The following is a 144,179-nucleotide window of genomic DNA, read 5'->3' on the forward strand; positions in this document are numbered from 1 at the left end:
CTCCTCCGACTCCAGGTACAACTTCCCTCCACTATCCCTGATCGGCCCTATCCTCACTCTGGCCATCCTCTGGTTCCTCACATAAGTGTAGAACGCCTTGGGATTTTCCTTAATCCTACCCGCCAAGACTTTTTCATGTCCCCTTCTAGCTCTCCTAAGTTCATTTTTCAGTTCCTTCCTGGCTACCTTTGAACCCTCTAGAGCTCTGTCTGATCCTTGCTTCCTCAACCTTAAGTAAGCTTCCTTTTTTCTCTTGACTAGCTGTTCCACATCTCTTGTCATCCAAGGTTCCTTCACCCTACCATCCCTTCCTTGCCTCATCGGGACAAACCTAACCAGCGGTCGCAGCAAGTGCTCCCGAAACAACCTCCACATTTCTGTCGTGTATTTCCCGGAGAGCATCTGTTCCCAATTAATGCTCCCCAGTTCCTGCCTAATAGCATTGTAATTCCCCCTCCCCCAATTAAATATTTTCCCATCCCGTCTGTTCCTGTCCCTCTCCATGACGATCGTAAAGGTCAGGGAGTTGTGATCACTATCACCGAAATGCTCTCCCACCGAGAGATATGCCACCTGGCCTGGTTCGTTGCCAAGTACCAAGTCCAACATAGTCTCCCCTCTAGTCGGCCTATCTACATATTGAATCAGGAAACCTTCCTGGACACACCTGACAAAAACTGCTCCGTCCAAACTATTTGCACTAAGGAGGTTCCAATCAATATTAGGGAAGTTGAAGTCACCCATGACAACAACCCTGTTACTTCTGCACCTTTCCAAAATCTGCCTCCCAATCTGTTCCTCCATGTCTCTGTTGCTCTTGGGGGGTTTATGGAAAACTCCCAATAAAGTGATTGCTCCTTTCCTGTTTCTGACATCCACCCAGAATGACTGCGTAGACAAACCCTACTCGACGACCTCCCTTTCTGCAGCTGTGATACTGTCCCTGATTAGCAATGACACTTCCCACCTCTTTTACCTCCCTCCCTATTCCTTTTGAAACATCTAAACCCCGGAACATCCAACATCCATTACTGTCCCGTGATATCCAAGTCTCCGTAATGGCCACAACATCGTAGCTCCAAGTACTGATCTATGCTCGAAGTTCATGACCCTTATTCCTGACACTTCTTGCATTAAAATAGCTTTGACTCTGATGTAAATAATGTGGTGGATAAAACACAATCACTTCAATGTCAACGACATTTTCTGAGTAAGACCTCTCTCGGGAATATACCTGAAATCTGTACTCATACTGGACGGATGGCAATTATGAGAGGCTTCATTTACATTTTCCATATTATTGCATTGACCTTGTTCACTCCTGGCATTTCTATTGTAAATGTAACTGATCTGTCTGCAGTGGACACTGAATCCAGGGACAAACGCAATCCTGTTTCACTCTGTTCCTGCCTTTTCCCAGTTAAAATGTGAACTTTGAGTCTCTGATTCGGGACCATGTTCAGGGTTTCAGCCCAGAAACTAGTGTGAGTGATATTACAGGACAGACACTGTACGCATCCATTCGGGAGGCAGTTGGGTCGTGATAATATCACTGATCACGTAATCCAGAGGCCCAATCTGATGGCCTGGGGACAGGGGTTCAAATCCCACAACGGCAGCTTTATAAAACAGAGCGAGCTGCCTTTCTATGAAAAGGAAGAGGGAGATCCGCCTCTATGTATAAAGTGGAGAGAGCGCCCTCTCTATGTATAAAGTGGAGGGAGCTCCCTCTCTATTGATAATGTTGGGAGCGATGAAGGAAAGAGGAGAAGAGGGAAACGAAAACAAATGGGAAAATGGAGAGAGAGGGACAAAATGGAAGACAGTGAGAGACAGAAGAGATAGTGAAATGAGATATTGACGGAACCCCAGTAACAATCACCATTGTCTGCCCTGTCGGTATTTGCGGTTCAATGTGAGTGTTTTAGGGATGAGTGTTCGATGAGTGTTTGATATTTTCAAACTGCATTGACATTCCCAACAAAAGCAAGAGTTAAAGATTCAAAATTAATCAAACAAATGGCTCAAAGCATTGCTGTCCATGTACAGAGGGACGGAGAGATGGAAGGAGTGAGACACAGACGGAGAGAGACACAGACAGAGTGGGACAGAGACAGAGGGAGAGGGAGAGAGACAGAGGTAGAATGCTAGAGGAAAAAGGAGAAACAGAGACAGCGGGGAGAGACAGAAAGGGAGGCAGGCAAATGCAGAGTGAGACAGACAGAAAGGGAGGCAAGCAGATGCAGAGGGAGGGAGACAGATGCAGAGGGAGAGACAGACAGAGAGAGAGAGGGAGGGCGAGATTATCGGAAAAAGTTTACATCTAATAATGTTGACAAAAGATAGAATTAAAAAGTAAAACTGGCTGTGTGCAAGACCTAATTTTGAAAGGAAAGATCAGGGGTTCAGTGTGAGTGTTTTGGGAGTGAGTGTTGGATTAATGATTGATATTTTCAAACTGAAGTGACACTTAATATTATTTTTAAAAATATTATTAAACACTGACAAACTTTGGAAGCAGGGGAAATGGGATCCAGTGTGTGAGGGGACCTTGACAGAACCTCAGTGACAATCCCCATTATCTGCACAGTCCTGTATTGGGGGTTTAGTGTGAGAGTTTCGGGGGCGAGTGTTGATAAGTGTTTGATATTTTCAAACTGCAATGACATTCCCAGCAAGGGCAAGATTTACAGGTTCAAAATTAACCAAGAAATGGATAAAAACAATTCTGTCCAAGGAGAGAGAGATAGAGTTAGAGACAGAGACATGGAAAGAGGCAGAGAAAGAGGGAGAGGGTGAGGGAGAGAGAGAGAGAGAGAGAGAGAGAGAGAGAGAGAGAGAGAGAGAGAGAGAGAGAGAGAGAGAGAGAGACAGAGAGAGAGAGAGAGAGAGAGAGAGAGAGACAGAGAGAGAGAGAGAGAGAGAGAGAAAGATGGGAAGAAACAGACATGAGAGGGAGAGACAGAGAGAGGATGAGACAAGTTGTAACAATCATTAACAATCCTCATTATCTGCCCAGTTCTGTTTTTGGAGGTTTGTGTGAGTGTTTTAGGGGTGAATGTTGGATCAGTGTTTCATATTTTCAAACTGCAGTGACATTCCCAACAAGGCTGTTAAAGTATATAAGAGCAGGGAGGTTATGCTGGAAGTGTATAACTCATTGCTTAAGCACCATAATGAGACCTCCCAGGGCAGGTACAGTGTGAGTTTAGATACAGAGTAAAGCAGTGGATTTAGAGAAGGAGGGAGAGACGGGCAGAAAGAGTGAGGAGATACGGGGAAGCAGTCAGATTGGAGGAGAAACTTTGCATCTAACCACATGAAAAAAATAAACAAATAAAAATATAAATGGACTGCGCACTGAAAATACTGTCCGCACACAACAACTAAAGTCACACACCATCCTAACTTGAAACTATATCGCCATTCCTTCACTGTTACTGGGTCAAAATCCTGGAACTCCCTTCCTAACAGCACTGTGGGTACACCTACCCCACATGGACTGCAGCGGTTCAAGAAGGAGGCTCAACACCACCGTCTCAAGGGCCACTACGGATGGGCAATAAATGCTGGCCTGGCCAGTAACGCACACATCCAACAAATAAATAAGGCAAATAAAAAGTTGACACCGAGTCACTTAAGCAGATATTACACGAGACGAACAAAAACCTGGTCAAAGAGGTTGATTTGAGGAAGCATCTTCAAAGAGGAAAGAGAGTTAGTGAGACGGAGAGGTTTAGGAAAGGAATTCCAGAGTTAGGGCCTTGGCAGCTTGAAGGCACGGCCACCAATGTTGGAACAATTCAAATTGGGGATGGTCAAGAGGCCAGAATTAGAGGATCGCGGATATTGGTGGATTGTGGAGCTGGAGGAGATTGCAGAGATTGGGAGGGGTCATTTGTGGAAGACAGTTCCAAACTTCTACCACCCTTTGTATGTAGAAGTGTTTCAAAATTTCATCTTTGATAGGACTTTCGACTAATGTTTGATTTTTAGACAGTTCCCACCCTCCCCCCCCCCCCCGCCCCATTCCGAGCCTGGCCCCATCGAATACTCACAGGACAGGTACGCACGGGGTTAGATACAGAGTAAAGATCCATCTACCAATGCCAGACTCGCTGTTCCTCTGTCTCTTTCCCCTCATCTCTCACTGCCTGCAACACCCTTTCTCTGCCTCTCTTTCTCCCTCTTACCATTCTGAGAGCTGGAGCGAGAGATTGAGATAGTGTGCAGAGGGAGATAGAGATAGAGGGAGAAAAATAGAGAGATAGACTTGGAAAGTGAGTAACAACGAGAAGAAATAGGGTTTCAGAGAGTATAAGAGAGGGGAAGAGAGAGATAGAGATGGAGAGAGATTACCAGCAAGAGAGTTTACCAGAGATTACCTCTCTCTCAGTCCCTATCACTCCTTTCCAATTTGTTACCATCTCCAACTAGTTTTATCCTTCTAACCCGATGTTTCACGCTCCATGCCTCTCGCTCGTATGTCTGTGTATACTGCAGTGAAGGATGACATCAAATGTTTTACATTTGTCCTTTCAATCCAACTGAACAATCTCTCAGACTGTGAACTTGGAGTGAATGTCCACTGATTTCTGAAGGTAACAAGACAGGTGGATAAGGTGGTTAAGAAGGATTCCGGAATACTTCCCTTTATTGGCCGATGTAGAGAATATAAGAGCAGGGAGGTTATGCTCGAACTGTATAAAACACTAGTTAGACCACAGCTAGAGTACTGTGGACAGTTCTGGTGACCACATTACAGGAAGGATGTGATCACACCAGAGAGGGTACAGAGGAGATTTACAGAGGATGTTGTCAGGAATGGAGAATTTTAACGATGAGTACAGATTGCATCGGCTGGAATTGTTTTCTTTGGAACACAGAAGGTTGAAGGGAAGATTTAATTGAGGTGTATAAAATGATGATGGGCCGAGATAGAGTGGATAGAAAGGACCCATTTCCCTTAACAAATGGGGGCAATCACCAGGGGCAGAGATTTCCAGATTTCCACACCAATATCATGAGGGTTCCATCGTGGAATACCTTGCTGGATGTTTACAATGGAGCGTTTTCCTTCCTGATCATCAGAACTGGCTGCCTGGGCCCCAACTTCATCCACATTTCTCCCACTCGACCAATATTTCACTCTACATAACTATCTTTCTCTGTTTGCGTACACAGCAGTGAAAGATGACATCAAATGAATATATCTTCCATTCTCCCTGTCAATCCACCCCAGCAATCTCTCTGTCTCCGATCTTGTCCCTCTCCACAACACTCTTGCTGCCTGCATATCGAAGCCACTCTCCCTCCATCTCCCTCTTCGTGTCAAATATTGCAGGAGGCAGAGACAGAGCGAGGAAGACAGAGAGAGACTCAGAGAACAACCCCAGCTTCTCCAATCTATCCACGTAACTGAAGTCCCTCATCCCTGGAACAATTCTTGTGAATCATTTTTGCACCCTCTCTAATGCCCCCACATTCTTCCGAAAGTCCGGGGTCCAGAATTGGACAATGCTCCAGTTGAAGGCAAACCAGCGTTTTACAAAGGTCATAGTTTCCTTGCTTTTGTATTCAATGTCTCTATTTATAATCTCAGGACCGCTTATGCCGTTTAACCACTTTCTGAACCTGCCCTGCCACCTTCAGTGATTGGTGCACAAATAACCCCCAGATGTGTCTGTTCCTGCACATCCTTTAGAATTGTATCGTCTCTCCTACTTTTTCCTAACCGTGGAGGCGGAAGATGCGGGCAGGGTTCTTAATGAATACATACCGACTGTCTTCACAAAAGAGGCGATGACATAGACATTGTAGTCAATGAGGAGGGGTTTGAAATATTGAATGGGATAAACAGTGAGAGGAAATATTCAGGGGTTTAGCATCTTTGAAAGCTGATAATTCACCAGGCTCAGACTGTTTAGAGGTGCAAGGGAGGAAATAGGAGTGGCTCTGACCATCATTTTCCAATCCTCTCTGGTTACAGTCGTGCTGCCAGATCACTGGAGGACTGCACATGTAGTACTGTTGTTTAACAAGGGAGAAAGTAAAAGACTGAGTAATTCCAGGCCACCCAGCCGAATCACAGTGGAGAGCAAATAATTAGGCACAAGGGAATGATTAATTATTTTCCCGTACAGTGTGTCTCAGTGTCTCTATGTCTCTGTCTCTGTCACATTTGAAGCACGACCCATACATTGGTGAGGAGTCCGTCACTGGAATAAATGTCCCAGTGTTGTGGTAACATACAATGGCCACCGAGAACCAGCCTAAAATGGCTGACTAATGTTTGTGGATTTCCACAGATATTTGAGAAAGGAGAGAGAGAGACAGACAGACAGATAGAAAGAGAGACAAAGAGAGAGACACAGACCAAGACACAGAGAGTGATAGCAAGATATTTGTCATTGGACAGAGGAAGAGGAGGAGGACAGAGGAAGAGAACCTTGTAAGTTCCAGGGAAAGGACATGTTGGAGCAGGAGGGGAGACTGGAGCAGATGGTTTGGGAAAGTGGATAAACTGAAGCAATGGTTGAGCAGACTGAGGATTCAATACAGTGAGAGGAAAGGCTGAGATTCACAGGGAGAGACTGCAGCAGAGTGTTAGAGGAAATCTAATCTATAGATCCCAGTAATACAACTCAATTAATACATTCAAACAATAATCCGTGTGGTTATTGGTGTTGGAGAACAGTTCATTGTTTCTACAATATAGTCAATATATTTCGTTTGTACAGGCTATTAAATATAAATGTAAATATATTTCTGATATCAGCCTTGCTCTTTATTGAATTCAGCAGTCACAGAGATTTTAAAGTGCAGTATATAAATAATGAATTCCCATCAGTGATGAACTAATTTTATTCTGTTTATTCAGTCACTAAGTAAGGAATAGGAACTTTCCACAAAACAAAATGAGGACCTGACAGAAATCAACACAGAGGATCAAGTCCAACAGGAAAATGAACACAATCTGACAACAGACAGCTTCAACTCACAGTTTCTCTCACTAATTGTTCTGGACATTCCAGCACTTTATGATAGAGAATTATTTACACTGCTGCTTCTTTCTCTTTCTCTTTACATCTGCTTTTCTTTTCCCGTTGGTTTCCTTCTCCCTGCTCCTTTTCTCCTTCCCTATCTCTCCGGAGTACTCACACCCTGTAAATTGTTACTTATTGCTACTTTTCACATATGATTTATTGCTAATATTCTGCGTCTGTGTTCTGTTCACCTGCCCCAGGTTCAATGATTCTATTCTCAGAGTCAGTTTGTTCAATGGTGAAACCTCTGTGAATAATTTAATGTATCTACAGAACACTCAAGTCTCCACCTGTTCACCTACACTCTTCACTTCATCTACAATACATGGAATAAACAGGATCGAAAGCTACTTCCAGACAAACCTCACAATCATTGAAATTCCTTCTCCTGGAATTATGAAGTAATCTGTTAGAATGTGGGATTGTTTAATTAATAAAACACCAACATCAGCACTGCAGCTGATAATCTACAGATAAATGGAAAAAAAACTATTGATTCCAACTGATAGAGTGACAACCAGTAAAACATCACATGAATACTTTATATTTTGCAATGTAGTCCAGTGACAGTGAAGGTCCACAGTGAAGCAGAGAAGGAGATGTGAAAGTGTCAGCAGCAAACTCAGTTCAGTAGCCAGACCTCTGAAGCAGGGTCAGACACACACAGAATGAAATAAAATGTGATAACGGTGATAATCAATAAATACATTGAAATCCCAGTTCAACTGAGCCATGTTATTTGGGAATAATTGTGCTTTCCGCTTGTGACACTGAGACTGTCAGATGTCCCTTTATTGATCACCAAAATATAAAGATTCATATATATAATCCAGGACGGATTTGGTCCACATCATCAAACTGTGAAAAACTCCTGATTGTTTGATTTTTGATCTTAACTAAAACACCTCATTCAAAAGCATTCACTGCACAGAATAATCCAGTAAGAATGCAACGGCTACCGAAACCAATACCATTAAAGATATGATACAACACCTGCAAGAATGAAAGAGTAGATAATGAGGAGATTCCATCAGTAAATTGCTGGAAAAGAACAGGCGGTTGTGTAACGCACACAGTGAGAAACAGGACCCAGTACAGCAGCACAGTTAACATTGATTTACACCATTAACAGCTGAGATACTGGCTTACCAGGAACTCCAATTGCTGCAAGTACAGGGTAGTAAATGTCTTCTATCTGATACATTACTGGATATTCCATTTCTGTGAGAAGCAGAGTCTTCTGTTAGCCTGGAATCCACAGCTTCAGCAGGCACTCTGAGCTGATCCATTCCAATGGGTCCTGATTCTTCAGGGGATAAATCTCCACTGACACGGTTATACCCCTGATCATTGCTATTAGTTACACTCTCCTGAACAAACACATTACATCAGCAGCTTTGACTCTGATGTACATAATGTGGTGGATAAAACACAATAATTTCAATGTCAATGACATTTTCTGAGTAAGACCTCTCACGGAATAAACCTGAAATCTGTACTCATACTGGACGGATGGCAATTATGAGAGGCATCATTTACATTTTCCATATTATTGTATTGACCTTGTTCACTCCTGGCATTTCTATTGTCAATGTAACTGATCTATCCGCAGTTGACACTGAATCCAGGGACAAAATCAATCCCATTTCACTCTGTTCCTGCCTTTTCCCAGTTCAAATGTGAACTTTGAGGATCTGATTCGAGACCATTTCCAGGGCTACAGCCTAAAAGCTCCTGTGAGTGATATTACAGGACAAACACTGTAGATACTCATGAAGGGGGGAGCAGCAAAGTGATAATATCACTGGTCATGCAATCCAGAGGCCCAACCTAATGGTCTGAGGACAGTGGTTCAAATCCCACCATGGCAGCTGCATAAAATAGAGGGATCTCCCTCACTAGTTATAAAGTGGAGGGATCAGCTTCTATATATATATAAAGTGGAGGGAGTTCCCTTTCTACGTCTAAAATGGAGGGAGCTCCCTCTCCACGTATAAAGTGGAGGGAGCTCCCTCTCTAGTTATAAAGTGGAGGGATCAGCTTCTATATATATACATAAAGTGGAGGGAGTTCCCTCTCTACGTCTAAAATGGAGGGAGCTCCCTCTCCATGGAAAAAGTGGAAGGAACACCCACTCTAAGTATAAAGTGGAGGGAGCTCCCTCTCTATGTATAAAGTGGAGGGAGCTCCCTCTCTATGTATAAAGTGGAGGGAGCTTCCTCTCCACGTATAAAGTGGAGGGAGCTCCCTCTCTTTGTATAAAGTGGAGGGAGCGCCCTCTCTATGTATAAAGTGGAGTGAGCTCCCTCTCTATGTATAAAGCAGACGGAGCTCCCTCTCTCTGTATCAAGTGGAGGGAACACCCTCGCCACGTATAAAGTGGAGGGAGCTCCCTCTCTACGTATAAAGTGGAGGGAGCACCCTCTACGAATAAAGTGGAGGGAACTCCCTCTCTATGTGTAAAGTGGAGGGAGCTTCCCCTCTCCGTATAAAGTGGTGGGAGCTCCCTCTCTACGTATAAAGTGGAGGGAGCACCCTCTGCGAATAAAGTGGAGGGAACTCGCTCTCTATGTATAAAGTGGAGGGAGCTCCCTCTCTACGTATAAAGTGGAGGGAGCTTTCCCTCTGCGTATAAAGTGGAGGGAGCTCCCTCTCTATGTATAAAGTGGAGAGAGCTCCCTCTCTACGTATAAAGTGGAGGTTGCACCCTCTCTACGTATAAGGTGGAGGGAGCACCCTCTCCGAATAAAGTGGAGGGAACTCCCTCTCTATGTATAAAGTGGAGGGAGCTTCCCCTCTACGTATAAAGTGGAGGGAGCACCCTCTCTACGTATAAAGTGGAGGGAGCTCCCTCTCTATGTATAATGTGGAGGGAGCACCCTCTACGAATAAAGTGGAGGGAACTCCCTCTCTATGTATAAAGTGGAGGGAGCTTCCCCTCCACGTATAAAGTGGAGGGAGCTCCCTCTCTATGTATAAAGTGGAGAGAGCTCCCTCTCTACGTATAAGGTGGAGGGAGCACCCTCTCTATGTATAAAGTGGAGGTAACACCCTCTCTACGTATAAAGTGGAGGGAGCACCCTCTACGAATAAAGTGGAGGGAAGTCCCTCTCTACGTATAAAGTGGAGGGAGCTGCCTCTCTGCGTATAAAGTGGAGGGAGCTCCCTCTCTATGTATAAAGTGGAGAGAGCTCCCTCTCCACGTATAAAGTGGAGGGAGCTCCCTCTCTAGTTATAAAGTGGAGGGATCAGCTTCTATATATATATATAAAGTGGAGGGAGTTCCCTCTCTACGTCTAAAATGGAGGGAGCTCCCTCTCCATGGAAAAAGTGGAGGGAACACCCTCTCTAAGTATAAAGTGGAGGGAGCTCCCTCTCTATGTATAAAGTGGAGGGAGCTCCCTCTCTATGTAAAAAGTGGAGGGAGATTCCTCTCCACGTATAAAGTGGAGGGAGCTCCCTCTCTTTGTATAAAGTGGAGGGAGCGCCCTCTCTATGTATAAAGTGGAGGGAGCTCCCTCTCTATGTATAACGTAGACGGAGCTCCCTCTCTATGTATCAAGTGGAGGCAACACCCTCTCCACGTATAAAGTGGAGGGAGCTCCCTCTCTACGTATAAAGTGGAGGGAGCACCCTCTACGAATAAAGTGGAGGGAACTCCCTCTCTATGTGTAAAGTGGAGGGAGCTTCCCCTCTCCGTCTAAAGTGGTGGGAGCTCCCTCTCTACGGATAAAGTGGAGGGAGCTTCCCCTCTGCGTATAAAGTGGTGGGAGCTCCCTCTCTACGTATAAAGTGGAGGGAGCACCCTCTACGAATAAAGTGGAGGGAACTCCCTCTCTATGTGTAAAGTGGAGGGAGCTTCCCCTCTCCGTCTAAAGTGGTGGGAGCTCCCTCTCTACGGATAAAGTGGAGGGAGCTTCCCCTCTGCGTATAAAGTGGTGGGAGCTCCCTCTCTACGTATAAAGTGGAGGGAGCTTCCTCTCCACGTACAAAGTGGAGGGAGCTCCCTCTCTTTGTATAAAGTGGAGGGAGCGCCCTCTCTATGTATAAAGTGGAGGGAACTCCCTCTCTATGTATACAGTGGAGGGAGCTCCCTCTCTACATATAAAGTGGAGGGAGCTTCCCCTCTGCGTATAAAGTGGAGGGAGCTCCCTCTCTATGTATAACGTAGACGGAGCTCCCTCTCTATGTATCAAGTGGAGGGAACACCCTCTCCACGTATAAAGTGGAGGGAGCTCCCTCTCTACGTATAAAGTGGAGGGAGCACCCTCTACGAATAAAGTGGAGGGAACTCCCTCTCTATGTGTAAAGTGGAGGGAGCTTCCCCTCTCCGTCTAAAGTGGTGGGAGCTCCCTCTCTACGGATAAAGTGGAGGGAGCTTCCCCTCTGCGTATAAAGTGGTGGGAGCTCCCTCTCTACGTATAAAGTGGAGGGAGCTTCCTCTCCACGTACAAAGTGGAGGGAGCTCCCTCTCTTTGTATAAAGTGGAGGGAGCGCCCTCTCCATGTATAAAGTGGAGGGAACTCCCTCTCTATGTATACAGTGGAGGGAGCTCCCTCTCTACGTATAAAGTGGAGGGAGCTTCCCCTCTGCGTATAAAGTGGAGGGAGCTCCCTCTCTATGTATAAAGTGGAGAGAGCTCTCTCTCTCCGTATAAAGTGGAGGGAGCACCCTCTCTACGTATAAAGTGGAGGGAGCTCCCTCTCTATGTATAATGTGGAGGGAGCACCCTCTACGAATAAAGTGGAGGGAACTCCCTCTCTATGTATAAAGTGGAGGGAGCTTCCCCTCCACGTATAAAGTGGACGGAGCTCCCTCTCTATGTATAAAGTGGAGAAAGCTCCCTCTCTACGTATAAGGTGGAGGGAGCACCCTCTCTATGTATAAAGTGGAGGTAACACCCTCTCTACGTATAAAGTGGAGGGAGCACCCTCTCCGAATAAAGTGGAGGGAAGTCCCTCTCTACGTATAAAGTGGAGGGAGCTGCCTCTCTGCGTATAAAGTGGAGGGAGCTCCCTCTCTACGTATAAAGTGGAGGGAGCACCCTCTCTACTTATAAAGTGGAGGTTGCACCCTCTCTACGTATAAAGTGGAGGGACCACCCTCTACGAATAAAGTGGAGGGAACTCCCTCTCTATGTATAAAGTGGAGGGAGCTTCCCCTCTACGTATAAAGTGGAGGGAGCACCCTCTCTACGGATAAAGTGGAGGGAGCTTCCCCTCTCCGTATAAAGTGGAGGGAGCACCCTCTACGAATAAAGTGGAGGGAACTCCCTCTCTATGGATAAAGTGGAGGGAGCTTCCCCTCTACGTATAATGTGGAGGGAGCACCCTCTACGAATAAAGTGGAGGGAACTCCCTCTCTACTTATAAAGTGGAGAGAGCTCCCTCTCTACGGATAAAACTGCAGTGACGTACCCAGCAAGGGCAAGAATTGCAGGTTCAAAATTAACCAATAAATGGATTAAAACACTTCTGTCCAAGGAGAGTTAGAGGGAGAGATGGTTTGAGACGGGGACAGGCACAGTCATGGACTGAGGCAGAGAAAGAGGGAGAAGGAGATAGAGGGAGAGATAGAGGTGGAGAGACACAGACATGAGAGGGAGAGACCAATAGAAGATGAGACAAGATGTAACAGTCAGTAACAATCCTCATTATCTGCCCAATCCTGCATTGGGAGTTTAGTGTGAACGTTTTACGGGTGAGTGTTGGTTCAGTGTTTGATATTTTCAAACTGCAGTGACCTTCCCAACAAGGCAGGTATAAAATAGAAGAGCAGGGAGGTTATGCTGAAACTGTATAACACATTAGTTAGACCACAACTCGAGTACTGTGTGCAGTTCTGGTCATATAATTACAGAAAGGATGTAATTGCACTGGAGAGGGTACAGAGGTGATTTACGAGGATGTTGCCAGAACTGGAAAAATGCAGCTATGAGGAAAGATTGGATCGGCTGGGGTTGTTCTCCTTGGATCAGAAAAGGCTGAGGGGAGATCTGATTGAAATGTGAGGGGCTTGGATAGAGTGGAGGTGAAGGGTCTATTCACCTTAGCAGAGAGGTCAGTGATGAGGGGCATAGTCTTAAAGTGATTGGTAGAAAGATTAGAGGGGATATGAGGAAAATGTTTTTCACCCAGAGGGTGGTGAGGGTCTGGAACAACTGACCTGAAAGGGTAGTTGAGGAAGAAAACCTCAACTCATTCTAAAGGAGTCTGGATATGCACCTCAAGTGCCATAATATGCAGGGCTACGGACCAAATGGAGGCTGGTGGGATTAGAATAGGTGTATTGTTTTTCGGCCGGCACGGACACGATGGGCCAAGTGGCCTCTTTTTGTGCCTTAAATTTTCTGTGATGCTAAAGGAAAGAGTTGCTGGTTCAAAATTAACCAAGAAATGCCTGAAAGCGTTGCTGTCCTGGGACAGAGAGGAAGGGAGAGATGAGAAGAGAGATACAGAGAGAGAGAGAGGCAGAGAAAGAGGGAGAGACAGAGAGAGAGGGAGACACAGACAGATCGAGAGGGGTGGCAGAGAAAGAGGGAGAGGGAGAAACAGAGACAGAGAAGGAGGGAAAGACAGAAATAGGGGAGATAGAGACAGGGGAGACAGAGGGGAGGGAAATTCAGACAGAGAGAAGGTGGCAGAGAGACAGATAGAGGAAGTGGTAGAGGGAGAGATATGGAGGGACAGAGGGAGAGGGATAGACAGACATAGGGACAGATGGATATGGAGAAACAGAGAGAGAGAGAGAACAGTTGGGAGAGACAGAGATTGGGGGTGACAGGGGTAGAGGGAGAGACCGAGACAAAAAGAGAGAGGGGAGAGATAGGGATTGGCAGAGAGAGGGACAGCGAAAGAAGGAGAGACCAAGAGAGAGAGAGGCAGAGCGAGTGAGATAGAGGTTGGGAAAGAGGGAAGGACAGAGGGAGGGACAGAGAGAGACAGGGAGACCAAGAGAGAGAGACAGGGCAAAGAGAGAGAGAAAGAAAGTAAAGATAGAAACATAGAGAGAGACAGAGAGTGGGGAGACTGCAGCAGCAACTTTCGGTCAGTTATTTTAACTTTGGTGGTAGAAAACATTTAGAAAAAACAATTTAGATCAACATCAATAGTCACATGGACAAAAGCGAGATAATTAAGGAAAGGCAGCATGGATTTCTTAAGGGAAAATCATGTTTAACGAACTGGCTGGAGTTTTTTGAGGAGGTAACTGAAAGGGTTGATGAGGGCAATGTTGTTGATGTGGTGTACATGGAGTTTCAAAATGCGTTTGATACGGTGCCACACAACAGACGTGTGAGCAAACTTGTAGCTCGTAGAATAAGTACGACGGTCGCAACATGGATACGGAATTGGCTGGGTGACAGGAAACAAAGAGTAGTGATTAATGGATGTTTTTCAGGCTGGAGGAAGGTTTGTAGTGGAGTTCCCCAGGGGTCAGTGTTGGGACCCTTGAGCTTCTTGATATATATTAATGACCGAGACCTCGGTGGACAGGATACAATTTCAAAGTTTGCAGATGATACGAAACTTGGAAGCATTGTGATCTGTGATGACAATAGTGATGAACTTCAAAAGGACATAGACAAGTTGGTGGAATGGGCAGGCAGGTGGCAGATGAAGTTCAATGCAGAGAAATGTGAAGTGATTCATTTTGGTAGGAAGAACATGGAGTGACAATATAGAAAAAAGGAACAATTCCAAAGGGGGATTAGGAGCAGAGGGACCTGGGTGTATATGTGCAGAAGTCATTGAAAGTGGTAGGACAGGTTGCGAGATCGGTTAATTAAGCATACAGTATCCTGGGATTTATTAATAGGGGCATAGAGCACAAGAGCAAGGAGGTTATGTAGAATTTATATAAGATACTAGTTCATCCTCAGCACGAGTATTGCGTCCATTTTTGAGTGCCACACTTGAGTAAAGAAGTGAGGACATTGGAGAGAGTACAGAAGAGATTCACGAGAATGGTTCCAGGGATGAGGAATTTCAGTTATGAAGATAGATTGGAGAAGTTAGGACTGTTTTTCTTGGAGAAGAGAAGGCTGAGAGGGGAATTGATAGAGGTATTCAAAATCATGAGGGATCTGGACAGAGTAGATAGGGAGAAACTGTTCCCACTTGTGAAAGGATCGAGAACGAGATGACACAGACAGAAAATATTTGGTAAGAGAAGCAAAAGTGACATGGAGAAAAACTTATTCATGCAGTGAGTGTTTAATGTCTGGAATGCACTGCCTTAGAACGTGGTGGAGGCAAGTTTAATTGAAGCATTCAAAAGGGAATTAGACAGTGACATGAAAAGGAAGAATGTGCAGGGTTATGAAGAGAAGGCGGGGTAATAGAACTGAGAGAATTGCACTCTCGGAAAACCCGTGCAGACAAGATGGCCCGAATGGCCTCCTTAAGCACTGCAATGACTCTGAGACAGAGGCAGAGAAAGAGACAGGTGGAGAGATAGAGAGCGAGGCAGAGGGAGGGAGAGAATGTGAGAGAAACAGAGACAGAGAAGGTGAAACAGAGAGAGGAACAGGCAGCAGCAAAGTGAGAGAAGGAGAAGGAGAGAGAGAGACAGACAGGCAGACAGAGAGGGAGACCGAGAGGCAGAGACATAGAGAGAGAGAGGGAGACAGAGAGAGCGGAAGAGAGAGAAAGAGAGAGAGAGAGAGTGACAGATAGGGACGGAGAGAAGGAGACAGCGTGGGAGGGAGAGATGATCTGAGAGAAAAATAGAGTAAAGTATTCAGACAGAATAAGAGTGACAGAGAGAGGGAGAGACAGTGACAGAGAGAGTGTCAAAGAGAGACAGAGACAGTAAGAGAGAAGGAGAGGAAGAGAAAGGGAGAGGAAGAAAGAGAGAGAGAGAGCACATGGTGGAGTTGCACTAACAAGAGAACCACACAGAGACACTCCCTGCGGAGATACTGTAATAACAGACCCACTCGCTGACCCTCCCTGTGGAGATACTATAATAACAGACCCACTCGGTGACTCTCCCTGTGGAGATACTATAATTACAGTCCCATTCAGTTGACTCTCCCTGTGGAGATACTATAATAACAGACTCACACAGTGACTCTCCCTGTGGAGATACTGTAATAACAGACTCACTCAGTGACTCTCCCTGTGGAGATACTATAATAACAGACCCACTCAGTGACTCTCCGTGTGGAGATACTGTAATAACAGACTCACTCAGTGACTCTCCCTGTGGAGATACCATAATAACAGACCCACTCAGTGACTCTCCCTGTGGAGATACTATAATAACAGACCCACTCGGTGACTCTCCCTGTGGAGATACTATAATTACAGTCCCATTCAGTTGACTCTCCCTGTGGAGATACTATAATAACAGACCCACTCAGTGACTCTCCCTGTGGAGATACTATAATAACATACCCACTCAGTGACTCTCCGTGTGGAGATACTATAATAACAGACCCACTCAGTGACTCTCCCTGTGGAGATACTTTAATAACAGACCCACTCAGTGACTCTCCCTGTGGAGATACTATAATAACAGACCCACTCGGTGACTCTCCCTGTGGAGATACTATAATTACAGTCCCATTCAGTTGACTCTCCCTGTGGAGATACTATAATAACAGACTCACACAGTGACTCTCCCTGTGGAGATACTATAATAACAGACCCACTCAGTGACTCTCCCTGTGGAGATACTATAATAACAGACTCACACAGTGACTCTCCCTGTGGAGATACTGTAATAACAGAACCACTCAGTGACTCTCCCTGTGGAGATACTAAAATAAGAGATCCACTCAGTCACCCTCTCTGTGGTGATACTATAATAACAGACCCACTCAGTGACTCTCTCTGTGGAGATACTATAATAACAGACCCACTCAGTGACTCTCCCTGTGGAGATACTATAATAACAGACCCACTCAGTGACTCTCCCTGTGGATATACTATAATAACAGAACTACTCAGTGACTCTCCCTGTGGAGATACTATAATAACAGACTCAATCAGTGACTCTCCCTGTGGAGATACTATAATAACAGACCCACTCAGTGACTCTCCCTGTGGAGATACTATAATAACAGACCCACTCAGTGACTCTCCCTGTGGAGATACTATAATAACAGACCCAAACAGTGACTCTCCCTGTGGAGATACTATAATAACAGACCCACTCAGTGACTCTCCCTGTGGCGATCCGACAATAACAGACCCACTCAGTGACTCTCCCTGTGGAGATACTATAATAACAGACCCACTCAGTGACTCTCCCTGTGGAGATACTATAATAACAGACCCACTCAGTCACTCTCCCTGTGGAGATACTATAATAACAGACCCACTCAGTGACTCTCCCTGTGGAGATACTATAATAACAGACCCACTCAGTGACTCTCCCTGTGGAGATACTATAATAACAGACCCACTCAGTGACTCTCCCTGTGGAGATACTGTAATAACAGAACCACTCAATGACTCTCCCTGTGGAGATACTAAAATAAGAGATCCACTCAGTCACCCTCTCTGTGGTGATACTATAATAACAGACCCACTCAGTGACTCTCTCTGTGGAGATACTATAATAACAGACCCACTCAGTGACTCTCCCTGTGGAGATACTATAATAACAGACCTACTCAGTGACTCTCCCTGTGGAGATACTATAATAACAGACCCAATCAGTGACTCTCCCTGTGGAGATACTATAATAACAGACCCACTCAGTGACTCTCCCTGTGGATATACTATAATAACAGACCTACTCAGTGACTCTCCCTGTGGAGATACTATAATAACAGACCCAATCAGTGACTCTCCCTGTGGAGATACTATAATAACAGACCCACTCAGTGACTCTCCCTGTGGAGATACTATAATAACAGAACCACTCAGTGACTCTCCCTGTGGAGATACTATAATAACAGACCCACTCAGTGACTCTCCCTGTGGATATACTATAATAACAGACCTACTCAGTGACTCTCCCTGTGGAGATACGATAATAACAGACCCAATCAGTGACTCTCCCTGTGGACATACTATAATAACAGACCCACTCAGTGACTCTCCCTGTGGAGATACTATAATAACAGACCCACTCAGTGACTCTCCCTGTGGATATACTATAATAACAGACCTACTCAGTGACTCTCCCTGTGGAGATACTATAATAACAGACCCAATCAGTGACTCTCCCTGTGCAGATACTATAATAACAGACCCACTCAGTGACTCTCCCTGTGGAGAGACTATAATAACAGAACCACTCAGTGACTCTCCCTGTGGAGATACTATAATAACAGACCCACTCCTTGACTCTCCCTGTGGAGATACTGTAATAACAGAACCACTCAGTGACTTTCCCTGTGGAGATACTAAAATAAGAGATCCACTCAGTCACCCTCTCTGTGGTGATACTATAATAACAGACCCACTCAGTGACTCTCTCTGTGGAGATACTATAATAACAGACCCACTCAGTGACTCTCCCTGTGGAGATACTATAATAACAGACCAACTCAGTGACTCTCCCTGTGGATATACTATAATAACAGACCCACTCAGTGACTCTCCCTGTGGAGATACTATAATAACAGACCCAATCAGTGACTCTCCCTGTGGAGATACTATAATAACAGACCCACTCAGTGACTCTCCCTGTGGAGATACTATAATAACAGACCTGCTCAGTGACTCTCCCTGTGGAGATACTATAATAACAGACCCACTCAGTGACTCTCCCTGTGGAGATACTATAATAACAGACCCACTCAGTGACTCTCCCTGTGGAGATACTATAATAACAGACCCACTCAGTGACTCTCCCTGTGGAGATACTATAATAACAGACCCACTCAGTGACTCTCCCTGTGGAGATACTATAATAACAGACCCACTCAGTGACTCTCCCTGTGGAGATACTATAATAACAGAACCACTCAGTGATTCTCCCTGAGGAGATACTATAATAACAGACCCACTCAGTGTCTCTCTCTGTGGAGACACTATAATAACAGAACCACTCAGTGATTCTCCCTGTGGAGATACTATAATAACAGAACCACTCAGTGACTCTCCCTGTGCAGATACTAAAACAAGAGATCCACTCAGTCACCCTCTCTGTGGTGATACTATAATAACAGAACGACTCAGTGACTCTCCCTGTGGAGATACTATAATAACAGACCCACTCAGGGACTCTCCCTGTGGAGATACTATAATAACAGACCCACTCAGTGACTCTCCCTGTGGAGATACTATAATAACAGACCCACTCAGTGACTCTCCCTGTGGAGATACTATAATAACAGACCCACTCAGTGATTCTCCCTGTGGAGATACTATAATAACAGAACAACTCAGTGATTCTCCCTGAGGAGAGATTATAATAACAGACCCACTCAGTGACTCTCCCTGTGGAGATACTATAATAAAAGACTCACTCAGTGACTCTCCCTGTGGAGATACTATAATAACAGACCCACTCAGTGACTCTCCCTGTGGAGATACCAGAATAGCAGACCCACTCAGTGACTCTCCCTGTGGAGATACTATAATAACAGACCCACTCAGTGATTCTCCCTGTGGAGATACTATAATAACAGTACCACTCAGTGATTCTCCCTGAGGAGATACAATAATAACAGACCCACTCAGTGACACTCCCTGTGGAGATACTATAATAACAGACCCACTCAGTGACTCTCCCTGTGGAGATACTATAATAACAGACCCACCCAGTGACTCTCCCTGTGGAGATACCAAATAACAGACCCACTCAGTGACTCTCCCTGTGGAGATACTATAATAACAGACCCACTCAGTGACTCTCCCTGTGGAGATACTATAATAACAGACCCACTCAGTGACTCTCCCTGTGGAGATACTATAATAACAGACCCACTCAGTGACTCTCCCTGTTGAGATACTATAATAACAGACCCACTCAGTGACTCTCCCTGTGGAGATACTATAATAACAGACCCACTCAGGGACTCTCCCTGTGGAGATACTATAATAACAGACCCACTCAGTGACGCTCCCTGTGGAGATACTATAATAACAGACCCACTCAGTGACTCTCCCTGTGGAGATACTATAATAACACACCCACTCAGTGACTCTCCCTGTGGAGATAATATAATAACAGACCCACACAGTGACTCTCCCTGTGGAGATACTATAATAACAGACAAACTCAGTGACTCTCCCTGTGGAGATACTATAATAACAGACCCACTCAGTGACTCTCCCTGTGGAGATACTATAATAACAGAGCCACTCAGTGATTCTCCCTGTGGAGATACTATAATAACAGACCCACTCAGTGACTCTCCCTGTGGAGAAACTATAATAACAGAACCACTCAGTGATTCTCCCTGAGGAGATACTATAATAACAGACCCACTCAGTGACTCTCCCTGTGGAGATACTATAATAACAGACCCACTCAGTGACTCTCCCTGTGGAGATACTATAATAACAGACCCACTCAGTGACTCACCCTGTGGACATACTATAATAATAGACCCACTCAGTGACTCACCCTGTGGAGATACTATAATAACAGACCCACTCAGTGACTCTCCCTGTGGAGATACTATAATAACAGACCCACTCAGTGACTCTCCAGTGGAGATACTATAATAACAGAACCACTCAGTGACTCTCCCTGTGGAGATACTAAAATAAGAGATCCACTCAGTCACCCTCTCTGTGGTGATACTATAATAACAGACCCACTCAGTGACTCTCCCTGTGGAGATACTATAATAACAGACCCACTCAGTGACTCTCCCTGTGGAGATACTATAATAACAGACCCACTCGGTGACTCTCCCTGTGGAGATACTATAATAGCAGACCCACTCAGTGACTCTCCCTGTGGAGATACTATAATAACAGACCCACTCAGTGACACTCCCTGTGGAGATACTATAATAACAGACCCACTCAGTGACTCTCCCTGTGGAGATACTATAATAACAGACCCACTCAGGGACTCTCCCTGTGGAGATACTATAATACCAGACCCACTCAGTGACTCTCCCTGTGGAGATACCATAATAACAGACCCACACAGTGACTCTCCCTGTGGAGATACGATAATAACAGACTCACTCAGTGACTCTCCCTGTGGAGATACTATAATAACAGACCCACTCAGTGACTCTCCCTGTGGAGATACAAGAATAGCAGACCCACTCAGTGACTCTCCCTGTGGAGATACTATAATAACAGACCCACTCAGTGACTCTCCCTGTGGAGATACTATAATAACAGACCCACTCAGTGACTCTCCCTGTGGAGATACTATAATAACAGACCCACTCAGGGACTCTCCCTGTGGAGATACTATAATAACAGACCCACTCAGTGATTCTCCCTGTGGAGATACTATAATAACAGAACCACTCAGTGATTCTCCCTGAGGAGAGATTATAATAACAGACCCACTCAGTGACTCTCCCTGTGGAGATACAAGAATAGCAGACCCACTCAGTGACTCTCCCTGTGGAGATACCATAATAACAGACCCACACAGTGACTCTCCCTGTGGAGATACTATAATAACAGACCCACTCAGTGACTCTCCCTGTGGAGATACAATAATAACAGACCCACTCAGTGACTCTCCCTGTGGAGATACTATAATAACAGACCCACTCAGTGATTCTCCCTGTGGAGATACTATAATAACAGAACCACTCAGTGATTCTCCCAGAGGAGAGATTATAATAACAGACCCACTCAGTGACTCTCCCTGTGGAGATACTATAATAACAGACTCACTCAGTGACTCTCCCTGTGGAGATACTATAATAACAGACCCACTCAGTGACTCTCCCTGTGGAGATACAAGAATAGCAGACCCACTCAGTGACTCTCCCTGTGGAGATACTATAATAACAGACCCACTCAGTGATTCTCCCTGTGGAGATACTATAATAACATAACCACTCAGTGATTCTCCCTGAGGAGATACAATAATAACAGACCCACTCAGTGACTCTCCCTGTGGAGATACTATAATAACAGAACCACTCAGTGATTCTCCCTGAGGAGAGATTATAATAACAGACCCACTCAGTGACTCTCCCTGTGGAGATACTATAATAACAGACTCACTCAGTGACTCTCCCTGTGGAGATACTATAATAACAGACCCACTCAGTGACTCTCCCTGTGGAGATACAAGAATAGCAGACCCACTCAGTGACTCTCCCTGTGGAGATACTATAATAACAGACCCACTCAGTGATTCTCCCTGTGGAGATACTATAATAACAGACCCACTCAGTGATTCTCCCTGTGGAGATACTATAATAACAGTACCACTCAGTGATTCTCCCTGAGGAGATACAATAATAACAGACCCACTCAGTGACTCTCCCTGTGGAGATACTATAATAACAGACCCACTCAGTGACTCTCCCTGTGGAGATAGTATAATAACAGACCCACTCAGTGACTCTCCCTGTGGAGATACTATAATAACAGACAAACTCAGTGACTCTCCCTGTGGAGATACTATAATAACAGACCCACTCAGTGACTCTCCCTGTGGAGATACTATAATAACAGAGCCACTCAGTGATTCTCCCTGTGGAGATACTATAATAACAGACCCACTCAGTGACTCTCCCTGTGGAGAAACTATAATAACAGAACCACTCAGTGATTCTCCCTGAGGAGATACTATAATAACAGACCCACTCAGTGACTCTCCCTGTGGAGATACTAAAATAACAGACCCACTCAGTGACTCTCCCTGTGGAGATACTATAATAACAGACCCACTCAGTGACTCTCCCTGTGGAGATACTATAATAACAGACCCACTCAGTGACTCACCCTGTGGACATACTATAATAATAGACCCACTCAGTGACTCACCCTGTGGAGATACTATAATAACAGACCCACTCAGTGACTCTCCCTGTGGAGATACTATAATAACAGACCCACTCAGTGACTCTCCCTGTGGAGATACTATAATAACAGAACCACTCAGTGACTCTCCCTGTGGAGATACTAAAATAAGAGATCCACTCAGTCACCCTCTCTGTGGTGATACTATAATAACAGACCCACTCAGTGACTCTCCCTGTGGAGATACTATAATAACAGACCCACTCAGTGACTCTCCCTGTGGAGATACTATAATAACAGACCCACTCGGTGACTCTCCCTGTGGAGATACTATAATAGCAGACCCACTCAGTGACTCTCCCTGTGGAGATACTATAATAACAGACCCACTCAGTGACTCTCCCTGTGGAGATACTATAATAACAGACCCACTCAGTGACTCTCCCTGTGGAGATACTATAATAACAGACCCACTCAGGGACTCTCCCTGTGGAGATACTATAATACCAGACCCACTCAGTGACTCTCCCTGTGGAGATACCATAATAACAGACCCACACAGTGACTCTCCCTGTGGAGATACGATAATAACAGACTCACTCAGTGACTCTCCCTGTGGAGATACTATAATAACAGACCCACTCAGTGACTCTCCCTGTGGAGATACAAGAATAGCAGACCCACTCAGTGACTCTCCCTGTGGAGATACTATAATAACAGACCCACTCAGTGACTCTCCCTGTGGAGATACTATAATAACAGACCCACTCAGTGACTCTCCCTGTGGAGATACTATAATAACAGACCCACTCAGGGACTCTCCCTGTGGAGATACTATAATAACAGACCCACTCAGTGATTCTCCCTGTGGAGATACTATAATAACAGAACCACTCAGTGATTCTCCCTGAGGAGAGATTATAATAACAGACCCACTCAGTGACTCTCCCTGTGGAGATACAAGAATAGCAGACCCACTCAGTGACTCTCCCTGTGGAGATACCATAATAACAGACCCACACAGTGACTCTCCCTGTGGTGATACTATAATAACAGACCCACTCAGTGACTCTCCCTGTGGAGATACTATAATAACAGACCCACTCAGTGACTCTCCCTGTGGAGATACTATAATAACAGACCCACTCAGTGATTCTCCCTGTGGAGATACTATAATAACAGAACCACTCAGTGATTCTCCCTGAGGAGAGATTATAATAACAGACCCACTCAGTGACTCTCCCTGTGGAGATACTATAATAACAGACTCACTCAGTGACTCTCCCTGTGGAGATACTATAATAACAGACCCACTCAGTGACTCTCCCTGTGGAGATACAAGAATAGCAGACCCACTCAGTGACTCTCCCTGTGGAGATACTATAATAACAGACCCACTCAGTGATTCTCCCTGTGGAGATACTATAATAACATAACCACTCAGTGATTCTCCCTGAGGAGATACAATAATAACAGACCCACTCAGTGACTCTCCCTGTGGAGATACTATAATAACAGAACCACTCAGTGATTCTCCCTGAGGAGAGATTATAATAACAGACCCACTCAGTGACTCTCCCTGTGGAGATACTATAATAACAGACTCACTCAGTGACTCTCCCAGTGGAGATACTATAATAACAGACCCATTCAGTGACTCTCCCTGTGGAGATACAAGAATAGCAGACCCACTCAGTGACTCTCCCTGTGGAGATACTATAATAACAGACCCACTCAGTGATTCACCCTGTGGAGATACTATAATAACATAACCACTCAGTGATTCTCCCTGTGGAGATACTATAATAACAGACCCACTCAGTGACTCTCCCTGTGGAGATACTATAATAACAGACCCACTCAGTGACTCTCCCTGTGGAGATACTATAATAACAGACCCACTCAGTGACACTCCCTGTGGAGATACTATAATAACAGACCCACTCAGTGACTCTCCCTGTGGAGATACAAGAATAGCAGACCCACTCAGTGACTCTCCCTGTGGAGATACTATAATAACAGACCCACTCAGTGATTCTCCCTGTGGAGATACTATAATAACAGTACCACTCAGTGATTCTCACTGAGGAGATACAATAATAACAGACCCACTCAGTGGCTCTCCCTGTGGAGATACTATAATAACAGACCCACTCAGTGACTCTCCCTGTGGAGATAGTATAATAACAGACCCACTCAGTGACTCTCCCTGTGGAGATACTATAATAACAGACCCACTCAGGGACTCTCCCTGTGGAGATACTATAATAACAGACCCACTCAGGGACTCTCCCTGTGGAGATACTATAATAACACACCCACTCAGTGACTCTCCCTGTGGAGATAATATAATAACAGACCCACACAGTGACTCTCCCTGTGGAGATACTATAATAACAGACCCACTCAGTGACTCTCCCTGTGGAGATACTATAATAACAGACCCACTCAGGGACTCTCCCTGTGGAGATACTATAATAACACACCCACTCAGTGACTCTCCCTGTGGAGATAATATAATAACAGACCCACACAGTGACTCTCCCTGTGGAGATACTATAATAACAGACAAACTCAGTGACTCTCCCTGTGGAGATACTATAATAACAGACCCACTCAGTGACTCTCCCTGTGGAGATACTATAATAACAGAACCACTCAGTGATTCTCCCTGTGGAGATACTATAATAACAGACCCACTCAGTGACTCTCCCTGTGGAGAAACTATAATAACAGAACCACTCAGTGATTCTACCTGAGGAGATACTATAATAACAGACCCACTCAGTGACTCTCCCTGTGGAGATACTAAAATAACAGACCCACTCAGTGACTCTCCCTGTGGAGATACTATAATAACAGACCCACTCAGTGACTCTCCCTGTGGAGATACTATAATAACAGACCCACTCAGTGACTCACCCTGTGGACATCCTATAATAATAGACCCACTCAGTGACTCACCCTGTGGAGATACTATAATAACAGACCCACTCAGTGACTCTCCCTGTGGAGATACTATAATAACAGACCCACTCAGTGACTCTCCCTGTGGAGATACTATAATAACAGACCCACTCAGTGACTCTCACTGTGGAGATACTATAATAACAGAACCACTCAGTGACTCTCCCTGTGGAGATACTAAAATAAGAGATCCACTCAGTCACCCTCTCTGTGGTGATACTATAATAACAGACCCACTCAGTGACTCTCCCTGTGGAGATACTATAATAACAGACCTACTCAGTGACTCTCCCTGTGGAGATACTATAATAACAGCCCCACTCGGTGACTCTCCCTGTGGAGATACTATAATAGCAGACCCACTCAGTGACTCTCCCTGTGGAGATACTATAATAACAGACCCACTCAGTGACTCTCCCTGTGGAGATACTATAATAACAGACCCACTCAGTGACTCTCCCTGTGGAGATACTATAATAACAGACCCACTCAGTGACTCTCCCTGTGGAGATACTATAATAACAGACCCACTCAGTGACTCTCCCTGTGGAGATACTATAATAACAGACCCACTCAGGGACACTCCCTGTGGAGATACTATAATAACAGAACCACTCAGTGATTCTCCCTGTGGAGATACTATAATAACAGACCCACTCAGTGACTCTCCCTGTGGAGATACCATAATAACAGACCCACTCAGGGACACTCCCTGTGGAGATACCATAATAACAGAACCACTCAGTGATTCTCACTGTGGAGATACTATAATAACAGACCCACTCAGTGACTCTCCCTGTGGAGAAACTATAATAACAGAACCACTCAGTGATTCTCCCTGAGGAGATACTATAATAACAGACCCACTCAGTGACTCTCCCTGTGGAGATACTAAAATAACAGACCCACTCAGTGACTCTCCCTGTGGAGATACTATAATAACAGACCCACTCAGTGACTCTCCCTGTGGAGATACTATAATAACAGACCCACTCAGTGACTCACCCTCTGGAGATACTATAATAATAGACCCACTCAGTGACTCACCCTGTGGAGATACTTTAATAACAGACCCACTCAGTGACTCTCCCTGTGGAGATACTAAAATAAGAGATCCACTCAGTCTCCCTCTCTGTGGTGATACTATAATAACAGACCCACTCAGTGACTCTCTCTGTGGAGATACTATAATAACAGACACACTCAGTGACTCTCCCGGTGGAGATACTATAATAACAGACCCACTCAGTGACTCTCCCTGTGGAGATACTATAATAACAGACCCACTCAGTGACTCCCTGTGGAGATACTATAATAACAGACCCACGCAGTGACTCTCCCTGTGGAGATACCATAATAACAGACCCACTCAGTGACTCTCCCTGTGGAGATACTATAATAACAGACCCACTCAGTGACTCTCCCTGTGGTGATACTATAATAACAGACCGACTCAGTGACTCTCCCTGTGGAGATACTATAATAACAGACCCACTCAGTGACTCTCCCTGTGGAGATACTATAATAACGGACCCACTCAGTGATTCTCCCTGTGGAGATACGATAATAACAGAACCACTCAGTGATTCTCCCTGAGGAGATTCTTTAATAACAGACCCGCTCAGTGACTCTCCCTGTGGAGATACTATAGTAACAGACCCACTCAGTGACACTCCCTGTGGAGATACTATAATAACAGACCCACTCAGTGACTCTCCCTGTGGAGATACTATAATAACAGACCCACTCAGTGATTCTCCCTGAGGAGATACAATAATAACAGACCCACTCAGTGACTCTCCCTGTGGAGATACTATAGTAACAGACTCACTCAGTCACTCTCCCTGTGGAGATACTATAATAACAGACCCACTCAGTGACTCTCCCCATGGAGATACTATAATAACAGACCCACTCAGTGACTCTCCCTGTGGAGATACTATAATAACAGACCCACTCCGGGACTCTCCCTCTGGAGATACTATAATAACAGACCCACACAGTGACTCTCCCTGTGGAGATACTATAATAACAGACCCACTCAGTGACTCTCCCTGTGGAGATACTATAATAACAGAGCCACTCAGGGACTCTCCCTGTGGAGATACTATAATAACAGACCCACTCAGTGACTCTCCCTGTGGAGATACTATAATAACAGACCCACTCAGTCTCTCTCCCTGTGGAGAAACTATAATAACAGAACCACTCAGTGATTCTCCCTGAGGAGATACTATAATAACAGACCCACTCAGTGACTCTCCCTGTGGAGATACTAAAATAACAGACCCACTCAGTGACTCTCCCTGTGGAGATACTATAATAACAGAACCACTCAGTGATTCTCCCTGTGGAGATACTATAATAACAGACCCACTCAGTCACTCTCCCTGTGGAGAAACTATAATAACAGAACCACTCAGTGATTCTCCCTGAGGAGATACTATAATAACAGACCCATTCAGTGACTCTCCCTGTGGAGATACTATAATAACAGACCCACTCAGTGACACTCCCTGTGGAGATACTATAGTAACAGACTCACTCAGTCACTCTCCCCGTGGAGATACTATAATAACAGACCCACTCAGTGACTCTCCCTGTGGAGATACTATAATAACAGACCCACTCAGTGACTCCGCCTGTGGAGATACTATAATAACTGACCCACTCAGTGACTCTCCCTGTGGAGATACTATAGTAACAGACTCACTCAGTCACTCTCCCTGTGGAGATACTATAATAACAGACCCACTCAGTGACTCTCCCCATGGAGATACTATAATAACAGACCCACTCAGTGACTCTCCCTGTGGAGATACTATAATAACAGACCCACTCCGGGACTCTCCCTCTGGAGATACTATAATAACAGACCCACACAGTGACTCTCCCTGTGGAGATACTATAGTAACAGACTCACTCAGTCACTCTCCCTGTGGAGATACTATAATAACAGACCCACTCAGTGACTCTCCCCATGGAGATACTATAATAACAGACCCACTCAGTGACTCTCCCTGTGGAGATACTATAATAACAGACCCACTCCGGGACTCTCCCTCTGGAGATACTATAATAACAGACCCACACAGTGACTCTCCCTGTGGAGATACTATAATAACAGACCCACTCAGTGACTCTCCCTGTGGAGATACTATAATAACAGAGCCACTCAGGGACTCTCCCTGTGGAGATACTATAATAACAGACCCACTCAGTGACTCTCCCTGTGGAGATACTATAATAACAGAACCACTCAGTCACTCTCCCTGTGGAGAAACTATAATAACAGAACCACTCAGTGATTCTCCCTGAGGAGATACTATAATAACAGACCCACTCAGTGACTCTCCCTGTGGAGATACTAAAATAACAGACCCACTCAGTGACTCTCCCTGTGGAGATACTATAATAACAGAACCACTCAGTGATTCTCCCTGTGGAGATACTATAATAACAGACCCACTCAGTCACTCTCCCTGTGGAGAAACTATAATAACAGAACCACTCAGTGATTCTCCCTGAGGAGATACTATAATAACAGACCCATTCAGTGACTCTCCCTGTGGAGATACTATAATAACAGACCCACTCAGTGACACTCCCTGTGGAGATACTATAGTAACAGACTCACTCAGTCACTCTCCCTGTGGAGATACTATAATAACAGACCCACTCAGTGACTCTCCCTGTGGAGATACTATAATAACAGACCCACTCAGTGACTCCGCCTGTGGAGATACTATAATAACTGACCCACTCAGTGACTCTCCCTGTGGAGATACTATAGTAACAGACTCACTCAGTCACTCTCCCTGTGGAGATACTATAATAACAGACCCACTCAGTGACTCTCCCCATGGAGATACTATAATAACAGACCCACTCAGTGACTCTCCCTGTGGAGATACTATAATAACAGACCCACTCCGGGACTCTCCCTCTGGAGATACTATAATATCAGACCCACACAGTGACTCTCCCTGTGGAGATACTATAATAACAGACCCACTCAGTGACTCTCCCTGTGGAGAAACTATAATAACAGAACCACTCAGTCACTCTCCCTGTGGAGATACTATAATAACAGAACCACTCAGTGATTCTCCCTGTGGAGATACTATAATAACAGACCCACTCAGTGACTCTCCCTGTGGAGATACTATAATAACAGACCCACTCAGTCACTCTCCCTGTGGAGATACTATAATAACAGAACCACTCAGTGATTCTCCCTGTGGAGATACTATAATAACAGACCCACTCAGTCACTCTCCCTGTGGAGAAACTATAATAACAGAACCACTCAGTGATTCTCCCTGAGGAGATACTATAATAACAGACCCACTCAGTGACTCTCCCTGTGGAGATATTAAAATAACAGACCCACTCAGTGACTCTCCCTGTGGAGATACTATAATACCAGACCCACTCAGTGACTCTCCCTGTGGAGATACTATAACAACAGACCCACTCAGTGACTCACCCTGTGGAGATACTATAATAACAGACCCACTCAGTGACTCTCGCTGTGGAGATACTATAATAACAGACCCACTCAGTGACTCTCCCTGTGGAGATACCATTACAACAGACCCACACAGTGACTCTCCCTGTGGTGATACTATAATAACAGACCCACTCAGTGACTCTCCCTGTGGAGATACTATAATAACAGACCCACTCAGTGACTCTCCCTGTGGAGATACTATAATAACAGACCCACTCATTGATTCTCCCTGTGGAGATACTATAATAACAGAACCACTCAGTGATTCTCCCTGAGGAGATACTATAATAACAGACCCACTCAGTGACTCTCCCTGTGGAGATACTTTAATAACAGACCCACTCAGTGACTCTCCCTGTGGAGATACTATAATAACAGACCCACTCAGTGACACTCCCTGTGGAGATACTATAATAACAGACCCACTCAGTGACTCTCCCTGTGGAGATACTATAATAACAGACCCACTCAGTGATTCTCCCTGTGGAGATACTATAATAACAGAACCACTCAGTGATTCTCCCTGAGGAGATACAATAATAACAGACCCATTCAGTGACTCTCCCTGTGGAGATACTATAATAACAGACCCACTCAGTGACTCTCCCTGTGGAGATACTATAATAACAGACCCACTCAGTGATTCTCCCTGTGGAGATACTATAATAACAGAACCACTCAGTGATTCTCCCTGAGGAGATACAATAATAACAGACCCATTCAGTGACTCTCCCTGTGGAGATACTATAATAACAGACCCACTCAGTGACTCTCCCTGTGGAGATACTATAATAACAGACCCACACAGTGACTCTTCCTGTGGAGATACTATAATAACAGACCCACTCAGCGACTCTCCCTGTGGAGATACTATAATAACAGACCCACTCAGGGACTCTCCCTGTGGAGATACTATAATAGCAGACCCACACAGTGACTCTCCCTGTGGAGATACTATAATAACAGACCCACTCAGTGACTCTCCCTGTGGAGATACTATAATAACAGACCCACTCAGGGACTCTCCCTGTGGAGATACTATAATAACAGAACCACTCAGTAATTCTCCCTGTCGAGATACTATAATAACAGACCCACTCTGTCACTCTGCCTGTGGAGAAACTATAATAACAGAACCACTCAGTGATTCTCCCTGAGGAGATACTATAATAACAGACCCACTCAGTGACTCTCCCTGTGGAGATACTAAAATAACAGACCCACGCAGTGACTCTCCCTGTGGAGATACTATAATAACAGAACCACTCAGTGATTCTCCCTGTGGAGATACTATCATAACAGACCCACTCAGTCACTCTCCCTGTGGAGAAACTATAATAACAGAACCACTCAGTGATTCTCCCTGAGGAGATACCATAATAACAGACCCACTCAGTGACTCTCCCTGTGGAGATACTAAAATAACAGACCCACTCAGTGACTCTCCCTGTGGAGATACTATAATAACAGACCCACTCATTGACTCTCCCTGTGGAGATACTTTAATAACAGACCCACTCAGTGACTCACCCTGTGGAGATACTATAATAACAGATGGACTCAGTGACTCTCCCTGTGGAGATACTAGAATAACAGACCCACTCATTGACTTACCCTGTGGATATACTATAATAACAGACCCACTCAGTGACTCTCCCTTTGGAGATACTATAATAACAGACCCACTCATTGACTCTCCCTGTGGAGATACTATAATAACAGACCCACTCAGTGACTCACCCTGTGGAGATACTATAATAACAGACCCACTCATTGACTCTCCCTGTGGAGATACTATAATAACAGACCCACTCATTGACTCTCCCTTTCGAGATACTATAATAACAGACCCACTCATTGACTCTCCCTGTGGAGATACTATAATAACAGAGCCACTCAGTGACTCTCCCTTTGGAGATACTATAATAACAGACCCACTCATTGACTCTCCCTTTGGAGATACTATAATAACAGACCCACTCATTGACTCTCCCTGTGGAGATACTATAATAACAGACCCACTCAGTGACTCTCCCTTTGGAGATACTATAATAACAGACCCACTCATTGACTCTCCCTGTGGCGATACTATAATAACAGACCCACTCAGTGACTCACCCTGTGGAGATACTATAATAACAGACCCACTCATTGACTCTCCCTGTGGAGATACTATAATAACAGACCCACTCAGTGACTCACCCTGTGGAGATACTACAATAACAGACCCACTCATTGACTCTCCCTGTGGAGATACTATAATAACAGACCCACTCAGTGACTCACCCTGTGGAGATACTATAATAACAGACCCACTCAGTGACTCTCCCTGTGGAGATACTAGAATAACAGACCCACTCAGTGACTCACCCTCTGGAGATACTATAATAACAGACCCACTCAGTGACTCACCCTGTGGAGATACTATAATAACAGACCCACTCAGTGACTCTCCCTGTGGAGATACTAGAATAACAGACCCACTCAGTGACTCACCCTCTGGAGATACTATAATAAAAGACCCACTCAGTGACTCTCCCTGTGGCGATACTATAATAACAGACCCACTCGGTGACTCTCCCTGTGGAGATACTATAATAACAGACCCACTCAGTGACTCTCCCTGTGGAGATACTATAATAACAGACCCACTCAGTGTCTCTCCCTGTGGAGATACTATAATAACAGACACACTCAGTGACTCTCCCTGGCGAGATACTATAATAACAGAACCACTCAGTGACTCTCCCTGTGGAGATAGTATAATAACAGACCCACTCAGTGACTCTCCCTGTGGAGATACTATAATAACAGACCCACTCAGTCACTCTCCCTGTGGAGAAACTATAATAACAGACCCACTCAGTGACTCTCCCTGTGGAGATACTAAAATAACAGACCCACTCAGTGACTCTCCCTGTGGAGATACTATAATAACAGACCCACTCATTGACTCTCCCTGTGGAGATACTATAATAACAGACCCACTCAGTGACTCTCCCTGTGGAGATACTATAATAACAGACCCACTCATTGACTCTCCCTGTGGAGATACTATAATAACTGACCCACTCATTGACTCTCCCTGTGGAGATACTATAATAACAGACCCACTCTGTGACTCTCCCTGTGGAAATACTATAATAACAGACCCACTCAGTGACTCTCCCTGTGGAGATACAATAATAACAGAGCCACTCAATGACTCTCTCTGTGGAGATACTATAATAACAGACCCACTCACTGACTCTCCCTGTGGAGATACTATAATAACAGACCCACACAGTGACTCTCCCTGTGGAGATACTATAATAACAGACTCACTCAGTGACTCTCCCTGTGGAGATACTATAATAACAGACCCACTCAGAGACCCTCCCTGTGGAGATACGATAATAACAGACTCACTCAGTGACTCTCCCTGTGGAGATACTATAATAACAGACCCAGTCAGTGATTCTCCCTGTGGAGATACTATAGTAACAGACCCACTCAGTGACTCTCCCAATGGAGATACTATAATAACAGACCCACTCAGTGACTCTCTCTGTGGAGATACTATAATAACAGACCCACTCTCTGACTCTCCCTGTGGAAATACTATAATAACAGACCCAATCAGTGACTCTCCCTGTGGAGATACAATAATAACGGAGCCATTCAGTGACTCTCTCTGTGGAGATACTATAATAACAGACCCACTCAGTGACTCTCCCTGTGGAGATACCATAATAACAGACCCACTCAGTGACTCTCCCTGTGAAGATACTATAATAACAGACTCACTCAGTGACTCTCCCTGTGGAGATACGAGAATAACAGACCCACTCAGAGACTCTCCCTGTGGAGATACTATAATTACAGACACACTCAGTGACTCTCCCTGTGGAGATACCATAATAACAGACACACTCAGTGACTCTCCCTCTGGAGATACTATAATAACAGACCCACTCAGTGACTCTCTCTGTGGAGAATCTATAATAACAGACCTACTCAGTGACTCTCCCTGTGGAGATACTATAATAACAGATCCACTCAGTGACTCTCCTTGTGGAGAAACTATAATAACAGACCCACTCAGTGACTATCCCTGTGGAGATACTATAAAATGAGACCCACTCAGTGACTCTCCCTGTGGAGATACTATAATAACAGACCCACTCAGTGACTTTCCCTGTGGAGACACTATAATAACAGACCCACTCAGTGACTCTCCCAGTGGAGATACTATAATAACAGACCCACTCAGTGACTCTCCCTCTGGAGGCACTATAAGAACTGACCCACTCAGTGACTCTCAATGTGGAGATACTATAATAACAGACCCACTCAGTGACTCTCCCTGTGGAGATACTAAAATAACAGAAACACTCAGTGACTCTCCCTGTGGAGACACTATAATAACAGACCCACTCAGTAACTCTCCCTGTGGAGATACTAAAATACCAGACCCACTCAGTGACTCTCCCTGTGGAGATACTATAATAACAGACCCACTCAGTGATTCTCCCTGTGGAGATACTATAATAATAGAAACACTCAGTGACTCTCCCAATGGAGATACTATAATAACAGACTCACTCAGTGACTCTCCCTGTGGAGATACTATAATAACAGACCCACTCAGTGACTCTCCCTGTGGAGATACTATAATAACAGACCCACTCAGTGACTCTCCCTGTGGAGATACTATAATAACAGACCCACTCAGTGACTCTCCCTGTGGAGATATTATAATAACAGACCCACTCAGTGACTCTCCCTATGGAGATACTATAATAACAGACCCACTCAGTGACTCTCCCTGTGGAGATACTATAATAACAGACCCACTCAGTGACTCTCCCTGGCGAGATTCTATAATAACAGAACCACTCAGTGACTCTCCCTGTGGAGATACTATAATAACAGACCCACTCAGTGACTCTCCCTGTGGAGATACTATAATAACAGACCCACTCAGTGACTCACCCTGTGGAGATACTATAATAAAAGACACACTCAGTGACTCTACCTGTGGAGATACTATAGTAGCAGACCGACTCAGCGACACTCCTTGTGGAGATACTGTAATTTCAGATCCACTCACTGACTCTTCCTGTGGTGACAGTATAAGAACTGACCCATTCAATGATTGTCCCAGTGGAGAGACTATAATTACAGATCGACCCAGTGACTCTCCTCGTGGAGATGCAACAACAACAGAGCCACTCAGTGACTCTCTCTGAGGAAATACTATAATCACAGACCCACTCAGTGACTCTCCCTGTGGAGATACTATAATAACAGACCCACTCAGTGACACTCCCTGTGGAGAGACTATAATAACAGACCCACTCAGTGACTCTCCCTGTGGAGATACTATAATGACAGACCCACTCAGTGACTCTCTCTGTGGAGATACTATAATAACAGACCAAATCAGTGACTCTACCTGTGGAGATACTATAATAACAGACCCACTCAGTGACTCTCCCTGTGGAGATACTATAATAACAGACCCACTCAGTGACGCTCCCAGTGGAGATACTATAATAACAGACCCACTCAGTGACTCTCCCTGTGGAGATACTATAATAACAGACCCACTCAGTGACTCTCCCTGTGGAGATACTATAATAACAGACCCACTCAGTGACTCTCCCTGTGGAGATACTATAATAACAGACCCACTCAGTGACTCTCCCTGTGGAGATACTATAATAACAGACCCACTCAGTGACTCTCCCTGTGGAGATACTATAATAACAGACTCACTCAGTGTCTCTCCCTGTGGAGATACGATAATAACAGACCCACTCAGTGACGCTCCCTGTGGAGATACTATGATAACAGACCCACTCAGTGACACTCCCTGTGGAGATACCATAATAACAGACCCACTCAGTGACTCTCCCTGTGGAGATACTATAATAACAGACCCACTCAGTGACTCTCCCTGTGGAGATACTATAATAACAGAGCCACACAGTGACTCTCCCTGTTTAGATACTATAATAACAGACCCACTCAGTGACTCTCCCTGTGGAGATAAAATAATAACAGACCCACTCAGTGACTCTCCCTGTTTAGATACTATAATTACAGACCCACTCAATGACTCTCCCTGTGGAGATACTATAATAACAGACCCACTCAGTGACTCTCCCTGTGCAGATACTATAATAACAGACCCACTCAGTGTCTTTCCCTGTGGAGATACTATAATAACAGTCCCACACAGTGACTCTCCCTTTGGAGATACTATAATAACAGACCCACACAGTGACTCTCCCTTTGGAGATACTATAATAACAGACCCACTCAGTGACTCTCCCTGTGCAGATACTATAATAACAGACCCACTCAGTGACACTCCCTGTGGAGATTCTATAATAACAGACCCACTCAGTGACTCTCCCTGTTGAGATACTATAATAACAGACCCACGCAGTGACTCTCCCTGTGGAGATACTATAATAACAGACCCACTCAGTGACTCTCCCTGTGGAGATAATATAATAACATACCCACTCAGTGACTCTCTCTGTGGAGATACTATAATAACAGACCCACGCAGTGACTCTCCCTGTGGAGATACTATAATAACAGACCCACTCAGTGACTCTCCCTGTGGAGATACTATAATAACAGACCCACTCAGTGACTCTCTCTGTGGAGATACCATAATAACAGACCCACTCAGTGACTCTCCCTGTGGAGATACTATAATAACAGACCCACTCAGTGACTCTCCCTGTGGAGATACTATAATAACAGACTCACTCAGTGACTCTCCCTGTGGAGATACTATAATAACAGACCCACTCAGTAACTCTCCCTGTGGAGATACTATAATAACAGACCCACTCAGTGACTCTCTCTGTGGAGATACTATAATGAAAGAGCCACTCAGTGACTCTCCCTGTGGAGATACAATAATAACAGACCCACTCAGTGACTCTCCCTGTGGAGATACTATAATAACAGACCCACTCAGTGACTCTCTCTGTGGAGATACCATAGTAACAGACCCACTCAGTGACTCTCCCTGTGGAGATACTATAATAACAGACCCACTCAGTGACTCTCCCTGTGGAGATACTATAATAACAGACACACTCAGTGACTCTCTCTGTGGAGATACCATAATAACAGACCCACTCAGTGACTCTCCCTGTGGAGATACTATAATAACAGACCCACTCAGTGACTCTCCCTGTGGAGATACTATAATAACAGACCCACTCAGTGACTCTCTCTGTGGAGATACCATAATAACAGACCCACTCAGTGACTCTCCCTGTGGAGATACTATAATAACAGACCCACTCAGTGACTCTCCCTGTGGAGATACTATAATAACAGACCCACTCAGTGACTCTCCCTGTGGAGATACTATAATAACAGACCCACTCAGTGACTCTCTCTTTGGAGATACCATAATAACAGACCCACTCAGTGACTCTCCCTGTGGAGATACTATAATAACAGACCCACTCAGTAACTCTCCCTGTGGAGATACTATAATAACAGACCCACTCAGTGACTCTCTCTGTGGAGATACTAAAATAACAGACCCACTCAGTGACTCTCCCTGTGGAGATACTATAATAACAGACCCACTCAGTCACTCTCCCTGTGGAGATACTATAATAACAGACCCACTCAGTGACTCTCCCTGTGGAGATACTATAATAACAGACCCACTCAGTGACTCTCCCTGTGGAGATACTATAATAACAGACCCACTCAGTGACTCTCCCTGTGGAGATACTATAATAACAGACCCACTCAGTGACTCTCCCTGTGGAGATACTGTAATAACAGACCCACTCAGTGACTCTCCCTGTGGAGGTACAATAATAACAGACCCACTCAGTGACTCTCTCTGTGGAGATACTATAATAACAGACCCACTCAGTGACTCTCCCTGTGGAGATACTATAATAACAGACCCACTCAGTTACTCTCCCTGTGGAGATACTATAATAACAGACCCACTCAGTGACTCTCCCTGTGGAGATACCATAATAACTGACCCACTTATGGACTCTCCCTGTGGAGATACTATAATAACAGACCCACTCAGTGACTCACCCTGTGGATATACTATAATAACAGACCCACTCAGTGACTCTCCCTGTGGAGATACTATAATAACAGACCCACTCAGTGACTCTCCCTGTGGAGATACTATAATAACAGACCCACTCAGTGACTCTCCCTGTGGAGATACTATAATAACAGACACACTCAGTGACTCTCCCTGGCGAGATACTATAATAACAGAACCACTCAGTGACTCTCCCTGTGGAGATACTATAATAACAGACCCACTCAGTGACTCTCCCTGTGGAGATACTATAATAACAGACCCACTCAGTGACTCAACCTGTGGAGATACTATAATAAAAGACACACTCAGTGACTCTACCTGTGGAGATACTATAGTAGCAGACCGACTCAGCGACACTCCTTGTGGAGATACTGTAATTTCAGATCCACTCACTGACTCTTCCTGTGGTGACCGTATAAGAACTGACCCACTCAATGATTGTCCCAGTGGAGAGACTATAATTACAGATCGACCCAGTGACTCTCCTCGTGGAGATGCAACAACAACAGAGCCACTCAGTGACTCTCTCTGAGGAAATACTATAATCACAGACCCACTCAGTGACTCTCCCTGTGGAGATACTATAATAACAGACCAACTCAGTGACACTCCCTGTGGAGAGACTATAATAACAGGCCCACTCAATTACTCTCCCTGTGGAGATACTATAATGACAGACCCACTCAGTGACTCTCTCTGTGGAGATACTATAATAACAGACCCACTCAGTGACTCTCCCTGTTGAGATACTATAATAACAGACCCACTCAGTGACTCTCCCTGTGGAGATACTATAATAACAGACCCACTCAGTGTCTCTCCCTGTGGAGATACTATAATAACAGACCCACTCAGTGACGCTCCCTGTGGAGATACTATGATAACAGACCCACTCAGTGACACTCCCTGTGGAGATACCATAATAACAGACCCACTCAGTGACTCTCCCTGTGGAGATACTATAATAACAGACCCACTCAGTGACTCTCCCTGTCGAGATACTATAATAACAGAGCCACACAGTGACTCTCCCTGTGGAGATACTATAATAACAGACCCACTCAGTGACTCTCCCTGTGGAGATAAAATAATAACAGACCCACTCAGTGACTCTCCCTGTTTAGATACTATAATTACAGACCCACTCAGTGACTCTCCCTGTGGAGGTACAATAATAACAGACCCACTCAGTGACTCTCTCTGTGGAGATACTATAATAACAGACCCACTCAGTGACTCTCCCTGTGGAGATACTATAATAACAGACCCACTCAGTTACTCTCCCTGTGGAGATACTATAATAACAGACCCACTCAGTGACTCTCCCTGTGGAGATACCATAATAACTGACCCACTTATGGACTCTCCCTGTGGAGATACTATAATAACAGACCCACTCAGTGACTCACCCTGTGGATATACTATAATAACAGACCCACTCAGTGACTCTCCCTGTGGAGATACTATAATAACAGACCCACTCAGTGACTCTCCCTGTGGAGATACTATAATAACAGACCCACTCAGTGACTCTCCCTGTGGAGATACTATAATAACAGACACACTCAGTGACTCTCCCTGGCGAGATACTATAATAACAGAACCACTCAGTGACTCTCCCTGTGGAGATACTATAATAACAGACCCACTCAGTGACTCTCCCTGTGGAGATACTATAATAACAGACCCACTCAGTGACTCAACCTGTGGAGATACTATAATAAAAGACACACTCAGTGACTCTACCTGTGGAGATACTATAGTAGCAGACCGACTCAGCGACACTCCTTGTGGAGATACTGTAATTTCAGATCCACTCACTGACTCTTCCTGTGGTGACCGTATAAGAACTGACCCACTCAATGATTGTCCCAGTGGAGAGACTATAATTACAGATCGACCCAGTGACTCTCCTCGTGGAGATGCAACAACAACAGAGCCACTCAGTGACTCTCTCTGAGGAAATACTATAATCACAGACCCACTCAGTGACTCTCCCTGTGGAGATACTATAATAACAGACCAACTCAGTGACACTCCCTGTGGAGAGACTATAATAACAGACCCACTCAATTACTCTCCCTGTGGAGATACTATAATGACAGACCCACTCAGTGACTCTCTCTGTGGAGATACTATAATAACAGACCCACTCAGTGACTCTCCCTGTGGAGATACTATAATAACAGACCCACTCAGTGACTCTCCCTGTGGAGATACTATAATAACAGACCCACTCAGTGTCTCTCCCTGTGGAGATACTATAATAACAGACCCACTCAGTGACGCTCCCTGTGGAGATACTATGATAACAGACCCACTCAGTGACACTCCCTGTGGAGATACCATAATAACAGACCCACTCAGTGACTCTCCCTGTGGAGATACTATAATAACAGAACCACTCAGTGACTCTCCCTGTGGAGATACTATAATAACAGAGCCACACAGTGACTCTCCCTGTGGAGATACTATAATAACAGACCCACTCAGTGACTCTCCCTGTGGAGATAAAATAATAACAGACCCACTCAGTGACTCTCCCTGTTTAGATACTATAATTACAGACCCACTCAATGACTCTCCCTGTGGAGATACTATAATAACAGACCCACTCAGTGACTCTCCCTGTGGAGATACTATAATAACAGACCCACTCAGTGACTTTCCCTGTGGAGATACTATAATAACAGACCCACACAGTGACTCTCCCTTTGGAGATACTATAATAACAGACCCACACAGTGACTCTCCCTTTGGAGATACTATAATAACAGACCCACTCAGTGACTCTCCCTGTGGAGATTCTATAATAACAGACCCACTCAGTGACTCTCCCTGTGGAGATACTATAATAACAGACCCACGCAGTGACTCTCCCTGTGGAGATACTATAATAACAGACCCACTCAGTGACTCTCCCTGTGGAGATAATATAATAACATACCCACTCAGTGCCTCTCCCTGTGGAGATACTGTAATAACAGACTCACTCAGTGACTCTCCCTGTGGAGATACTATAATAACAGACCCACTCAGTGACTCTCCCTGTGGAGATACTATAATAACAGACCCACTCAGTGACTCTCTCTGTGGAGATACTATAATGACAGACCCACTCAGTGACTCTCCCTGTGGAGATACAATAATAACAGACCCACTCAGTGACTCTCCCTGTGCAGATACTATAATAACAGACCCACTCAGTGACTCTCTCTGTGGAGATACCATAGTAACAGACCCACTCAGTGACTCTCCCTGTGGAGATACTATAATAACAGACCCACTCAGTGACTCTCCCTGTGGAGATACTATAATAACAGACCCACTCAGTGACTCTCTCTGTGGAGATACTATAATGACAGTCCCACTCAGTGACTCTCCCTGTGGAGATACGATAATAACAGACACACTCAGTGACTCTCCCTGGCGAGATACTATAATAACAGACCCACTCAGTGACTCTCCCTGTGGAGATACTATAATAACAGACCCACTCAGTGACTCTCCCTGTGGACATACTATAATAACAGACCCACTCAGTGACTCACCCTGTGGAGATACTATAATAAAAGACACACTCAGTGACTCTACCTGTGGAGATACTATAGTAGCAGACCGACTCAGCGACACTCCTTGTGGAGATACTGTAATTTCAGATCCACTCACTGACTCTTCCTGTGGTGACAGTATAAGAACTGACCCACTCAATGATTGTCCCAGTGGAGAGACTATAATTACAGATCGACCCAGTGACTCTCCTCGTGGAGATGCAACAACAACAGAGCCACTCAGTGACTCTCTCTGAGGAAATACTATAATCACAGACCCACTCAGTGACTCTCCATGTGGAGATACTATAATAACAGACCCACTCAGTGACACTCCCTGTGGAGAGACTATAATAACAGACCCACTCAGTGACTCTCCCTGTGGAGATAATATAATGACAGACCCACTCAGTGACTCTCTCTGTGGAGATACTATAATAACAGACCAAATCAGTGACACTACCTGTGGAGATACTATAATAACAGACCCACTCAGTGACTCTCCCTGTGGAGATACTATAATAACAGACCCACTCAGTGACGCTCCCAGTGGAGATACTATAATAACAGACCCACTCAGTGACTCTCCCTGTGGAGATACTATAATAACAGACCCACTCAGTGACTCTCCCTGTGGAGATACTATAATAACAGACCCACTCAGTGACTCTCCCTGTGGAGATACTATAATAACAGACCCACTCAGTGACTCTCCCTGTGGAGATACTATAATAACAGACCCACTCAGTGACTCTCCCTGTGGAGATACTATAATAACAGACCCACTCAGTGTCTCTCCCTGTGGAGATACTATAATAACAGACCCACTCAGTGACGCTCCCTGTGGAGATACTATGATAACAGACCCACTCAGTGACACTCCCTGTGGAGATACCATAATAACAGACCCACTCAGTGACTCTCCCTGTTTAGATACTTTAATTACAGACCCACTCAATGACTCTCCCTGTGGAGATACTATAATAACAGACCCACACAGTGACTCTCCCTGTGGAGATACTATAATAACAGACCCACTCAGTGACTTTCCCTGTGGAGATACTATAATAACAGTCCCACACAGTGACTCTCCCTTTGGAGATACTATAATAACAGACCCACACAGTGACTCTCCCTTTGGAGATACTATAATAACAGACCCACTCAGTGACTCTCCCTGTGGAGATACTATAATAACAGACCCACTCAGTGACTCTCCCTGTGGAGATACTATAATAACAGACCCACTCAGTGACTCTCTCTGTGGAGATACTATAATGACAGACCCACTCAGTGACTCTCCCTGTGGAGATACAATAATAACAGACCCACTCAGTGACTCTCCCTGTGCAGATACTATAATAACAGACCCACTCAGTGACTCTCTCTGTGGAGATACCATAGTAACAGACCCACTCAGTGACTCTCCCTGTGGAGATACTATAATAACAGACCCACTCAGTGACTCTCCCTGTGGAGATACTATAATAACAGACCCACTCAGTGACTCTCTCTGTGGAGATACTATAATGACAGACCCACTCAGTGACTCTCCCTGTGGAGATACGATAATAACAGACACACTCAGTGACTCTCCCTGGCGAGATACTATAATAACAGACCCACTCAGTGACTCTCCCTGTGGAGATACTATAATAACAGACCCACTCAGTGACTCTCCCTGTGGAGATACTATAATAACAGACCCACTCAGTGACTCACCCTGTGGAGATACTATAATAAAAGACACACTCAGTGACTCTACCTGTGGAGATACTATAGTAGCAGACCGACTCAGCGACACTCCTTGTGGAGATACTGTAATTTCAGATCCACTCACTGACTCTTCCTGTGGTGACAGTATAAGAACTGACCCACTCAATGATTGTCCCAGTGGAGAGACTATAATTACAGATCGACCCAGTGACTCTCCTCGTGGAGATGCAACAACAACAGAGCCACTCAGTGACTCTCTCTGAGGAAATACTATAATCACAGACCCACTCAGTGACTCTCCCTGTGGAGATACTATAATAACAGACCCACTCAGTGACACTCCCTGTGGAGAGACTATAATAACAGACCCACTCAGTGACTCTCCCTGTGGAGATAATATAATGACAGACCCACTCAGTGACTCTCTCTGTGGAGATACTATAATAACAGACCAAATCAGTGACTCTACCTGTGGAGATACTATAATAACAGACCCACTCAGTGACTCTCCCTGTGGAGATACTATAATAACAGACCCACTCAGTGACGCTCCCAGTGGAGATACTATAATAACAGACCCACTCAGTGACTCTCCCTGTGGAGATACTATAATAACAGACCCACTCAGTGACTCTCCCTGTGGAGATACTATAATAACAGACCCACTCAGTGACTCTCCCTGTGGAGATACTATAATAACAGACCCACTCAGTGACTCTCCCTGTGGAGATACTATAATAACAGACCCACTCAGTGACTCTCCCTGTGGAGATACTATAATAACAGACCCACTCAGTGTCTCTCCCTGTGGAGATACTATAATAACAGACCCACTCAGTGACGCTCCCTGTGGAGATACTATGATAACAGACCCACTCAGTGACACTCCCTGTGGAGATACCATAATAACAGACCCACTCAGTGACTCTCCCTGTGGAGATACTATAATAACAGACCTACTCAGTGACTCTCCCTGTGGAGATACTATAATAACAGAGCCACACAGTGACTCTCCCTGTGGAGATACTATAATAACAGACCCACTCAGTGACTCTCCCTGTGGAGATAAAATAATAACAGACCCACTCAGTGACTCTCCCTGTTTAGATACTTTAATTACAGACCCACTCAATGACTCTCCCTGTGGAGATACTATAATAACAGACCCACACAGTGACTCTCCCTGTGGAGATACTATAATAACAGACCCACTCAGTGACTTTCCCATGGAGATACTATAATAACAGACCCACTCAGTGACTCTCCCTGTGGAGATACTATAATAACAGACCCACTCAGTGACTCTCCCTGTGGAGATACTATAATAACAGACCCACTCAGTGACTCTCCCTGTGGAGATACTATAATAACAGACCCACTCAGAGACTCTCTCTGTGGAGATACCATAATAACAGACCCACTCAGTGACTCTCCCTGTGGAGATACTATAAGAACAGACCCACTCAGTGACTCTCCCTGTGGAGATACTATAATAACAGACCCACTCAGTGACTCTCCCTGTGGAGATACTATAATAACAGACCCACTCAGTGACTCTCTCTTTGGAGATACCATAATAACAGACCCACTCAGTGACTCTCCCTGTGGAGATACTATAATAACAGACCCACTCAGTGACTCTCCCTGTGGAGATTCTATAATAACAGACCCACTCAGGGACTCTCCCTGTGGAGATACTATAATAACAGACCCACTCAGTGACTCTCTCTGTGGAGATACTATAATAACAGACCCACTCAGTGACTCTCCCTGTGGAGATACTATAATAACAGCCCCACTCAGTGACTCTCCCTGTGGAGATACTATAATAACAGACCCACTCAGTGACTCTCCCTGTGGAGATACTATAATAACAGCCCCAAGCAGTGACTCTCCCTGTGGAGATACTATAATAACAGACCCACTCAGTGACTCTCCCTGTGGAGATACTATAATAACAGACCCACTCAGTGACTCTCCCTGTGGAGATACTGTAATAACAGACCCACTCAGTGACTCTCCCTGTGGAGGTACTATAATAACAGACCCACTCAGTGACTCTCTCTGTGGAGATACTATAATAACAGACCCACTCAGTGACTCTCCCTGTGGAGATATAATAATAACAGACCCACTCAGTTACTCTCCCTGTGGAGATACTATAATAACAGACCCACTCAGTGACTCTCCCTGTGGAGATACCATAATAACAGACCCACTTATGGACTCTCCCTGTGGAGATACTATAATAACAGACCCACTCAGTGACTCACCCTGTGGATATACTATTATAACAGACCCACTCAGTGACTCTCCCTGTGGAGATACTATAATAACAGACCCACTCAGTGACTCTCCCTGTGGAGATACTATAATAACAGACCCACTCAGTGACTCTCCCTGTGGAGATACTATAATAACAGACCCACTCAGTGACTCTCCCTGGCGAGATACTATAATAACAGAACCACTCAGTGACTCTCCCTGTGGAGATACTATAATAACAGACCCACTCAGTGACTCTCCCTGTGGAGATACTATAATAACAGACCCACTCAGTGACTCACCCTGTGGAGATACTATAATAAAAGACACACTCAGTGACTCTACCTGTGGAGATACTATAATAACAGACCGACTCAGCGACACTCCTTGTGGAGATACTGTAATTTCAGATCCACTCACTGACTCTTCCTGTGGTGACAGTATAAGAACTGACCCACTCAATGATTGTCCCAGTGGAGAGACTATAATTACAGATCGACCCAGTGACTCTCCTCGTGGAGATGCAACAACAACAGAGCCACTCAGTGACTCTCTCTGAGGAAAAACTATAATCACAGACCCACTCAGTGACTCTCCCTGTGGAGATACTATAATAACAGACCCACTCAGTGACACTCCCTGTGGAGAGACTATAATAACAGACCCACTCAGTGACTCTCCCTGTGGAGATACTATAATGACAGACCCACTCAGTGACTCTCTCTGTGGAGATACTATAATAACAGACCAAATCAGTGACACTACCTGTGGAGATACTATAATAACAGACCCACTCAGTGACTCTCCCTGTGGAGATACTATAATAACAGACCCACTCAGTGACTCTCCCTGTGGAGATACTATAATAACAGACCCACTCAGTGACTCTCCCTGTGGAGATACTATAATAACAGACCCACTCAGTGTCTCTCCCTGTGGAGATACTATAATAACAGACCCACTCAGTGACTCTCCCTGTGGAGATACTATAATAACAGACCCACTCAGTGTCTCTCCCTGTGGAGATACTATAATAACAGACCCACTCAGTGACGCTCCCTGTGGAGATACTATGATAACAGACCCACTCAGTGACACTCCCTGTGGAGATACCATAATAACAGACCCACTCAGTGACTCTCCCTGTGGAGATACTATAATAACAGACCCACTCAGTGACTCTCCCTGTGGAGATACTATAATAACAGAGCCACACAGTGACTCTCCCTGTGGAGATACTATAATAACAGACCCACTCAGTGACTCTCCCTGTGGAGATAAAATAATAACAGACCCACTCAGTGACTCTCCCTGTTTAGATACTATAATTACAGACACACTCAATGACTCTCCCTGTGGAGATACTATAATAACAGACCCACTCAGTGACTCTCCCTGTGGAGATACTATAATAACAGACCCACTCAGTGTCTTTCCCTGTGGAGATACTATAATAACAGACCCACACAGTGACTCTCCCTTTGGTGATACTATAATAACAGACCCACACAGTGACTCTCCCTTTGGAGATACTATAATAACAGACCCACTCAGTGACTCTCCCTGTGGAGATTCTATAATAACAGACCCACTCAGTGACTCTCCCTGTGGAGATACTATAATAACAGACCCACGCAGTGACTCTCCCTGTGGAGATACTATAATAACAGACCCACTCAGTGACTCTCCCTGTGGAGATAATATAATAACATACCCACTCAGTGCCTCTCCCTGTGGAGATACTATAATAACAGACTCACTCAGTGACTCTCCCTGTGGAGATACTATAATAACAGACCCACTCAGTGACTCTCCCTGTGGAGATACTATAATAACAGACCCACTCAGTGACTCTCTCTGTGGAGATACTATAATGACAGACCCACTCAGTGACTCTCCCTGTGGAGATACAATAATAACAGACCCACTCAGTGACTCTCCCTGTGCAGATACTATAATAACAGACCCACTCAGTGACTCTCTCTGTGGAGATACCATAGTAACAGACCCACTCAGTGACTCTCCCTGTGGAGATACTATAATAACAGACCCACTCAGTGACTCTCCCTGTGGAGATACTATAATAACAGACCCACTCAGTGACTCTCCCTGTGGAGATACTATAATAACAGACCCACTCAGTGACTCTCTCTGTGGAGATACTATAATGACAGACCCACTCAGTGACTCTCCCTGTGGAGATACAAGAATAACAGACCCACTCAGTGACTCTCCCTGTGCAGATACTATAATAACAGACCCACTCAGTGACTCTCTCTGTGGAGATACCATAGTAACAGACCCACTCAGTGACTCTCCCTGTGGAGATACTATAATAACAGACCCACTCAGTGACTCTCTCTGTGGAGATACCATAATAACAGACCCACTCAGTGACTCTCCCTGTGGAGATACTATAATAACAGACCCACTCAGTGACTCTCTCTGTGGAGATACCATAATAACAGACCCACTCAGTGACTCTCCCTGTGGAGATACTATAATAACAGACCCACTCAGTGACTCTCCCTGTGGAGATACTATAATAACAGACCCACTCAGTGACTCTCCCTGTGGAGATACTATAATAACAGACCCACTCAGTGACTCTCTCTTTGGAGATACCATAATAACAGACCCACTCAGTGACTCTCCCTGTGGAGATACTATAAAAGCAGACCCACTCAGTGACTCTCCCTGTGGAGATTCTATAATAACAGACCCACTCAGGGACTCTCCCTGTGGAGATACTATAATAACAGACCCACTCAGTGACTCTCTCTGTGGAGATACTATAATAACAGACCCACTCAGTGACTCTCCCTGTGGAGATACTATAATAACAGACCCACTCAGTCACTCTCCCTGTGGAGATACTATAATAACAGACCCACTCAGTGACTCTCCCTGTGGATATACTATAATAACAGACCCACTCAGTGACTCTCCCTGTGGAGATACTATAATAACAGACCCACTCAGTGACTCTCCCTGTGGAGATACTATAATAACAGACCCACTCAGTGACTCTCCCTGTGGAGATACCATAATAACAGACCGACTCAGTGACTCTCCCTGTAGAGATACCCTAATAACTGACCCACTTATTGACTCTCCCTGTGGAGATACTATAATAACAGACCCACTCAGTGACTCTCCCTGTGGAGATACTAGAATAACAGACCCACTCAGTGACTCTCCCTGTGGAGATACTATAATAACAGACCCACTCAGTGACTCTCCCTGTGGAGATACTTTAATAACAGACCCACTCAGTGACTCTCCCTGGCGAGATACTATAATAACAGACCCACTCAGTGACTCTCCCTGTGGAGATACCATAATAACAGACCGACTCAGTGACACTCCTTGTGGAGATACCATAATAACAGACCCACTCAGTGACTCTCCCTGTGGAGATACTATAATAACAGACCCACTCAGTGCCTCTCCCTGTGGAGATACCATAATAACAGACCGACTCAGTGACACTCCTTGTGGAGATACGATAATAACAGACCCAGTCAGTGACTCTCCCTGTGGAGATAAAATAATAACAGACCCACTCAGTGACACTGAATCCAGGGACAAAAGCAATCCCGTTTCACTCTGTTCCTGCCTTTTCTCAGTTAAAATGTGAACTTTGAGTCTCTGATTCTGGACCATGTTCAGGGTTACATCCCAGAAACTACTGTGATTGATATTACAGGGCAGACAATGTACGCATCCATTTTGGAGGCAGTTGGGTGGTGATAATATCACTGGTCACGTAATCCAGAGGCCCAACCTGATGGCCTGGGGACAGGGGTTCAAATCACCCCTTAACCTTCTAACCTCCAGGGACACACAGTAAAGCTCCATCTACACAGTCCCATTAAACACTCCCAAGCCAAGCACAGTGTGGGGTTAGACACAGAGTAAATTTCCCTCTGCAGTGTCCCATCACACACGCCCAGGGTAGGGGCAGCATGGGGTGAGATACAGAGTAAACACAGGACCCATTGTATTATAGACAGAGAAATGGTCTTGTGCAGTACAAACTGAGAGCGGGTGAAACGCAGCAAAAGCAGAGACGACTCCCAGGGCAGGAACATCATGGGGTGGATGCAGACTGAATCTCGCTCTGCACTCTCCGAAACAGACAGAGAGAAAGATGGAAAGAGAAAAATAGAGACACACAGAAAGAGAGGGTGACTGAGAGTGAAAGAAGGATATTTAACATGGGACATCGGAAGAGGAGGAGGCAATTTAACCCCTCAACCCTGTTCCTGCATTCAGTTAGATCAGGGCTGATCTGTGATCTAACTAACACCACATATCCCACCTTTGCCCCTTATCTCTTAATACCTTTGGTTAAAAAGAATCTATCAATCCCAGATTTAAAAATTAACAATGAAGCCAATAGGAATCCCTATTTGCAGAAGAGAGTTCCAAAATTGCAAAGAAATCCAAAGGAATGACTGACAGGCTGGGGTTGTTTTCTTTGTAACAGAGGAGGCTGAGGGGAGATTGAGTTGAGGTGCGTAAAATTATGAGGGGCCTCGGTAGAGTGGATGGGAAGAACCGATTTCCCTTAACACAGAGGTCCATAAGCGGGGTCATAGATTTCAAAATGTCAACAACAAATATCACAATGGTGTAATAGCTTGATGGATGTTTAAAATGGAGGATATTTCCTCTGCATCTCTCCTGATGTTTCTCTCTCCGTACCTATCTCTGATATGGCTGTGCAAACAGCAGTGAAGAATTATGTCAAATTAATATATCTTACATTCTCCCTTTCAATCCATCCCATCAATCTCTCTCTCTCCAACCTTGTCCCTATCCACAGCACTCCCGATTTCTGCACATCTAACCCTCTCTCCCTCTGTCTCTCTCCTAGTGTAAGAGATAGCAGGAGGGAGAGACAGAGCGAGGAAGACAGAGAGAGAATGTTGAAGGAACTGTACTCTGTTCCTAAGCTGTGCTGAACCTGCTCTCAGAGTGTTTGATGGGCTACATTAATCGGCCGTGTACATTCCTGTATCAGGCTGTGAAGAAGCAGAGCATGTTCAGTACACAACGGGTCAAAGGGAATGATTCACTCCTGTCTGCTATTGGGAAGAGAGACGGACATTAAAATCAAGACTGCGTTTGACCGAATGTGACATCGAGGAGCCCGAGTAAAACTGAAGTCAGTGGGAATCCGCTGGTTGGAGTCATACCGAGCACAAAGGAAGATGGTTGTGGTTGTTGGAGGTCAGTCATCTCATTCCCAGGACATCGCTGCAGGAGCTCCTCAGGGTAGTGTCCGAGGCTCAACCATCTTCAGCTGCTCCCTCAATGAGCTGCCCTCCATCGTCAGGCCAGAAGTAGGGATGTTCACTGATGATTGCACAGTGTTCGGTTCCATTCGCACCTCCTCAGATCATGAAATCCCAGCAGGAAATGCTGGAAATACTGAGCAGGTCAGGCAGCATCTGTAGAGAGAGAAACAGAGTTTGCGATTCAGCTCGATGGTTTCAAGATTTCCAGCATCCACAGTATTTGCCTCAGATAATGAAGCAATCCATAGCCACATGCACCAAGACCCAGACAACATTCAGGTTTGGGCTGACCAGTGGGAAGTAACATTCATGTCACACAAGTGCCAGGCAATGACCATCTGCAACAAGAGAGAATCCAACCACCTCCCCTTGGCATTCAAAGCATTATCCCATCGCTGAATCCCCCAGCATCAACATCCTGGGGAAACATTGACATCAAACTGAACTGAACGAAACACATCAATAGTTGCTTCAGACAGTGGCTGGCGTGAGTCTGGAACTCACTGCCTGAAAGGATTAGTATAAAATATGTGGTTGATGGCTGGCACAGACTGGGTGGGCCGAAGGGCCTGTTTCAGTACTGTATCTCTCTGTGACTCTGTGACTCGAAAGGATGGTCGAGGCAGAAACCCTCATCACATTTAAAACAATCTCTTGGATATGTACTTGAAGGAATAACTTCTCCATATTTAACGTGGGTGAGGAATAACTCTCCTCGTCTGCACTGCCCCATCGAACAACTCAGAGAAGGTCCAGCACGGGTTAGATACAGAGTACAGCTCCGTTTAAACATTCCCTAGAGTGTCAGATTAACCCGGGTCAATCACAGTGCCTGGTTCAGCCTCAAGACTCACCTGCCTCAGTCACTGAGACGCTCCTGTATCACTTGCCTTAATGTAAGCGGATGCCGGGTTTGGGAGCAGGACAGGCACACGGGATTAGGACGACTGCTCATGTGGAGGATAAGCATTCGTAGTCCCTCAGAGAAGCAGAACAGACCAGCAAGACTCAGAAAAGGAAACTTGTGTTGAATTTGAGAGTCTTGCAATGTGGAATGTTTTAGTATTTGGTGAGAATGTTGAGCCAGTGAAATTTTGCCCCAGTGGGATGAATAGATACTATATGACTTTATTACAACAGTAAGGTACCGTATGTACTGTAAATATGGACTGAAATAACAATGTAACTGATCAATTTTCAGCTGTATTTTATGACGACAGTTATACCTCCTATCTTGTGAGAATGTACATAAGACACGATGGGATGAAGTCAAAGTGGACATTGTTGAATTTGCTAGCTTGATCTTTGTGGGAACACAAGGGTTAAGTAGGTTAAAAATATTAAATGGTCAATTCACTTGTTGAAGTAAACAAACAACAGAAATGGGTATGGAATGTCCTATGTGCTGCATTCCTACTCCGACATCTGTCCTGTCCGGACCCCTCATGATTTTGAACACCTCTATCAAATCTCATCTCAAGTTTCTCTTCTCTATGGAGAACAACACCAGCTTCTCCAATCTATCCACGTAACTGAAGTCTCTCAACCCTGGAACCTTGCTCGTGAATCGTTTCTGCACCCTCTCTAATGCCCCCACATCCTTCCTAAAGTACGGTGTCCAGAATTGGACACAATACTAGCTGAGGATAAAGCAGTGTTTCAGAAAGCTTCATCGTAACCTCCTTGCTTTTCAACTGTAAGCCTCGATTTACGACGCCAGGCATCTCATATGCCTTTTAACCACTTTCTCAACGAACCCTGCCACCTTCAATTTGTGCACAGATATCCCCACCTCTCTCTGTTCCTGCACCCACTTTCTTCTGTTCTTAGGTTCTCATGACAGAGAGGGGCAGGAGGACAGGTCGGTCTAGAAAGGAGGGGGAGAGAGAGCAAACAAACAGGAAGCATCTATGGGAACACCACCACCTGCAAGTTTCCCTTCAATTCGCACGCCATCCTGACTTGGAACTATATCGCCGTTCCTTCACTGTCACTGGGTCAAAATCCTGGAACTCCCTTCCTAACAGCACTGTGGGTGCATCCACCCCGCGTGGACTGCAGCGGTTCAAGGGCAAATAGGGATGGGCAATAAATGCTGGCCTGGCCAGTAACTCACACATCCAACAAATGAATAAAGAAAATAAAAATTTGACACCGAGTCACTTCAGGAGATATTGTACTAGACGACCAAAAACTTGGTCAGAGGTTGGCTTGAGGGAGCGTCTTCAAAGAGGAAAGAGATTTAGTTAGACGGAGAGGTTTAGGAAAGGAATTACAGAGTTAGGAACTTGGCATCTTGAAGGCACGGCCACCAATGCTGGAACAATTCAAATTGGGGATCCTCAAGAGGCCAGAATTAGAGGATTGCAGATACTGGTGGATTGTGGAGCTGGAGGAGATTGCAGAGATAGGGAGGGGTCATTTGTGGAAGACAGTTCCAAACTTCTACCACCCTTTGTGTGTAGATGTGTTAATAAATTTCACCGTTGAAAGGGTTTTGGACTAATTTTCAATTTTTCCACTGTCCCCTTCGTCCGAGACTCCTCCAACCAGTGAGAAGAGTTTCTCGCTATCTACCCCATCAGTTTCCAGTATTGTCCTGTAAACTTTGATCAAATCACCCCTCACCCTTCGAAATTCCAACGATACAGAGTAAAGCTCCGTCTGAACTGTCCCTTCAAATGCTGCCAAGCCAAGTACAACCTGGAGTTATCGACAATGCAAATCTCTGTCCTCTCTGTTCTATCAAACACCAGCAGGGCAGGTACAGTGTGGGGTTCGATACAGAATAAAGCTGCCTCTCTTTATGCCTCTCTTTCTCCTCCTACATCCAGATGGAGGGAGTAACAGTGAGAAAGACAGGGATAGATATAGAGAGGGAAGAACAGAGAGAGGGAAGGATAGCAATGGCGAGAGATAACCGGAGAGAAAGAGGAAGAGATTGGGATGGAGTTTGGTTAAGGAAAATCCCAAAGCCTTTTACTCATATATAAGGAGCAAGAGGGTAACTAGAGAAAGGATTGGCCCACTCAAGGACAAAGGAGGAAAGTTATGCGTGGAGTCAGAGAAAATGGGTGATATTCTAAACGAGTAGTTTGCATCGGTATTCACCGAGGAGAGGGACATGACGGATGTTGAGGTTAGGGACAGATGTTTGATTACTCTAGGTCAAGTCGGCATAAGGAGGGAGGAAGTGTTGGGTATTCTAAAAGGCATTAAGGTGGACAAGTCCCCAGGTCCGGATGGTATCTATCCCAGGTTACTGTGGGAAGCGAGAGAGGAAATAGTTGGGGCCTTAACAGATATCTTTGCAACTTCCTTAAACACGGGTGAGGTCCCGGAGGACTGGAGAATTGCTAATGTTGTCCCCTTGTTTAAGAAGGGTAGCGGGGATAATCCAGGTAATTATAGACCAGTGAGCCTGCCGTCAGTGGTAGGGAAATTTCTGGAGAAGATACTGAGGGATAAGATCTATTCCCATTTGGAAGAAAATGGGCTTATCAGTGATAGGCAACATGGTTTTGTGCAGGGAAGGTCATGTCTTACCAACTTAATAGAATTCTTTGAGGAAGTGACAAAGTTGGTTGATGAGGGAATGGCTGTAGATGTCGTATACATGGACTTCAGTAAGGCGTTTGATAAGGTTCCCCATGGTAGGCTGATGGAGAAAGTGAAGGCGCATGGGGTCCAAGGTGCACTAGCTAGATGGATAAAGAACTGGCTGGGCAACAGGAGACAGAGAGTAGCAGTGGAAAGGAGTTTATCAAAATGGAGACGTGTGACCAGTGGTGTTCCACAGGGATCCGTGCTGGGACCACTGTTGTTTGTGATATACATAAATGATTTGGAGGAAAGTATAGGTGGTCTGATTAGCAAGTTTGCAGACGACACTAAGGTTGGTGGAGCAGCAGATAGTGAAGGGAACTGTCAGAGAATACAGCAGAATATAGATAGACAGGAGAGTTGGGCAGAGAAATGGCAGATGGAGTTCAATCAGGGCAAATGCGAGGTGATGCATTTTGGAAGATCTAATTCAAGAGTGAACTATACAGTAAATGGAAAAGTCCTGGGGAAAATTGATGTCCAGAGAGATTTCGGTGTTCAGGTCCATTGTTCCCTGAAGGTGGCAACGCAGGTCAATAGAGTGGTCAAGAAGGCAGACGGCATGCTTTCCTTCATCGGACGGGGTATTGAGTACAAGAGTTGGCAGGTCGTGTTACAGTTGTATAGGACTTTGGTTCGGCCACATTTGGAATACTGCGTGCAGTTCTGTTCGTCACATTACCAAAAGGATGTGGATGCTTTGGAGAGGTTGCAGAGGAGGTTCACCAGGATGTTGCCTGGTCTGGAGGGCGCTAGCTATGAAGAGAGGTTGAGTAGATTAGGATTATTTTCATTAGAAAGACGAAGGTTGAGGGGGGACCTGATTGAGGTGTACAAAATCATGAGAGGTATAGACAGGGTGGATAGCAAGAAGCTTATTCCCAGAGTGGGGGATTCAATTACTAGGGGACACGAGTTCAAAGTGAAAGGGGAAAGGTTTAGGGGGGATATGCGTGGAAAGTTCTTTGCGCAGAGGGTGGTGGCTGCCTGGAACGCATTGCCAGCGGAGGTGGTAGACGCGGGCACGATGGAGTCTTTTAAGATGTATCCAGACAGATACATGAATGGGCAGGAAGTAAAGAGATACAGACCCTTAGAAAATAGGCGACAGGTTTAGATAGATGATTTGGATCGGCGTAGGCTTGGAGGGCCGAAGGGCCTGTTCCTGTGCTGTGATTTTATTTGTTCTTTGAGTGTGTCGGTCAGTGTTCCTGCAAAGCTGTGTGCAGCAGCCTGGAAGGTACCACGCAGGTCCTGTTCCGTGATAAATAACACACGTCTTCGAAGATTCATAAAAATTTAAAGGGACTGCACATGGGACAATAAAACTTGCCGTGCGCAACAACTACATTTTTATTGGGAACGTTGGAGCCAGATGTAGCTCAGTGGGTAATAATCCTGCCTCTGAGTTATACGTTTGTGGGTTCAGGTCTGAACATAAAATTGAGGCTGATGCCACCCAACAGAAAATCAGAACAAACCAGAGAGACTCAGAAAAGGCAACTTGTGTTGAATTTGTGAGCCTCGCTTTCTGGAATGTTTTCGTGTTTAGTCAGAATGTTGACCCAGTGAAATTTTGCCCCTGTGGGATGAGAGTTATCTGAATAGAGATTATAACATCTTATTACAACATGAAGGTACCGTGCGTACTGAGTATATCAGCATTTGCAGAGTCCATCATATAAAATACTTTACTGGGTGTGGGATCAGGGTTTGATATATCCAAAACACTGAGGTAAACTCGAACTTTTAATCAGCGCTGGGAGGAAAGTAAACCTGGAGACTTTCAAACAGTAATCAATGTCAGACTTGATCAATTATTAGGGATTAATCAATCACAGTATACAATGCAGACAGAATATGCTGTTAATTAGCGGGATATGGGTTTTTTTTCACCGGCCTGCATAAGGAATTGTACCCTCTGCAGTTGTGGTATCACCAAAAGCAGCCAAATTAAAATGACAGATTGATGTATGTGGTGTTTTACCGAGGTTCTGAGAAAGGAGAGAGAAACAGGCATAGACACAGACAGACACACACCCACAGAGAAAGACACGCACCAACACGCACACAATCAGACTGCCCCAGGGACAGAGAGTGACAGAGAATATTTCAATTTCATAAAGGCATTCGAGAAGGTCAATCTTAGATTTAAAAATGAACAATTGATTTTGCATTTATGGTCGTTTACAGAAGACAGTTCCAAACTAACACCACCTTTAGTCTGTCGAGGTGTTTCCTCACTTCACTCCTGAAAGGTCTGCCTCTAATTTTGAGACTATGCTCACCAGTCCCAGACTCCCCCAAATATAAAAACATAAAAACGGACAGTAAAACTTTCTATCGGGACATAAAAATTAATCTTTTGGCTGAGACAAATGTGGGTCCATTACAGGCAGAGTCAGGGGAATTTATAATGGGGAAGAGAGAAATGAGAGTGAAGCTAAATGATAACTTTGTGTCTGTCTTCACTGAGGAAGATACAAGAAATCTCCCAGAATTATAGATCCCAGGGATTGGGGGAATGAGGAATTGAAGGAAATTAGTATTAGTGAGAAGGTTGTATTGGAGAAATTAATGGGGCTGAAGGTTGATAAGTTCCCAGGACCTGAGATTCGACATCCCAGAGTGTTGAAAGAGGTAGCTATGGAGATAATGGATGCATTGGTGATCATCTTCCAAAATTCTATTCTTTCTGGAACGGGTCCTGCAGATTGGAAAGTAGCAAATGTCAGCCCTCTATTTAAGAAGGGAGGGAGAGAGAAAACAGGGAATTTCAGACCTGTTCGCCTTCCATCAGTGATTGGGAAAAGGATAGAATCTCTTCTAAAGGATGTGATAAATGGATACTTGGATAATAATGATCTGATTGGGCATCGTCAACATGGATTTAGGAATGGGAAATCATGTTTGACGAACCCGTTGGAGTTTTTTGAGGATGTTCCAGCAGAATTAATAAAGGTGGACGTTGTGTACTTGGATCTTCAGAAGGCTTTTGATAAAGTCTCCCACAGAAAACTGGTTAGCAAAATTAAAGCACATGGGACAGGAGGTAATATACTGGCATGGATGCAGGATTGGTTAACAGGCAGAAAACAGAGAGTAGGAATAAATGGGTCATTCTCCCATTGGCAGACTGTGACCGCAAGGATCAGTACTCGGGCCCCAGCTGTTCACAATATACTTCAATGATTTTGATGTGGGGACCAAATGTAATATTCCCAAGTGCTCAGATGACAAAAGTTGGGAATGTGTGTTGTGAAGAAGATGCAAAGCGGCTGCAAGGGGATTTGGTCAGACTTAGTGAGTGGGCAAGAACGTGGTGGATGGAATATAATGTGGAAAAATTAGAGGTTATCCATTTTGGAAGGAAAAATAGATGTGCAGAATATTTGTTAGATGGTAAGAGATTAGAAAGTGTAGATGTACAAAGTGACCTGGGTGTCCCCGTCAATAAGTCACTGAAAGCTAATATGCAGGTGCACAAAGCAATTAAGAAGACTAATGGTATGTTAGCCTTTATCACAAGAGGATTTGAGTACAGGAGTAGTGAAGTCTTACTTCAATCGTATAGAACCTTGGTTAGACCGCACCTGGAGTACTGTGTGCAGTTTTGGTCCCCTTACCTTAGGAAGGATATTATTGCCAGAGAGGGAGTGCAATGGAGGTTCACCAGACCTGTTCCCAGGATGATGGGACTGTCCTATGAAGAGAGATTGGGGAAACTAAGGCTGTATTCTCTAGAGTTTCAAAGAATGAGGGGTCATCTCATTGAAACCAACACATACTTAATGGGATAGACAGGGTAGATGTTTCTCCTGGTTGAGGAGTCTAGAATCAGGGGACACTATTTCAAAATAAGGGGCAAGCCAGTTAGGGCAGAGATGCGGAGAATTTTCTTTACTCAGAGGGTTGTGAATCTTTGGAATTCTCTACTCCAGAGGGCTGTGGAAGTTCAGTCATTGAGGATGTTTAAAGCAGAGATTGACAGATTTCGAAATACAAATGACATGAAGGAATGTGGGGATATTGTGGGAAAAAGACATTGAAGAGGATGATCAAAAATGATAGTATTGAATGGCATGCAGGCTCGATGGGCAGAATGGCCTACTCCTCTTCCTATGTTCCAAAGCAGCTGAAATAGTTTCTTCCAAGCTACCCCATCAGTTCCCCTTAATATCTCAACAACTTTGAGTAAATCACCTGGATCCTCCTAAATTCCAGGGAATAAATCCATAGTTGGTGTAATATCACCTCGTAATTTAACCCTTGGAGTCCAGTTATCATTCTGGTCAATCTGCACTGCACTCAGATGGACACAGACTACCCCCCCCCCACCCCGCCCAAGTCTCTTTAGACCTCCAGTATTTCTAACTTTTTACCATTTATAACGTACTCTGTTCCAGTATTTTTTTTACCGACATTGAAATCTCTCTTCCACAGTTTTGCCCATTTATTTAAGATATTAATATCTCTTTGTAATTTGATGCTTCCAGCTACACTGCTTACAATGCTGCCTATTTTTGTGTCATTGGTAAACTTGGGTATGTTGCATTCTACCACATCATCTTAAATCGTTAATAAATACAGCAAAACTGAGACACACACAGGCTTTGCACTCGTAGACAGGAGTGAATCATTCCATCCTGGAGGTTTTTGAATTCAAGATTTATGTTTATTTAAAGAAAAAACAGAATTCAAATTCACAACAGCCCTGTGTGAACTCCTGCTTTTTCAATCATCAGCACAGGCCTTCAAATTAAAACCCATAAAAAGAGATTCATTTTCCTACTGCTGTTGTCTGACTGTCTCAGGTTTTGTATATTGTTCCCTTCTCCTCTTCTTCCATGTGTCTGAGGTCTTTGAAGTTTGTCAGACATTGGTAAACTACTTCATGTGGTGTTCTGTCAATACCTTCAATTCTGAGCATCTGCAAAGGACACAATTCAAATTCTCACCTTATTGCATCAACCAAAACCTGCAGGTCCATTCAAACTCCACTATTTCCTGTCTCTGCAAAGATCGCTCACACTTCCACAATGCAGGAATGTCTGAATGGAAACAGCTTTTGACACATTTCTCAACACGTTTACTGACACTTTTCAGGATGAAGCTACATTCAACTGAATGCCAGGATCTGTTTCTCTGTCAAGTTTAAAGCACTAACCTTACATTAGTGAGGAGTCAGTCTCTGTAATAAATGTCCCAGTGTTGGTGTTGTATCATGAAATATCCACTGTAAACAAACCTAAAATAGCTGACTGATGTTCTGTGAGAGGAGGGAAAGAGGGAGACATCAGACCGAGAGGTTGTCTCAGACACAGAGAGTGATAGCAGGATATTTGACAGAGGACAGAGTACGAGGAGACCATTTAGCCCCTCAACTCTGTTCTGTCATTCAATGAGATCATGGCTGATCTGTGATCGAACTCCATGTACCCGTCTTTGCCCCATATCACTTAATACCTTTTGTTAGCAAAAATCTATCAAACTCAGATTTAAAAATTAACAAGTGTCTCAGCATCAATTGCTGTTTGTTGAAGAGAGTTCCAAACCGATACCATACCTTGTGTTTTGAAGAGTTTCTTTATTTCACTCCTGAAAGGTTTTTAGTCTCCGTTTAAATTTTTAGACTATGTCCCCAAGTTCTAGACTCCGCAGCCAGTGGGAATAGTTTCTCTCTGTCTACCCAATCAGTTTCCCTTAACATTCTGAAAACCTTCATCAAATCACCCCTTAGTCTTCGAAATTCCAGGGATACAGAGTAAAGCTCCATTTACACTGTCCCATTGGACACTCGCAAGCCAAGCACAGTGTGGGCTTGGACATAGAGTAATTTACCCTCTGCACTATCCCATCACACACTCCCAGGACAGGGGCAGCATGAGGTTAGATACAGAGTAAAGACAAGGCCTATTGTATTATAAACAGAGAAATGGTCTTGTGCAGCACAAACTGAGACCGGGTGAAATGCAGCAGAAGCAGAGACACACACAGATACAGGCACTGATACACACACAAACCGACACACAGAGACTGCACAATCTTCACATTAGTAAAAATCACCCAACAGAACCATCATAAAATATCCCCATGTTCTGTCCAAACCAGTGTTGGGCGTTTTGTGTTCTTGTGTGTTCCATTTCACCAGACTGCCTCTGTCCTGCTGAAGTCTGCTACTAGTCCCTTCCATGTTTATTACATTGCAGATGTCACAAACATTGGCAAATGTTGAAGTTATGCCCTGTAAACACAAGTCCAAGTCATTAGTATATATCAAAAAGAGCAGTGGTCCGAATATGATCCTCCACTGAATACCTCCTTCCAGTCTGAAACAACCATTGTCCACTCTCTCAGCAATGTTGTATCCACTCAGCCACTGCCCCTTTCATCCATGGAGCACCAATATTGCTAACTAGTCAATTAGGAGGCACCATTGAGTCCTTCCCAATGAGGACACTCGTCCCAGACCTCTCTGTTTCTACTCTCCCATCAACGTTTCCTGGACAGGTACAGCATGGATTAGATACAAAGTAATGCTCCTGTCCCATCCAACAGTCCCAAGGCAGGAACATCATGGGGTGGATGCAGAGTGAATTTCGCTCTGCAAAGTCCGTAACAGAGAGAGGCAGAAAGAGAGAAACAGAGAGACACAGACTGACAGGGTGACTGAGAGCGAAAGAAGGATATTTAACATCGGACATAGGAAGAGGAGCAGGCAATTTAACCCCTCAACAATCTTCCAGCATTTAATGAGATCAGGGCTGATCTCTGATCTAACTAACACCTTTGCCATTTATCTCTTAATACCTTTGGTTAACAAGAATCTATCAATACCATTCTTAAAAATTAACAATTAAGTCAGCATGAATTCCTGTTTGCAGAAGCGATTTCCAAAATTGCAAAGAAATCCAAAGGAATGATTGGAGTAGCTGGGGTTGATTTCTTTGGAACAGAGGAGGCTGAAGGGAGATTGAGTTGAGGTGTATAAAATTATGAGAGGCCTCGATCGAGTGGATAGGAAGGACCTATTTCCCTTAGCACAGAGGTCCATAAGCGGGGACATAGATTTCAAAATTTCCACAACCAAAAACATGATGGTTTGATGGCTCCCACAGTGGAATAGCTTTCTGTATGTTTAAAATGGAAGATATTCTCTCTGGATCTCTCCTGATGTTTCTCTCTCCATACCTGTCTGTTCGATGTTTGTACACAATGCAGTGAAGGATTACATCAAATTAATATATCTTACATTCTCCTTTTCGATCCATCCCAACAATCTGTCTCTCTACAACCTTGTCCCTCCCTCCAGCACTCTCTCTGTCTGTATATCTCACCCTCTCTCCCTCTGTCTCCGTCCCAGTGTCAGAGATAGCAGGAGGGAGAGACAGAGAGGAGGACAGAGAGAGACATAGAGAAAACCCCCAGATTCTCCAATCTATCCACGTAACTGAAGTCCCTCATCCATGGAACCTTGCTCGTGAACCTTTTCTGCACCCTCTCTAATGCCCCCACATCCTTCCGAAAGTGTGGTGTCCAGAATTGGACCATACTCCAGTTGAGGTGAAAGCAATGATTGACGAAGGTCCATCATATCTCTCTTGTTTTGTATTCTATGTCTCTATTTATAAATCCCAGGACTGACTCCTTATGCCTTCTAACCACTTTCACAACCTGCCCCGCCACCTTCAGTGATTGGTGCACAAATACCGCCCAGATCTGTCTGTTTCTGCACCCCCTGTTAGAATTGTATTATTTAGTTTAGATTGCCTCTCCTCCTTCTTCTTGCCTGTGGAGATGGAAGATGTTGGCCTGGTTCAGACTGAATACATTGTATCTATCTTCACAAAAGAGGGAACGACACAGACATTGTAGTCAAGGAGGAGGAGTTTGAAATATTGGCTGGGATCAACATATTGAGAGGTCACATTAAGGGGTTCAACATCTTTGAAAGCTGATAATTCACCAAGTTGTTAAGAGGTGTAAGGGAGGAAATAGAGGAGGCTCTGACCATCATTTTCCAATCCTCTCTGGTTACATTCCAAACTAGTGCCTTATACAAGTTCGAACATAACTTCCTTGCTCTTGTAATCTATGCCCTATTAATAAAGCCCAGGATACTGTACACTTTATCAACCACTCTCTCAACCTGTCCTGCCAGCTTCAATGACTTATGCACATATACACCCAGCTCCCTCTTCTCCTGCAACCCGTTCAGAATTGTAACCTCTATTCTATATTGCCTCTCCATGTTCTTCCTACCAAAATTAATCATTCACATTTCTCCACATGGAACCTCATGTGTCACTTGTCCGCCCATTCCACCAACTTGTCTATGTCCTTTTCAAGTTCTGCACTATCCTCCTCACAGTTCACAATGCTTCCAAGTTTCGTATCATCTTCCAACTTTGGAATTGCGCCCTGTACACAGAGGTCTAGGTCCTTAATATATATCAGGAAAAGCAAGGGTCCCAACACTGATCCCTGGGGAACTCCACTACAAACCATCTTCCAGCCCGAAAAACATCCATGTATAACTATTCCCTGTTTCCCGTCTCTCAGCCAGTTTTGTATGCATGTTGCTACCGTCCCATTTATTCACTGAGCTGTAATTTTGTGCGGCTCTGTATCAAATGCCCTCTGGTAAACCATGTACACCAAAGAGACAGAGGAAGATGAGGAGGCAATTTAACCCCTCGACCCTGTTACAGCATTCAGTGAAATCAGGGCTGATCTCTGATCTAACTAACACCATATATCCCAGCTTTGCCCCTGATCTCTTAATACCTTTGGTTAACAAGAATCTATCAATCTCAGATTTAAAAATGAACAAGTGTCTCAGCGTCAATTGCTGTTTGTGGAAGAGAGTTAGAATTAGAATTAGAACATTACAGCGCAGTACAGGCCCTTCGGCCCTCGATGTTGCGCCGACCTGTGAAACCATCTGACCTACACTATTCCATTTTCATCTATATGTCTATCCAATGACCACTTAAATGCCCTTAATGTTGGCGAATCTACTACTGCTGCAGGCAGGGCGTTCCACGCCCTTACTACTCTCTGAGTAAAGAAACTACCTCTCACATCTGTCCTATATCTATCACCCCTCAACTTGAAGCTATGTCCCCTCGTGTTTGCCATCACCATCCGAGGAAAAAGACGCTCACTATCCACCTTATCTAACCCTCTGATTATCTTATATGTCTCTATTAAGTCACCTCTCCTCCTCCTTCTCTCCAACGAAAACAACCTCAAGTCCCTTAGCCTTTCCTCGTAAGACCTTCCCTCCATACCAGGCAATATCCTAGTAAATCTCCTCTGCACCCTTTCCATAGCTTCCACATCCTTCCTATAATGCGGTGACCGGAACTGCACGCAATACTCCAGGTGCGGTCTCACCAGAGTTTTGTACAGCTGCAGCATGACCTCGTGGCTCCGAAACTCGATCCCCCTACAATTAAAAGCTAACACACCATATGCCTTCTTAACAGCCCTATTAACCTGGGTAGCACCCTTCAGGGATTTATGCACCTGGACACCAAGATCTCTCTGTTCATTTACACTACCAAGAATCTTCCTTTTAGCCCAGTACTCTGCATTCCTGTTCCTCCTTCCAAAGTGAATCACCTCACACTTTTCCGCATTAAACTCCATTTGCCATCTCTCAGCCCAGCTCTGCAGCCTATCTATGTCCCTCTGTACCCTACAACATCCTTCGGCACTATCCACAACTCCACCGACCTTAGTGTCATCTGCAAATTTACTAACCCACCCTTTTACACCCTCTTCCAGGTCATTTGTAAAAATGACAAACAGCAGTGGCCCCAAAACAGATCCTTGCGGTACACCACTAGTAACTAAACTCCAGGATGAACATTTGCCATCAACCACCACCCCCTGTCTTCTTTCAGCTAGCCAATTTCTGATCCAAAGCTCTAAATCACCTTCAACCCCATACTTCCGTATTTTCTGCAATAGCCTACCGTGGGGAACCTTATCAAACGCCTTACTGAAATCCATATACACCACATCCACTGCTTTACCCTCATCCACCTGTTTGGTCACCTTCTCGAAAAACTCAATAAGGTTTGTGAGGCACGACCTACCCGTCACAAAACCGTGCTGACTATCTCTAATGAACTTATTCTTTTCAAGATGATTATAAATCATGTCTCTTATAACCTTTTCCAACATTTTACCCACAGCCGAAGTAAGGCTCACAGGTCTATAATTACCAGGGCTGTCTCTACTCCCCTTCTTGAACAAGGGGACAACATTTGCTATCCTCCAGTCTTCCAGCACTATTCCTGTCGACAATGACGACATAAAGATCAAGGACAAAGGCTCTGCAATCTCCTCCCTGGCTTCCCAGAGTATCCTAGGATAAATCCCATCTGGCCCAGGGGACTTATCTATTTTCACACTTTCCAAAATTGATACCACCTCCTCCTTCTGAACGTCAATCCCATCTAGCCTAGTAGCCTGAATCACAGTATTCTCAACACCATTTTCTTTCTCTACTGTAAATACTGACGCAAAATACTCATTTAACACTTCCCCTATCTCCTCTGATTCCACACACAACTTCCCACTACTATCCTTGATTGGCCCTAATCTAACTCTAGTCATTCTTTTATTCCTGATATACCTAGAGAAAGCCTTAGGGTTTCCCTGATCCTATCCACCAATGACTTCTCGTGTCCTCTCCTTGCTCTTCTTAGCTCTCCCTTTCGATCCTTCCTGGCTAGCTTGTAGCTCTCAAGCGCCCTAACTGAGCCTTCACGTCTCATCCTAACATAAGCCTTCTTCTTCCTCTTGACAAGCGCGTCAACTTCTTTAGTAAACCACGGCTCCCTCTCTCGACAACTTCCTCCCTGCCTGACAGGTACATACTTATCAAGGACACACAGTAGCTGCTCCTTGAATAAGCTCCACATTTCGATTGTTCCCATCCCCTGCAGTTTCCTTCCCCATCCTATGCATCCTAAATCTTGCCTAATCGCATCATAATTTCCTTTCCCCCAGCTATAATTCTTGCCCTGCGGTATATACCTGCCCCTGCCCATCGCTAAGGTAAACCTAACCGAATTGTGATCACTATCACCAAAGTGCTCACCTACATCTAAATCTAACAGCTGGCCGGGTTCATTTCCCAGTACCAAATCCAATGTGGCATCGCCCCTGGTTGGCCTGTCTACATACTGTGTCAGAAAACCCTCCTGCACACACTGGACAAAAACTGACCCATCTAAAGTACTCGAACTATAGTATTTCCAGTCGATATTTGGAAAGTTAAAGTCCCCCATAACAACTACCCTGTTACTCTCGCCCCTGTCGAGAATCATCTTCGCTATCCTTTCCTCTCCATCTCTGGAACTATTCGGAGGTCTATAAAAGACTCCCAACAGGGTAACCTCACCTCTCCTGTTTCTAACCTCGGCCCATACTACCTCAGTAGACGAGTCCTCAAACGTCCTTTCTGTCGCTGTAATACTCTCCTTGATTAACAATGCCACACCACCCACCCCCGCCCCCCACCCCCCCCCCCCCCGCTTGCCTTTTACCATCTTCTCTGTTCTTACTGAAACATCTAAATCCCGGAATCTGCAACATCCATTCCTGCCCCTGCCCTACCCATGCCTCCGAAATGGCCACTACATCGAGATCCCAGGTACCAACCCATGCTGCAAGCTCACCCACCTTATTCCGGATGCTCCTGGCGTTGAAGTAGACACACTTTAAACCAGGTTCTTGCTTGCCAGTGCCCTCTTGCGTCCTTGTAACCATATCCCTGACCTCACTACTCTCATCATCCTGTGCACTGACACGACAATTATGTTCCCATTCCCCTGCTGAATTAGTTTAAACCCCCCCGAAGAGCACTAGCAAATCTCCGCCCCCCCCCCCCCCCCCAGGATATTGGTACCCCTCTGGTTCAGGTGAAGACCATCCTGTTTGTAGAGGTCCCACCTACCCCAGAAAGAGCCCCAATTATCCAGGAAAACAAAACCCTCCCTCCTGCACCATCCCTGCAGCCACGTGTTCAACTCCTCTCTCTCCCTATTCCTCGCTTCGCTATCACGTGGCACGGGCAACAACCCAGAGATAACAACTCTGTTTGTTCTCGCTCTCAGCTTCCACCCTCGCTCCCTGAATTTCTGTCTTTAATCCCCATCTCTCTTCCTACCTATGTCGTTGGTGCCTATGTGGACCACGACTTGGGGTTGCTCCCCCTCCCCCTTAAGGATCCCAAAAACACGATCCGAGACATCACGAACCCTGGCCCCTGGGAGGCAACATACCAACCGTGAGTCTCTCTCGTTCCCACAGAACCCACAGAGAGAGAAGCAGGAGAGTGAGGGAAACATAGAGAGAATCAGAGGGGGAGAGGATGGGTAGCTGGCTGTTATCAGAATGCTGTTTGTGGGATCTTGCTGTGCACCAATGGCCTGCAACTTTTCCAACATTGGAACAGTGACGACCACTTTAAAAATTAACTCATTGAGGGTCAAAAGCTTGGAATTAAGTCAGAAATTTGATAGTTTCTAAAGGCTTGTTATAATTCTAGAGTAATCCGTGTGCTTTGGGCAATGTTCGGAATCTTTACTGTTAAATAAGATGTAAGGAGTTATTTTCTTTAAAAATGCCTTTTAATCAATTTTCTCTCTTTCCCTTTTGCCTTCAGGAATTTTCATTCTGAAAACTGCATCGTGAAGATGAAAAGAAGGAAAGTTTGGACGAGGAATCCTTGGAGTGGAGCATCCTCACGAGGGGACGGACTGAGGCCTTGTCCACAGGCTGCACCCAAAGGGCCCACGTGAGTTATGTCTGTTTATTAGCCCGAGGTTTAATTTCCTCTCTGGGGCCCTGGGCTAACTAGTTCCTGTCGGATTGGGGCCCTGGAGTTTTAAACATGTTGAAGGCCTGGGGTTAAAGGAGCAGCCCCAGGAAGGAGTCCCATTTGCACTTTCTCCATCCAGTCCTGTCTGTGAGGTTTGCTGATGTTTTGGGCAATGCTTCGTGAACTTAGTGAAATAAGATGCACGGTGCCCATTTTAATTCATTTTACTGTAGTTATGAGGTTAGCTTTCCCTCTGTCTCCACATTCTTTCCCTGTGTCTCTATCTCCCCCCATGCTTTCTCTTCTCTGTCTCGGTTACACACTCTCCATCGCCACTTAAACCTTTAATAAATAAAAATAAACATACCACACACAGCAATGTGATTTGTCATTATTTGAAATGGTGAGACAGAATCTGCAGCTTGTTCCCAGTTTAAAGAGGGAGTTTCACCCTTTCTCGGGACTGAAATCTGGCTATTATCACATTGCTGCTTGTGGGATCTTGCTGTGCATCTAGTGGCCTGCAGCATTTCCTCCATGACAACAATGGGGACACTTCCCTCCCTGTCACACCATTTTAGAAGTGGATTCATTTTGTGTAAAGCTCCCCTGAAGGCCTGGAATTAAAGTCCTGAGCTTGGAGCCGGTATAATTCCAGAGTGATGCTGGTATTTAGGGCAGTGACGTGAATTTGAGGGTGAAATAAATTGTGGGATCTTGCTGTGCACATATGGCATGCAGTGTTTCCAACATTGCAATAGTGACGAGCACTTAAACAGTTCACTGAGTGTCAAATGTTCCCGATTCAAACAATTCAGTTTACTGAAGTTCTGAGTTTCGAATTCTCTCTGTCTTTCTCCAGAATTCTTTCCCTCTGTCTCTCTATTTAAACCTTTAATAGTTAAAGGTGAGACAGAAATATTTCATCGCTATTTTCAGTCAAGATTACATATGAGATAGAGGGACAAAAACAGATATGGATGGAGAGAGAGAGAGACAGGGGAGAGAAATACAGAGACAGGGGAGAGAAATACACAGACAGGGGAGAGAGATACAGAGACAGGGGAGAGAGAGACAGAGACAGAGGAGAGAGATACAGAGACAGGGAGAGAGATACAGAGACAGGGGAGAGAGGTACAGAGACAGGGAGAGAGATACAGAGACAGACACAGAGAGGTGGATGTTGCTGTCTGAACGCTTTTATCCTTTGGTTTATTAAATGTGATTTGTCTGTATTTGGATGTTGCTGAGAGAGTGTCTGTGTCACTGAGGGCAATTCCTGGGCTCTTGCTGTGCTATTTTGCTTAACAATGCCTTTTAATCAATTGTTGGATGCTGCTATGCATCCATTCCCTGCATCAATTCCGACATTACAACACTGAGGCAGAAACAGATGGAGAGAAAAAGAGGGAGTGTGAGAAACAGCTGGAGGTGGCAGGTTAAATGCAGAGAGAGAGAGAGACAGGTGAGTGAGGGAGGGAAGGCAGAGAAAGATGGACAGAGACAGAGAGAGAGGGAGAGAGAAATCTACACTCAAAACCCTGGTAAACTGAATATTGAAGTGTCACAATTGCTGGGATCTTGCTGTGCAGTAAAAGCAGATTATCTGCATATCAGATTTATGCCTGTGGGATCTTGCTGTGCACACACTGCCTGCAGGTTTCCTGCATTGCAACAGTGGACCACATTCAAAATTAATTCATTGAGTGTCAACTGCTCCTGAGGGCCAATAATTACAAGAGCTGAACGTGAAGCTGTATAAAGGTTGTTTTCAGTTTAAAGATGGAGTTTAGCATTTTCTGAGGACTGTGATGGGATATCTGGCTGTGATCACATTGTGGGATCCTGCTGTGCATACATTCCCTGCATCAATTTCTGCTTTACAGCGCTGAGGGAGAAACAGGTGGAGAGAAAAAGAGGGAGAGTGAGTAACTGCTGGAGGTGGCAGGTCAAACAGAGAGAGAGAGAGAGACAGGAGGAGTGTGGCTGAGGGAGGGAAGGCAGAGAAAGATGGAGAAAGACGGAGAGAGAGAGAAATCCACACTCAAACCTTGGTTGAAGTGTCACCATTGCTGGGATCTTGCTGTGCACAGCTTGCAGGCTGTTATCACACTGCTGCTTGTGGGATCTTGCTGTGCACCAATGACCTGCAGCATTTCCAACATTGCAACAGTGACGAGCACTTTGAAAATTAATTCATTGAGTGTCAAATACTTCTGTGAATCAGCAATGAAATGGGTGAAATGTGAAGGTTTGTAAAGGCCTGTCCTCATTCCCGAATAATGCTGGTGTTTTAGGCTGTGGGCTGAATTTGACAGTGAAATGAAACACCTGGGGACCATTTGAATTCAGTTTTTCAGGGACGGGAATGTGGATTTCTCTCTCTATCCTTCTACAGGAGAGGGGATGGGGGTCACCAGTGTTTGTGTGCTTTTACAATGAGGCAGAAACAGATGTCGAGACACACAGAGAAAAATAGAGAGAGAGAGGGAGAGAGAGAGCAGGAAATGACAGGGTAAACACATCCACACTTCCCAGTCTCTTGCTCTGTGTCAGGGGATGTGTTTGTAAGTCACTGAGAGATTGTTTTATGTCAGTGAGTTTGAGAGAGAGCCCTGGGCTCTTGCTGCGTTTTATTTCTGTTCAAAAATGCTTTGCTGAGTTTGAATCAATTTTATTTCTCTTATTCCCAAGGAGAATCTTTTCGGAAGCTGCAGCTGTGATGATGCAGAGGGAGAATCTTTTAGCCACGTGGAATTCACAAACAAGAGCTTTCACCGGAGAGGGAAAATAATAATAAATATATATTTGTCATTCTCAAATTCATTTCTAAATACAGAAAAGAAAACTGTTTGTGTTTTCGGGGCTGATAGAAGAACAAAGTGCTGGAAATGCTCAGTATTTCCAGAACAGTTTTTATTTCAGATTTCCAGCATCCTCAGTATTTTGATTTTGTGTTTTCGGGGGTCTATGGATTTTTTTTACCACAAGGGAGGGGGCTGGAGGGTGCTCCGAAGGGAATAGTTTGGGAATCGCTGCTCCAGAAGTCATTGCAATCCCACAGATATCCCTCTCTCCATCTCTTGCTGGTACTTGTTCCCTGCACCTTCCTCCTTGTTCCTAACTCTGTTTCTTCACATCTTTAAATCCCTATCTCTGTATCTCTCAACATCCTTTCCATCTCTGCCTCTCTCTAGAGTCTCACAGGTTTCCATTGTCATTCTCTTTCTGCGACTCTCTGCATCTTTATCTGTCTCTCTCTCACTCTATTTCTTCTCTCACTCACTTCCAAATCCCTGAATCTTTCCATCTCTGCTCATCCTTTCCTGCAAGATTATCTCTGCATTTCCCCCATCCCGCAGCATCCCTCTCTATTCTGTAAACGCATCTTACTTTGTATCTCTGCCCCTCCATATCTTTCTGTCTCTGCGTCTCTCTCTTGGTCTGGGATCTTTCTCAATATCTCCATTTCTCTTTCTCTCTCTGCCCTTCTCAGTATTTCCGACCCTCTGTTCTCAGTTTCTCTCACTGGTGTCGGACTCCCTGCATCTCATTCTCCATCTCCCTTTCCATTTATTTTTTTCTCTCTCTGTTCTGTCCTAATCCCGGGATCTGTTTTCTGTGTTTCTGTCCCTCTGTCAGGTGGTGGATTTGAACTCACAGCCTTGGTGTTGTACAGGGTGATTGTGAAGTGGGATCCTGCTTTCCATCTCTGCCCAGTTTTGCTCCCATTGAGGTAAAAACAGGGTAGAGATTCTGAACGGACAGCCGATACACAACCACCCTCCTCCCCTCCACTCTGGTTTGCACCATTGGCACCAAGTCCAAGTCCAGCCCAGTGTTTCTTTGACTCTCTGTGTATCTGCTCCCCGACTGTCTCTGCCTGTCTCCTTGTGGTTCAATGGGGGAAGGGACAAGTCAGCCATTATCTAACATGGGTGGGACAGGATCAAAGGGCTGAATGGCCTCTTCCCGTCCCTGTGCAGAATCAATGTGTGAGTGTTTGTGTGTGTCTCCCTCTGTTTGATTCCCTGAAGCCGATGGGGAGAGCAGGTGAAACACCTTTCTGCAGAGAGGGCTGTGTCCCTAGCGTTAAAGGCTCAGAATACCAGTTAGCCTCTGAAGGTCCTTGCTCGATGCCCGGCCCTGATTTTGGCCAGACAGGAGTTAAAGGTGCCGGGGATCTGGGAGCAAGTTGTTGGAATTCCAGTGCCTTATCCAGATCTGGAATTAAAATGAACGAAAGATTGTCGGGAGACGGAGCCAAACCCAGGAAAGTGATGGACGTGGGAATAACACGGCGGGGAGTGAGGGGGGTAGGGGGCTGTTCACGGGGGTGATGATACAGGGTGGGAATTAGTAGAGGGGGGCTTTTACAGGACAGGGAGGGTATTTAGAAACCGGGAGAGTTTACAGTGGAGAGCGGAGGGAGAATTAGATTGGGTTCAGTTAATGGGGGGGTATTTAGATGGGAGTCTGTTCACAGAACGGGGGGTATTTAGATGGGGTCTGTTGCGGGCGGGTATAGAGATGGGAGTCTGTTCCCGGGGGGTATTCAGAGGGGAGTTTGTTCCAGGAGGGTATTGAGATGGGAGTTTGTTAATGGGGGGTTATTCAGAGGGGAGTTTCTCCTGGGGGGGGGGGTATTTAGATGGTAGTCTGTTCATGGGGAGTTATTTAGATGGGAGTTTGTTCCTGGGGGTGCATTTAGATGGGAGTTTGTTCTGGCGATGTATTCAGTTGGGCGTTTGTTCCTGGGGGGGTTATTTAGATGGTAGTCTGTTCATGGAGAGGTATTTGGATGGGAGTTTGTTCCTGGGAGGGTATTTAGATGGGAGTTTGTTCCTGGGAGGGTATTTAGATGGGAGTTTGTTCTGGCGATGTATTCAGTTGGGCGTTTGTTCCTGGGGGGTATTTAGATGGTAGTCTGTTCATGGGGGGGGTATTTAGATGGGAGTTTGTTCCTGGGAGGGTATTTAGATGGGAGTTTGTTCTGGCGATGTATTCAGTTGGGCGTTTGTTCCTGGGGGGGTATGTAGATGGTAGTCTGTTCATGGGGGGGTATTTAGATGGGAGTTTATTCCTGGGAGGGTATTTCGATGGGAGTTTGTTCCTGGGGTGTAGTTTGATGGCAGTTTGTTCTGGGAGGTGTATTTAGATCGGAGTTTGTTCTGGCGATGTATTCAGTTGGGCGTTTGTTCCTGGGGGGTATTTAGATGGTAGTCTGTTCATGGGGGGGTATTTAGATGGGAGTTTGTTCCTGGGAGGGTATTTAGATGGGAGTTTGTTCTGGCGATGTATTCAGTTGGGCGTTTGTTCCTGGGGGGGGGGGGGGCGGTATTTAGATGGTAGTCTGTTCATGGGGGGGAATTTAGATGGGAGTTTATTCCTGGGAGGGTATTTAGATGGGAGTTTGTTCCTGGGGTGTAGTTTGATGGCAGTTTGTTCTGGGAGGTGTAGTTAGATGGCAGTTTGTTCTGGGGATGTATTCAGTTGGGCGTTTGTTCCTGGGGGGTATTTAGATGGTAATCTGTTCATGGGGGGGTATTTAGATGGCAGTTTGTTCCCGGGGGTGTATTTAGATGGGAGTTTGTTCCTGGGGGTGTATTTAGATGGAAGTTTGTTCTGGGGATGTATTCAGTTGGTCGTTTGTTCCCGAGGGGGTATTTAGATGGGAGTTTGTTCCCGGGGGGTATTTAGATGGGAGTTTGTTCCCGGGGGGCATTTAGATGGCAGTCTGTTCCTGGGGGGTGTTATTCAGATGGGAGTTTGTTCCCGGGGGTGAATTTAAATGGGTGTTTGTTCCCGAGGTCTATTTAGATGGGAATCTGTCCTGGGCGGGTGGTAGTTTGATGGGTTGTCTTGCAACAGAGGGAAGGGGATAATTAGATGGGGGTCTGTTGATAATGAGGGTATTAGATGGGGGTCATTCAACAGGGGATATCAGACAGTTGTCTGCAGATGAGGATTATTTAGATCGGGGGTGTCTGTACAGGGGGAATAATTTCTGGCGGGGGAAATTGCAGGAAAAAGATTTGCGTGGTGGATAAAAATTGCGGGCGGTGGATAAATTGAGGGCAGTGGATAAATTGAGGGCCGTGGATAGGGTCAGGAAAAGACAGAAAATTTTGGAAAGAGAGAGAGAGAAATGATAAAAAGAGAAATAGAGAAGACAGAAAGACACAAAGAAAGAGAGAGAAAAAGAGAAGGGAAAAAAGTGGAGGGAAATAACAGAGACACAAAGAAATTGAAGGCACCGAATTGACAGACAGAAAGCCAGTGAGAAAGACAAAGAGAATCACAGAGAGATTGAGAGAGAGGACAGAGGAACACAGAGAGATTGAGAGAGAGGACAGAGAATCACAGAGAGATTGAGAGAGAGGACAGAGAATCACAGAGAGATTGAGAGAGAGGACAGAGAAAGCCATTGAGACAGAAAGACGCACAATCACTCAGAGAAAGAGAGAAACACAAAGTGCGGGGGAGAGAGAGAGATGGAGGAACAGAGAGGTAGAGAGAAAAACAGAGACAGAAATACAAGGTGAGGGAGAGATTCAGAAATAGAGAGAGTGAGAGAGAGATTCAGTGCGAGAGAGAGATTCAGTGCGAGAGAGCTTGAGAGAGAGACAGAGAGATTCAGTGAGAGAGAGATTCAGTGAGAGAGATTGAATGGGAGAGAGATTGAGTGGGAGAGAGAATGAGTTGGAGAGAGATTGAGTGAGGAGAGATTGAGTGAGGAGAGATTGAGTGAGGAGAGATTGAGTGAGAGGGAGATTCAATGCGAGAGAGACTGTGAGAGAGAGATTGAGTGAGAGAGATTGAGTGAGAGTGAGATTGAGTGAGAGAGAGATTGAGTGCGAGAGAGATTGAGTGCGAGGGAGAGTCTGTGAGAGGGAGATTGAGTGAGAGGGAGATTGAGTGAGAGGGAGATTCAGTGTGAGAGAGACTGTGAGAGAGAGATTGAGTGCGAGAGAGATTGAGTGCGAGAGAGATTGAGTGTGAGAGAGATTCATTGCGAGAGAGATTGAGTGCGAGAGAGTTTCAGTGAGAGAGAGATTCAGTGAGAGAGAGATTCAGTGAGAGAGAGATTGAGTGAGAGAGAATTTCAGTGAGAGAGAGTTTCAGTGAGAGAGAGTTTCAGTGAGAAAGAGATTGAGTGAGAGAGAGATTGAGTGAGAGAGAGATTGAGTGAGAGAGATTGAGTGAGAGAGATTGAGTGAGAGAGAGATTGAGTGAGAGAGAGATTCAGTGGGAGAGAGATTCAGTGGGAGAGAGATTCAGTGGGAGAGAGATTCAGTGAGAGAGAGATTGAGTGAGAGAGAGAGTGATTCAGAGAGAGATTGAGTGCTGGAGAGATTGAGTGAGAGAGAGATTGAGTGAGAGAGAGATTGAGTGAGAGAGAGATTCAATGAGAGAGAGATTGAGTGAGAGAGAGATTCAGTGAGAGAGACTTAGTGAAAGAGACTGAATCAGAAGAAGGGAGAAAAGCAGAAACAGACAATAAAGATGTGATACTCACCATCCCACACCGTCTGATTTCCATCGTTGGACTCTTAACACCTTCCCGCCATCAGCTCATCCACGGGGAAGAGATCCTGGAGAGGGGCATTGTGGTGGGATTTGGAGAAAAACGTCAGGACTGGGACAGAGAGAGCGGGGGATTCAGACTGGACTCTCACACACACACACACACACACACACACACACACACACACACACACACACACACACACACACACACACACACACACACACACACACACACACACACACACACACTGTAATCAGTTCCAATTCACCTGGGCACAGAGATTGAGACACAGAAACTCACCTTCAGAAACCAGCTGCATGGAAGGAAAGAATGTGGTCTGATGTTGTCCTAATATATCCCAGAACCTGTCACTCAAAACAGACAGTCTACCCAAAATGCAGCTCAACCAACCAGCTCTCAGCTTCCTCCATCTGGACACTTCCTCCCAGGTATGGGACAGTCCAAGGTGAGTCTCTGTGTAAACAGCGAATGGGGGAGAGAGGGATATTCCAGACATATCCCAAATGGACCATTCCGGATAGAAACCTGTCTCTCTCTCTCTCACTCCCCCAAAAACCTCATTAACAAAACAGAAAAGCTGCTGTAATTTAAAACCTGGAGGGACCGGTTTGGATAATGGCCTTTTAACACTCATTGTCTGATATGTCTTTCACTATTCATCTCCAGTTAACAGAAAGTTCAGAAAATGACTCATTGCAATTACCTTGAAATTCTGACAAAGTGTTATTGCTGGAGCGGCCTGTTTGACTGCAGTATAAACATGCGGTTTTTATTCGGTTTTTCATTTCCACTGTGTGACAAACACTGAAACTAGAGCCAGGTTAATGAGGCAGCCAAGAGAACTTTTATAACCAGTGACATTCCACACAACAATTCTTACCCATATTTACAGTTGTATTCGTCAATGATTCTTTGCCCTGTATTTGATGCTGCTGTATTTATGTATTAGCTGTAATCAATCAATAAAACCTTCTTAACATTCACCAGTTTAATGTTACAAGGGTTTACAAAGCTGGGAAATGGCCATTTAACACAAATGGTATTAAAGATCTTCCACTTTTCACCTCCAGTTTATATAAAGTTCAGCAAAAAAGACCTCCACATTCTGACAAAGACTTTTTCCTGCTGTAATAAAGTGTCACTTGTTTCCATTTGCTTCCAGACTGTTTCTTTCCTCTGATCTCCTGGGGGAATCAGAAGGATTTTTGTTCATTGTTTGTCCACATTCAGGAGGTTCCAGATCCTCTGCAGCTGCTGTCCTGGAGAAATTAATTGCATTGCATTCAAAATATTTCCCTCATTTTGGAGATATGAGGAGAGACTGTTTGCACTAGTAGAGGGGTGAAACAATAGGCAGGGAGTTATTATGGTCTGGAATTCACTGTCTGGCAGGTTTCTGAAAGCAGATTCAATATTAAATTTCAAAGGTCAATTGGAGTAAAATTTCAACTACTCTTAGTTATAGTAGAGAAGAAACCAGCATAGAAAGAGAAGTGTGAGAGAGAGAGATGTCATAACGTAGGTGATCTAGAACTCAACACAACTTATATTGAGAGTTTTTATTTATAAATGACTGTTTGAGTTTTATTTGATCCTGTTGTTTTATTGATACATTACCTTTAATCATTCAATATAACTTTCCAAGCAGGAACGAGTTTCATGTTACAAGTGTTCACACAGTAGAAAAATAGCCATTTTACAAAAGTTGCATTGGAATTATTTTATTCAGCATCTCAAGTTTACAATAACGTAATTTCTTCAGACTTGTGGAAACTTTCAAACTCAGCAAGGGAATCTCCCATCAGTAATGGCTCAGCATCTCCATCTGCTGGTGTCCCTGCCTCACTGCAGTTAATGTTCCTCTCTCACCATCTCCATCTGCTGGTGTCCCTGTCTCTCTGCAGTTACTGCCCCCTCTCAGCATCTCCATCTGCTGGTATCCCTGTCTCACTGCAGTTACTGTCCCCCTCTCACCATATCCATCTGCTGGTGTCCCTGTCTCACTTCAGTTACTGTCCTTTCCTCACCATCTCCATCTCCTGGTGCCCCTGTCTCACTGCGGTTACTGCCCCCTCTCACCATCGCCATCTGCTGGTGTCCCTGTCTCACTGCAGTTAATGTCCCCCTCTCACCATCTCCATCTCCTGGTCCCCCTGCCTCACTGCGGTTAATGCCCCCTCTCACCATCGCCATCTGCTGGTATCCCTGTCTTACTGCAGCTACTGGCCCACTCACCATCTCCATCTGCTGGTGTCCCTCTCTCACTGCAGTTACTGCTCCCCTCTGTCCATCTCCATCTGCTGGTGTCCCTAACGCACTGCAGTTACTGTCCCACCTCACCATCTCCATCTGCTGGTGCCACTGCCTCACTGCAGTTACTGCTCCCCTCTGTCCATCTCCATCTGCTGGTGTCCCTGACACACTGCAGTTAATGCCCCTCTCACTATCTCCATCTGATGGTGTCCCTGACACACTGCAGTTACTGCCCTGCTCACGACCTCACATTCACTCCGATTTGCAGCTTTGTCCACTGGCTGCTGTTGTTGACAACAGCAACCACGAGGTGGCGCTGCACTGGTACATGCGCAAACGTATCCTATTCCCGTTAACCATCAGGGTCTGCACGTTCATTCGCTGCCAGGACTAAAGATGGCGCCGGTCAAATAATCACAGATGCGGGTGGAGGGTGGGAGGTGGAGCTGAGGGTCTGGGGGAGGAGGGGGAATGGGATTTATTTCCAGTGTTTGAAACCCTTCAGCTCTTTCTATGATTTCACTAATTTAACAATGAGATTGAGAGGGTATTTCACCCCCTTCTTCAGCTCCTGTCTGAATTTAGTCTGGGTCACAATGAAAATACATGTGTTGGTGCAGCAACTGAGAATCTGCAGCATCTTTGATGTTTGTTCTGTGACAAAGAGAGGGTGAGTGAAGGAGGAATAATAATAAATATCTGTAATTCTCCTATAAATGTTAAACACAACCAGGGTCACCCATAACAGGATAAAACTGCCGGATATACTGAAGAGTAAAATAATTGATTTCCTGCGATTCTCCATCTCTGGGTCCTTGTGATTCTTTGCATTGCTGTGGCGCCGGAATCCTCTGCGGACTTTACTGGAGAATAAAATCCGTCTGACAGTCAGAACATTGAGCAGCAAAATCAGAAAGACCGGGACACAAGGGGTTAAAATGAGGTCAAACAATTCAAATGCCCCCCATATGGGGGAAGTTAAGAAGCTCAGTTTATGAACACAACCCATGGGAACATTATCAATAATGTAATCTTGTTCCAGTGTAAAGTACCAGGGGAGAGACTCTAAACAACCCAGCACACTCACTGTTCCCACAACCACAGCCGCCCTTTTCTCGCTGCAATATTTTGTTTTCAGCTTCTCACAACAAATGGCCACAAATCGGTCAAAGGTGAAAGTGACTGTGAGCCAGACAGAAACAACTGTGGATGCAGAAAGCAGAACGATAATGAGAGAACACACAGGAGTAATTCTCAGGAATGAATATGGGAAATAAATTAAAACAATCCAGTTCAATATGGGATCAGTGATAACGACCAGGAGATCAGACACTGCCATTCCCACCAGGTAGACACTGATACATTTGGAGAGACCGCACTTTCCTCGGGACAGGATCACAATCGCCACCAAGTTAACTGGAAGAGAGAGAGAAAAGGAAGCAGAGAAATTACTACTCAGACCTGGAGACAAAGCAGCAGTTTGACAGGATTTGGGCTGAAATTTCCAGCTTTGTTGCTGCATCGAGCAGTGAAAACTGATTCATTGACCGGGGCAGTGCTTTGTCACAGTGAAATGCTTGAAAACACAATTATTAATAATGAATTGGGAAATTGATGCAGAAAGTGAATAAAGTCAGCACCGGATCTACTGGAAGTACAGAGTGAGGATGCAGTGTCAGTGGGGGAATGAGAAGCTGTTTTACAGAGATGGAATCCAATGTGTTAATTGGGAATGTGTCTCCAGACTGTTGGTTGGGAAGGTTTGGGGAGAGCGGCATGTGTAGCTGGTTTGTTGCTCTGCGTTTAGGGAACCGACAGAGACTGTTATCAAATGGGAATACTGCAGCGCTGTGTTAGAGTATCAGCAAAGATCTAGAATGGCAGAGCAGGCTCGAAGGGCTGAATGGCGTCCTCCTGCTCCCATGTTATTGTATTCCTATCAGGTTGGACGTGGCAGCTGGAGGTGAACACAGTGAGTGAGATTGGGAGGGAGAGAAGGAAAAGGACATGTTGGAGCAGGAGGGGAGAATGGAGCAGATGGTTTGGGAAAGTGGATCAAATGTAGCAATGGATGAGGAGACTGAGGATTCAAGACAGTGAGAGGAGAGGCTGAGATTCACAGGGAGAGACTGCTGCAGAGTGTTAGAGGAAATCTAATCTATAGATCCCAGTAATACAACTCAATTAATACATTCAAACAATAATCCCTGTGGTTATTGGTGTTGGAGAACAGTTCATTGTTTCTACAATATAGTCAATATATTTAGTTTGTACAGGCTATTAAATATAAATGTAAATATATTTCTGATATCAGCCTCGCTCTTTATTGAATTCAGCAGTCACAGAGATTTTAAAGTGCAGTATTGAAATAATGAATTACCATCAGTGATGAACTGATTCTATTCTGTTTATTCAGTCACTAAGTAATGAATAGGAACTTTCTACAAAACAAAATGGGGACCTGACAGAAATCAACACAGAGGATCAAGTCCAACAGGAAAATGAACACAATCTGACAACAGACAATTTCAACTCACAGTTTCTCTCACTGGACATTCCAGCACTTTATGAGAGTGAATTATTTACACTGCTACTTCTTTCTCTTTCTCTTTACTTCTGCTTATCTCTCTCCCTCTGTTTCGTTCTCCCTGCTCCTTTTCTCCTTCCCTATCTCTCCGGAGTACTCACACCCTGTAAACTGTTACTTAATGCTGCTTTTCACATATGATTTATTCCTAACATTCTGCGTCTGTGTTCTGTTCACCTGCCCCAGGTTCAATGATTCTATTCTCAGTCAGTTTGTTCAATGGTGAAACCTCTGTGAATTATTTAATGCATCGACAGAACACTCAAGTCTCCACCTGTTCACCTACACTCTTCACTTCATCTACAATGCATGGAATAAACAGGATCGAAAGCTACTTCCAGACAAACCTCACAATCATTGAAATTCCTTCTCCTGGAATTATAAAGTAATCTGTTAGAATGTGGGATTGTTTAATTAATAAAACACCAACATCAGCACTGCAGCTGATAATCTACAGATAAAGGGAAAGACTCTTGATTCCAACTGATAGAGTGAAAACCAGTAAAACATCACATCAATACTTTCTATTTTACAATGTAGTCCAGTGACAGTGAAGGTCCACAGTGAAGCAGAGAAGGAGAAGTGAAAGTGTCAGCAGCAAACTCAGTTCAGTAGCCAGATTTCTGAAGCAGTGTCAGACACACACAGAATGAAATAATATTTGATAACTGTGATAATCAATAAATACATTGAAATCCTAGTTAAACTGAGCCATGTTATTGGGGAGTGAGGACATTGTTCTGGCCCCTTGTGACACTGAGACTGTGAGATGTCCCATTATCAATCACCAAAATAAAAATATTTATATGAATATTCCAGGACGGATTTGGTCCACATCATGAAATTGTTAAAATACCCTGATGGTTCGATCTTTGATCGGAACTGAAACACATCATTCAAAAGCCTTCGCGACACAGAATAATCCAGTAAGAATGCTACGGCTACCGAAACCAATACCATTAAAGACATGATACAATGCCTGCAAGAATGAAACAGTCGACAATGAGGAGATTCCATCAATAAATTGCTGGAAAATAACAGGTGGCTGTGTAACACACACAGTGAGAAGTAATACTGAGTACAGCAGCACAGTTAACATCGATTTACACCATTAACAGCTGAGATACTGCTGACCAGCAACTCCAATTGCTGCAAGTACCTGATAGTAAATCCTTGCTATCTGATGCATTACTGAATATCCTATTTCTGTGAGAAGCAGAGACTTCTATTAGCCTGGAATCCACAGCTCCACCAGGCACTCTGAGCTGATCCATTCCAATGGGTCCTGATTTATACAGGGGATAAGTCTCCACTGACACGGTTATACCCCTGATCATTGCTATTAGTTACACTCACCTGAACAAACACATTACATCAGCAGCTTTGACTCTGATGGAAATAATGTGGTGGATAAAACACAATCATTTCAACGTCAATGACATTTTCTGAGTAAGACCTCTCTCGGAATAAACCTGAAATCTGTACTCATACTGGACGGATGCTACAATTATGCGAGGCGTCATTTATATTTTCCATATTATTGTATTGACCTTGTTCACTCCTGGCATTTCTATTGTAAATGTAACTGACCTGTCTGCAGTGGACACGGAATCCAGGGACAAAAGCAATCCTGTTTCACTCTGTTCCTGCCTTTTCCCAGTTAAAATGTGAACTTTGAGTCTCTGATTTGGGACCATGTTCAGGGTTACAGCCCAGAAACTACTGTGATTGATATTACGGGACAGACACTGTACGCATCCATTTGGGAGGCAGTCAGGTAGTGATAATATCAATGGTCACGTAATCCAGAGGCCCAACCTGATGGCCTGGGGACAGGGGTTCATATCCCACCACGGCAGCTATATAAAACAGAGGGAGCACCCTTTCTACGTATAAAGTGGAGGGAGCACTCTCTCTGTTATTAAGTTGGGGGCGATAAAGGAAAGAGGAGAAAGGGAAACTGAAACAAATGGGGAAATGAAGAGGGAGGGACAAATTGGAAGACAGTGAGAGACAGAAGAGATAGTGAAATGAGACCTTGACGGAACCCGAGTAACAATCCCCATTGTCTGCCCAGTCCGGTATTTGGGGTTTAATGTGAGAGTTTTGGGGCTGAGTGTCAGATGCGTGTTTGATATTTTCAAACTGCATTGACATTCCCAACAAAAGCAAGAGTTAAAGATTCAAAATTTACCAAATAAATGGCTCAAAGCATTGCTGTCCATGTACAGAGGGACGGAGAGATGGAGGGAGTGAGACACAGACGGAGAGAGACACAGACAAAGTGGGACAGAGACAGAGGAAGAGAGCGAGACAGAGCTGGAATGACAGAGAAAAAAGGAGAAACAGAGACAGAGGGGGACAGACAGAAAGGGAGGCAGGCAAATGCAGAGTGAGACAGACAGAAAGGGAGGCAGGCAGATGCAGAGGGAGAGAGACAGGGAGAAAGCGAGTGAGACAGATACAGAGGGAGAGAGACAGATGCAGAGAGAGAAAGGGAGAGAGAGACAGAGAGGGAGAGAGACAAACAGAGGGAGAAAAAGAGACAGAGGGAGAGGCAGACAGAGAGAGAGAGGGAGGGCGAGATTATAGGAAAAAAATTTCATCTAATAATGTTGAAAAAAGATAGAATTCAAAAGTAAAACTGGCCGTGTACAAGAACTAATTTTGAAAGGCCATATCAGGGGTTTATTGTGAGTGTTTTGGGGGCAAGTGTTGGATCAATGATTGATATTTTCAAACTGAAGTAGCATTTAATATTATTGAAAAAATATTATTAAACACTGACAAACTTTAGAAGCAGGGGAAATGGGATACAGTGTGTGAGGGGACCTTGACAGAATCTCAGTAACAATCCCCATTATCTGCACAGTCCTGTATTGGGGGTTTAGTGTGAGAGTTTAGGGGACGAGTGTTGAACAGCGTTGGATCTTTTCAAACTGCAGTGACGTTCCCAGCAAGGGCAAGATTGACAGATTCAAAATTAACCAAGGAATGGATAAAAACATTTCTGTCCAAGGAGAGAGAGAGATGGTGCTTGAGACCGAGTCATGGAAAGAGGCAGAGAAAGAGGGAGAGGGCGAGGGAGAGAGAGAGAGAGAGAGAGAGAGAGAGAGAGAGAAAGATGGGAAGAAACAAACATGAGTGGGAGAGACAGAGAGAGGATGAGACAAGTTGTAACAATCATTAACAATCCGCTTTATCTGCCCAGTCCTGTTTTTGGAGTTTAGTGTGAGTGTTTTAGGGGTGAATGTTGCATCCGTGTTTCATATTTTCAAACTGCAGTGCCATTCCCAACAAGGCTGTTAAAGTATATAAGAGCAGGGAGGTTATGCTGGAACTGTATATATTATTGCTGAAGCACCATAATGAGACCTCCCAGGGCAGGGACAGTGTGAGTATAGATACAGAGTAAAGCAGTGGATTTAGAGAAGGAGGGAGAGACGGGCAGAAAGAGTGAGGAGATACGGGGAGGTAGGCAGACTGTGGGAGAAACTTTACATCTAACCACGTGAAAAAAATAAATAATTAAAAATATAAATGGACTGCGCACTGAAACTACTGTCCGCACACAACAACTAAAGTGATGCACCATCCTAAATTGAAACTATATCGCCATTCCTTCACTGTTACTGGGTCAAAATCCTGGAACTCCCTTCCTAACAGCACTGTGGGTTTACCTACCCCACATGGACTGCAGCGGTTCAAGAAGGAGGCTCAACACCACCTTCTCAAGGGCAATTAGGAATGGCAATAAATGCTGGCCTGGCCAGTAACGCACACATCCAACAAATAAAGAAAGAAAATAAAAAGTTGACACCGAGTCACTTCAGGAGATATTAGATGAGACGGACAAAAACCTGGTCAAAGAGGTTGGTTTGAGGGAGCGTCTTCAAATAGGAAAGAGAATTAGTGAGACGGAGAGGTTTAGGAAAGGAATTCCAGAGTTAGGGCCTTGGCAGCTTGAGGGTACGGCCTCCAATGTTGGAACAATTCAAATTGAGGATGGTCAAGAGGCCAGAATTAGAGGATCACCGATATTGGCGGATTGCGGAGCTGGAGGAGATTGCAGAGATTGGGAGGGGTCATTTGTGGAAGACAGTTCCAAACTTCTACCACCCTTTGTATGTAGAAGTGTTTCTAAATTTCATCTTTGAAAGGGCTTTCAACTAATGTTTGATTTTCAGACTGTCCCCCCCGTCCGAGAAACTCCCTGTCGAATACTCACAGGGCAGGTTCGCACGGGGTCAGATACAGAGTAAAGATCTATCTACCAATGCCAGACTCACTGTTCCTCTGTCTCTTTCTCCTCATCTCTCACTGCCTGAGGCACCCTTTCTCTGCCTCTCTTTCTCCCTCTTCCCATCCTGAGAGCAAGAGGGAGAGATTGAGATAGTGTGCAGAGGGAGATAGAGAGCGAAAAGAGAGAGATGGATTTGGAAAGTGAGTAACAGAGAGAAGAAATAGGGTTTCAGAGTGTCGAAGAGAGGGGAAGCGAGAGATAGACATGGAGAGAGATTACCAGCAAGATAGTTTACCAGAGCTTACCTCTCTCTCTTTAGGGCTGATCAGTTTCGCAGTGGTTAGCACCACAGCCTGACAGCTCCAGCGACCTGGGTTCAATTCTGGGTACTGCCTGTGCGGAATTTGGAAGATCTCCCTGTGTCTGCGTGGGTTTTCTCCGGGTGCTCCTGTTTCCTCCCACAAGCGAAATGACTTGCAGGTTGGTCGGTAAATTGGCCATCATAAATTGCCAATGGTATAGGTAGGTGGTAGGGAAATATAGGGACAGGTGGGGATGTGGTAGGAATATGGGATTAGTGTTTGATCAGTATGAAATGGTTGGTTGATGATCGGCACAGACTCGGTGTGCTGAAGGGCCTGTTTCAGTGCTGTATCTCTAAAACTAAAACTAAAACTCTCTGTGCCTATCACTCCTTTCCAATTTGTTACCATCTCCATCTATTTTTTCCCTCGACCCCGATGTTTCACACTCCATGCCTCTCGCTCGTATGTCTGTGTATACTGCAGTGAAAGATTACATCAAATTATTATGTTTTACATTTGCTCTTTCAATCTAACTGAACAATCGCTCTGTCTGGGAACAGAGGGGCCTTGGAGTGACTGTCCACTGATTCCTGAGGGTAAAAGGACAGGTGGTTAAGAAGGCTTATGGAATACTTTAAAATAAAAGCAAGAAATGCTGGAACCACTCAGCAGGTCTGGCAGCATCTGCGAAAAGAGAAGCAGAGTTAACGTTTCGGGTCATTGACCCTTCTTCGGAACTCTTTCCTTTATTGGCCGATGTAGAGAATATAAGAGCAGGGAGGTTATGCCAGAACTGTATAAAACACTAGTTAGACCACAGCTAGAGTACTGTGTACAGTTCTGGTTAACACATTACAGGAAGGATGTGATGACACTGGAGAGGTGACAGAGGACATTAACAGAGGATTTTGTCAGGAATTGAGAAATTTAACTATGAGTAAAGATTGGATGGGCTGGAATTGTTTTCTTTGGAACAAAGAAGGTTGAAGGGAGGAGTTAATTGAGGTGCATAAAATAATGACGGGCCTAGATAGAGTGGATAGGAAGGGCCCATTTCCCAAAACAGAGGCGTCAATAACCATGGGCATAGATTACAAGATTTCCACACCAATATCATGTGGGTGTGATGGCTTCCATGGTGGAATAACTGGCTGGATGTTTAAATGGAGCGTTTTCCTTCCTGATCATCAAAACTGGCCGCCTGGGCCCCAACTTCATCCACATTTCTCCCACTCCACCAATATGTCACTCGACATACCTATCTTTCTCTGTTTGCTTGCACAACAGTAAAGGATTACATTAAATGAATATATCTTACATTCTGCCTTTCAATCCACCTCAACAATCTCTCTCTCTCCAAAATTGTCCCTCTCAACAGCACTCTCTCTATCTCCATATCTCAGCCTCTCTCCCTCTGTCTCCCTCTTAATGTCAGAGATAGCAGGAGCGAGAGACAGAGAGAGACACAGAGAACAACCCCAGCTTCTCCAATCTATCCACGTAACTGAAGTCCCTCATCCCTGGAACCATTCTTGTGAATCTTTTCTGCACCCTCTCTAATGCCCCTACATTCTTCCTGAAGTACGGTGTCGAGAATTGGACAATGCTCCAGTTGACGGCAAACCAGCGTTTTACAAAGGTCACATTTTCCATACTTTTGTATTCAATGTCTCTATTTATAATCTCAGGACCCCTTCTGCCGTTTAAACACTTTCTGAAACTTCCCTGCCACCTTCAGTGATTGGTGCACAAGTACCACCCAGATGTGTCTGTTCCTGCACCTCCTTTAGATTTCTATCCTTGACTTTATATCATCTCTCCTCCTTTTTCCAAACCGTGGAGGCGGATGATGCGGGAATGGTTCTTCATGAATATAGGGCAACTGTCTTCACAACAGAGGGGACGACACGGACATTGTAGTCAATGAGGAGGGGTTTGAAATATTGAATGGGATAAAAAGTGAGAGTGGAAATATTAACGGGTTTAGCATCTTTGAAAGCTGATAATTCACCAGGCTCAGACTGTTTACAGGTGCAAAGGAGGAAATAGCAGAGGCTCTGACCATCATTTTCCAATCCTTGCTGGTTATAGTCATGCTGCCAGAGGACTGGAGGACTGCGTATGTTGCACTGTTGATTAACAAGGGAGAAAGTAATAGACTGAGTAATTACAGGCCACCAAGCCTAATCACAGTGGAGTGCACTTTATTGGGCACAAGGGAATGATTAATTCTTTTCTAGTACTGTGTGTCTCAGTGTCTCCATGTGTGTGTCTCTGTCACAATTTGAGCACTATCCTTACATTGATGAGGAGTCGGTCTCTGGAATAAATGTCCCAGTGTTGTGGTAAGATAAAATGGCCTCCGAGAACCATCCGAAAATGGCTGACTAATGTTTGTGGATTTCCACAGATATTTGAGAAAGGAGAGAGAGAGAGAGACAGACAGACAGAAAGAGAGACAAAGAGAGAGACACAGACCAAGACACAGATAATGATAGCAAGATATTTGTCACTGGACAGAGGAAGAGGAGGAGGCCATTTGGCCCCTCAACCCTCTTCTGTCATTCAATGAGCTCATGGCTGATGTGTGATCTAACTCCATGTACCTATCTTTGCCCATTAATACCTTTGGTTGACCAAAATCTATTGAACTCAGATTTGAAAAACTAACAAGTGTCTCAGCATCAATTGCCGTTTGTGGGAGAGAGTTCCAAACTGATACCACACCTGGTGTGTTGAAGTGTTTCTTCATTTCACTCCTGAAAGGTTTTTAGACTAGGTTTAGATTTTTAGACTACGCCCCCAAGTTCCTGACTCCGCAGCCAGTGGGAATTGTTACTCTCTGTCCACCCTATCAGTTTCCCTTATTATCTTGAAAACATTCATCAAATCATCCCACAACCTTCCAAATTCCAGGGAAAGGACATGTTGGAGCAGAAGGGGAGACTGGAGCAGATGGTTTGGGAAAGTGGATAAACTGAAGCAATGGATGAGGAGACTGAGGATACAATGCAGTGAGAGGAGAGGCTGAGATTCACAGGGAGAGACTGCAGCAGAGTGTTAGAGGAAATCTAATCTGTAGATCCCAGTAATACAACTCAATTCATACATTCAAACAATAATCCCTGTGGTAATTGGTGTTGGAGAACAGTTCATTGTTTCTACAATATAGTCAATATATTTAGTTTGTACAGGCTATTAAATATAAATTTAAATATATTTCTGATATCAGCCTCACTCTTTATTGAATTCAGCAGTCACAGAGATTTTAAAGTGCATTATTTAAATAAAGAATTGCCATCAGTGATGAACTGATTCTATTCTGTTTATTCAGTCACTAAGTAAGGAATAGGAACTTTCAACAGAACAAAATGAGGACCTGACAGAAATCAACACAGAGGATCAAGTCCAACAGGAAAATGAACACAATCTGACAACAGACAATTTCAACTCACAGTTTCTCTCACTAATTGTTCTGGACATTCCAGCACTTTATGATAGTGAATTATTCACACTGCTGCTTCTTTCTCTTTCTCTTTACTTCTGCATTTCTTTTCCCATCGGTTTCGTTCTCCCTGCTCCTTTTCTCCTTCCCTCTCTCTCCGGAATACTCACACCCTGTAAAATCTTACTGAATGCTGCTTTTCACATATGATTTATTCCTACCATTATGTGCCTGTGTTCTGTTCACCGGCCCCAGGTTCAATGATTCTATTCTCAGAGTCAGTTTGTTCAATGGTGAAACCTCTGTGAATAATTTAATGTATCTACAGAACACTCAAGTCTCCACCTGTTCACCCACACTCTTCACTTCATCTGCAATACATGGAATAAACAGGATCGAAAGCTACTTCCACACAAACCTCACAATCATTGAATTTCCTTCTCCTGGAATTATAAAGTAATCTGTTAGAATGTGGGATTGTTTAATTAATAAAACACCAACATCAGCACTGCAGCTGATAATCTACAGATAAATGGAAAGACTCTTGATTCCAACTGATCGAGTGAAAACCAGTAAAACATCACATCGATACTTTCTATTTTACAATGTAGTCCAGTGACAGTGAAGTGTCCACAGTGAAGCAGAGAAGGAGAAGTAAAAGGGTCAGCAGCAAACTCAGTTCAGTAGCCAGACTTCTGAAGCAGCGTCAGACACACACAGAATGAAATAATATTTGATGACAGTGATAATCAATAAACACATTGAAATCCCAGTTAAACTGAGCCATGTTATTGGGGAGGGAGGACATTGTTCTCTCCCCTTGTAACACTGAGACCGTGAGATGTCTCATTATGAATAACCAAAATAAAGAAAATCATAAAAATATTCCAGGACCGGTGAGATCCACATCATCAAACTGTTAAAAGCTCCTGATGGTCTGATTATTGATCTCAACGGAGATACTTGATGTGAATGCAGTCAATAGACAGAATAATCCAGTAACAATGCCACGGTTACTGAAACCAATACAATAAAAGACATGACACAACTCCTGCAAAAATGAAAGAATAGACAACGAGGAGATTCCATCAGTAAATTGCTGGAAAAGAACAGGCGGCTGTGTAACACACACAGAGGAAAATAATACCGAGTACAGCAGCACAGTGAACACCGATTTACACCATTAACAGCTGAGATACTGGCTTACCAGGAAGTCCAATTGCTGCAAGTACAGAATAGTAAATGCCTTCTATCTGATGCATTACTGGATATCCTATTCCTGTGAGAAGCAGAGTCTTCTGTGAGCCTGGAATCCACAGCTCCAGCAGGCACTCTGAGCCGATCCATTCCAATGGGTCCTGATTTATACAGGGGATAAGTCTCCACTGACACGGTTATACCCCTGATCATTGCTATTAGTTTAGTTTAGTTTAGTTTAGTTTAGAGATACAGCACTGAAACAGGCCCTTCGGCCCACCGAGTCTGTGCCGACCATCAACCACCCAGTTATACTAATCCTACACTAATCCCATATTCCTACCACATCCCCACCTGTCCCTATATTCCCCTACCTATAAGAAATTTACAAATGGATATGGACAGGTTAAGTGAATGGGCCAAAATTTGGCAGATGGAGTTTAACGTGGATAAGTGTGAGGTTATCCATTTTGGTCGGAATAGAAAGGCAAATTATTATCGAAATGGAGAGAAAGTTCAGTGTACTTCAGTGCAGAGGGATCTGGGTGTCCTCGTGCATGACTCGCAGAAAACTAGTATGCAGGTACAGCAGGTAATAAGGAAGGCAAATGGAATTTTGGCATTTATTGCTAAAGGAATAGAGTATAAAATAGGGAAGCGTTGCTGCAACTGTACAAGGCATTAGTAAGACCGCACCTCGAGTATTTGGTCCCCTTGAGGAGGTGGGGGGGGGGGGGGATGTAGTTGCATTGGCGGCAGTTCAGAGGAGGTTCACTAGATTGAATCCAGAGATGAGGGGTTTCTCTTATGAAGAGAGATTGAGCAGTTTAGGCCTTTACTGAAGAATGAGAGGAGATCTAATTGAGGTATAAAAGATGATTAATGGGATTGACAAAGTAGATGTAGAGAGGATGTTACACTCACCTGAACAAACACATTACATCAGCAGCTTTGACTCTGATGGAAATAATGTGGTGGATAAAATCAATCATTTCAATGTCAATGACATTTTCTGAGTAAGACCTCCCTTGGAATAAACCTGAAAACTGTCCTCATACTGGACGGATGCTACAATTATGAGTGGCGTCATTTACATTTTCCATATTATTGTATTGACCTTGTTCACTCCTGGCATTTCTATTGTAAATGTAACTGATCTGTCTGCAGTGGACACTGAATCCAGGGACAAAAGCAATGCCGTTTTACTCTGTTCCTCTCTTTTTCCCAGTTAAAACGTGAACTTTGATGATCTGATTCAGGACCGTGTTCAGGGTTACAGCCCAGAAACTACTGTGAGTGATATTGAGGGACAGACTCTGTACACATCCATTAGGGAGGCAGTCGCATAGTGATAATATCACTGCATAAGTAATCCGGACGCCAAACCTTATGTGCTGGGGATAAGAGTTCAATACCCACCTTGGCAGCTGTCTAAAATAGAAGGTGCTCCCTCTCGATGCATAAAGTGGAGGGAGCTCCCTCTGTATGCACACAGTGGAAGAAGCTCCCTCTCTATGTATCAAGTGGAGGGAGTACCCTCTCTATGTATCAAGTGGAGGGAGCACCCTCTCTATGTACCAAGTGGAGGGAGCACCCTCTCTATGTATAAATTGGAGGGAACTCCCTCTCCATGTATCACGTGGAGGGAGCACCCTCTCCATGTATCATGTGGAGCGAGCTCCCACTCTATGCATAAAATAGTGGGAGCAACCCCTCTGCGCAGATAGTGGATGGAGCTCCCTCGCTCTGTATAAAGTGGAAGGAGCTACATCTCCATGAATAAAGTGGAGGGAGCTCCGTCATATACGTAAATTGGAGGAAGCACTCTCTATGTATAAAGTGGAGGGAGCTCCATCTCTATGTATAAAGTGGACGGAGCTCCCTCGCTATGCATAAAGTGGACGGAGCTCCATCCCTATGTATAAAGAGGAGGGAGCTTACTCTCAATGTAGAAAGTGGAGGGAGCTCCCTCTCTATGTATAAAGTGGAGGGAGCTCCCTCTCTATGTATAAAGTGGACGGAGCTCCCTCTCTATGAATAAGTGGAGGGAGCTCCATCTCTATGTATCCAGAGGAGGGAGCTCCCTCTCTATGTATCCAGAGGAGGGAGCTCCCTCTCTATGTATCAAGTGGAGGGAGCTCACGCTCTACGTATGCAGTGGAGTGAGTTCCCTCTCTATGTATAAAGTGGTCGGAGTTCCCTCACTATGGATAAAGTGGAGGGAGCTCCCTCTCTATGTATAAAGAGGAGGGAGCTCCCTCTCTATGTATAAAGTGGTGGGAGCTCCCTCTCTATGTATAAAGTGGACAGAGCTCCCTCTGTACGTATACAGTGGAGGGAGCTCCCTCTCTTTGTATAAAGTGGAGGGAGCTCCCTCTCTATGTATACAGTGTAGGGAGCTCCCTCTGTTCGTATAAAGTGGAGGGAGCACCCTCTCAAAGTATAAACTGGAGTGACCACCCTCTGTTGTTATACAGTTGAGCGAGCTCCCTCTCTGTGTATAAACTGGAGTGAGCACCCTCTGTCCGTTTCCAGTGGAGTCGGCTCCCTCTCTACGTATCAAGTGGAGGGAGCTCCCTCTCTATGTATCCAGAGGAGGGAGCTCCCTCTCCATGTATCGTGGAGGGAGCTCCCGCTCAACGAATACAGTGGAGTGAGTTCCCTCTCGATGTATCCAGTGGAGGGAGCTCCCTCTCTATGCATAAAGTGGAGGGAGCTCCCTCTCTATGTACACAGTGGAGGGAGCTCCCTCTATTCGTATAAAGTGGAGGGAGCTCCCTCTATTCGGATAAAGTGGACGGAGCTCCCTCTCTATGTGCAAAGTGGAGGGAGCTCCCTCTCGAAGTATAAAGTGGACGGAGTTCCCTCTCTCTATATAAAGTGGAGGGAGCTCCCTCTCTTTGTATAAAGTGGATGGAGCTCTCTCTCTTTGTATAAAGTGGAGGGAGCTCCTTCTCGAAGTATAAAGTGGACGGAGTTCACTCTCTATATATAAAGTGGAGGGAGCTCCCTCTCTATGTATAAAGTGGATGGAGCTCCCTCTCTCTGTATAAAGTGGAAAGAGCTCCCTCTCTATGTATAAAGTGGATGGAGCTCCATCTCTATCGATAAAGTGGAGGGAGCTCCCTCTCTATGTATATAGTGGACGGAGCAACCTCTCCATGTATAAAGTGGAGGGAGCTCCCTCTCCATGTATAAAGTGGAGGGAGCTCCCACTCTATGTATAAAGTGGAGGGAGCTCCCTCTCTATGTCTAAACTGGACGGAGCTCCCTCTCTAATTATAAAGTGGAGGGAGCTCCCTCTCCATGTATTAAGCGGACGGAGCTCCCTCTCTATGTATAAAGTGGAGGGAGCTCCCTTCCTATGTATAAAGTGGAGGGAGCTCCCTCACTATCTATAAAGAGGAGGGAGCGCCCTCTCTATGTATAAAGTGGCGGAGCTCCCTCCCTATGTATAAAGTGGAGGGATCTCCCTCTCTACGTATCCAGTGGAGGGAGCTCCCTCTGGACGTATAAAGTGGAGGGAGCTCCCTCTCCACGTATAAACTGGATTGAGCACCCTCTGTACGTTTCCAGTGGAGTCGGCTCCCTCTCTACGGATCAAGTGGAGGGAGCTCCCTCCCTATTTATCAAGTGGAGGGAGCTCCCGCTCTACGTATGCAGTGGAGTGAGTTCCCTCTCTATGGATAAAGTGGATGGAGCTCCCTCTCTATATATAAAGTGGAGGGAGCTCCCTCTCTACGTATAAAGTGGCCGGAGCTCCATCTCTATCGATAAAGTGGAGGGAGCTCCGTCTCTATGTATAAAGTGGACGGAGCTCCCTCTCGATGTATAAAGTGGAGGGAGCTCCCTCTCGATGTATAAAGTGGAGGGAGCTCCCTCTCGATGTATAAAGTGGAGGGAGCTCCCACTCTATGTATAAAGTGGAGGGAGCTCCCTCTCTATGTCTAAACTGGACGGAGCTCCCTCTCTATGTATGCAGTGGAGGGAGCTCCCTCTATTCGTATAAAGTGGAGGGAGCTCTCTCTCTCTGTATAAAGTGGACGGAGCTCCCTCTCTATGTGCAAAGTGGAGGGAGCTCCCTCTCGAAGTATAAAGTGGACGGAGTTCCCTCTCTATACATAAAGTGGAGGGAGCTCCCTCTCTATGGATAAAGTGGATGGAGCTCCCTCTCCATGGATAAAGTGGGTGGAGCTCCCTCTCTATGTATAAAGTGAATGGAGCTCCCTCTCTGTGTATAAAGTGGATGGAGCTCCCTCTCTCTGTATAAAGTGGAAGGAGCTCCCTCTCTAGGTATAAAGTGGATGGAGCTCCCTCTCTATATATAAAGTGGAGGGAGCTCCCTCTCTGTGTATAAAGTGGCCGGAGCTCCATCTCTATCGATAAAGTGGAGGGAGCTCCCTCTCTATGTATAAAGTGGACGGAGCTCCCTCTCGATGTATAAAGTGGAGGGAGCTCCCTCTCGATGTATAAAGTGGAGGGAGCTCCCTCTCGATGTATAAAGTGGAGGGAGCTCCCACTCTATGTATAAAGTGGAGCGAGCTCCTCTCTATGTCTAAACTGGACGGAGCTCCCTCTCCATGTATAAAGTGGAGGGAGCTCCCTCTCTCCATATAAAGTGGAGAGAGCTCCCTCTCTATGTATAAAGTGGAGGTAGCTCCCTCTCTCCATATAAAGTGGAGGGAGCTCCCTCTCTAATTATAAAGTGGAGGGAGCTCCCTCTCCATGTATTAGGCGGACGGAGCTCCCTCTCTATGTATAAAGAGGACGGAGCGCCCTCTCTATGTATAAAGTGGACGGAGCTCCCTCCCTATGTATAAAGTGGAGGGATCTCCCTCTCTACGTATCCAGTGGAGGGAGCTCCCTCTGGACGTATAAAGTGGAGGGAGCTCCCTCTCTACGTATAAACTGGATTGAGCACCCTCTGTACGTTTCCAGTGGAGTCGGCTCCCTCTCTACGTATCAAGTGGAGGGAGCTCCCTCTCTATGTATCCAGAGGAGGGAGCTCCCTCTCTATGTATCCAGAGGAGGGAACTCCCTCTCTATGTATCAAGTGGAGGGAGCTCCCGCTCTACGTGTGCAGTGGAGTGAGTTCCCCCTCTATGTATAAAATGGTCGGAGTTCCCTCTCTATGGATAAAGTGGAGTGAGCTCCTTCTCTATGTATAAAGCGGAAGGAGCTCCCTCTCTATGAATAAAGTGGACGGAGCTCCCTCTGTACGTATACAGTGGAGGGAGCTCCCTCTCTTTGTATAAACTGGAGGGAGCTCCCTCTCTTTGTATACAGTGTCGGGAGCTCTCTCTGTTCGTATAATGTGGAGGGAGCACCCTCTCAACGTCTAAACTGGAGTGACCACCCTCTGTTGTTATACAGTTGAGCGAGCTCCCTCTCTGTGTATAAACTGGAGTGAGCACCCTCTGAACGTTTCCAGTGGAGGGAGCTACCTCTCTATGTATAAAGTGGAGGGAGCTCCCTCTCTACGTATCAACTGGAGTGAGCACCCTCTGTCCGTTTCCAGTCGAGTCGGCTCCCTCTCTACGTATCACGTGGAGGGAGCTCCCTCTCTATGTATCCAGAGGAGGGAGCTCCCGCTCCATGTATCGTGGAGGGAGCTCCCGCTCAACGTATACAATGGAGTGAGTTCCCTCTCGATGTATCCAGTGGAGGGAGCTCCCTCTCTATGTATAAAGTGGAGGGGGCTCCCTCTCTATGTATACAGTGGAGGGAGCTCCCTCTATTCGTATAAAGTGGAGGGAGCTCCCTCTATTCGTATAAAGTGGACGGAGCTCCCTCTCGATGTGCAAAGTGGAGGGAGCTCCCTCTCGAAGTATAAAGTGGACGGAGTTCCCTCTCTATATATAAAGTGGAGGGAGCTCCCTCTCTATGTATAAAGTGGATGGAGCTCCCTCTCTATGTGTAAAGTGGAGGGAGCTCCCTCTCGAAGTATAAAGTGGACGGAGTTCCCTCTCTACATATAAAGTGGAGGGAGCTCCCTCTCTATATATAAAGTGGCCGGAGCTCCATCTCTATCGATAAAGTGGAGGGAGCTCCCTCTCCATGTGTAAAGTGGAGGGAGCTCCCTCTCGATGTATAAAGTGGAGGGAACTCCCTCTTGATGTATAAAGTGGAGGGAGCTCCCACTCTATGTATAAAGTGGAGGGAGCTCCCTCTCTATGTCTAAACTGGACGGAGCTCCCTCTCTATTTATGAAGTGGAGGGACCTCCCTCTCTCCATATAAAGTGGAGGGAGCTCCCTCTCTAATTAGAAAGTGGAGGGAGCTCCCTCTCTAATTATAAAGTGGAGGGAGCTCCCTCTCCATGTATTAAGCGGACGGAGCTCCCTCTCTATGTATAAAGTGGAGGGAGCTCCCTCCCTATGTATAAAGTGGAGGGAGCTCCCTCTCTATGTATAAAGAGGAGGGAGCGCCCTCTCTATGTATAAAGTACACGGAGCTCCCTCCCTATGTATAAAGTGGAGGGATCTCCCTCTCTACGTATCCAGTGGAGGGAGCTCCCTCTGGACGTATAAAGTGGAGGGAGCTCCCTCTCCACGTATAAACTGGATTGAGCACCCTCTGTATGTTTCCAGTGGAGTCGGCTCCCTCTCTACGTATCAAGTGGAGGGAGATCCCTCTCTATGTATCCAGAGGAGGGAGCTCCCTCTCTATGTATCCAGAGGAGGGAGCTCCCTCTCTATTTATCAAGTGGAGGGAGCTCCCGCTCTACGTATGCAGTGGAGTGAGTTCCCTCTCTCTGTATAAAGTGGTCGGAGTTCCCTCTCTATGGATAAAGTGGAGGGAGCTCCCTCTCTATGTATAAAGCGGAAGGAGCTCCCTCTCTATGTATAAAGCGGAAGGAGCTCCCTCTCTATGTATAAAGCGGAAGGAGCTCCCTCTCTGTGTATAAAGTGCAGGGAGCTCCCTCTCTATGTATAAAGTGGAAGGAGCTCCCTCTGTACGTATACAGTGGAGGGAGCTCCCTCTCTTTGTATAAAGTGGAGGGAGCTCCCTCTCTATGTATACAGTGTAGGGAGCTCCCTCTCTATGTATACAGTGGAGGGAGCACCCTCTCAACGTAGAAACTGGAGTGACCACCCTCTGTTGTTATACAGTTGAGCGAGCTCCCTCTCTATATATAAACGGAGTGAGCACCCTCTGAACGTTTCCAGTGGAGGGAGCTCCCTCTGTTCATATAAAGTGGAGGGAGCTCCATCTCTACGTATACAGTGGAGGGAGCTCCCTCTCTTTGTATAAAGTGGAGGGAGCTCCCTCTCTATGTATACAGTGTAGGGAGATCCCTCTCTATGTATACAGTGGAGGGAGCACCCTCTCAACGTAGAAACTGGAGTGACCACCCTCTGTTTTTATACAGTTGAGCGAGCTCCCTCTCTATATATAAACGGAGTGAGCACCCTCTGAACGTTTCCAGTGGAGGGAGCTCCCTCTGTTCATATAAAGTGGAGGGAGCTCCATCTCTACGTATAAAGTGGAGGGAGTACCCTCTGTACGTAGACAGTTGAGGGAGCTCCTTCTCTACATATGAAGTGAAGGGCGGTTAAGGACTAATTAGAGAGGGAAATGTAAACAAATGGAGAATTGGACAGAAGAACGAAGTGAAAGACTGAGGGACAGTAGAGTTAGTGAAATTAGACCTTGACAGAACCCCAGTAACAATATCCATTGTCTGACCCGTCTGGCATTGGGGATTTAGTGTGTGTTTTCGGGCTGAGTTTTTGCTCAAACTACAGTGACATTCCCAACAAATTCACGAGTTGCAGATGCAAAATTAACCACGGAATGGCTCGCAGCATTGCTGTCCATGGAGAGAGGGAGAGAGAGATGGTGGGAGAGAGACACAGACAGAATGGAACAGAGACAGAGGGAGAGAGAAAGAGAGCTAGACGGTGAAATACATAGAGGGAGACAGATCCAGAGGGAGAGAGACAGACAGAGAGAAGGAGGGAGAAAGACAGAGGGTGAAACAGAGACTGAGGGAGAGACAGACAGAGAGAGTGTGACAGGGTGGGATTAAATGAGAAACTTTAGATCTAATAATGTTTGAAAAAAGATAAAATGAAAAACTAAAACTGGCTGTGTGCAAAAACTAAATTTGAAAGGAAACATTTGGGGTTTAGTGTGAGTGTTTTGGAGGCAACTGTTGGATCAGTGTTTCATATTTTCAAACTGCAGGGACATTTATTGTTGTTGACGATATATTATCAAAAATTGACAAACTTTAGAAGTCGGGGAAAGGGGAGAGAGGGTGTGAGGGGACCTTTACAGAACCTCAGGAACAATCCCCATTATCTGCACAGTCCTGTATTGGGGGTTTAGTCTGAGAGTTTAGGGGGCGAGTGTTGATCAGTGTTTGATATTTTCAAACTGCAGTGACGTTCCCAGCAAGGGCAAGATTTCCACGTTCAAAGTTACTGCGTGAGGATGGAGTGCCAGTGGGGAAATGAGAAGGTGTTTTACAGAGATGGAATCCAATGGGTTAATTGGGAATTTGTCTCCAGACTGTTGTTTGGGAAGGTTCGTGGAGAGCGGGATGTTGCTCTGGGTTCAGAGGACCGACAGGGACTGTTCCCACATGGGAAAAGGCTGAAAACTGCAGCGCTGAGTTTGACTATCAGCCATGATCTACAATGGTGGAGCAGGCTCGAAGGGCTGAATGGCCTCGTCCTGCTTCCATATTCCAATATTCCTATCAGGTTGGGCAAGACAGCTGGAGGTGGAGCCAGTGAGTGAGATTGGGAGGGAGAGAAGGAAAAGGACAGGTTAGAGCTGGAGGGGAGACTGGAGCAGATAGTTTGGGAAAGTGGATAAACTGAAGCAATGGATGAGGAGACTGAGGATTCAATACAGTGAGAGGAGAGGCTGAGATTCACAGAGAGAGACTGCAGCAGAGTGTTAGAGGAAATCTAATCTATAGATCCCAGTAATACAACTCAATTCATACATTCAAACAATAATCCCTGTGGTTATTGGTGTTGGAGAACAGTTCATTGTTTCTACAATATAGTCAATATATTTAGTTTGTACAGGCTATTAAATATAAATGTAAATATATTTCTGATATCAGCCTCGCTCTTTATTGAATTCAGCAGTCATAGAGATTTTAAAGTGCAGTATTTAAATAATGAATTACCATCAGTGATGAACTGATTCTATTCTGTTTATTCAGTCACTAAGTCAGGAATAGGAACCTTCTACAAAACAAAATGAGGATCTGACAGAAATCAACACAGAGGATCAAGTCCAACAGGAAAATGAACACAATCTGACAACAGACAAATTCAACTCACAGTTTCTCTCACTAATTGTTCTGGACATTCCAGCACTTTCTGACAGTGAATTATTTACACTGCTGCTTCTTTCTCTTTAATTTTGCTTTTCTTTTCCAACCGGTTTCGTTCTCCCTGCTCCTTTTCTCCTTCCCTATCTCTCCGGAATACTCACACCCTGTAAACTGTTACTTAATGTGCTTTTCACATATGATTTATTCCTAACATTCTGCATCTGTGTTCTGTTCACCTGCCCCAGTTTCAGTGATTCTATTCTCAGAGTCAGATTGTTCAATGGTGAAACCTCTGTGAATAATTTCATGTATCTACAGAACACTCAAGTCTCCACCTATTCACCTACACTCTTCACTTCATCTACGATACATGGAATAAACAGGATCGAAAGCTACTTCCACACAAACCTCACAATCAGTGAAATTCCCTTTCCTGGAATTATAAAGTAATCTGTTCGAATGTGAGATTGTTTAATTAATAAAACACCAACATCAGCGCTGCAGCTGATAATCTACAGATAAATGGAAAGACTCTTGATTCCAACTTATCGAGTGAAAACCAGTAAAACATCACATCAATACTTTCAATTTTACAATGTATTCCAGTGACAGTGAAGGTCCACAGTGAAGCAGAGAAGGAGAAATGAAAGTGTCAGCAGCAAACTCAGTTCAGTAGCCAGACTTCTGAAGCAGCGTCAGACACACACAGAATTAAATAATATTTGATAACAGTGATAATCAATAAATACTTTGAAATCCAAGTTAAACTGAGCCATGTTACTGGGGAGGGAGGTTCTGTCCCCTTGTAACACTGAGACAGTGAGATGTCTCATTATGAATCACCGAAAAAAATCAAAAATATTCCAGGACCGGTTGGATCCACATCATGAAAATGTTAAAAACTCCTAATGGTCTGATTATTGATCCGAACTGAAACATCTCATTCCAATACATTCAATACACAGAATAATCCAGTAACAATGCCACAGTTCCTTAAAACAATACCATTAAACACATAATACAGTTCCTGCAAGAATGAAAGAGTAGACAAAGAGGAGATTCCATCAGTAAATTGCTGGAAAAGAACAGGCGGCTGTGTAACACACACAGAGGGAAATAATACCCAGTACAGCAGCACAGTTAATATCTATTTACACCATTAACTTCTGAGATACTACTTACCAGGAACTCCAATTGCTGCAAGTACAGGATAGTAAATGGATATGAACTGAAAGATAACTGGATATCCCATTTCTGTGAGAAGCAGGGAATTCTATTAGCCAGGAATCCACAGCTTCACCAGGCACTCTGAGCTGATCCATTCCAATGGGTCCTGATTTACACAGGGGATAAATCTCCACTGACACGGTTAGACCCCTGATCATTGCTATTAATTACACTCACCTGAACAAACACATTACATCAGCAGCTTTGACTCTGATGTAAATAATGTGGTGGATAAAACACAATCATTTCACTGTCAATGACATTTTCTTCGTAAGACCTCTCTCGGGAATAAACCTGAAATCTGTACTCATACTGGACGGATGCTTCAATTATGAGTGGCGTCATTTACATTTTCCATATTATTGCATTGACCTTGTTCACTCCTGGCTTTTCTATTGTAAATGCAACTGATCTGTCTGCAGTGGACACTGAATCCAGGGACAAAAGCAATCCCGTTTCACTTTGTTCCTGCCTTTTAACAGTTAAAATGTGAACTTTGAGGATCTGATTCAGGAACATGTTACGGCCCACAAAATACTGTGGGTGATATTGGGGGACAGACATTGCCTACATCCATTAGAGAGGCTGTCGCATAATAATAACATCACTGGTCAAGTAATCCAGAGGCCCGACCTAATGGGCTGGGGACAGGGGTTCAAAGCCCACCATGGCAACTGTATAAAATAGAGGGTGCTCCCTCTCTATGTATAAACTGAACGGAGCACCCTCTCTTGAATAAACTGGAGCAAGCTCCATCTCGGTGCATAAACTGGAGCGAGCTCCCTCTCCGCATATAAGCTGGAGCGAGCTCCCTCTCCATGAATAAGCTGGAGCGAGCTCCCTCTCTGCGCATAAGCTGGAGCGAGCTCCCTCTCCGCGCATAAGCTGGAGCGAGCTCCCTCTCCACGCATAAGCTGGAGAGAGCTCCCTCTCTCTTTATAAAGTGGATGGACCTCCCTCTCTACGTATGAAGTGGAGGGAGCTCCCCTTCTATAGAGAAAGTGAAGGGAGCTCCCCCTGTACGTGTAAAGTTGAGGGAGCTCCCTCTCTGCATGTAATGTGGAGGGCGATTAAGGACAAAGGGGAGATGGAAATGTAAACAAATGGAGAAATGGAGAGAGGGACGAGATGAAAGACAATGAGAGAGAGAAGAGATAGTTAAGTGAGAGCTTGACAGAACCCCAGAAACCATCCCATTGTCTGACCAGTCCGGTATTGGGGATTTAGTGCGAGTGTTTTAGGGCTGACTGCTGACTCAGTGTTTGATATTTTCAAATGTGACATTCCCAACATGCACAAGAGTTACTGTCTAGGGAGAGAGGGAGTGAGAGATGGAGGGAGACAGACACAGACAGAGTGGGACAAAGATAGAGGGAGAGAAAGAGAGAGTGAGAGGAAGAAAGACAAAGTGAGAGACAGAAACAGACAGAGATGAGGAGAGAGAAAGACAGAGGGTGAAACAGAGACTAAGGGAGAGACAGACAGAGAGAGTGTGTGGCAGGGCGAGATTATGGGAGAAACTTCAGATCTAATAATGGTTGAAAAAAGATAAAATTAAAAACTGAAATTGGCTGTGTGCAAGAACTAAATTTGAAAGGAAACATTTGGGGTTTAGTGGGAGTACTTTGGAGGCAGCTGTTGGATCAGTGTTTCATATTTTCAAACTGCAGGGACATTTATTGTTGTTGAAAATATATTATCAAAAATGTACAAACTTTAGAAGTAGGGGAAAGGGGAGAGAGGGTGTGAGGGGACCTTGACAGAACCTCAGTAACAATCTCTATTATCTGCACAGTCCTGTATTGGGGATCTAGTCTGAGAGTTTAGGGGGCGAGTGTTGGATCAGTGTTTGCTATTTTCAAACTGCAGTGACGTTCCAAGCAAGGGCAAGAATTGAAGGTTCAAAATTAACCAAGAAATGGATAAAAACATTTCTGTCCAGGGAGAGAGAGTTGGGGAGATGGTGTGAGAGAGGCACAGGCACAGTCATGGACTGCGGTGGAGAAAGAGGGAGAAGGAGATAGAGGGAGAGAGAGAAAGAGATGGAGAGAGACAGACATGAGAGGCAGAGACAGATAGAGGATGAGACAAGATGTAACAGTCAGTAACAATCCTCATTATCAGCCCAGTCATGTGTTGGGAGTTTAGTGTGAATGATTTACGAGTGAGTCTTGGATGAGTTTTTGATATTTTCAAACTGCAGTGACCTTTCCAACAAGGCAGGGATAGAATAGAAGCGCAGGGAGGTTACGCTGAAACTGAATAACCCATTGGTTAGACCACAAGTTGAGTACTGTGTGCAGTTCTGATCACATCATTACAGAAAGGATGTAATTGCACTGGAGAGGGTACAGAGGAGATTTATGAGGATGTTGCCAGGTCTGGAAAAATGTAGCTTTGAAGAAATATCGGCTAGGCTTGTTATAGAACATTACAGCGCGGTACAGGCCCTTCGTCCCTCGATGTTGCGTCGACCTGTGAAACCATCTGACCTAAACTATTCCATTTTCATCCATATGTCTATCCAATGACCACTTAAATGCCCTTAAAGTTGGCGAGTCTACTACTGTTGCAGGCAGGGCGTTCCACACCCCTACTACTCGCTGAGTAAAGAGACTACCTTGGACATCTGTCCTATATCTGTCACCCCTCAACTTAAATCTATGTCCCCTCGTGTTTGCCACCGAGGAAAAAGACTCTCACTATCCACCCGATCTAACCCTCTGATTATCTAATATGTCTCTATTAAGTCACCTTTCCTCCTCCTTCTCTCTAACGAAAACAACCTCAAGTCCCTCAGCCTTTCCTCATAAGACCTTCCCTCCATACCAGGCAACATCCTAGTAAATCTCCACTGCACCCTTTCCATAGCATCCACATCCTTCCTGTAATGCGGTGAACAGAGAAGTCTGAGGGGAGATCTGATTGAAATGTGAAGGGCTTGGATAGAGTGGAGGTGAATGGTCTAGTCACCTTAGCAGAGAGCTCAGTGACGAAGGGGCATAGACTTAAAGTGATTGGTAGAAATATTGGAAGGGAGATGAGGAAAATATTTTTCACCCAGACGGTGGTGAGGGTCTGGAACAGACGGCCTGAAAGGGTAATTGACGCGTAAAACCTCAACTCATTCAAAACGAGTCTGGATATGCACCGAAAGTGCCAGAATCTACAGGGCGACAGACCAAATGGTGGCAGGTGGGATCAGAATAGGTGAATCGTTTTTCCAGCCAGCACAGACACGATGGGCCAAGTTGCCTCTTTATTTGCTTTAAATTTTCTATGATTCTAAAGGAAAGAGTTACTGTTGCAAAATTAACCAAGAAATGTCTGAAAGCATTGCTTTCCTGGGACAGAGAGACGATTGGAGAGCTGAAAGGAGGGAGAGAGAGAGACAGAGTGAGGCAAAGAGGGAGATCCAGAGAGAGAGGGACAGACAGAGAGATGGGAGAGACAGAGAGAGGGGGAGAGGGGGGAGACAGAGACACAGCGAGACGGGGAAACAGACAATTAGGAGTAGGGAGAGAAAGAAACAGGGGCGAGAGAGAGACAGGGAAGGCAGAGGGGAGTGAAAGACAGTCAGAGAGGGAGTGGCACAGAGAGATAGAGAGAGGGAGCGGTTGAGGGAGAGAGAGGGAGGGACAGAGGGAGAGGGAAAGACAGACAGAGGGACAGATGGAGATGGAGAGACAGAGAGGGAGAGAAAGATTGGGACAGACAGGGATTGGAGGAGACAGGAATAGAGGGAGAGAAAGACAGACAGAGAGAGAGACAGACAGATAGAGAGGCAGAGAGAGAGATGGCGGAAGGGACAGGAGGTAGGGCAGAGGCAGGGACAGAGAGAGAGCCGGGGACACCGAGAGAGAGAGATAGGACAAAGAGAGAGAAAGAGAGAGAGAGAAAGAAAGGGAGTAAAGATGGAAACGTAGAGAGAGAGAGTGACAGAGCTTGGGGGAGACGACAACAGCAACTTTAGGTCAGTATTTTAACTTTGGTGGTGTGAAAACCTCTAGAGAAAATAATTCGGGTCAACATCAATAGTCACATGGACAAATACGAGTTAATTAAGGAAAGACAGTATGGATTTCATAAGGGAAAATCATGTTTAACGAACTGGCTGGAGATTTTTGAGGAGGTAAGAGAGAGGGTTGATGAGGGCAATGTTGATGTGGTGTACATGGATTTTCAAAAGACGTTTGATACAATGCCACACAACAGACGTGAGAGCAAACTTATAGCTCATAGAATAAATACGACGGTAGCAACATGGATACGGAATGGGCTGAGTGGCAGGAAACAAAGAGTAGTGATTAATGGATGTTTTTGAAGCTGGAGGAAGGTTTGTAGTGGAGTTCCCCAGGGGTCAGTGTTGGGACCCTTGAGTTTCTTGATATATATTAATGACCGAGACCTCGGTGTACAGGGCACAATTTCAAAGTTTGCAGATGATATGAAACTTGGAAGCATTGTGAACTGTGAGGAGGATAGTGACGACTTTCAAAAGGACATAGACAAGTTGGTGGAATGGGCAGGCAGGTGGCAGATGAAGTCCAATGCATAGAAATGTGAAGTGATTCATTATGGTAGGAAGAACATGGAGTGACAATATAGAAAAAAGGGAACAATTCTCAAGGGGGTGCAGGAGCAGAGCGACCTGGATGTATATGAGCACAAGTCATTGAAGTTTTTCGGACAGGTTGAGAGAGCAGTTAATAAAGCATACAGTATCCTGGGATTTATGAATAGGCGCATAGAGTACAAGAGCAAGGAGGTAATGTTGAACTTGTATAAGACACTAGTTCGTCCTCTGCTGGAGTATTGCTTCGATTTCTGAGTGCAGCATGAGGGAAAGACGTGAGGGCATTGGAGGGAGGACAGAAGAGATTCACGAGAATGGTTCCAGGGATGAGGAATTTCAGTTATGAAGATAGATTGGAGAAGTTAGGACTGTTTTCCTTGGAGACAAGAAGGCTGAGAGGTGATTTGATAGAGGGATTCAAAATTATCAGGGATCTGGACAGAGTAGATCGGGAGACACTGCTCCCACTTGTGAACGGTTCGAGAACAAGATGATACAGACAGAAAATATTTGGTAAGAGAAGCAAAAGTGAGATGAGGAAAAACTTTTTCATGCAGTGAGTGGTTAAGGTCTGGAATGCGCTGCCTGAGAACGTGATGGAGACAGGTATAACTGAAGCATTCAAAAGGAAATTAGACAGTGATATGAAAAGGAAGAATGTGCAGGGTTATGGGGAGAAGGCAGGGGTAATGGAACTGAGTGAAATGCACTCTCGGAAAACCAGTGCAGACATGATGGCCCGAATGGCCTCATGAAGCACTGCAACACCTCTCTGACAGAGGCAGAGAGAGAAAGGGGGAGAGACAGAGAGAGAGAGGGAGAGGGAGAGGGAGCATATGAGAGAAACAGAGACAGAGAGGGTGAAACAGAGAGAGGGAGAGGCAGCGGCAAAGTGTGGGAGGGTGAGGCAGAGAGAAATAGACAGACAGACAGAGGGAGACAGAGAGACAGAGACATAGAGGGAGAGAGACAGAGACATAGAGAGAGAGAGGGAGGGAGAAAGAGCGAGAGAGGGAGAGAGAGAGAGAATGACAGATAGTGAGGTAGAGAAAGAGACAGAGTGGGAGGGAGAGATGATAGGAGAGAAAATCAGTTATGAATTGAGACAGAATAAGAGCGAGAGAGGGATGGAGAGACAGGGACAGAGAGAGGTAGAAAGAGAGACAAGAGACAGAAAGAGAGGAGAGGCAGGGAAAGGGAGAGCGAGAAAGAGAGAGAGAGAATCTCACGGTGAACATTTACTAATTACCGACCCTGACAGCAACACTCCGTGCGGAGATACTATAATAACAGACCCACTCAGTGACTCTCCCTGTGGAGATACTATAATAACAGACCCACTCAGTGACTCTCCCTGTGCAGATACCAGAATAACAGACCCACTCAGTGACTCTCCCTGTGGAGAAACTAAAATAACAGATCCACTCAGTGACTCTCCCTGTGGAGATACTATAATAACAGACCCTCTCCCAGTGGAGATACTATAATAACAGACCAACTCAGAGACTCTCCCTGTGGAGATACTATAATAACAGACCAACTCAGAGACTCTCCCTGTGGATATACTATAATAACAGACCCACTCAGTGACACTCCCTGTGGAGATACTATAATAACAGACCCACTCAGTGACTGTCCCTGTGGAGATACTATAATAACAGACCCACTCAGTGACTGTCCCTGTGGAGATACTATAATAACAGACCCACTCAGTGACTGTCCCTGTGGAGATACTACAATAACAGACCCACTCAGTGACTGTCCCTGTGGAGATACTATAATAACAGACCCACTCAGTGACTCTCCCTGTGGAGATACTATAATAACAGACCCACTCAGTGACTCTCCCTGTGGAGATACTATAATAACAGACCCACTCAGTGACTCTCCCTGTGGAGATACTATAATAACAGACCCACTCAGTGATTCTCCCTGTGGAGATACTATAATAATGGAAACACTCAGTGACTCTCCCAATGGAGATACTATAATTACAGATTCACTCAGTGACTCTCCCTGTCGAGATACTATAATTACAGACTCACTCAGTGACTCTCCCTGTCGAGATACTATAATAACAGACCCACACAGTGACTCTCCCTGTGGAGATACTATAATAACAGACCCACTCAGTGACTCTCCCTGTGGAGATACTATAATAACAGACCCACTCAGTGACTCTCCCTGTGGAGATACTATAATAACAGACCCACTCAGTGACTCTCCCTGTTGAGATACTATAATAACAGACCCAATCAGTGACTCTCCCTGTGGAGATACTATAATAACAGACCCATTCAGTGACTCTCCCTGTGGAGATACTATAATAACAGACCCACTCAGTGACTCTCCCTGTGGAGATACTATAATAACAGACCCACTCAGTGACTCTCCCTGTGGAGATACTATAATAACAGACCCACTCAGTGACTCTCCCTGTGGAGATACTATAATAACAGACCCATTCAGTGACTCTCCCTGTGGAGATACTATAATAACAGACCCACTCAGTGACTCTCCCTGTGGAGATGCTATAATAACAGAAACACTCAGTGACTCTCCCTGTGGAGATACTATAATAACAGACCCACTCAGTGACTGTCCCTGTGGAGATACTATAATAACAGACCCACTCAGTGCCTCTCCCTGTGGAGATACTATAATAACAGAACCATTCAGTGACTCTCCCTGTGGAGATACTATAATAACAGACCCACTCAGTGACTCTCCCTGTGGAGATACTATAATAACAGAAACACTCAGTGACTCTCCCTGTGGAGATACTATAATAACAGACCCATTCAGTGACTCTCCCTGAGGAGATACTATAATAACAGACCCACTCAGTGACTCTCCCTGTGGAGATACTATAATAACAGAAACACTCAGTGACTCTCCCTGTGGAGATACTATAATAACAGAACCACTCAGTGACTCTCCCTGTGGAGATACTATAATAAGAGACCCTCTCCCAGTGGAGATACTATCATAACAGACCAACTCAGTGACTCTCCCTGTGGAGATACTATAATAACAGAAACACTCAGTGACTCTCCCTGTGGAGATACTTTAATAAAAGACCCACTCAGTGTCTCTCCCTGTGGAGATACCATAATAACAGACCCACTCAGTGACTCTCCCTGTGGAGGTACAATAATAACAGACCCACTCAGTGACTCTCCCTGTGGAGATACTATAATAACAGACCCTCTCCCTGTGGAGATTCTATAATAACAGACCCACTCAGTGACTCTCCCTGTGGAGATACTATAATAACAGACCCTCTCCCTGTGGAGATTCTATAAAAACAGACCCACTCAGAGACTCTCCCTGTGGAGATCCTATAATAAGAGACCCACTCAGTGACTCTCCCTGTGGAGATACTGTAATAACAGACCAACTCAGTGACACTCCCTGTGGAGATACTATAATAACAGACCCACTCAGTGACTCTCCCTGTGGAGATACTATAATAGCAGACCCACTCAGTGACTCTCCCTGTCGAGATATTATAATAACAGACCAACTCAGTGACTCTCCCTGTGGAGATACTATAATAACAGAATCACTCAGTGACTCTCCCTGTGGAGATGCTATAATAACAGACCCACTCAGTGAATCTCCCTGTGGAGATCCTATAATAACAGACCAACTCAGTGACTCTCCCTGTGGAGATACGATAATAACAGACCCACTCAGTGACTCTCCCTGTGGATATACTATAATAACAGACCCACTCAGTGACTCTCCCTGTGGAGATACTATAATAACAGACTCACTCAGTGACTCTCCCTGTGGAGATACTATAATAACAGACCCACTCAGTGACGCTCCTTGTGGAGAAACAATAATAACAGACCCACTCAGTGAATCTCCCTGTGGAGATCCTATAATAACAGACCCACTCAGTGACTCTCCCTGTGGAGATACTATAATAACAGACCCACTCAGTGACTCTCCCTGTGGAGATACTATAATAACAGACCCACTCAGTGATTCTCCCTGTGGAGATACTAGAATAACAGACCCACTCAGTGACTCTCCCTGTGGAGATACTATAATAACAGACCCACTCAGTGAATCTCCCTGTCGAGATACTATAATAACAGACCCAATCAGTGACACTCCCTGTGGAGATACTATAATAACAGACCCACTCAGTGACTCTCCCTGTGGAGATACTATAATAACAGACCCACTCAGTGACTCTCCCTGTGGAGATACTATAATAACAGACCCACTCAGTGACTCTCCCTGTGGAGATACTATAATAACAGACCCACTCAGTGACACTCCCTGTGGAGATACTATAATAACAGACCCACTCAGTGACTCTCCCTGTGGAGATACTATAATAACAGACCCACTCAGTGACTCTCCCTGTGGAGATACTATAATAACAGACCCACTCAGTGACTCTCCCTGTCGAGATACTATAATAACAGACGCACTCAGTGACACTCCCTGTGGAGATACTATAATAACAGACCCACTCAGTGACTCTCCCTGTGGAGATACTATAATAACAGACCCACTCAGTGACTCTCCCTGTGGAGATACTATAATAACAGACCCACTCAGTGACTCTCCCTGTGGAGATACTATAATAACAGACCCATTCAGTGACTCTCCCTGTGGAGATACTATAATAACAGACCCATTCAGTGACTCTCCCTGTGGAGATACTATAATAACAGACCCACTCAGTGACTCTCCCTGTGGAGATACTATAATAACAGACCCACTCAGTGACTCTCCCTGTGGAGATACTATAATAACAGACCCACTCAGTGACTCTCCCTGTGGAGATACTATAATAACAGACCCACTCAGTGACTCTCCCTGTGGAGATACTATAATAACAGAAACACTCAGTGACTCTCCCTGTGGAGATACTATAATAACAGACCCACTCAGTGACAGACCCTGTGGAGATACAATAATAACAGACCCAGTCAGTGCCTCTCCCTGTGAAGATACTATAATAACAGACCCACTCAGTGACTCTCCCTGTGGAGATACTATAATAACAGAAACACTCAGTGACTCTCCCTGTGGAGATACTATAATAACAGACCCACTCAGTGACAGTCCCTGTGGAGATACTATAATAACAGACCCACTCAGTGCCTCTCCCTGTGGAGATACTATAATAACAGACCCACTCAGTGACAGTCCCTGTGGAGTTACTATAATAACAGACCCACTCAGTGACTCTCCCTGTGGAGATACTATAATAACAGACCCACTCAGTGACTCTCCCTGTGGAGATACTATAATAACAGACCCATTCAGTGACTCTCCCTGTGGAGATACTATAATAACAGACCCACTCAGTGACTCTCCCTGTGGAGATGCTATAATAACAGAAACACTCAGTGACTCTCCCTGTGGAGATACTATAATAACAGACCCACTCAGTGACTGTCCCTGTGGAGATACTATAATAACAGACCCACTCAGTGCCTCTCCCTGTGGAGATACTATAATAACAGACCCATTCAGTGACTCTCCCTGTGGAGATACTATAATAACAGACCCACTCAGTGACTCTCCCTGTGGAGATACTATAATAACAGAAACACTCTGTGACTCTCCCTGTGGAGATACTATAATATCAGACCCATTCAGTGACTCTCCCTGAGGAGATACTATAATAACAGACCCACTCAGTGACTCTCCCTGTGGAGATACTATAATAACAGAAACACTCAGTGACTCTCCCTGTGGAGATACTATAATAACAGAACCACTCAGTGACTCTCCCTGTGGAGATACTATAATAACAGAAACACTCAGTGACTCTCCCTGTGGAGATACTATAATAAAAGACCCACTCAGTGTCTCTCCCTGTGGAGATACCATAATAACAGACCCACTCAGTGACTCTCCCTGTGGAGGTACAATAATAACAGACCCACTCAGTGACTCTCCCTGTGGAGATACTATAATAACAGACCCTCTCCCTGTGGAGATTCTAAAATAACAGACCCACTCAGTGACTCTCCCTGTGGAGATACTATAATAACAGACCCTCTCCCTGTGGAGATTCTATAAAAACAGACCCACTCAGAGACTCTCCCTGTGGAGATCCTATAATAAGAGACCCACTCAGTGACTCTCCCTGTGGAGATACTGTAATAACAGACCAACTCAGTGACACTCCCTGTGGAGATACTATAATAACAGACCCACTCAGTGACTCTCCCTGTGGAGATACTATAATAGCAGACCCACTCAGTGACTCTCCCTGTCGAGATATTATAATAACAGACCAACTCAGTGACTCTCCCTGTGGAGATACTATAATAACAGAATCACTCAGTGACTCTCCCTGTGGAGATGCTATAATAACAGACCCACTCAGTGAATCTCCCTGTGGAGATCCTATAATAACAGACCAACTCAGTGACTCTCCCTGTGGAGATACGATAATAACAGACCCACTCAGTGACTCTCCCTGTGGATATACTATAATAACAGACCCACTCAGTGACTCTCCCTGTGGAGATACTATAATAACAGAGCAACTCAGTGACTCTCCCTGTGGAGATACGATAATAACAGACTCACTCAGTGACTCTCCCTGTGGATATACTATAATAACAGACCCACTCAGTGTCGCTCCTTGTGGAGAAACAATAATAACAGACCCACTCAGTGAATCTCCCTGTGGAGATCCTATATTAACAGACCCAATCAGTGACTCTCCCTGTGGAGATACTATAATAACAGACCCACTCAGTGACTCTCCCTGTGGAGATACTATAATAACAGACCCACTCAGTGACTCCCCCTGTGGAGATACTAGAATAACAGACCCACTCAGTGACTCTCCCTGTGGAGATACTATAATAACAGACCCACTCAGTGACTCTCCCTGTCGAGATACTATAATAACAGACCCACTCAGTGACACTCCCTGTGGAGATACTATAATAACAGACCCACTCAGTGACTCTCCCTGCGGAGATACTATAATAACAGACCCACTCAGTGACTCTCCCTGTGGAGATACTATAATAACAGACCCACTCAGTGACTCTCCCTGTGGAGATACTATAATAACAGACCCACTCAGTGACACTCCCTGTGGAGATACTATAATAACAGACCCACTCAGTGACTCTCCCTGTGGAGATACTATAATAACAGACCCACTCAGTGACTCTCCCTGTGGAGATACTATAATAACAGACCCACTCAGTGACTCTCCCTGTCGAGATACTATAATAACAGACGCACTCAGTGACACTCCCTGTGGAGATACTATAATAACAGACCCACTCAGTGACTCTCCCTGTGGAGATACTATAATAACAGACCCACTCAGTGACTCTCCCTGTGGAGATACTATAATAACAGACCCACTCAGTGACTCTCCCTGTGGAGATACTATAATAACAGACCCATTCAGTGACTCTCCCTGTGGAGATACTATAATAACAGACACATTCAGTGACTCTCCCTGTGGAGATACTATAATAACAGACCCACTCAGTGACTCTCCCTGTGGAGATACTATAATAACAGACCCACTCAGTGACTCTCCCTGTGGAGATACTATAATAACAGACCCACTCAGTGACTCTCCCTGTGGAGATACTATAATAACAGACCCACTCAGTGACTCTCCCTGTGGAGATACTATAATAACAGAAATACTCAGTGACTCTCCCTGTGGAGATACTATAATAACAGACCCACTCAGTGACAGTCCCTGTGGAGATACAATAATAACAGACCCACTCAGTGCCTCTCCCTGTGGAGATACTATAATAACAGACCCACTCAGTGACTCTCCCTGTGGAGATACTATAATAACAGAAACACTCAGTGACTCTCCCTGTGGAGATACTATAATAACAGACCCACTCAGTGACAGTCCCTGTGGAGATACTATAATAACAGACCCACTCAGTGCCTCTCCCTGTGGAGATACTATAATAACAGACCCACTCAGTGACAGTCCCTGTGGAGATACTATAATAACAGACCCACTCAGTGACTCTCCCTGTGGAGATACTATAATAACAGACCCACTCAGTGACTCTCCCTGTGGAGATACTATAATAACAGACCCATTCAGTGACTCTCCCTGTGGAGATACTATAATAACAGACCCACTCAGTGACTCTCCCTGTGGAGATGCTATAATAACAGAAACACTCAGTGACTCTCCCTGTGGAGATACTATAATAACAGACCCACTCAGTGACTGTCCCTGTGGAGATACTATAATAACAGACCCACTCAGTGCCTCTCCCTGTGGAGATACTATAATAACAGACCCATTCAGTGACTCTCCCTGTGGAGATACTATAATAACAGACCCACTCAGTGACTCTCCCTGTGGAGATAGTATAATAACAGAAACACTCAGTGACTCTCCCTGTGGAGATACTATAATATCAGACCCATTCAGTGACTCTCCCTGAGGAGATACTATAATAACAGACCCACTCAGTGACTCTCCCTGTGGAGATACTATAATAACAGAAACACTCAGTGACTCTCCCTGTGGAGATACTATAATAACAGAACCACTCAGTGACTCTCCCTGTGGAGATACTATAATAACAGACCCTCTCCCAGTGGAGATACTATCATAACAGACCAACTCAGTGACTCTCCCTGTGGAGATACTATAATAACAGAAACACTCAGTGACTCTCCCTGTGGAGATACTATAATAAAAGACCCACTCAGTGTCTCTCCCTGTGGAGATACCATAATAACAGACCCACTCAGTGACTCTCCCTGTGGAGGTACAATAATAACAGACCCACTCAGTGACTCTCCCTGTGGAGATACTATAATAACAGACCCTCTCCCTGTGGAGATTCTATAATAACAGACCCACTCAGTGACTCTCCCTGTGGAGATACTATAATAACAGACCCTCTCCCTGTGGAGATTCTATAAAAACAGACCCACTCAGAGACTCTCCCTGTGGAGATCCTATAATAAGAGACCCACTCAGTGACTCTCCCTGTGGAGATACTGTAATAACAGACCAACTCAGTGACACTCCCTGTGGAGATACTATAATAACAGACCCACTCAGTGACTCTCCCTGTGGAGATACTATAATAGCAGACCCACTCAGTGACTCTCCCTGTCGAGATATTATAATAACAGACCAACTCAGTGACTCTCCCTGTGGAGATACTATAATAACAGAATCACTCAGTGACTCTCCCTGTGGAGATGCTATAATAACAGACCCACTCAGTGAATCTCCCTGTGGAGATCCTATAATAACAGACAAACTCAGTGACTCTCCCTGTGGAGATACGATAATAACAGACCCACTCAGTGACTCTCCCTGTGGATATACTATAATAACAGACCCACTCAGTGACTCTCCCTGTGGAGATACTATAATAACAGACCAACTCAGTGACTCTCCCTGTGGAGATACGATAATAACAGACTCACTCCGTGACTCTCCCTGTGGAGATACTATAATAACAGACCCACTCAGTGACGCTCCTTGTGGAGAAACAATAATAACAGACCCACTCAGTGAATCTCCCTGTGGAGATCCTATAATAACAGACCCACTCAGTGACTCTCCCTGTGGAGATACTATAATAACAGACCCACTCAGTGACTCTCCCTGTGGAGATACTATAATAACAGACCCACTCAGTGACTCTCCCTGTGGAGATACTAGAATAACAGACCCACTCAGTGACTCTCCCTGTGGAGATACTATAATAACAGACTCACTCAGTGACTCTCCCTGTCGAGATACTATAATAACAGACCCACTCAGTGACACTCCCTGTGGAGATACTATAATAACAGACCCACTCAGTGACTCTCCCTGTGGAGATACTATAATAACAGACCCACTCAGTGACTCTCCCTGTGGAGATACTATAATAACAGACCCACTCAGTGACTCTCCCTGTGGAGATACTATAATAACAGACCCACTCAGTGACTCTCCCTGTGGAGATACTATAATAACAGACCCACTCAGTGACTCTCCCTGTGGAGATACTATAATAACAGACCCACTCAGTGACTCTCCCTGTGGAGATACTATAATAACAGTCCCACTCAGTGACTCTCCCTGTCGAGATACTATAATAACAGACGCACTCAGTGACACTCCCTGTGGAGATACTATAATAACAGACCCACTCAGTGACTCTCCCTGTGGAGATACTATAATAACAGACCCACTCAGTGACTCTCCCTGTGGAGATACTATAATAACAGACCCACTCAGTGACTCTCCCTGTGGAGATACTATAATAACAGACCCATTCAGTGACTCTCCCTGTGGAGATACTATAATAACAGACCCATTCAGTGACTCTCCCTGTGGAGATACTATAATAACAGACCCACTCAGTGACTCTCCCTGTGGAGATACTATAATAACAGACCCACTCAGTGACTCTCCCTATGGAGATACTATAATAACAGACCCACTAAGTGACTCTCCCTGTGGAGATACTATAATAACAGACCCACTCAGTGACTCTCCCTGTGGAGATACTATAATAACAGAAACACTCAGTGACTCTCCCTGTGGAGATACTATAATAACAGACCCACTCAGTGACAGTCCCTGTGGAGATACAATAATAACAGACCCACTCAGTGCCTCTCCCTGTGGAGATACTATAATAACAGACCCACTCAGTGACTCTCCCTGTGGAGATACTATAATAACAGAAACACTCAGTGACTCTCCCTGTGGAGATACTATAATAACAGACCCACTCAGTGACAGTCCCTGTGGAGATACTATAATAACAGACCCACTCAGTGCCTCTCCCTGTGGAGATACTATAATAACAGACCCACTCAGTGACAGTCCCTGTGGAGATACTATAATAACAGACCCACTCAGTGACTCTCCCTGTGGAGATACTATAATAACAGACCCACTCAGTGACTCTCCCTGTGGAGATACTATAATTACAGACCCACTCAGTGACTCTCCCTGTGGAGATACTATAATAACAGAAACACTCAGTGACTCTCCCTGTGGAGATACTATAATAACAGACCCACTCAGTGACTCTCCCTGTGGAGATACTATAATAACAGAACCACTCAGTGACTCTCCCTGTGGAGATACTATAATAACAGACCCTCTCCCAGTGGAGATACTATCATAACAGACCAACTCAGTGACTCTCCCTGTGGAGATACTATAATAACAGAAACACTCAGTGACTCTCCCTGTGGAGATACTATAATAAAAGACCCACTCAGTGTCTCTCCCTGTGGAGATACTATAATAACAGACCCACTCAGTGACTCTCCCTGTGGAGGTACAATAATAACAGACCCACTCAGTGACTCTCCCTGTGGAGATACAATAATAACAGACCCTCTCCCTGTGGAGATTCTATAATAACAGACCCACTCGTGACTCTCCCTGTGGAGATACTATAATAACAGACCCTCTCCCTGTGGAGATTCTATAATAACAGACCCACTCAGAGACTCTCCCTGTGGAGATCCTATAATAAGAGACCCACTCAGTGACTCTCCCTGTGGAGATACTGTAATAACAGACCAACTCAGTGACTCTCCCTGTGGAGATACTATAATAACAGACCCACTCAGTGACTCTCCCTGTGGAGATACTATAATAGCAGACCCACTCAGTGACTCTCCCTGTCGAGATATTATAATAACAGACCAACTCAGTGACTCTCCCTGTGGAGATACTATAATAACAGACCCACTCAGTGACTCTCCCTGTGGAGATACTATAATAACAGACCCACTCAGTGACTCTCCCTGTGGAGATGCTATAATAACAGACCCACTCAGTGAATCTCCCTGTGGAGATCCTATAATAACAGACCAACTCAGTGACTCTCCCTGTGGAGATACGATAATAACAGACCCACTCAGTGACTCTCCCTGTGGATATACTATAATAACAGACCCACTCAGTGACTCTCCCTGTGGAGATACTATAATAACAGACCAACTCAGTGACTCTCCCTGTGGAGATACGATAATAACAGACTCACTCAGTGACTCTCCCTGTGGAGATACTATAATAACAGACCCACTCAGTGACGCTCCTTGTGGAGAAACAATAATAACAGACCCACTCAGTGAATCTCCCTGTGGAGATCCTATAATAACAGACCCACTCAGTGACTCTCCCTGTGGAGATACTATAATAACAGACCCACTCAGTGACTCTCCCTGTGGAGATACTATAATAACAGACCCACTCAGTGACTCTCCCTGTGGAGATACTATAATAACAGACCCACTCAGTGACTCTCCCTGTGGAGATACTATAATAACAGACCCACTCAGTGACTCTCCCTGTCGAGATACTATAATAACAGACCCACTCAGTGACACTCCCTGTGGAGATACTATAATAACAGACCCACTCAGTGACTCTCCCTGTGGAGATACTATAATAACAGACCCACACAGTGACTCTCCCTGTGGAGTTACTATAATAACAGACCCACTCAGTGACTCTCCCTGTCGAGATACTGTAATAACAGACCCACTCAATGACTCTCCCTGTGGAGATACTATAATAACTGACCCACTCAGTGCCTCTCCCTGTGGAGATACAAGAATAACAGACCCACTCAGTGCCTCTCCCTGTGGAGATACTATAATAACAGACCCACACAGTGACTCTCCCTGTGGAGATTCTATAATAACAGACACACTCAGTGACACTCCCTGTGGAGATACTATAATAACAGACCCACTCAGTGACGCTCCTTGTGGAGAATCAGTAATAACAGACCCACTCAGTGACTCTCCCTGGGGAGATACTATAATAACAGACCCACTCACTGACTCTCCCAGTGGAGATACTATAATAACAGACCCACTCACTGACTCTCCCTGTGGAGATACTATAATAACAGACCCACTCAGTGACTCTCCCTGTGGAGATACTATAATAACAGACACACTCAGTGCCTCTCCCTGCGGAGATACTATAATAACAGACCCACTCAGTGACTCTCCCTGTGGAGATACTATAATAACAGACCCACTCAGTGACTCTCCCTGTGGAGATACTATAATAACAGACCCACTCAGTTACTCTCCCTGTGGAGATACTATAATAACAGACAGACTCAGTGACTCTCCCTGTCGAGATACTATAATAACAGACCCACTCAGTGACTCTCCCTGGAGTGATTCTATAATAACAGACCCACTCAGAAACTCTCCATCTGGAGACACTGTAACAACAGACCCACTCAGTGACTCTCCCTGTGGAGATACTATAATAACAGACCCACTCAGTGACTCTCCCTGTGGAGTAAAAAATAATAACAGACCCACTCAGTGACTCTCCCTGTGGAGATACTATGAAAAAGACCTACTCAGTGACTCTCCCTGTGGTGATACTATAATAACAGAGCCACTCAGTGAATCTCCCTGTGGAGATAACATAATAACAGACCCAGTCAGTGTCTCTCCCTGTGGAGATACTACAATAACAGACCCACTCAGTGACTCTCCCTGTGGAGATACTATAATAACAGAACCACTCAGTGACTCTCCCTGTGGAGATACTATAATAACAGACCCACTCAGTGAATCTCCCTGTGGAGATACTATAATAACAGACCCACTCAGTGAATCTCCCTGCGGAGATACTATAATAACAGACCCACTCAGTGACTCTCCCTGTGGAGAAACAATAATAACAGACCCACTCAGTGACTCTCCCTGTGGAGATGCTATAATAACAGACCCACTCGGTGACTCTCCCTGTGGAGAAACAATAATAACAGACCCACTCAGTGAATCTCCCTGTGGAGATACAATAATAACAGACCCACTCAGTGACTCTCCCTGTGGAGACACTATAATAACTGACCCACTTAGTGATTCTTCCTGTGGTGATACTATAATAAAAGAGCCACTCAGTGAATCTCCCTGTGGAGAGAACATAATAACAGACCCAGTCAGTGTCTCTCCCTGTGGAGATACTACAATAACAGACCCACTCAGTGACTCTCCCTGTGGAGATACTATAATAACAGACCCACTCAGTGACTCTCCCTTTGGAGATACTATAATAACAGACCCACTCAGTGACTCTCCCTGTGGAGATACTATAATAACAGACCCACTCAGTGACTCTCCCTGTGGAGATACTATAATAACAGACCCACTCAGTGACTCTCCCCGTGGAGATACTATAATAACAGACCCACTCAGTGACTCTCCCTGTGGAGATACTATAATAACAGACCCACTCAGTGACTCTCGCTGTGGAGATACTATAACAGACCCACTCAGTGACTCTCCCTGTGGAGATACTATAATAACAGACCCACTCAGTGACTCTCCCTGTGGAGATACTATAATAACAGAGCCACTCAGTGACTCTCCCTGTGGAGAAACAATAATAACAGATTCACTCAGAGACCCTCCCTGTGGAGAAACAATAATAACAGACCCACTCAGTGACTCTCCCTGTGGAGAAACGAGAATAACAGACCCACTCTGTGACAGTCCCTGTGGAGAAACAATAATAACAGACCCACTCAGTGACTCTCCCTGTGGAGATACTACAATAACAGACCCAATCAGTGACTCTCCCTGTGGAGATACTATAATAACAGACCCACTCAGTGACTCTCCCTGTGGAGATACTATAATAACAGACCCACTCAGTGACTCTCCCTGTGGAAATACTATAATAACATACCCACTCAGTGACTCTCCCTGTGGAGATACGAGAATAACAGACACACTCTGTGACTCTCCCTGTGGAGAAACAATAATAACAGACCCACTCAGTGACTCTCCCTGTGGAGATACTATAATAACAGGCCAACTCAGTGACTCTCCCTGTGGAGAAACAATAATAACAGACCCACTCAGTGAGTCTCCCGGTGGAGATACAATAATAAAAGACCCACTCAGTGACTCTCCCTGTGGAGATACTATAATAACAGACCCACTCAGTGACTCTCCCTGTGGAGATACTATAATAACAGACCCACTCAGTGACTCTCCCTCTGGAGATACAATAATAACAGACCCACTCAGTGACTCTCCCTGTGGAGATACTATAATAACAGACCCACTCAGGGACTCTCCCTGTGGAGATACTATAATAACAGACCCACTCAGTGACTCTCCCTGTGGAGATAATGTAATAACAGACCCACTCAGTGACTCTCCCTGTGGAGATACTAAAATAACAGACCCACTCAGTGACTCTCCCTGTGAAGATACTATAATAACAGACCCACTCAGTGACTCTCCCTGTGGAGATACTATAATAACAGACCCACTCAGTGACTCTCCCTGTGGAGATACTATAATAACAGGCCAACTCAGTGACTCTCCCTGTGGAGAAACAATAATAACAGACCCACTCAGTGAGTCTCCCGGTGGAGATACAATAATAACAGACCCACTCAGTGACTCACCCTGTGGAGATACTATAATAACAGACCCACTCAGTGACTCTCCCTGTCGAGATACTATAATAACAGACCAACTCAGTGACTCTCCCTGTCGAGATACAATAATAACAGACCAACTCAGTGACTCTCCCTGTGGAGAAACAATAATAACAGACCCACTCAGGGACTCTCCCTGTGGTGATACTATAATAACAGACCCACTCAGTGAATCTCCCTGTGGAGATACTGTAATAACAGACCCACTCAGTGACTCTCCCTGTGGAGATACTATAATAACAGACCCACTCAGTGACTCTCCCTGTCGAGATACTATAATAACAGACCCACTCAGTGACAGTCCCTGTGGAGATACTATAATAACAGACCAACTCAGTGACTCTCCCTGTGGAGAAACAATAATAACAGACCCACTCAGGGACTCTCCCAGTGGTGATATTATAATAACAGACCCACTCAGTGAATCTCCCTGTGGAGATACTGTAATAACAGACCCACTCAGTGACTCTCCCTGTGGAGATACTATAATAACAGACCCACTCAGTGACTCTCCCTGTGGAGATACTATAATAACAGACCCACTCAGTGACTCTCCCTGTGGAGATACTATAATAACAGACCCACTCAGTGACTCTCCCTGTGGAGATACTATAATAACAGACCCACTCAGTGACTCTCCCTGTCGAGATACTATAATAACAGACCCACTCAGAGACACTGCCTGTGGAGATACTATAATAACAGACCCACTCAGTGACTCTCCCTGTGGAGATACTATAATAACGGACTCACTCAGTGACTCTCCCTGTCGAGATACTATAATAACAGACCAACTCAGTGACTCTCCCTGTGGAGATACTATAATAACAGACCCACTCAGTGCCTCTCCCTGTGGAGATACTATAATAACAGACCCACTCAGTGCCTCTCCCTGTGGAGATACTATAATAATAGACCCACTCAGTGCCTCTCCCTGTGGAGATACTATAATAACAGACCCACTCAGTGACTCTCCCTGTGGAGATACTAAAATAACAGACCCACTCAGTGACTCTCCCTGTGGAAATACTATAATAACATACCCACTCAGTGACTCTCCCTGTGGAGATACGAGAATAACAGACACACTCTGTGACTCTCCCTGTGGAGAAACAATAATAACAGACCCACTCAGTGACTCTCTCTGTGGAGATACTATAATAACAGGCCAACTCAGTGACTCTCCCTGTGGAGAAACAATAATAACAGACCCACTCAGTGACTCACCCTGTGGAGATACTATAATAACAGACCCACTCAGTGACTCTCCCTGTGGAGATACTATAATAACAGACCCACACAGTGACTCTCCCTGTCGAGATACTATAATAACAGACCCACTCAGTGACACTCCCTGTGGAGATACTATAATAACAGACCCACTCAGTGACTCTCCCTGTGGAGATACTATAATAACAGACTCACTCAGTGACTCTCCCTGTGGAGATACTATAATAACAGACCCACTCAGTGACTCTCCCTGTCGAGATACTATAATAACAGACCAACTCAGTGACTCTCCCTGTGGAGATACTATAATAACAGACCCACTCAGTGACTCTCCCTGTGGAGATACTATAATAACAGACCCACTCAGTGACTCTCCCTGTGGAGATACTATAATAACAGACCCACTCAGTGACTCTCCCTGTGGAGATACTATAATAACAGACCCACTCAGTGACAGTCCCTGTGGAGATTCTATAATAACAGACACACTCAGTGACTCTCCCTGTGGAGATACTATAATAACAGAACCACTCAGTGACTCTCCCTGTGGAAATACTATAATAACATACCCACTCAGTGACTCTCCCTGTGGAGATACGAGAATAACAGACACACTCTGTGACTCTCCCTGTGGAGAAACAATAATAACAGACCCACTCAGTGACTCTCCCTGTGGAGATACTATAATAACAGGCCAACTCAGTGACTCTCCCTGTGGAGAAACAATAATAACAGACCCACTCAGTGACTCACCCTGAGGAGAAACAATAATAACAGACCCACTCAGTGAGTCTCCCGGTGGAGATACAATAATAACAGACCCACTCAGTGACTCTCCCTCTGGAGATACTATAATAACAGACCCACTCAGTGACAGTCCCTGTGGAGATACTATAATAACAGACCAACTCAGTGACTCTCCCTGTGGAGAAACAATAATAACAGACCCACTCAGGGACTCTCCCTGTGGAGATACTATAATAACAGACCCACTCAGTGACACACCCTGTGGAGATACTGTAATAACAGACCCACTCAGTGACTCTCCCTGTGGAGATACAATAATAACAGACCCACTCTGTGACTCTCCCTGTGGAGATACTATAATAACAGACCCACTCAGTGACTCTCCCTGTGGATGTACTATAATAACAGACCCACTCAGTGACTCTCCCTGTGGAGATACTATAATAACAGACCCACTCAGTGACTCTCCCTGTCGAGATACTATAATAACAGACCCACTCAGTGACACTCCCTGTGGTGATACTATAATAACAGACCCACTCAGTGACTCTCCCTGTGGAGATACTATAATAACAGACTCATTCAGTGACTCTCCCTGTGGAGATACTATAATAACAGACCCACTCAGTGACTCTCCCTGTCGAGATACTATAATAACAGACCAACTCAGTGACTCTCCCTGTGGAGATACTATAATAACAGACCCACTCAGTGCCTCTCCCTGTGGAGATACTATAATAACAGACCCACTCAGTGCCTCTCCCTGTGTAGATACTATAATAACAGACCCACTCAGTGACTCTCCCTGTGGAGATACTATAATAACAGACCCACTCAGTGACGCTCCTTGTGGAGAATCAATAATAACAGACCCACTCAGTGACTCTCCCTGGGGAGATACTATAATAACAGACCCACTCACTGACTCTCCCTGTGGAGATACTATAATAACAGACCCACTCACTGACTCTCCCTGTGGAGATACTATAATAACAGACCCACTCAGTGACTCTCCCTGTGGAGATACTATAATGACAGACCCAATCAGTGCCTCTCCCTGTGGAGATACTATAATAACAGACCCACTCAGTGACTCTCCCTGTGGAGATACTATTATAACAGACCCACTCAGTGACTCTCCCTGTGGAGATACTATAATAACAGACCCACTCAGTTACTCTCCCTGTGGACATACTATAATAACAGACAGACTCAGTGACTCTCCCTGTCGAGATACTATAATAACAGACCCACTCAGTGACTCTCCCTGTGGAGATACTATAATAACAGACACACTCAGTGACTCTCCCTGTGGAGATACTATAATATCAGACCCACTCAGAGACTCTCCCTCTGGAGATACTATAATAACAGACCCACTCAGTGACTCTCCCTGGAGAGATTCTATAATAACAGACCCACTCAGTGACTCTCCATCTGGAGACACTATAATAACAGACCCACTCAGTGATTCTCCCTGGGGAGATTGTATAATAACAGACCCACTCAGTTACTCTCCCTGTGGAGATACTATGAAAAATACCTACTCAATGACTCTCCCTGTGGTGATACTATAATAACAGACCCACTCAGTGAATCTCCCTGTGGAGATAACATAATAACAGACCCAGTCAGTGTCTCTCCCTGTGGAGATACTACAATAACAGACCCACTCAGTGAATCTCCCTGTGGAGATACTATAAGAACAGACCCACTCAGTGAATCTCCCTGTGGAGATACTATAATAACAGACCCACTCAGTTACTCTCCCTGTGGAGAAACAATAATAACAGACCCACTGAGTGACTCTCCCTGTGGAGCTGCTACAATAACAGACCCACTCAGTGGCTCTCCATGTGGAGATACTATAATAACAGACCCACTCAGTGACTCTCCCTGTGGAGATACTATAATAACAGACCCACTCAGTGACTCTCCCTGTGGAGATACTATAATAACAGACCCACTCAGTGACTCTCCCTGTGGAGATACTATAATAACAGAGCCACTCAGTGACTCTCCCTGTGGAGAAACAATAATAGCAGACTCACTCTGAGACTCTCCCTGTGGAGAAACAATAATAACAGACCCACTCAGTGACTCTCCCTGTGGAGATACGAGAATAACAGACCCACTCTGTGACTCTCCCTGTGGAGAAACAATAATAACAGACCCACTCAGTGACTCTCCCTGTGGAGATACAATAATAACAGACCCACTCAGTGACTCTCCCTATGGAGATACTATAATAACAGACCCACTCAGTGACTCTCCCTGTGGAGATACTATAATAACAGACCCACTCAGTGACTCTCCCTGTGGAAATACTATAATAACATACCCACTCAGTGACTCTCCCTGTGGAGATACGAGAATAACAGACACACTCTGTGACTCTCCCTGTGGAGAAACAATAATAACAGACCCACTCAGTGACTCTCCCTGTGGAGATACTATAATAACAGGCCAACTCAGTGACTCTCCCTGTGGAGAAACAATAATAACAGACCCACTCAGTGACTCACCCTGTGGAGAAACAATAATAACAGACCCACTCAGTGAGTCTCCCGGTGGAGATACAATAATAACAGACCCACTCAGTGACTCACCCTGTGGAGATACTATAATAACAGACCCACTCAGTGACTCTCCCTCTGGAGATACTATAATAACAGACCCACTCAGTGACTGTCCCTGTGGAGATACTATAATAACAGACCAACACAGTGACTCTCCCTGTGGAGATACTATAATAACAGACCCACTCAGTGACTCTCCCTGTGGTGATACTATAATAACAGACCCACTCAGAGACTCTCCCTGTGGTGATACTATAATAACAGACCCACTCAGTGACTCTCCCTGTCGAGATACTATAATAACAGACTCACTCAGTGACTCTCCCTGTGGAGATACTATAATAACAGACCCACTCAGTGACTCTCCCTGTGGAAATACTATAATAACATACCCACTCAGTGACTCTCCCTGTGGAGATACGAGAATAACAGACACACTCTGTGACTCTCCCTGTGGAGAAACAATAATAACAGACCCACTCAGTGACTCTCCCTGTGGAGATACTATAATAACAGACCCACTCAGTGACTCTCCCTGTGGAGATACTATAATAACAGACACACTCAGTGACTCTCCCTGTGGAGATACTATAATATCAGACCCACTCAGAGACTCTCCCTCTGGAGATACTATAATAACAGACCCACTCAGTGACTCTCCCTGGAGAGATTCTATAATAACAGACCCACTCAGTGACTCTCCATCTGGAGACACTATAATAACAGACCCACTCAGTGATTCTCCCTGGGGAGATTGTATAATAACAGACCCACTCAGTTACTCTCCCTGTGGAGATACTATGAAAAATACCTACTCAATGACTCTCCCTGTGGTGATACTATAATAACAGACCCACTCAGTGAATCTCCCTGTGGAGATAACATAATAACAGACCCAGTCAGTGTCTCTCCCTGTGGAGATACTACAATAACAGACCCACTCAGTGAATCTCCCTGTGGAGATACTATAAGAACAGACCCACTCAGTGAATCTCCCTGTGGAGATACTATAATAACAGACCCACTCAGTTACTCTCCCTGTGGAGAAACAATAATAACAGACCCACTGAGTGACTCTCCCTGTGGAGCTGCTACAATAACAGACCCACTCAGTGACTCTCCCTGTGGAGATACTATAATAACAGACCCACTCAGTGACTCTCCCTGTGGAGATACTATAATAACAGACCCACTCAGTGACTCTCCCTGTGGAGATACTATAATAACAGACCCACTCAGTGACTCTCCCTGTGGAGATACTATAATAACAGAGCCACTCAGTGACTCTCCCTGTGGAGAAACAATAGTAGCAGACGCACTCTGAGACTCTTCCTGTGGAGAAACAATAATAACAGACCCACTCAGTGACTCTCCCTGTGGAGATACGAGAATAACAGACCCACTCTGTGACTCTCCCTGTGGAGAAACAATAATAACAGACCCACTCAGTGACTCACCCTGTGGAGAAACAATAATAACAGACCCACTCAGTGAGTCTCCCGGTGGAGATACAATAATAACAGACCCACTCAGTGACTCACCCTGTGGAGATACTATAATAACAGACCCACTCAGTGACTCTCCCTCTGGAGATACTATAATAACAGACCCACTCAGTGACTGTCCCTGTGGAGATACTATAATAACAGACCAACACAGTGACTCTCCCTGTGGAGATACTATAATAACAGACCCACTCAGTGACTCTCCCTGTGGTGATACTATAATAACAGACCCACTCAGAGACTCTCCCTGTGGTGATACTATAATAACAGACCCACTCAGTGACTCTCCCTGTCGAGATACTATAATAACAAACCAACTCAGTGACTCTCCCTGTGGAGGAAAAAAATAATAACAGACCCACTCAGTGACTCTCCCTGTGGAGATACTATAATAACAGACCCACTCAGTGACTCTCCCTGTCGAGATACTATAATAACAGACCAACTCAGTGACTCTCCCTGTGGAGATACTATAATAACAGACCCACTCAGTGACTCTCCCTGTGGAGATACTATAATAACAGACCCACTCAGTGACTCTCCCTGTGGAGATATTATAATAACAGACCCACTCAGTGACTCTCCCTGTGGAGATACTATAATAACAGACCCACTCAGTGCCTCTCCCTGTGGAGATACTATAATAACAGACCCACTCAGTGACAGTCCCTGTGGAGATTCTATAATAACAGACTCACTCAGTGACTCTCCCTGTGGAGATACTATAATAACAGACCCACTCAGTGACTCTCCCTGTGGAAATACTATAATAACATACCCACTCAGTGACTCTCCCTGTGGAGATACGAGAATAACAGACACACTCTGTGACTCTCTCTGTGGAGAAACAATAATAACAGACCCACTCAGTGACTCTCCCTGTGGAGATACTATAATAACAGGCCAACTCAGAAACTCTCCCTGTGGAGAAACAATAATAACAGACCCACTCAGTGACTCACCCTGTGGAGAAACAATAATAACAGACCCACTCAGTGAGTCTCCCGGTGGAGATACAATAATAACAGACCCACTCAGTGACTCACCCTGTGGAGATACTATAATAACAGACCCACTCAGTGACTCTCCCTCTGGAGATACTATAATAACAGACCCACTCAGTGACAGTCCCTGTGGAGATACTATAATAACAGACCAACTCAGTGACTCTCCCTGTGGAGAAACAATAATAAGAGACACACTCAGGGACTCTCCCTGTGGAGATACTATAATAACAGACCCACTCAGTGACTCACCCTGTGGAGATACTGTAATAACAGACCCACTCAGTGACTCTCTCTGTGGAGATACTATAATAAGAAACCCACTCAGTGACACTCCCTGTGGAGATACTATAATAACAGACCCACTCAGTGACTCTCCCTCTGGAGATACTATAATAACAGACCCACTCAGTGACAGTCCCTGTGGAGATACTATAATAACAGACCAACTCAGTGACTCTCCCTGTGGAGATACTATAATAACAGACCCACTCAGTGACTCTCCCTGTGGAGATACTATAATAACAGAGCCACTCAGTGACTCTCCCTGTGGAGAAACAATAATAACAGACCCACTCAGTGACTCTCCCTGTGGAGATACTATAATAACAGACCCACTCAGTGCCTCCCCCTGTGGAGATACTATAATAACAGACCCACTCAGTGACTCTCCCTGTGGAGATACTATAATAACAGACCCACTCAGTGACTCTCCCTGTGGAGATACTATAATAGCTGCCCCACTCAGTTACTCTCCCTGTGGAGATACTATAATAACAGACAGACTCAGTGACTCTCCCTGCCGAGATACTATAATAACAGACCCACTCAGTGACTCTCCCTGTGGAGATACTATAATAACAGACACACTCAGTGACTCTCCCTGTGGAGATACTATAATATAAGACCCACTCAGAGACTCTCCCTCTGGAGATACTATAATAACAGACCCACTCAGTGACTCTCCCTGGAGAGATTCTATAATAACAGACCCACTCAGTGACTCTCCATCTGGAGACACTGTAATAACAGACCCACTCGGTGATTCTCCCTGGGGAGATTGTATAATAACAGACCCACTCAGTTACTCTCCCTGTGGAGATACTATGAAAAAGACCTACTCAATGACTCTCCCTGTGGTGATACTATAATAACAGACCCACTCAGTGACACTCCCTGTGGAGATACTATAATAACTGACCCACTCAGTGACTCACCCTGTGGAGATACTATAATAACATACCCACTCAGTGACTCTCCCTGTGGAGATACTATAATAACAGACCCACTCAGTGAATCTCCCTGTGGAGATAACATAATAACAGACCCAGTCAGTGTCTCTCCCTGTGGAGATACTACAATAACAGACCCACTCAGTGACTCTCCCTGTGGAGATACTATAATAACAGACCCACTCAATGACTCTCCCTGTGGATATACTATAATAACAGACCCACTCCGTGACTCTCCCTGTGGAGATACTATAATAACAGAGCCACTCAGTGACTCTCCCTGTGGAGAAACAATAATAACAGACTCACTCAGAGACTCTCCCTGTGGAGAAACAATAATAACAGACCCACTCAGTGACTCTCCCTGTGGAGATACGAGAATAACAGACCCACTCTGTGACTCTCCCTGTGGAGAAACAATAATAACAGACCCAGTCAGTGACTCTCCCTGTGGAGATACTATAATAACAGACCCACTCAGTGACTCTCCCTGTGGAGATACTATAATAACAGACCCACTCAGTGACTCTCCCTGTGGAGATACTATAATAACAGACCCACTCAGTGACTCTCCCTGTGGAAATACTATAATAACATACCCACTCAGTTACTCTCCCTGTGGAAATACGAGAATAACAGACACACTCTGTGACTCTCCCTGTGGAGAAACAATAATAACAGACCCACTCAGTGACTCTCCCTGTGGAGATACTATAATAACAGACCCACTCAGTGAGTCTCCCGGTGGAGATACAATAATAACAGACCCACTCAGTGACTCACCCTGTGGAGATACTATAATAACAGACCCACTCAGTGACTCTCCCTCTGGAGATACTATAATAACAGACCCACTCACTGACAGTCCCTGTGGAGATACTATAATAACAGACCAACTCAGTGACTCTCCCTGTGGAGAAACAATAATAACAGACCCACTCAGGGACTCTCCCTGTGGAGATACTATAATAACAGACCCACTCAGTGACTCTCTCTGTGGAAATACTATAATAACAGAGCCACTCAGTGACTCTCCCTGTGGTGATACTATAATAACAGACCCACTCAGGGACTCTCCCTGTGGTGATACTATAATAACAGACCCACTCAGTGACTCTCCCTGTGGAGATACTATAATAACAGACCCAATCAGTGACTCACCCTGTGGAGATACTAAAATAACAGACCCACTCAGTGACTCTCCCTGTGGAGATACTATAATAACAGACCCACTCAGTGACTCTCTCTGTGGAGATACTATAATAACAGACCCACTCAGTGACTCTCCCTGTGGAGATAGTATAATAACAGACCCACTCAGTGACTCTCCCTGTGGAGGAAAAAAATAATAACAGACCCACTCAGTGACTCTCCCTGTGGAGATACTAAAAAAACAGACCCACTCAGTGACTCTCCCTGTGGAGATACTATAATAACAGACCCACTCAGTGACTCTCCCTGTGGAGATACTATAACAACAGACCCACTCAGTGACTCTCCCTGTGGAGATACTATAATAACAGACCCACTCAGTGACTCTCACTTTGGTGATACTATAATAACAGATCCACTCAGTGACTCTCCCTGTGGAGATACTATAATAACAGACCAACTCAGAGACTCTCCCTGTGGAGAAACAATAATAACAGACCCACTCAGTGACTCTCCCTGTGGAGATACTATAATAAGAGACCCACTCAGTGACTCTCCCTGTGGAGATACTATAATAAGAGACCCACTCAGTGACTCTCCCTGTGGAATTACTATAATAACAGACCCACTCAGTGACTCTACCTGTGGAATTACTATAATAACACACCCACTCAGTGACTCTCCCTGTGGAGATACTATAATAAGAGACCCACTCAGTGACTCTCCCTCTGGAAATACTATAATAACAGACAGACTCAGTGACTCTCCCTGGAGAGATACTATAATAACAGACCCACTCAGTGACTCTCCCTGTGGAGATACTATAATAACAGACACACTCAGTGACTCTCTCTGTGGAGATACTATAATATCAGACCCACTCAGAGACTCTCCCTCTGGAGATACTATAATGACAGACCCACTCAGTGACTCTCCATCTGGAGACACTATTATAACAGACCCACTCAGTGATTCTCCCTGGGGAGATTGTATAGTAACAGACCCACTCAGTTACTCTCCCTGTGGAGATACTATAATAAAAGACCTACTCAATGACTCTCCCTGTGGTGATACTATAATAACAGAGCCACTCAGTGAATCTCCCTGTGGAGATAACATAATAACAGACCCAGTCAGTGTCTCTCCCTGTGGAGATACTACAATAACAGACCCACTCAGTGACTCTCCCTGTGGAGATACTATAATAACAGAACCACTCAGTGACTCTCCCTGTGGAGATACTATAATAACAGACCTACTCAGTGAATCTCCCTGTGGATATACTATAATAACAGACCCACCCAGTGACTCTCCCTGTGGAGAATCAATAATAACAGACCCACACAGAGACTCTCCCTGTGGAGATGCTATAATAACAGACCCACTCAATGACTCTCCCTGTGGGGAAACAATAATAACAGAACCACTCAGTGACTCTCCCTGTGGAGATACAATAATAACATACCCACTCAGTGACTCTCCCTGTGGAGACGCGATAATAACTAACCCACTTAGTGACTCTCCCTGTGGTGATACTATAATAAAAGAGCCACTGAGTGAATCTCCCTGTGGAGAGAACATAATAACAGACCCAGTCAGTGTCTCTCCCTGTGGAGATACTAGAATAACAGACCCACTCAGTGACTCTCCCTGTGGAGAAACAATAATAACAGACCCACTCAGTGACTCTCCCTGTGGAGATACTATAATAACAGACCCACTCAGAGACTCTCCCTGTGGAGATACTATAATAACAGACCCACTCAGTGACTCTCCCTGTGGAGATACTATAATAACAGACCCACTCAGTGACTCTCCCTGTGGAGATACTATAATAACAGACCCACTCAGTGACTCTCCCTGTGGAGATACTATAATAACAGACCCACTCAGTGACTCTCCCTGTGGAGATACCATAACAGACCCACTCAGTGACTCTCCCTGTGGAGATAGTATAATAACAGACCCACTCAGTGACTCTCCCTGTTGAGAACCAATAATAACAGACCCACTCAGTGACTCTCCCTGTGGAGAAACAATAATAACGGACCCACTCAGTGACTCTCCCTGTGGAGATACTATAATAACAGACCCACTCAGTGACTCTCCCTGTGGAGATACTAGAATAACAGACCCACTCAGTGACTCTCCCTGTGGAGATACTATAATAACAGACCCACTCAGTGAATCTCCCTGTGGAGATACTATAATAACAGACCCACTCAGTGACTCTCCCTGTGGAGATACTATAATAACAGACCCACTCAGTGACTCTCCCTGTGGAGATACTATAATAACAGACCCACTCAATGACTCTCCCTGTGGAGATACTATAATAACAGACCCACTCAGAAACTCTCCCTGTGGAGATACGAGAATAACAGACCCACTCTGTGACTCTCCCTGTGGAGAAACAATAATAACAGACCCACTCAGTGACTCTCCCTGTGGAGATACTATAATAACAGACCCACTCAGTGACTCTCCCTGTGGAGAAACAGTAATAACAGTCCCTCTCAGTGACTCACCCTGTGGGGAATCAATAATAACAGACCCACTCAGTGAGTCTCCCGGTGGAGATACAATAATAACAGACCAACTCAGTGACTCACCCTGTGGAGAGACTTATAATAACAGACCCACTCAGTGACTCTGCCTGTGGAGATACTATAATAACAGACCCACTCAGTGACTCTCCCTGTGGAGAAACAATAATAACAGACTCACTCAGTGACTCTCCCTGTGGAGAATCAATAATAACAGACCCACTCAGTGACTCTCCCTGTGGAGATAAGAGAATAACAGACCCACTCTGTGACTCTCCCTGTGGAGAAACAATAATAACGGACCCACTCAGTGACTCTCCCTGTGGAGATACTATAATAACAGACCCACTCAGTGACTCTCCCTGTGGAGATACTATAATAACAGACCCACTCAGTGACTCTCCCTGCGGAGATACTATAATAACAGACCCACTCAGTGACTCTCCCAGCGGAGATACTATAATAACAGACCCACTCAGTGACTCTCCCTGTGGAGATACTATAATAACAGACCCACTCAGTGACTCTCCCTGCGGAGATACTATAATAACAGACCCACTCAGTGACTCTCCCTGTGGAGATACTATAATAACATACCCACCCAGTGACTCTCCCTGTGGAGATACGAGAATAACAGACCCACTCAGTGACTCACCCTGTGGAGATACTATAATAACAGAAACACTCAGTGACTCTCCCTGTGGAGAAACAATAATAACAGACCCACTCAGTGAGTCTCCCGGTGGAGATACAATAATAACAGACCCACTCAGTGACTCACCCTGTGGAGATACTATCATAACAGAAACACTCAGTGACTCTCCCTGTGGAGAAACAATAATAACAGACCCACTCAGTGAGTCTCCCGGTGGAGACACAATAATAACAGACCCACTCAGTGACTCACCCTGTGGAGATACTATAATAACAGAAATACTCAATGAATCTCCCTCTGGAGATACTCTAATAACAGACCCACTCAGTGACAGTCCCTGTGGAGATACTATAATTACAGACCAACTCAGTGACTCTCCCTGTGGAGAAACAATAATAACAGACCCACTCAGTGACTCTCCCTGTGGAGATACTATAATAACAGACCCACTCAGTGACTCTCTCTGTGGACATACTATAATAACAGACCCACTCAGTGACTCTCCCTGTGGAGATACTATAATAACAGACACACTCAGAGACTCTCCCTGTGGAGATACTATAATAACAGACCCACTCAGTGACTCTCCCTGTGGAGATACTATAATAACAGACCCACTCAGTGACTCTCCCTGTGGAGATACTAAAATAACAGACCCACTCAGTGACTCTCCCTGTGGAGTAAAAAATAATAACAGACCCACTCAGTGACTCTCCCTGTGGAGCTACTATAATAACAGACCCACTCAGAGACTCTCCCTGTGGAGATACTATAACAACAGACCCACTCAGTGACTCCCCCTGTGGAGATACTATGATAACAGACCCACTCAGTGACTCTCACTTTGGTGATACTATAATAACAGATCCACTCAGTGACTCTCCCTGTGGAGATACTATAATAACAAACCAACGCAGAGACTCTCCCTGTGGAGAAACAATAATAACAGACCCACTCAGTGACTCTCAATGTGGAGATACTATAATAACAGACCCACTCAGAGACTCTCCCTGTGGAGATACTATAACAACAGACCCACTCAGTGACTCCCCCTGTGGAGATACTATGATAACAGACCCACTCAGTGACTCTCACTTTGGTGACACTATAATAACAGATCCACTCAGTGACTATCCCTGTGGAGATACTATAATAACAAACCAACTCAGAGACTCTACCTGTGGAGAAACAATAACAACAGACCCACTCAGTGAATCTCAATGTGGAGATACTATAATAACAGACCCACTCAGTGACTCTCCCTGTGGAGATACTATAATAACAGACCCACTCAGTGACTCTCACCTGTGGAATTACTATAATAACAGACCCACTCAGTGACTTTCCCTGTGGAGATACTATAATAACAGACCAACTCAGTGCCTCTCCCTCTGGAGATACTATAATAACAGACCCACTCAGTGACTCTCCCTGTGGAGATACTATAATAACAGACCCACTCAGTGACTCTCTCTGTGGAGATACTATAATAACAGACCCACTCAGTGACCCTCCCTGTGGAGATACTATAATAACAGACCCACTCAGTGACAGTCCCTGTGGAGATACTATAATAACAGACCAACTCAGTGACTCTCCCTGTGGAGAAACAATAATAACAGACCCACTCAGTGACTCTCCCTGTGGAGATACTATAATAACAGACCCACTCAGTGACTCTCTCTGTGAACATACTATAATAACAGACCCACTCAGTGACTCTCCCTGTGGAGCTACTATAATAACAGACCCACTCAGAGACTCTCCCTGTGGAGATACTATAACAACAGACCCACTCAGTGACTCCCCCTGTGGAGATACTATGATAACAGACCCACTCAGTGACTCTCACTTTGGTGATACTATAATAACAGATCCACTCAGTGACTCTCCCTGTGGAGATACTATAATAACAAACCAACGCAGAGACTCTCCCTGTGGAGAAACAATAATAACAGACCCACTCAGTGACTCTCAATGTGGAGATACTATAATAACAGACCCACTCAGAGACTCTCCCTGTGGAGATACTATAACAACAGACCCACTCAGTGACTCCCCCTGTGGAGATACTATGATAACAGACCCACTCAGTGACTCTCACTTTGGTGACACTATAATAACAGATCCACTCAGTGACTATCCCTGTGGAGATACTATAATAACAAACCAACTCAGAGACTCTACCTGTGGAGAAACAATAACAACAGACCCACTCAGTGAATCTCAATGTGGAGATACTATAATAACAGACCCACTCAGTGACTCTCCCTGTGGAGATACTATAATAACAGACCCACTCAGTGACTCTCACCTGTGGAATTACTATAATAACAGACCCACTCAGTGACTTTCCCTGTGGAGATACTATAATAACAGACCAACTCAGTGCCTCTCCCTCTGGAGATACTATAATAACAGACCCACTCAGTGACTCTCCCTGTGGAGATACTATAATAACAGACCCACTCAGTGACTCTCTCTGTGGAGATACTATAATAACAGACCCACTCAGTGACCCTCCCTGTGGAGATACTATAATAACAGACCCACTCAGTGACAGTCCCTGTGGAGATACTATAATAACAGACCAACTCAGTGACTCTCCCTGTGGAGAAACAATAATAACAGACCCACTCAGTGACTCTCCCTGTGGAGATACTATAATAACAGACCCACTCAGTGACTCTCTCTGTGAACATACTATAATAACAGACCCACTCAGTGACTCTCCCTGTGGAGATACTATAATAACAGACCCACTCAGAGACTCTCCCTGTGGAGATACTATAATAACAGACCCACTCAGTGACTCTCCCTGTGGAGATACTATAATAACAGACCCACTCAGTGACTCTCCCTGTGGAGTAAAAAATAATAACAGACCCACTCAGTGACTCTCCCTTTGGAGATACTAAAAAAACAGACCCACTCAGTGACTCTCCCTGTGGAGCTACTATAATAACAGACCCACTCGATGACTCTCCCTGTGGAGATACTATAACAACAGACCCACTCAGTGACTCTCCCTGTGGAGATATTATAATAACAGACCCACTCAGTGACTCTCACTTTGGTGATACTATAATAACAGATCCACTCAGTGACTCTCCCTGTGGAGATACTATAATAACAGACCAACTCAGAGACTCTCACTGTGGAGAAACAATAATAACAGACCCACTCAGTGACTCTCCCTGTGGAGATACTATAATAACAGACCCACTCAGTTACTCTCCCTGTGGAGATACTACAATAACAGACCCACTCTGTGACTCTCCCTGTGGAATTACTATAATAACAGACCCACTCAGTGACTCTCCCTGTGGAGATACTAAAATAATAGACCAACTCAGTGCCTCTCCCTGTGGAGATACTATAATAACAGACCCACTCAGTGACTCTCCCTGTGGAGATACTATAATAACAGACCCACTCAGTGACTCTCTCTGTGGAGATACTATAATAACAGACCCACTCAGTGACTCTCCCTGTGGAGACACTATAATAACAGACCCACTCAGTGACCCTCCCTGTGGAGATACCATAATAACAGACCCACTCAGTGACTCTCCCTGTGGAGATACTATAATATCAGACCAACTCAGCGACTCTCTCTGTGGAGATACTATAATAACAGACCCACTGAGTGACTCTCCCTGTGGAGATACTGTAATAACAGACCCACTCAGTGACTCTCCCTGTGGAGATACTATAATAGCAGACCCACTCAGTGACAGTCCCTGTGGAGATACTATAAAATGAGACCCACTCAGTGACTCTCCCTGTGGAGATGCTATAATAACAGACCCACTCAGTGACTCTCCCTGTGGAGACACTATAATAACAGACCCACTCAGTGACTCTCCCTGTGGAGATACAATAATAACAGACCCACTCAGTGACTCTCTCTGTGGAGACACTATAATAACAGACCCACTCAGTGATTCTCCCTGTGGAGATACCATAATAACAGACCCACTCAGTGACTCTCCCTGTGGAGATACAATAATAACAGAGCCACTCAGTGACTCTCTCTGTGGAGATACTATAATAACAGACCTACTCAGTGACTCTCCCTGTGGAGATACCATAATAACAGACCCACTCAGTGACTCTCCCTGTGGAGATACTATAATAACAGACTCACTCAGTGACTCTCCCTGTTGAGATACTATAATAACAGACCCACTCAGAGACTCTCCCTGTGGAGATACTATAATAACAGACTCACTCAGTGACTCTCCCTGTGGAGATACCATAATAACAGACACACTCAGTGACTCTCCCTGTGGAGATACTATAATAACAGACCCACTCAGTGACTCTCTCTGTGGAGAATCTATAATAACAGACCTACTCAGTGACTCTCCCTGTGGAGATACTGTAATAACAGATCCACTCAGTGACTCTCCTTGTGGAGACAGTATAATAACAGACCAACTCAGTGACTCTCCCTGTAGAGATACTATAAAATGAGACCCACTCAGTGACTCTCCCTGTGGAGATACTATAACAACAGACCCACTCAGTGACTCTCCCTGTGGAGATACTATAATAACAGACCCACTCAGTGACTCTCCCTGTGCAGATACTATAATAACAGACCCACTCAGTGACTCTCCCTGTTGAGATACTATAATAACAGAAACACTCAGTGACTCTCACTGTGGAGTAAAAAAATAATAACAGACCCACTCAGTGACTCTCCCTGTGGAGCTACTATAATAACAGACCCACTCAGAGACTCTCCCTGTGGAGATACTATAACAACAGAACCACTCAGTGACTCCCCCTGTGGAGATACTATGATAACAGACCCACTCAGTGACTCTCACTTTGGTGAATATATAATAACAGATCCACTCAGTGACTCTCCCTGTGGAGATACTATAATAACAAACCAACTCAGAGACTCTCCCTGTGGAGAAACAATAATAACAGACCCACTCTGTGACTCTCAATGTGGAGATACTATAATAACAGACCCACTCAGAGACTCTCCCTGTGGAGATACTATAACAACAGACCCACTCAGTGACTCCCCCTGTGGAGATACTATGATAACAGACCCACTCAGTGACTCTCACTTTGGTGATACTATAATAACAGATCCACTCAGTGACTATCCCTGTGGAGATACTATAATAACAAACCAACTCAGAGACTCTCCCTGTGGAGAAACAATAATAACAGACCCACTCAGTGACTCTCAATGTGGAGATACTATAATAACAGACCCACTCAGTGACTCTCCCTGTGGAGATACTATAATAACAGACCCACTCAGTGACTCTCACCTGTGGAATTACTATAATAACAGAACCACTCAGTGACTCTCCCTGTGGAGATACTATAATAACAGACCAACTCAGTGCCTCTCCCTCTGGAGATACTATAATAACAGACCCACTCAGTGACTCTCCCTGTGGAGATACTATAATAACAGACCCACTCAGTGACTCTCTCTGTGGAGATACTATAATAACAGACCCACTCAGTGACTCTCCCTGTGGAGATACTATAATAACAGACCCACTCAGTGACAGTCCCTGTGGAGATACTATAATAACAGACCAACTCAGTGACTCTCCCTGTGGAGAAACAATAATAACAGACCCACTCAGTGACTCTCCCTGTGGAGATACTATAATAACAGACCCACTCAGTGACTCTCTCTGTGAACATACTATAATAACAGACCCACTCAGTGACTCTCCCTGTGGAGATACTATAATAACAGAACCACTCAGAGACTCTCCATGTGGAGATACTATAATAACAGACCCACTCAGTGACTCTCCCTGTGGAGATACTATAATAACAGACCCACTCAGTGACTCTCCCTGTGGAGTAAAAAATAATAACAGACCCACTCAGTGACTCTCCCTTTGGAGATACTAAAAAAACAGACCCACTCAGTGACTCTCCCTGTGGAGCTACTATAATAACAGACCCACTCAGTGACTCTGCCTGTGGAGATACTATAACAACAGACCCACTCAGTGACTCTCCCTGTGGAGATATTATAATAACAGACCCACTCAGTGACTCTCACTTTGGTGATACTATAATAACAGATCCACTCAGTGACTCTCCCTGTGGAGATACTATAATAACAGACCAACTCAGAGACTCTCACTGTGGAGAAACAATAATAACAGACCCACTCAGTGACACTCCCTGTGGAGATACTATAATAACAGACCCACTCAGTTACTCTCCCTGTGGAGATACTATAATAACAGACCCACTCTGTGACTATCCCTGTGGAATTACTATAATAACAGACCCACTCAGTGACTCTCCCTGTGGAGATACTATAATAATAGACCAACTTAGTGCCTCTCCCTGTGGAGATACTATAATAACAGACCCACTCAGTGACTCTCCCTGTGGAGATACTATAATAACAGACCCACTCTGTGACTCTCTCTGTGGAGATACTATAATAACAGACCCACTCAGTGACTCTCCCTGTGGAGACACTATAATAACAGACCCACTCAGTGACCCTCCCTGTGGAGATACTATAATAACAGACCCACTCAGTGACTCTCCCTGTGGAGATACTATAATAACAGACCCACTCAGCGACTCTCTCTGTGGAGATACTATAATAACAGACCCACTGAGTGACTCTCCCTGTGGAGATACTGTAATAACAGACCCACTCAGTGACTCTCCCTGTGGAGATACTATAATAACAGACCCACTCAGTGACAGTCCCTGTGGAGATACTATAAAATGAGACCCACTCAGTGACTCTCCCTGTGGAGATACTATAATAACAGACCCACTCAGTGACTCTCCCTGTGGAGACACTATAATAACAGACCCACTCAGTGACTCTCCCTGTGGAGATACTATAATAACAGACCCACTCAGTGACTCTCCCTGTGGAGACACTATAATAACAGACCCACTCAGTGATTCTCCCTGTGGAGATACTATAATAACAGACCACTCAGTGACTCTCCCAATGGAGATACTATAATAACAGACTCACTCAGTGACTCTCCCTGTGGAGATACTATAATAACAAACCCACTCAGTGACTCTCTCTGTGGAGATACTATAATAACAGACCCACTCAGTGACTCTCCCTGTGGAGACACTATAATAACAGACCCACTCAGTGCTTCTCCCTGTGGAGATACTATAATAACAGACCACTCAGTGACTCTCCCAATGGAGATACTATAATAACAGACTCACTCAGTGACTCTCCCTGTGGAGATACTATAATAACAGACCCACTCTGTGACTCTCCCTGTGGAAATACTATAATAACAGACCCACTCAGTGACTCTCCCTGTGGAGATACAATAATAACAGAGCCACTCAGTGACTCTCTCTGTGGAGATACTATAATAACAGACCTACTCAGTGACTCTCCCTGTGGAGATACCATAATAACAGACCCACTCAGTGACTCTCCCGTGGAGATACTATAATAACAGACTCACTCAGTGACTCTCCCTGTTGAGATACTATAATAACAGACCCACTCAGAGACTCTCCCTGTGGAGATACTATAATAACAGACTCACTCAGTGACTCTCCCTGTGGAGATACCATAATAACAGACACACTCAGTGACTCTCCCTGTGGAGATACTATAATAACAGACCCACTCAGTGACTCTCTCTGTGGAGAATCTATAACAAACAGACCTACTCAGTGACTCTCCCTGTGGAGATACTATAATAACAGATCCACTCAGTGACTCTCCTTGTGGAGACAGTATAATAACAGACCAACTCAGTGACTCTCCCTGTGGAGATACTATAAAATGAGACCCACTCAGTGACTCTCCCTGTGGAGATACTATAATAACAGACCCACTCAGTGACTCTCCCTGTGGAGATACTATAACAACAGACCCACTCAGTGACTCTCCCTGTGCAGATACTATAATAACAGACCCACTCAGTGACTCTCCCTGTTGAGATACTATAATAACAGAAACACTCAGTGACTCTCACTGTGGAGACACTATAATAACAGACCCACTCAGTGACTCTCCCTGTGGAGATACTAAAATACCAGACCCACTCAGTCACTCTCCCTGTGGAGATACTATAATAACAGACCCACTCAGTGATTCTCCCTGTGGAGATACTATAATAATGGAAACACTCAGTGACTCTCCCAATGGAGATACTATAATTACAGATTCACTCAGTGACTCTCCCTGTCGAGATACTATAATTACAGACTCACTCAGTGACTCTCCCTGTCGAGATACTATAATAACAGACCCACTCTGTGACTCTCCCTGTGGAAATACTATAATAACAGACCCACTCAGTGACTCTCCCTGTGGAGATACAATAATAACAGAGCCACTCAATGACTCTCTCTGTGGAGATACTATAATAACAGACCCACTCACTGACTCTCCCTGTGGAGATACTATAATAACAGACCCACACAGTGACTCTCCCTGTGGAGATACTATAATAACAGACTCACTCTGTGACTCTCCCTGTGGAGATACTATAATAACAGACCCACTCAGAGACTCTCCCTGTGGAGATACGATAATAACAGACTCACTCAGTGACTCTCCCTGTGGAGATACTATAATAACAGACCCAGTCAGTGATTCTCCCTGTGGAGATACTATAGTAACAGACCCACTCAGTGACTCTCCTAATGGAGATACTATAAGAACAGACTCACTCAGTGACTCTCCCTGTGGAGATACTATAATAACAGACCCACTCAGTGACTCTCTCTGTGGAGATACTATAATAACAGACCCACTCTGTGACTCTCCCTGTGGAAATACTATAATAACAGACCCACTCATTGACTCTCCCTGTGGAGATACAATAATAACAGAGCCATTCAGTGACTCTCTCTGTGGAGATACTATAATAACAGACCCACTCAGTGACTCTCCCTGTGGAGATACCATAATAACAGACCCACTCAGTGACTCTCCCTGTGAAGATACCATAATAACAGACTCACTCAGTGACTCTCCCTGTGGCGATACGAGAATAACAGACCCACTCAGAGACTCTCCCTGTGGAGATACTATAATTACAGACACACTCAGTGACTCTCCCTGTGGAGATACCATAATAACAGACACACTCAGTGACTCTCCGTGTGGAGATACAATAATAACAGACCCACTCAGTGACTCTCTCTGTGGAGAATCTATAATAACAGACCTACTCAGTGACTCTCCCTGTGGAGATACTATAATAACAGATCCACTCAGTGACTCTCCTTGTGGAGAAACTATAATAACAGACCCACTCAGTGACTATCCCTGTGGAGATACTATAAAATGAGTCCCACTCAGTGACTCTCCCTGTGGAGATACTATAATAACAGACCCACTCAGTGACTTTCACTGTGGAGACACTATTATAACAGACCCACTCAGTGACTCTCCCAGTGGAGATACTATAATAACAGACCCACTCAGTGACTCTTCCTCTGGAGACACTATAATAACTGACCCACTCAGTGACTCTCAATGTGGAGATACTATAATAACAGACCCACTCAGTGACTCTCCCTGTGGAGATACTAAAATAACGGAAACACCCAGTGACTCTCCCTGTGGAGACACTATAATAACAGACCCACTCAGTAACTCTCCCTGTGGAGATACTATAAAATGAGACCCACTCAGTGACTCTCCCTGTGGAGATACTATAATAACAGACCCACTCAGTGACTCTCCCTGTGGAGACACTATAATAACAGACCCACTCAGTGACTCTCCCTGTGGAGATACTATAATAACAGACCCACTCAGTGACTCTCCCTGTGGAGACACTATAATAACAGACCCACTCAGTGATTCTCCCTGTGGAGATACTATAATAACAGACCCACTCAGTGACTCTCCCAATGGAGATACTATAATAACAGACTCACTCAGTGACTCTCCCTGTGGAGATACTACAATAACAAACCAACTCAGTGACTCTCTCTGTGGAGATACTATAATAACAGACCCACTCTGTGACTCTCCCTGTGGAAATACTATAATAACAGACTCACTCAGTGACTCTCCCTGTTGAGATACTATTATAACAGACCCACTCAGAGACTCTCCCTGTGGAGATACTATAATAACAGACTCACTCAGTGACTCTCCCTGTGGAGATACCATAATAACAGACACACTCAGTGACTCTCCCTGTGGAGATACTATAATAACAGACCCACTCAGTGACTCTCTCTGTGTAGAATCTATAATAACAGACCTACTCAGTGACTCTCCCTGTGGAGATACTATAATAACGGATCCACTCAGTGACTCTCCTTGTGGAGACAGTATAATAACAGACCAACTCAGTGACTCTCCCTGTGGAGATACTATAAAATGAGACCCACTCAGTGACTCTCCCTGTGGAGATACTATAATAACAGACCCACTCAGTGACTCTCCCTGTGGAGATACTATAATAACAGACCCACTCAGTGACTCTCCCTGTGCAGATACTATAATAACAGACCCACTCAGTGACTCTCCCTGTTGAGATACTATAATAACAGAAACACTCAGTGACTCTCACTGTGGAGACACTATAATAACAGACCCACTCAGTGACTCTCCCTGTGGAGATACTAAAATACCAGACCCACTCAGTCACTCTCCCTGTGGAGATACTATAATAACAGACCCACTCAGTGATTCTCCCTGTGGAGATACGATAATAATGGAAACACTCAGTGACTCTCCCAATGGAGATACTATAATTACAGATTCACTCAGTGACTCTCCCTGTCGAGATACTATAATTACAGACTCACTCAGTGACTCTCCCTGTCGAGATACTATAATAACAGACCCACTCTGTGACTCTCCCTGTGGAAATACTATAATAACAGACCCACTCAGTGACTCTCCCTGTGGAGATACAATAATAACAGACCCACTCAGTGACTCTCTCTGTGGAGATACTATAATAACAGACCCACTCACTGACTCTCCCTGTGGAGATACTATAATAACAGACCCACACAGTGACTCTCCCTGTGGAGATACTATAATAACAGACTCACTCCGTGACTCTCCCTGTGGAGATACTATAATAACAGACCCACTCAGAGACTCTCCCTGTGGAGATACGATAATAACAGACTCACTCAGTGACTCTCCCTGTGGAGATACTATAATAACAGACCCAGTCAGTGATTCTCCCTGTGGAGTTACTATAGTAACAGACTCACTCAGTGACTCTCCCTGTGGAGATACTATAATAACAGACCCACTCAGTGACTCTCTCTGTGGAGATACTATAATAACAGACCCACTCTGTGACTCTCCCTGTGGAAATACTATAATAACAGACCCACTCAGTGACTCTCCCTGTGGAGATACAATAATAACAGAGCCATTCAGTGACTCTCTCTGTGGAGATACTATAATAACAGACCCACTCAGTGACTCTCCCTGTGGAGATACCATAATAACAGACCCACTCAGTGACTCTCCCTGTGAAGATACTATAATAACAGACTCACTCAGTGACTCTACCTGTGGAGATACGAGAATAACAGACCCACTCAGAGACTCTCCCTGTGGAGATACTATAATTACAGACACACTCAGTGACTCTCCCTGTGGAGATACCATAATAAC

The sequence above is a fragment of the Heterodontus francisci genome, unplaced genomic scaffold (assembly GCF_036365525.1).
Source record: "Heterodontus francisci isolate sHetFra1 unplaced genomic scaffold, sHetFra1.hap1 HAP1_SCAFFOLD_166, whole genome shotgun sequence".
In the NCBI taxonomy this organism is placed as follows: domain Eukaryota; kingdom Metazoa; phylum Chordata; class Chondrichthyes; order Heterodontiformes; family Heterodontidae; genus Heterodontus; species Heterodontus francisci.